Source organism: Phacochoerus africanus, chromosome 1, assembly GCF_016906955.1.
Source record: "Phacochoerus africanus isolate WHEZ1 chromosome 1, ROS_Pafr_v1, whole genome shotgun sequence".
In the NCBI taxonomy this organism is placed as follows: Eukaryota; Metazoa; Chordata; class Mammalia; order Artiodactyla; family Suidae; genus Phacochoerus; species Phacochoerus africanus.
Genome location: NC_062544.1, coordinates 230,671,131 through 230,815,309, shown reverse-complemented (window position 1 = coordinate 230,815,309; position 144,179 = coordinate 230,671,131). Strand labels below are relative to the sequence as shown.

Genomic DNA, 144,179 nt, shown 5'->3' with positions numbered 1-144,179 from the left:
GGCTGTGGTATAGGCCAGAAGCTGTAGCTCTGATTGGACCCCTAGGCTGGGAACCTCCAAATGCCACGGGTGCGGCCCTAAAAAGCAAAAAAGAATACAAATAACAGTTACCATTTAATATTAAGCGTCTGTTTTCTGCAAGGGGTTTTATAGAAATGCTCTCACAAAGCAAAACCCAGCCTGCTAAGAAAAGAAACATCTCTGTCCTTTTTCTGATCAGGAAGGGTACGGAGCACTCTACCTTCTCAAAGCTGTTAAGTGGCAAAACTAGAATTTGACCTGCTGCTCCGTTAAACTTCAACATCAATATTCTTTATACTATGCCTTTAAAATTTAAAGGGAAGCGGAAGATGACTATGGATAAATGCTTTGTCGTTCTGAAATATAGCAAACAACCTGTGGGATTTCTATGAATGACTACATTTCATGGCTAAACATCTTCATGACATCTCCTTTCTTTTAATTTTAGTCATATCTGGGTGGGAAAAAGTGAAGATTAAGAAATCTAGCCCCCTCAAATATCACTTGAATTTTTATGTATAAGCTATTCCTTCACACATTGAAGACAAAGTACTGAATATCTACTATCAACTAGGCATGAGAGGTCATAATCTAGTATCGAAGATGGAAAAGATTCTCGAGCTGTCTCAATAACACACATTTATATGAAATCAACAGGCAACTGTATATTTCATTACCTCATATACCACTGTCTAACTTAAAGGGCAAGTTCAATTTTTAAAAACAGGAACAAACCTTACCTCTATGGAACATTTACTGCTTATATTTACAGTTTCAGAAAGTACATTTTGCTAACAGGAAAGTGCCTAAGGGTTTTTAGAAAGCCTCCTTCTCTTTTCTTAAATCTAAAATCACTTTAGGAGTTCCCATCGTGGCTCAGTGGTTAACGAATCCGACTAGGAACCATGAGGTTGCGGGTTCGATCCCTGGCCTTGCTCAGTGGGTTAAGGATCCGGCGTTGCCGTGAGCTGTGGTGTAGGTCACAGACGTGGCTCGGATTCCACCTTGCTGTGTCTCACTGGTGTAGGCCAGTGGCTACAGCTCCGATTGGACCCCTAGCCTGAGAACCTCCATATGCTGCAAGAGCGGTCCAAGAAATGGCAAAAAGACAAAAAAATAAAAAATAAATAAATAAAATAGACTTTGACTTTGGACCTCGGTAGCTAAACTTTCTTCGCCTAGATTCAAAGAGTCTCATTTTAGGACTTTTTTTTTTTTTTTTTTGCTGCACCCAGCATGTGGAAGTTCCCAGGCCAGAGATCAAACCCACAACATAGCAGCACTCAAGCTGCTGCAGTGACAATGTCAGATCTTTAACCTGTTGCACCACAAGGGTACTCCTCAAAGAGTGTCATTTTAATTAGACAAAAGTTAGAATTGTAGTTCACAAAAATGCAGTTTCTCAAAAAATTTCTCAAACTTTACCAATGGAAGCCAAAAAAAATGGATTTTTTTATTAATATTAATACTCTATTACTGCACATGAGTTCCTTATGATAGGATTATAGGGATATTGGCCCTAATTAGTTTATATCTCTCTACTACTTGTTTTATATTAAAAAGATATATATGTATATTTATTTGTATGTTTAAATATCATGTATTGAACAAAATTAGGTTTCACATCTACATTTTATATTTAATTAAAATAAATCCAGGAATTATCTTGTGTCACAGTGAGTTAAGGATCCAGTATTGTCACTGCAGTGGCTTGGGTCTCTGCTGTGGCATGGGCTTGAACTTGTGCATGCTGGGGGCACAGCCAAAACAAACAAAAAATAAAATAAAGCCAAATACTTATAAATGTATTTTATTTATTCATTTATTTCAGCTGCACCCACTGCATGCAGAAGTTCGCAGGTCAGGATCAAACCCTTGCCACAGCAGTGACAATACTGGATCCTTAACCACTGGATCACTAGGGAACTCCATAAATGTATTTTATTTTATTTGTGTTAGAATTTTTCAAACTGGTAGGGAGCAGAGATTCTCTTCATGAGAAATTCATCTAAATAAATTGTAGCCACCTAATCTGAAAAGGCCCATTTTGCACCTGAAGAGACATTTCCAAGAAGATAAAGATGGCCAACAGGTACATGAAAAAATGCTTAACACTGCTAATCATCAGAGATGCAAATCAAACCCACAATGACATATCACCTCATACCTGTCAAAACGGCTATCATCTGCTGTGGTACAGTGGCTTAAGAATCCAATTGCTGGAGTTCCCACTATGATACAATGGGATTAGCTGCATTTCTGCAGTGCCAGGACACAGGTTCAATCTCTGGCCCAGCACAGTGGGTTAGGTCAAAACTTCGGCTTGAATCTGATCCCTGACACAGAACTCCGAATGCCATGGGGCAGCCAAAAAAAAAAAAAATCCAACTGCAGTGGCTTGGTGTGGATTGATTCCCAGACTGGTGCAATGAGTTAAAGGATTAAAGGATCCAGCATTGCTATTGTGTAGGTTGCAGCTGCAGCTTGGATTTAATCCCTGGCCCAGGAACTTTCATATGCTGTGGATGCAGTCATTTAAAAAAAAAAAAAAAATTTATAAAAGTCAACAAATAACAAATGCTGGTGAGGATGTGGAGAAAAGGGAACACTTGTACCACTCAGGTGGGAATGCAAATTGTGGCAGCCACTGTGGAAAAAGGTATGGAGGTTCTTCGAAAAAATAAAAATAGAATTACATATGATCCAACAATTCCACTCCTGGATATATATCTGAAGAAATTTAAAACACTCTTTTGAAAAAGTACCCCACTAGTCAAAGCAGCACTATTTACAATAGCCAAGCTATGGAAAAAAACCTGTGTCCATCAATGGATAAACAGATAAAGAAGATGTGATACACACACACACACACACACACACACACACACACACACACAAAATATACATAAATATAAAATATTATTCAGCTATAAAAAAGAATGAAATTCTGCCATTTGCAAAAGTGTGAATGGACTGAGAGAATATTATGCTTAGTGAAATAAGTCAGACAAATACTTTATGTCACCACGTATATATGGAATTTAAAAAATACAACAGAACTAGTGAATATAACAAAAAAGCAGCAGCAGTTCCCACTGTGACAAAATGGGTTAAGGATCCAGCATTGCCGTGGTGGCAGTGTCGCTCGCAGGTGTGGCTCAGATTCGGTCCCTGGCCTGTGAACTTCCATATGCTACAGGTGTGGCTGAAAAGGAAAAGAAAAAAAAAAAAAGAAGCAAACTCACAGATATAGAGGACAAACTAGTGGTTACCAGTGGGAAGAGGGAACAGGGTAGAGGCGAGATAGGGGTATGGGATTAAGAGACACAAACTACTATACATAACATAAATAAGAATAAGCGACAACCATCTATTATTACAGTACAGAGAAACATAGTCATTATTTTGTAATAAATTTAAATGGGGTATAATCTATAAAAATATTGAATCGCTATGTTGTATACATGAAACTAATATTAGAAATTGACCATAACTCAATAAAAATAAATAAATACATAATAAAAATAATGATAAAAAGGCCCATTTCTTGGCCACTGAAAGACAGATTAAATATTGCTGGTTCAAATGATGCCAGAGAATGTTTAAATATGGATTTTTAGATTTTTTTTTCTCTTTTAATAAATTTCCCCACTTCTGGAAATTCAGCTTCACAGTCTTGAGGGCATGTGTCTCTTTGGAAGAGATAGCTTCCAAGTTCAACTATCATGTAGGGAAAAAAGAAGTAGCACAGAAGCAAGCTTCTATTGTTCTCTCTTGTGATTCTTTCGATCCTTAGTGCAAGAAAATCCCGTTCTGAAGGACTGCTGATTTATTTTTACTTCAGATCATACAAATCAAAGAGATACATCTTTTAACAGGTATGGAAAGGAAGCAAGTATTCTGCATCATTTTCTTTGAAAAGACTCCGCCATTTACGAGCTCTCAAAGTAGCAATCACTTTGGGTGGATCCTAAACAGATCACTCCTTTTATCCTCTGGTCTCTTCATGAGACACAATGGAGAGGAGCATTGTGAGGGCAAAGGTGCAACCTTTGTAGGAACCAAATTGTGGTTAACATATCTGGAGTTTATTTAGTCAAAAGTCCTATACCAGGGGATCCTCTTGGTTGTTCATAACAATTCCTTCTTTCCCTCACCTGTATTGATTGGGGCAAATAAAGTGAGTTTACTAAAGAAGGGTAGCCAGAGAGACCACTTTACAAAGGCCTCTTTCTTTTTTCTTTTTGGCCACGCCCACCATGGCATGCAGAAGTTCCTGGGCCAGGGATGGAACCCATGCCACACCAGTGACCTGAGCCACAGCAGTGACAATGTCAGATCCTTAACCCACTAGGCCACCAGGGAACTCCTAGGCCTCTTTCTTGAAAGTTGTCAGCTAAATAAAGAACACAATCCTAAAAGCACCGAACAGTTGCAGCAACACTGAGAGTGGTGGGTGGGAAAGGAGGTGAATGTAATAAAGGAAGGAATTTTTCTCCTATTCTTCACTGGGCCTCTCATGTCATATTATGTTAGTGAGGATGCCCTTCCCTACATCTTCAACTGTTACAAATAATATTTGTGCCCCTCTCATCTTTATATATGGAAATCTAATCCTCACTGTAGGTATCTGGAGGTGGGGCCTTTGGAAGTAATTAGGTCGTGAGGGTGGAGCCCTTGTGAATGATCAGTGCCTTCCTAAGAGGCCAGAGAGCTAATAGCTTTCTTTCCACCACATGTGAATACAAGAAGTAAGCTGTCTACAAGCTGGAAAGAGGGTCCTCATCAGAACCTTGACTATGCTGGCACCTTGATCTCAGACTTCCAGCATCCAGAACTGTGAGAAATACATTGTCTCTAAGCCACCCTGTCTCTGGCACTTTGTTACAGCAGCCCAAACTAAGACAATCCTATTTCCAATTGATCTTAATGCCATATCCTCTTATCTCTAACTCACCATTTTCAGTCTCCTTTGCTCACTTGCTTCTAAAATACATGGGTCTCAAGGTTCCCATTGTGGTGCAGTGGGTTAAGGATCTGACTGCAGTGGCTGAGATCGCTGCAGAAGCACAGATTTGATTCCCAGCCTGGGGCTGTGGGTTGCTGTTGCTGCAGCTGTGGGGCTTAGATTTGATCCCTGGCCCCGGAACTTCCAAGTGCAAGGGTGCAGCCAAATAAATAAATAAATACAATATAATACAAGGATCTCTAGGACATTTTTCCTCAAGACAAAACCTTCTCTCTGTGCATTATAAGCAACCTTGTTCATTCCACAGATGTCAGCTCCCAGTATTTATCGGTGTCTCCCAGAAAGGTCTCCAACAGAAATCTTTCTCCTAAGTTCCAGAACAAATTACCTCAAATAGATCTGAATTTGAATGCAGCGCCTTTCTCACCAAATCTAATTTTCTGACTCTATTTCCTGTCTCTAAGGTTGTAACACCAGCCACCAATATCATTTAAGCCAGGAAGGCTAGCATGAGGCCATCTCAGCACTCAACTACACATTCAATATTTCAAAAGTCCAGTGAGTCTTTTACCTTTCAAAGTTCTCCTGAGTTTGTCACATTTTTGTCCCCTCTACCACTTTTTTTTTGGCTGTACCTGTGGCATGTGCAGGGCCAGGGGTCGAACACACACCACAGCAGTAACCCAAGCCACAGCAGTGACAACACTGGATCCTTAACCAGCTGAGCCACCAGGGAACTCCCCACTTCTTTAGCTTAGGTCCTAAATTATTTCTCATACTCCCAACCCAATTATCAATTCCTCCTAATTGATTTTCTTTTATCCTCTTCTAGTCTTTCTCTAGGATGCAAGTCAAATCAGTTCATTTCCCTGTAATCACTTAATATTCAGCAGTGGTAGCTGAGTGTCATAACCAAGGATACATAGAAATTACTTAGGAGCTGAAATTTTATATAAGAGCTGTGTATTTGAATTTTTCTGACAAGAGGGTGTACACATTTCACCAGACTATCAAGAGTTGAGGTCCCAGAGATCATTTTAAAATTGGCCCACAGTGAAGTTCCCATTGTGGCTCAGCAGTAACCTCAACAAGATCCATGAGGACAAGGATTTGATCCCTGGGTCTCACTCAATGGGTTAAGGATGGGACGTTTCGATGGCTGTTGTGTAGGCCAGCAGCTGTGGCTCTGATTTGACCCCCTAGTCTGGGAACTTCTATATGCCATGGGTATGGCCCTAAAAAAGCAAAAAAAAAAAGAGATTGGTCCACAGGACAAATCTTATGATCTTCTTGGCTCTCCCCCTACAACTATTATATACTAGGCTTTAGTCTTAATTAGAGTTGCTTAAATGAATCACATTCCTCTCATTTTCATGCTTTGTGTGCACTGTTTCCTGTATCAAAATATCCTCCATTATTCTTTCCATCCAAAACACTACTCTGGTAGATTTCCTTCTTCCTCTGATGTCTAAGGTACAGTTAGGTACTTTCTGTAAATTCTCATAGCAACTGTGGCTCTCATATTATACATGTCATAAATGAAAGTGATTAAGTTGAGGATGCTGAGATAGGAAAGTTATCCTGGATTAGTGAGTCCAGTGTAATCACACAGTCTTTATTTGAGAAAAAGAGGTAGGTCAGAGTCAGAAAAGGAGATATGACAATGGAAGCAGAGGCTGGAATAATGAGGAAAAGGGGCCAAGCTGAGGAATGTAATGTCTAGAAGCTTAAAAAGGCTAAGGAATAGATACTCCCTTAGAGCCTCAATAAGGAAGGGATACAGCCAGGCTGATGCCTTGATTTTAGGACTTAAATTTTAGAACTTTAAGATAATTTATTCTAAGCTGCTAAATTTGCAGTAATTAATTACAGGAGCACAAAAAAACGAGTGGACTTACTAATGTATAGCATATGGAATATAGTCAATAATATTCTAAGAACTGGAAAGGTGGTTAACTAGACTTGTGGTGATCATTTTATAATGTATAAAAATATCAAATTATGGAATTCCCTTGTGGTGCAGCAGGTTAAAGATCTAGCATTGTCCCTGTAGCAGCTTGGGTCATTACTGTGGTGTGGGTTCGATCTCTGGCCCAGGAACTCCCACACGTCACAGGCACAGCCAAAAAATATGCATGTATTAAATCACTATACTGTACAGCTGCAGCTAACATAAGTTAGTAAGTTACCTATAATTATATTTCAATAAAATAAAAAGAAACTGGTGCTTGGTAAAATCTGTGTACTCTAGATCCTAGTAGAGTTCTAAGTTTAGAATAAGTAAACACACTTTACCTAGAAGAATTTCTCTCTAAAGCTGTGTGGCTCAAGTCCTGACCATGTTGTTTATTCACTTTATGCCTAAACTAAGTAGCCACTAAATTGATTAATGATTTAATCAAACACTCTTTCTTGACTACTTACACCTAATTAAGAACAATCTATCTTAGCTCTCTTGACCCTCTTGGAGGAGGCAGGAGAACATGAAGAATGGATTAATTAAGAAAAGTGGTAGACTGTGGCCCTATCTCCGAGAAAGTAAAGATTGATTTAAGATCTTAATGATGAGCAGCTTTTACCTAGGTATAAATTCAGGAAAAATATTCAGCCACTGGAGGTAAAAAGGCTGGTTAAGTATGAAGGAATGAAAAGAAAATCAGATTAGCTCCAAATTAGGGAGGAAGAAAAGAGGATGTGAGATACAGAAAATAAAGGAAGAGAAAGAGCCAAAGAGCCTTGTAAGGGAGTTCCACTGGCTAAGAACAGGGAAAAATATTGAAGGAGGATTTTAGCAAGGGGTAGGGTGGGAATAAGGAATGACAGGACTTTAGGAATGTGGAGATTGGATTAGGGCAGATGTGCATCAAAGGGAGGGGATTCAAGGATTTGTTTCTTTGTTTTCCAAATGTTTTTAATTGAATGAAGATGAGCTCTGCTAATGACATTAATATTAATAATAATACCCCCTTGCCACACCCATGAATACCTATCCATGAATATCTAAGGCCATTTTATTAGCACTCCCTGAGAAGGAACTAATATATATACCATTTAGGGCCACACCCATGGTATATGGATGTTCCCAGGCTAGGGGATCTAACCAGAACTAGAGCTGCTAGCCAAGACCACAGCCACTGCACTGAGTGATCCCAGCTGCATCTGCCACCTACACCACAGCTCATTGCAACACTGGATCCTTAACACGCTGAGCAAGACCAGGGATCAAACCTGCATCCTCATGGATACTAGTTGGGTTTGTTACTGATGAGTGACAATGGGAACACCCAGAGGAACTATATTTACATCAAAGACTACATCCACTTAGAAATTCCCATGTGGCTCAGTGGGTTAAGGATCTGGAACTGCTGTAGTCGTGATGTAGATCTCCAGCACGGGGAGTTCAGACCATGGGTGCCAAAAACAAAAAACACATCCACTCAATTCTTTTTTTTTTTTTTGTAATAAGACATTTATTATTTTCAGCAGCAAACATCCATTCAATTCTAAGTGCAAATGGAAATAGTAGTGCTATAGTAGTGTGCCTGAGAAGGGACAAAATAAAATGTTTCCTCCCCTACAATATTAATTATAAATTTACATTTAAGTATGCTAACCTAATGGGATCAGCAGTTTCTCTGCAGTACTAGAAAACAGGTTCAATCCCCAGCCCAGAACATTGGGTTAAAGAACCTGGCACTGCAGCTGTGGCATAGGTCACAACTGCAGCTGTGGCATAGGTCACAACTTCATATGCTATGGGTTGGCCAAAAAAAAGGAGAAAAAAAAATAATAAAAAAAATGCTAACCTAAGAATATCCATACAAGTCAACAGAAAAAATAGCCCAGATAGAGACCCCCAAAACACAGATGCACTTAGGATATGATAAAGGTAGCATTTCAATTCGGAGTAGAAAAGGTAGATTATTTAAAATTGTATTGGTACAACTGGAAAACTATGTTAGAATTTTAAAAAATAGTTGAGTCCATAGCTCAAACCTTATACCATATATAATTCCACGTGGATAAAAGTCTTAAACATTTAATATGCAACTCTAAAAGTAATCAGAACAAATCACAAATATTTGTATTTGTGTGTGTGTATATATAAAATCCAGAAATAAGGAGTTTTTCTAAGTATGACACAAAATTCAGAAATCACCACGATAAAAAAAGATAAATAAATTGAACAACATAGAAAAAAGTTTTTGGAGTTTCCACTGTGATACAGCAGATTAAGGATCTGGCTTTGTCTCTGTGGTAGAGTGGGTTTGATCCCCTGCCCAGCACAATGGGTTAAAGATTCCACATTACCACAAATGTAGTGTAGGTTGCAGCTGTAGCCCAGATTCAATCGCTGGCTGGGGAACTTCCATGTGCCACAACTGTGGCCAAAAAAAGAAAAAGGTTTGGCATGGCAAACAAAATAAAAAAGAGAAATAACACCGATGGAAAAAATGGACAACAAACTTGAACAAATAGCTAAAAGAGAAAAAAAGCAGAAATGACTCTGAAATTTATGAAAAAATTCTCAATCTCAATATTAATCAACAAATTACAGATTATGCAGATAATCTCCCACAGAGAAAACTCCAAATAATATATTTTGATATTCCTACCTCAAGATAGTGGAGCACAACACCCCATTCTTTAAAGATGAGCTATATATAGCAACTCCTCTCAAAGAATAGTTTGGAAAGGAGGCAGGCGAAAACTGAATTTATGGCAGAGAGACCTTACAAACACCAGTTCAGTCAGATGATCAAGGTCAACCTCAATAATAATATCATATTGATAGTTGATAGTATATATATATGTATATATATATATATTTTTTTAAGCAAGTGGCCACACCCAAGGCATATGGAAGTTCCCAGACCAGGGGTCGAGTTACAGCTACTGTAGAAGCAACACGGATTAGCTATGTTGTGAGCCACATGGGAAGTCCTGATAGTATATACTCTTGATATGATGTAATAAGAATGGTAATTTACCTCTGTGTTCTTCCTCCCCAAACTCAACCCCAGTCTTTCCCAGTCCCCAAGGAAAATATCAGACAAATTCAAACAGAGGAACATTTTACAAAATACCTGAACATATTTCTCAAAACTGTCAAAATCATCAAAAATAAGGAAAGTCTGAAAAACTGCCATAGCCAAAGGAAGTCTAAGGAGATATGACAACTAACTGTGAAGTGTTATCCTGGATGGAATCCAGAAACAGAAAATGAACTTTAGCAAAAACTATAAATATCTGAATAAAGTGTGGAATTTAGTTAATAATTTATCAACACTACTTCATTAACTTGTAATAAATGTAACATTAATATAAGATATTAATACTAAGGGAAATTGGGCATGGGGCGTATGGAAACTATCCTCACAATTTTCCTGTAAATCTAAAACTATGCCACAAAATAAGTTTATTTTAAGGGAAAAATTCCATACAGATATGCCATTTTCAGTTATCAGACTGGCAATGCTTAAGATTTGATTGTACACTTGGTGAGAATGTAAAGAAACAGGTGTTCTTATCCATTGTGAGATAAGTGGAAGTATATATTCTACTCCTCTGTGGAGGGCAATGTGGAAATACTTTTTGTTGTTGTTGTTGCTATTTTGTAGGGCCGCAACCTCAGCACACGGAGGTTACCAGGCTAGGGGTTGAATTAGAGCTGTAGCTGCTGGCCTACACCACAACCACAGCAACACAGGATCCAAGCCACATCTGCAACCTACACCACAGCTCACAGCAACACCAGATCCTTAACCCACTGACCAAGGCCAGGGATTGAACCTGTGTCCTCATGGACACTAATGAGATTCCTTACCACTGAGCCACATGGGAACTCCCTACATTTTCAATTATTAAAATCTTTATTTTTACTTAGCAATTCCACTTCTAGGAATTTGTCATAAAAAAAGACTCATGGGATTTTGCCACTTGAAGCAACATAGATGGACTTGGAGGCTATTATGATAAGTAAAATAAGTCAGACAGAGAGAGACAAATACTTTATGATATCACTTACATGTAGAATCTATGAAATACAACAAACTAGTGAATAAAACAAAAAAGAAGCAGATTCAGAGATATAGAGAATATATAAGCTAGTGGTTACCAGCGGGGTGAGGAAAGGGAGGAGGAATAATATAGGAGTAAGAGATACAAAGATATAAAATAAGCTACAAGGATATATTATGCAACACAGGGACTACAGTCATGCTTATAATAACTATAAATGGAGTATAACCTTTAAAAATTGTGAATCACTATACTGTACACCTGTAACATATAATTTCCACATCAACTATACTTTAATAGAAAGATCAATACTCAAAAAAGCAATTTATTACAAAAATTTCTCATCTTTATTTTGATCTTTCACTGTTTATCTTATTATTTTATATAATACATTCTCTCCAAACATAACCTTAATAATGTTAATATTTATTCCTAATTCTCTTCCACCAATACTCCTTTATTTCTTTTCTAACCTAAACTGTCAAAGATTTGAAAGCAAGCCTCTCCTTCCTTCTGAAACATGACTGTTATAATGCCTTTAATGTTCTACTCTTTTCCCTATAAGAGCTCAATATTTCAACTGTACTTATTTAATAGCAATTCATTAGGTGTCGATTATGTGTTAGACTGAAGATAGGGTAATAAAAATATAGCCCCTGGAGTTCCCGCTGTGTCTCAGCAATAACAAACCTGACTAGTAACCAAGAGGATGTGGGTTCAATCCCTGGCTCCACTCAGTAGGTAAAGGATCTAACATTGCTGCAAGCTGCAGTATAGGCCGCGGATGCAGCTCGGATCTGGTGGCTGTGGCTGTGGCTGTGGTGTAGGCTGGCAGCTACAGCTCTGATTTGACCCCTAGCCTGGGAACTCCCATATGCCACATGTGCGGCCCTTAAAAAAAAAAAAAAAAGTCCCCTGCCCTTGAGAAGTTTAGTCTATGGGGAATTATTGAGTCTTTAAGTAGCAGTTATATTTTGGAGTCAGACCAACTTGATTTGAATTCTGGATTCTAAAAGTATTAGTCCTATTTTCATAAGCAAATCATTGGCCTCCTTGTGTCTGTTTTCTGAGGGGCTACTTTTCCTTCTTTGGGTCTAGATGTGACTTATGCAAAACCACATAATGATAGAAGATCAATTCTAGTACTGACCCTTGCTGGCCCTGTTCTCTTTCTTCGTAAAAGCTAGATCTCCATTCATACATTGTATAATATCAGTCTTCCCTACAATACTCTGAGCTACATAAGGGCAGGGATCATATTTTTTTTTTTTTAAACCAGGGTTCACTTAGCTCTTAACAATAGCCCCTGGTACATAAAGTCCACTAATAGAAATAAGCTATTCTTATTCTTTTTCTAGGATTAAGCTTGAAAAGACCCATTTACTGTGTCCCTTCCTTGCTTGGATCAGGTACTTTCCTTCATCTGTCCCATCCATAATGTTGTCTTTCATTTGTCTGTACCCTCAACCACAGTGCCAGCATGGACAGTGTTTCCAATCAGTTTATGACACTAGAGATGAACAAAGTCTGATTCTTTGAAGAATCATTAACTCACACTGAATGAACAAATGTAAGACTGATTGCATTGACTTTATGTTAGTGGTTTTTCAGGCCCTTAAAAAATTTCCTTTTGGATGGAGTTGTGTCACTCTGGCAACCACCTTCACTATGGAGTCCTAATCACTCTGATTCTGTTTTTTAGGTCACAAATACTCATTCAAGTGATCTTTTCTACTCCTTCATATTAGGTTATATGGTCTGAAAGTATATCCCTCTTTCTCTAGCACCTAGAGGCAAACCTGAAATTGTAAATACGAATCAAGAGTAGCTTCTTGATAGACATTAATTTTGAGGTGAAGAAAGACAGGGTCCTTGCGCAGTACAATAAGAAAAAAAATAGAATGAATAGAACTTTTAATGAAGAAAGAAAGACAGACTGAAATAATAAACAATAAATAACATATAGCCAGAGTTGGTTTTCTTTGGGTTATTGAATTAGACTTCTTGGTTATTTCAAAGACTGATGATATCATGTTTTTTTAATCCTGTGCTGGTCTCCAGACCAGAGTCCTTAGGAAAGAAATTTTTACACTAACAGACAGTTCATTCATAATACTTTCAGATGACAGACTTCAAAGCACTTTATCCCTAAGTCCATTTTGCCCTAAGAGCCTAACAAAGCACTCTACTGGAAAGGATTTCAAGTGTCATTTGATTTTTCTGTTCTAGCCTCCCTGCTGGTTTGGGCTCCCTCTAAAACAGACTGACAACTGGACAACTGCGTCGCTAACCATCAACAGCCTGAGTTCAGGTTAGCCTTAGCCAGGTTAGCCTTAGCCTTACCCTACAAATTACATTGCAGGTCACGAACAAACATATTCTCAAGTCTATAGTGTTCTAACTAGAAGTAATAAAAGTGTGAAAGGTGAGGTTAAGTGCTTACTTGAGACTGCAGACTGTGCCTTCTCTACCCTCCTTCTATCTCCTCAGAGCAGAGAACAAATTATAGGCAGCTATGTTTAAAAACACAAGTATGAAATAGAAGCATCTGGAGAGAGTACAGTAACTAGAAGCCACTTGTTTGGTTGGAGGATTAGACATAAATATTAATAGAGAAGATCAAAATAGACTGTGGCCAAGACAGAAGTAACAATGACATATGCTGGCTTTTCTCCCATTTTGGGTGATCCTGGAGGTGGTGGGAATCCTGCTGGGTTGCTGAGGAGCAGAGCTGCTGCTTTTCACAGTGGCATAAATTTACTCTGGGAAGACAGAAGAGAAGGAAGAACCTAGGAATTCCTTGTTATAGACTCCTTACCAACCCTGATCTTCCAGACACAAACTCAAGATAAAATTATGAAAGAAAAGTAAGAGCTATTAAGAAGGAAAGCTAATAATACTTAACAGCAGTCTTGGAAGAAGGAAAAAAAATAGAAGAGAAAATGTTTTGAAAAAATAATGACTGTAGAAAAAAAGGAAGAGTATAAGAACTTCTCAGAATTAGACAAAGCAGTTTTTATAAGGAAAATTCTAGTTTTAAAATTTAACTCAAGGAAAATTATTGCTCAATCTAGAAAAAGAACAACTTAATAAATTCAAAGAAACATACTGGAAGGAAAAAATAATGACAGAAATTAAGGAAATAGAAAACAAAACAACAAGGCAGAGAGAGGGTGATCAAAACCAGAAATCAGGAATTCCTTCATGGCTCAGCAGTTGAGGAACCTGACTAGGACCCATGAGGATGTGGGCTTGATCCTTGGCCTTGCTCATGGGTTAAGGATCCAGCATTGCCATGAGCTGTGGTGTAGGTCAAAGACACAGCTCAGATCTCATGTTGCTGTGGCTGTGCTGTAGGCCAGCAGCTATAGCTCCAATTCGACCCCTAGCCTGGGAACCTCCATATGTCACGGATGCAGGAAAGGAAAGAAAGGAAAGAAAGGAAAGAAAGGAAAGGAAAGGAAGGAAGGAAGGAAGGAAGGAAGGAAGAAGAAAGAAAGAAAGGAAAGAAAGGAAAGAAAGGAAAGGAAGGAAGGAAGGAAGAAGAAAGAAAGAAAGAAAGAAAGAAAGAAAGAAAGAAAGAAAGAAAGAAAGAAAGAAAGAAAGAAAGAAAGAAAGAAAGAAAGAAAGAAAGAAGGAGAGAAAGAAAGAAAGAAAGGACAAAATAAATCAGCAGAGTTCCCTGGTGGGGCAGCAGATTAAGGATCCAGTGTTGTCACTGCTGTGCCTTAAGTTGCTGCTGTGGCATGGGTTTAATCCCTGGCCTAGGAACGTCTGCTTGCCACAGGTGCAGCCAAATAAAAAACAAAAACAAACAAATAAAACACAACAACAGAAAAAAACACAGAAATCAGCTATAGTGGAATTAGACAAGAGTTGCCCAGATTCCCCTTCAATGAAAGAAAATGTCGTCAGGAGACAGCCTCCAGCTAGCAGCTCCTGGAAGGGCCCCTTAGTTACAGACAAATGCCCTTGCCCAAGATCATAACCTTCCCCGAGCAGCCCACACCAGTAACTAACTTGGCTAGGGTATGGAGCAGAAATATTTGACCTAAAGTGAGCCAACTCTGACATTTTAGCTCCAGAACTGCCACAAGAGGTTGGCCAAGCCTTTGATTCCTGCTTGCATCTCCTTCTGATTTCTCTATCTCCCCAATCCTATTTTCTTCCCTTTTCCTCTATGGGTATTTGTCCCAAAGGTGCTCCCCACTATCCTATACCCTACCCTCTATATCAGTCTATTCTTGAAAAAACCTATCTGGGCATTGTTCTTTGGAAAGGTTAATAAATCTCTAAAAAGACTGAATAAGAAAACAAGAGAAAAATCAAATAAATAAAATTTAGAATCTAAGGAGTTCCCTTGTGGCTCAGCAGGTTAAGGATCCAGTGTTGTCACTGCTGTGGCTCTGGTTACTGCTATGTTGTGGGTTCCGTGCCTGGCCTGTGAACTTCTATGGGCCATGGTCATGGCCTAAAAAAAAAAAAAAAATTACATATATCTGAGGGAAAGCAAATTTATTTATTTATTTATTTATTTATTTATTGCTTTTTAGGGCCACACCCACGGCATATGGAGTTTCCTAGGCTAGGGGCCCAATCTGAGCTGCAGCTCCCAGCCTACACCACAGCCACAGCAACACGGGATCCTTAACCCACTGGGCAAGGCCAGGGATCGGACCCACAACCTCATGGTTCCTAATTGGATTTGTTTCTGCTGTGCCACAACAGGAACTCCTGAGAGAGAGTGAATTTAAAATAGAAATTAGGAGTTCCCATCGTGGCGCAGTGGTTAATGAATCCGACTAGGAACCATGAGGTTGCGGGTTCGGTCCCTGCCCTTGCTCAGTGGGTTAACAATCCGGCGTTGCCGTGAGCTGTGGTGTAGGTTGCAGACGCGGCTCGGATCCTGCATTGCTGTGGCTCTGGAATAGGCCAGTGGCTACAGCTCCGATTCGACCCCTAGCCTGGGAACCTCCATATGCCGAGGGAGTGGCCCAAGAAATAGCAAAAAAAAAAAAAATAGATAACTTGAATAAACCAATAATGCCTTAAGAAACTGAATTGGGAGTTCCCGTCGTGGCGCAGTGGTTAACGAATCCGACTAGGAACCATGAGGTGGCGGGTTCCGTCCCTGCCCTTGCTCAGTGGGTTAACGATCCGGCGTTGCCCTGAGCTGTGCTGTAGGTTGCAGACGCGGCTGGGATCCCGCGTTGCTCTGGCATAGGCCGGTGGCTACAGCTCCGATTCAACCCCTAGCCTGGGAACCTCCATATGCCGCGGGAGCGGCCCAAGAAATAGCAACAACAACAACAACAAAAAAGACAAAAGACAAAAAAAAAAGAAACTGAATTGATCATCACATATTTCCTTCAATTCAATTCCTGCATAGATGTTTTTATGTGTGAATACTACAGGCTTCCAAGTAGTAAATAAATCCCTTATTATACAATTTGTTCCAAAAAATAGAAAGGCAATAACATTTCTAAACTTTGTTAATAAAATAAGTATAATCTATATTATAAAAACAGGTTGATATGTTAAAAAATATGACAAAGCTAATCACTTGTGTAATGCAAATATGTTAATGCATTATAATATTAATTGGTCATAGCATATTAACAAAAATTAAATATAAAATAATTTTAATTTTAAAATATATAAATTTTAGAAAACTGGACAGCTACATGTAAAAGAATGAAATTAGAACACTCTCTAACACTACACACAAAAATAAACTCAAAATGGATTAAGATCTAAATATAAGACCAGATACTATAAAACTCTTAGAGGAAAATATAGCCGAATACTCTCTTACATAAACCACAGCAATATCTTCTCAGATCCACCTCCTAGAGTAATGGCAATAATAAATAATTTAAAAACATTTTTAATCCATGAGGCCATAATGGTACTCAAAAAGGAAAGAGGAAAAGTTCTTCTTTATATGCCAGCTAAAAAATGAATAAAGACTGCAGTTCTCGTCATGGTGCAGTGGTTAACAAATCCGACTAGCAACCATGAGGCTGCAGGTTCGATCCCTGGCCTTGCTCAGTGTGTTAAGGATCTGGCATTGCCATGAGCTGTGGTGTAGGTTGCAGACGCAGCTCGGATCCTGTGTTGCTGTGGCTCTGGAGTACACCAGCGGCTACGGTTCCGATTAGACCCCTAGCCTGGGAACCTCCACATGCCGCAGAAGCAGCCCTAGAAATGGTAAAAAGACAAAAAAAAAAAAAAAAAGAATAAAGACTGATATGACTTTGCAACTATCAGTGCAATAATTGATTCAGACACCAATGACCACCAGATGCTAAAATTCATTAGGTAGAGGATTTTTGGGGAAAGGTGAGATAGTCACATGCTTTCACCCTAAAGAGTAGTTACAAATTCTAAAGTGAAATCTGCATCTAGATCTGATGCAGATCTAGTCATGTCTGGTGGTCATGACTTTAAAAAGTGATAACAGTGTTGTTTTTTGGGTTTTTTTGCCTTTTAGGGAGGCACCTGTGGCATGTGGAGTTCCCAAGCTAGGGGTCGAATCGGAGCTGTACCGCCAGCCTACGTACACCAGTGCCATAGCAACTCAGCACCCAAGTTGAGTCTGCAACCTATACCACAGCTCACAGCAATGCCAGATCCTTAACCCACTGAGCAAGGCCAGAGATTGAACCCACAACCTCATGGTTCCTAGTCGGATTTTGTTTCTGCTGCGCCATGAGGGGAACTCCAAGTGATAACGTTTTTAATATAATGATGAACAATCTGAATTGTGTACCTTCTCACATAACACAATACAAAGTCCTCAAAGTCATGCATGAAGTATTCATGTGAATCTAATCAAGTCTCTGGTCTTAATGTTGAGTTGACAGGAAATACGGAAAATTAGCTCAGAATGTGGTATATTGTACGACTGACCTTTTCTCTTCAAAATGTTAACATCATTAAAAACAAAACAAAACAGGAGTTCCTGCCATGGCTCAGTGGTAATAAACCCAACTGGTATCCAAGAGGACTTAGGTTCAGTCCCTGGCCTTGTTCAATAGGTTAAGGATCCGCCGTTCAATCTGGAGTTGCGGTGAACTATGGTATAGGTCACAGATGTGGCTGCGATCCAGTGTGGCTGTGGTGTAGGCTGGCAGCTACAGCTCCAATTCCACCCCTAGCCTGGGAACTTCCACATGCCACAGGTGCGGCCCTAAAAAAAAAAGCAAAAAACAAAAACAAAAAAACAACAAAAACAAATTTCCCTCATTAAAAGGAACTAAAAAGCTATTAAAATCAAATAGAATGCCTAAGGCTATTGAATCCTGGATTTTTAAAGGAAAACTACAAAACATATTTTGGGGATAATTAAGTATATTTGAATATGAACTAGATATTAGATGCTATTATGCAATGGCTGTTTATTTCTTAGGTTTTATAATGATATTCTGTTATGTAGAAGAATGTCCTTTTTCTTAGGAGGTGCATGCTGAAATATTTAGTGGACAAGAATGTGTCTGCTTACTCTGTCTGGCAGGGCAACTAATCAAAAACAAACAGAAAAAGAGGTTTATTAAATATGGCCCAAATATTAATAAATGGTAAATTATTTAAAAAACAGTATGGTACTGGCACTGGCACACACACACACACAAAGACACAGAAATGAATGGAATAGAATAGAAAGCTCAGAAATAAACCCACACAATTATGGTCAATTAATCTATGACAAAGTAGGCAAGAATATACAATGGAGAAAAGAGAAAGTCTCTTTAATAAGTGGTACGGGGAGTTCCCATTGTGGCTCGGTGGTTAGCGAATCAGACTACGAACCATGAGGTTGCAGGTTTGATCCCTGGCCTGGCTCAATGGGTTAAGGCTCTGGCGTTGCCGTGAGCTGTGGTGTAGGTTGCAGACGCGGCTCGGATCCTGCATTGCTGTGGCTCTGGCATAGGCCGGTGTCTACAGCTACAATTCGACCCCTAGTCTGGGAACCTCCATATGCAGCGGGAGTGGCCCAAGAAATGGCAAAAAGACAAATAAATAAATAAATGGTATGGGAACATCCTCTAATACCATACACAAAAATGAAGTCAAGATGGATTAAAGATCTAAATGTAAAACTGGATACTTTAAAACTCCTAGAAGAAAACATAGGCAGAAAACTCTTTGACATAAATCACAGTAATGTGGTTTTGGATCCATTTCCTACAGTAATGGAGACAAAAGCAAAAATAAACAAATGGGACCTAATTAAAATTAAAAGATCTTGCCACACAAAGGAAACCATAAATAGAATGAAAAGACAACCTACAGAATGGGAGAAAGTATTTGCTAACCATGTGACTAACAGGGGCTTAATTTCTAAAATATAAAAATAGTTCATACAGCTCAACATCAAAAAACAAACAACCCAATCAAAAAATGAGCAGAAGACCTAAACAGATAGCCAACATACAGGTCATCAGGCACAGGCTGAACATTGCTAATTATTAAAGAAATGCAAATCAAAACCTCAATGAAATACCACCTCACACCAGTCAGAAAAGCTATTATCAAAAGGTCTACAAATACATGCTAGAAAGGATGTCAAGAAAAGGGAATCCTATACTGTTGGTAGGACTGTAAATTGTGCAACCACTATGGAAAACAGTATAGAGGGTCTTAAAAAACTAAAAGAATTACCATATGATCCTGTGACCCCATTCCTGGACATACATCTGACAAAACTCTAATATCTATATATATATATTTGTCTTTATAGGGCCACACCCATAGCATATGGAAGTTCCCAGGCTAGGGGTCAAATCCAAGCTGTAGCCGCCAGCCTATACCACAGCCACAGCAATGCCAGATCCAAGCTGCATCTGTGACCTACACCACAGCTCAGGGCAACACCAGATCCTCAACCCACTGATCGAGGCAATGGACTGAATCCACATCCTTATGGAAACCAGTCACATTAGTTGGGTTCATTGCCAGTGAGGCACAATGGGAACTCCCAAAACTCTAATTCAAAAATTTACATTCCCCCCAATGTTCATAGTAGCACTATTTACAATAGGCAAGACACAGAAACAAACTACATGTTCAATGACAGATGAATGGATAAAGAAAATGTGGTATATATGTTTTTCTTTATCCATTAATCTGTATACACATATATGTATATATCTGTATATATGTTTATATCTGTGTATATATATATATACATTCCATTATGTGTGTGTGTGTGTGTAATATTCCACTTTATATAGTGGAATATTATTACTCAGTCATAAAAAGGAATTAAATAATGCCATGTGCAGGAGTTCCCATTGTGGCTCAGTGGAAACGAATCTGACTAGAATCCACGAGAACACAGGTTCGATCCCTGGTCTCGCTCAGTGGGTTAAGGATTTCCTTAAAATATTCATCATTTAAACATCTGGAGCTGAGAAGATAAAGGGGGGGGATGAGAAAGAAAAAAAGGGGAAGAGGGAGGGGGAAACAGAGAACAAGAAGAAAGAAAGGGAGGGAGAGGGGGTTACCCTGAGCTGTGGTGCAGGTCGCAGATGCAGCTTGGATCTGGAGCGGCTGTGGCTGTGGCATAGGCCAGCGGCTACATTCAACAGTTAGCCTGGGAACCTCCACATGCCACAGGTGTGGCACTAAAAATACAAATAATAATAATAATAACACCATATGTAGCAACATGGATTGACTTGGGTATTATCATACTGAGTGAAGTAAGTCATAAAGAGAAAGCCAAATGTCATAGGATATCACTTATATGAGGAATGTAAAAAAATAATACAAATGAACTTATTTATAAAACAGAACAGATTCACAGGCACAGAAAACAAACTTATGGTTTCCAAAGGGGAAAGGTGGAAGGGAGAGATAAATTGGGAATTTGGGATTAATGTATTTACACTAATATATATAAAAAAGATATACAAGGACCTGCTGTGTAGTACAGGGATCCATAGTTAATATCTTATAATAAAGTATAATGGAGAAGAATCTGAAAAAGAATATTAATTCTGAATTGCTTTACTTATACCTGAAACTTTGCTAAATCAACTATACTTCAACTAAAAAAAAAAAAGGTAGGACCTTCTGCAAAACAACTGGCTTAGGAGCTCCCATTGTGGCTCAGTGGAAATGAATCTGTCTAGTATCCATGAGGATGCAGGTTCAATCCCCAGCCTCACTCAGTGGGTTAAGGATCTGATGTTGCCATGAGCGGTGGAATAGATCAGCGGCTGCGGCTCCAATTCAACCCCTAGCCTGGGAACCTCCATATATGGTGCGTGCAGCCTAAAAAGGCAAAAAACAAAAAAACAAAACAAAAATAAATACAAAAAACTGGCCTAGAATCTTCCAAAAAAATTAATAATTGTAATGAAAATAATGGAATTGATCCTCACAAAGTTCTAACAACCAAATATAATGTGTAAACATTGACTGGATTTTATTGAAAAACATTCTGAACAATCAAAAAATTCAAAGAACTGCCAGTCAGAACAGCCATCATTAAGTCCACAAATAACAAATGCTGGAGAGGGTGTGGAGAAAAGGAAACCCTCCTGCACTGTTGGTGGGAATGTAAGCTGGTACAATCACTATGGAGATCGGTATGGAGATACCTTAGAAATCTAAATGTAGAACTACCATATGACCCAGCAATCCCACTCTTGGGCATATATCTGGACAAAACTTTCCTTAAAAAAGACACATGCATCCGCATGTTCATCAAAGCTCTATTCACAACAGCCAAGACATGGAAACAACCCAAATGTCCATCGACAGACAACTGGATTAGGAAGATGTGGTATATACACACAATGGAACACTACTCAGCCATAAAAAAGAAACAATGCCATTTGCAGCAACATGGATGGAACTAGACTCTCATCCTAAGTGAAGTAAGTCAGAAAGAGAAAGACAAATACCACATGATATCACTTATACCTGGAATCTAATATATAGCACAAAGGAACCTTTCCACAGAAAAGAAAATCATGGAGTTAAGAGAATAGAATTGTGGTTGCCTGGGGGGAGAGGGAAGGAGTGGGGTGGTTGAGGAGCTTGGGGTTAATAGATACAAACTATTGCCTTTGGAATGGATTAGCAATGAGATCCTGCTGTGTAGCACTGGGAACTCTGTCTAGTCACTTATGATGGAGCATGATAAGCTGTGAAAACAGAATGAGTACATGTATGCGTAACTGGGTCACCACGCTGTACAGTAGAAAAAAAAAATGTATTGGGGAAATAACTATTAAAAAATTTAAAAAATAAAAGAACTCTGGCTACTAGGTATTATGGACATACTATTTTCATAAAGATGATGATAGTTATCGGCTCATAAAGATTATCTTTTCCAGGAATTCCAAATATGGCACAGTGGGTTAATGATCTTGCTTCTCTCTGCGGAGGGGCGGATCAATCCCAGCCCAGTGCAGTGGATTATGTATCTCCCTCGGATTTAGTCCCTGGCCAGGGAACTTCCATATGCCTCTGGTGTGGTCATAAAAAATTTTTAAATCTATTTTTTTTCTTTAAAAAATACATGCAGGAGTTCCCATCGTGGCTCAGAATTAACAACCCCAACTAGTATACACTAGGATGCTGCTTTGATCCTTGGCCCCCGCTCAGTGGGTTAGGGATCCAGCACTGCTGTGGCTGGGGCATAGGCCAGCAGCTGTAGCTCCCATTCTACCCCTAGCCTGGGAACTTCCATGCGCCCCGGTGAGGTGCTAAAAAAAAAAAAAGGCAAAAAACCCCCAACAAATTACCCTTCAAAAGACAATTACCCTCTCAGACAAAAACTGAGAAAATTGGTCACAAGTAAATCCCTCTGGGGGAAAAAAAAAATCTGTCTGGAAATTACCGCTAAAAGAAAATTTTCAGACGAAGGAGCATAAAGTGGAATGGCTGAAAAAGTTTCCTGAAGGGCGGCGGTGGCGGCAGCGAGAGGCTGCTGCGACCTGACCTTACCTGTGTTCTCTGATGTGCAAGGAACCATCAGAAAGTCTGTATGCTTCCGCACCACGCAGCACCTCTCACCACCTGCGCATCCAAGTCTGCGTGCACAGCGCTGTCGTTCCGACCGGAATCGATCTGGAGCGGCGCGGGTTCCGGAGAGATGGTGCGCCCTACTAAGGACGAAAACGGAAGCGATCTACTGCTCATTCTCTTCTGGGGCTCTGCCTATGGATATATCCAGGGTGCAAACCCAGACCAGCCAGGGATCTCTTGAGGGTGCTGGAAAAGAGCAGCTCTTCGATTCGAAAGGGGACTCCCCTGGGGTGCCTGGAGCTTGAAGAGACTCTGTCCCTGACCCAGCTGGGTTTGAGGACTGATAGGGAGCTAAAAGTTGAGTGCAAAAATTAGCTAGGAAAAAGCCTAAGGGAAGAGCTTTCTAGGCAAGAGTTGTAGGAGAGAGATGTTGAGGTAGAGAAAAACGAGGCTAGACTTTTAGGCAGAGGTGGATTTATAGCGAAGCTATGAAGCTTAAGTTTCAGAACCAATTTTTACTGCCCTTTTCAAGGCTCAGTATCTAATTTTTCTATTTACCTCAAAGCGGGCCTCCTGAATTTTGTAATCTTTAGGCCCCACAAAACGACGCCACCATTGGGGGCCAGTGGAAAAGAGGGAAATGATCAGGTAATTGTTTTTTAAAAATGATCATCAGGTAGCTGATGATCAGAGTAGGTAGGAGTAAGGCAGGGAGATCAGATGAGAAGATGGCTTGGATTAGTGTAGTGGCAGTGAAGATGGAGAGAAGAGGGATTCCACCTAAAATTAAGAGAGAGAAGTGCAGAACTTACTGATTTTCCCTATCTAAAATGGTACATTCTACGCCACAAGTTAACAGCTGTCTTCTTACCCTGTCTTCATTCTTATGACTTATTACCATCTCCTATGTATTTTATTTTCTTACAGTTTTTGCTAAATAATAATTTTCTTTTTTGCTGTTTTTTTGTTTGTTTTTTATTTTTAGGGCCACAGCTGCAACATATGGACGTTCCCAGGCTAGGGGTCAAATCAGAGCTACAGCTGCTGGCCTACACCACAACCAAGGCAATGCCAGATCCCAGCCACATCTGGGACCTACACCACAGCTCACAGCAACGCCAGATCGAAACTGCTGATCTGCTGAGCCACAATGATTGCTAAATAATTTTCAAACGGTTAAAAACATAACTCCTGGAATTCCCATCATGGGTCAGTGTTTAATGAATCCGACTAGGAACCATGAGGTTGCGGGTTTGATCCCTGGCCTCGCTCAGTGGGTTAAGGATCCAGCGTTGCCATGAGCTGTGGTGTAGGTTGCAGACGGGGCTTGGTGCCTGCATTGCTGTGGCTCTGGCGTAGGCTGGCAGGTACAGCTCCGATTAGACCCCTAGCCTGGGAACCTCCAGGTGCCACGGGAGTGGCCCTAGAAAAGGCAAAGAAGCAAAAACAAACCAAAAAAAAAACCCCTAAATCCTATAAAAATATAAAGTGAACACATGCAATTGTTCATGTGAACACAGCTCCAATTCGACCCCTAGCCTAGGAACTTCATATGCTGTGGTGCAGTCCTAAAAAGACAAAAAATAAAAAGCTCATAGACATTTAATCCAGATAAGGATCCAATGAAGAGATATTGAAAACACAAGGTGTCCCAGACATACCTGTTTTCAAAGGATTATACCAAAAATGCAGTGTCAGGATCAAAGCCACAATCTCCCTGGAAAGACCCCTTCTCACTCCAAGCTCACTTTATCCATATAAAAAATGGGGGAACAAAGTAGACATGGGTGGGCTAGGTCAATGATTCTCATAAACATTTTGGTCTTGGAACCTCTAACTTTCAATATTAAAAATTATTGGAGTTCCTGTTGTAACTCAGCAGGAAGTGAATCTGACGAGGATCCATGAAGACCCAGGTTCAATCCCTGGTCTTGCTCAGTGGCTTAAGGATCCAGCATCATGTGAGCTGTGGTGTGGGTCGAAGATGCAGCTCAGATCCCGCGTTGCTGTGGCTGTAATGTAGGCTGGCAGCCGCAGCTGATTCAACCCCCAGCCTGGGAACCTCTGTATGTCCTGTGTGCAGCCCTAAAAAGACCCATAAAAAAAATTATTGAGATGTTCTTTGTCTATCAATATTTGCCATTAGACATTAAAACTGAGTTTTTGTTTTTGTTTTGTCTTTTGTCCTTTTAGGGCCTCACTTGCGGCATATGGATGTTCCCAGGCTATGGATCTAATCTGAGCTGTAGCCATCAGCCTACACCACAGCCACAGCAACACCAGATCCGAGCCGCATCTGCGACCTACACCACAGCTCACAGCAACACCAGATCCTTAACCCACTGGGCAAGGCCAGAGATCGAACCTGCAACCTCATGGTTCCTAGTCGGATTCGTTTCTGCTACACAACAACGGGAACTCCTAAAACTGAGAATTTAAAAAAAATATTTATTGATTAAAAATAACAATAAACCCATCGCACGTTAACATAAACAATTTTATGAAAAATAATTGCATCTTCCTAAAAGAAATTTAGTCAGAAGAGTGACATTGTATTACAAATCTCTTGCAAACTGGGAGTTCCCCTGGTGGTGCAGTGGGTTGTCACTGCTGTACCACCAGAGGGAACTCCTGGATCCAGCATTGTCACTGCTGTGGTGGAGGTTCTTCCGAATACCATGGGTATGCCGCCCCCGCCACAAAATTAATGTCTAGCTTAATAAAGCTGGATTCTTAAAAAAATTTCTTCAGAAAGATTATATAGGTCAGAAACTCAGCTCTAAAGAAAGAGTTCTTGAGAAGAAATAAAAGGAGCTAAAATAAAATACTTTATATTTATCTTAATTGATCTAATATATAAGTTTGTTCCGGAGTTCCCACTGTGACTCAGTGGTAATGAACCCAACTAGTATCCAAGAGGATGCAGGATCCCTGGTCTCATTCAGTGAGTTAAGGATCTGGCGTTTCATGAGCTGTGATGTAGGTAACAGATGTGGCTCAGATCTGGTATTGCTGTGGCTGTGGTGTAGGCTGGAGGCTGTAGCTCTGATTCGACCCCTAGCCTGGGAATTCCCATGTGCCCAGGGTGCAGCCCTAAAAAGACAAAAAAAAAAAAAAAAGTTTAAAATAAATAAATGGATAAGTAAAAATGAATGACAGCAATTTTATAAGGGAGAAATAGGAACTGGGAATACTATATCACAAGGCACTTACATGGAGTTCCTGTTGTGGCTCAGTGGTAATGAACACAAATAGAATCCATGAGGATGTGTGTTTGATCCCTGGCCCTGGTCAGTGGGCTAAAGATCCAATGTTGCCATTCAGCTGTGGCTGTGGCTGTGGCTGACAGCTATAACTCTGATTCAACCCCTGGCCCAGGAATTTCCATATGCCTCAGGTGTGGCCTAAAAAGCAAAAAAAAAAAAAAAAAAAAATGAAGTCAGAAAGAGGAAGACAAATACCATATGATTTCACTTATATCTGGAATCTAATCTATGGCACAAATGAAACTTTCCAGAGAAAAGAAAATCATGGGCATGGAAAACAGACTTGTGGTTGTCAAGAGGGAAGGGGAAGGAGTGGGAGGGCCTGGGAATTTGGCTTTAATAGATGCAAACTATTGCCTTTGGAATAGATACGCAATGGGATCCTGCTATATAGCACTGGGAACTATGTCTGGTCACTTGTGATGAGGCATGATAATGTGAGAGAAAAGAATGTATACATGCATGTGTGACTGGGTCACCTACAGCAGAAAATTGACAGAACACTGTAAATCAGCTATAATGGAAAAAATAAAAATCATTATTTAAAAAAGTCACTTGGGATATTAATGAAATGGCATGTTATTTGAAAAAGAACCTGGATTATTTGTTACTTGCAAACTGAAGGCAAAGTAGTGAAAGTATAATTGATATGCAAAGAGAGGGGAAAAGGGAATCATATAAAATGTTCAACTAAAATAAAAAGGGAAAGAGGGGAAGACAAAAAAGGAGGGGAGCAATGAAAACAAATATAGATGTTAACCCGTACATATTAATCACATTAGACACAAATTTTCTAAATATACTAATTAATGCAAAGAATGATGCCAGACTGGGGAAAAATATTTGCAAGACTTATCTGATAAAGCATTGTTATCCAAAATATAAAAATAACTCTCAAACTCCAGCAGTAGGAGTTCCCCTGTGGCTCAGTAGGTTAAGGATCCAGTGTTATCACTGCTGTGGAACAGGTTGGATCCCTGGCCCAGAACTTCCAAAAAAAAAAAAAACAACTCAAAAGAAAATAAACAGGAGTTATCATTGTGGCTCAGCTGTAAAGAACCCAACTAGTATCCATGAAGATGTGGGTTTGATTGGCAGCTGCAGCTCAAATTCAACCCCTAGCCTGGGATTTTCCATATGCCACAGGAGTGGCCTTTAAAAAAAAAGATGTTCCACATCATATGTCACTACAGAATTGCAAATTAAAATGTTACCACTATATACCTTTTATAATGGCCCAAATCCAAAGCACTGACAACCCCAAATGCTAGATGATGTGGAGCAGAAGGAAATCTCATTGCTGGTTGGAATACAAGATGGTACAGCCACTTTGGAAGGCAATTTGGCAGTTTCTTACAAAGCTAAACACATTCTTACAAGATTCAGAAATCATGCTCCTTGGTATTTACCCAAATAAATTTAAAATGTATATTCACACAAAAACCTACACACAAATATTTATAGTGGCTTTATTCAGAGTTGCCAAAACTTAGAAATAACCAAAGTTGTCTCCAAAATGTGAATAGGTAAATTATGGTACATCCAGATGACGGAGCATTCAGCATTACAAAGTGGGATCAGTGGGATAAGGATCTGGCGTTACCACTGCAGTGGCTAGGATTCTATCCCTGGCCTGGGAACATCCTCATGCCATGGGTATAGAATGAAAGGGAAAAAAAAAAAAAAAAGTAGGCTCTCCAGTCATGGAAAGACATATTAGATGGTAGAACTTTAAACACACAAGGCTGTGAAAGAAGTCAATCTGAAAAGACCACTGTATGATTTTAGGTGTATGACATACTGGAAAAAAGCAAAGCTATGGAGACAGAAGATCAGGGTTTTGGGGAAATGTTAACAGGTAAAGCACATGGAGTTCTCTGGTAACATAATGGGTTAAGGATCCAGCATTGTCACTTCTGTGGCTTGGGTTCAAACCCTGGCCCAGGAAATTTCCACAAGATGCAGGCCTGGCCAAAAAAAAGGTGGAGTACAGAGCATTTTTATAGGGCAATAAAACTATCTTGTACAACACTAAAATGGTATGCCATTACACAGTGGTCAAAATGCAAGAATGTACAACACAAAGAATGAACCCTAGTGTGATCTGTAGGCTTTGGGTGGTAATGATGGGTCAACACAGGTTTACTACTTGAGAGCAGGAGGTTGACAGTGGAGGAAATGAGGGCAGGAGTAGCATCCTAGAACTCTGTACTTTCTGCTCAATTTTTCAGAAGGCCTAAAACTGCTTTAACAAATCTATTAATTAAAATAAAACCTATTTATTTATTTATTTATTTGGCTTTTTAGGGCCACAACTGCAGCATGTGGAGGTTCCCAGGCTAGGGGTCGAATCAGAGTTACAGCTGCTGGCCTTGCCACAGCCACAGTAATCTGCAATCTACACCACTGTTCACAGCAACACTGGATCCTTAACCCACTGAGCAAGGCCAGGGATCGACCTGCAACCTCATGGTTACTAGTTGGATTCATTTCTGCTGCGCCACAAGAGGAACGTCAATAAAACCAAATTGTATTCTATATAGCTAGTATCTGAAGCAGCAGTAGCAGTCACCTTTTGGTAAACCTCAAGTACAGGATCCAGACATTCTCATCCATACCCAAGGCATCAGGCAACATTAGGCAACATTGAGGATGGCTAGGGTAGAGCACAGCAATCATGGCAATGCAAAGTCACTTTAGCTGTGGGCCCATTGCCATTTATCTCCTCCCCCACCCCTGATTTACCATTAAGGAGACTGAATCAGTAGTAAGAAACTACCCAAACAAGAGTCCAGGACCAGATGGATTCACTGGTAAATTCTAAAAAACCGTTGCTTTTTTTTTTTAATTGAGGTAAAATTGGAATATAACATATTAGTTTCACATTACAACATAGTAATTTGATTATTTGTGTAAACTACAAGTGTACAGACCATAAAAAGTCTACTAACCATTATTACCATACAGTTACCCCCCCCTTCACCTATTTCACCCACCCCAAAACTTTCCCCTCCGGTAACCATTTATTTTGTATCAAGACTTGGTCCATCTGAAGGGAATGATGTTGGTGTGTTCAAACTAGGTTTTTTCCTCTTCCTCATTGCAATTAATTTTTTCATAATTTTCTTATTCCTATAAAGCAAGTCAGAAAAGAATTTTAAGAAATGGTTGGACCATTCCTAATACTACTCGTTCATAAAAAAGAACAAAAAAATACCATTTGCAGCAACATGGATGGAACTAGAGATTCTCATACTAAGTGAAGTAAGTCAGAAAGAGAAAGACAAAAAACATAGGATATCACTTATATGTGGAATATAATAAATGGCACAAATGAACCTATCTGCAGAAAAGAAACAAACTCATGGACTTGGAGAACAGACTTGTAGTTGCCATGGGGGAGGGGGAGGGAGTAGGATGGACTGGGAGTTTGGGGTTAGTAGATGCAAACTATTGCATTTGGAGTGGATAAGCAATGAGATCCTGCGGTATAGCACAGGAAACTATATCCGGTCACTTGTGATGGAACATGATGGAGGATAATGTGAGAAAAAGAATGTGTATATATGTATGACTGGGTCACTTTGGCGTGCAGCAGAAATTGACAGAACATTGTAAATCAACTATAATAAATTTTAAAAATAAAATAAAATAGGGGAGCTGCTGTTGTGGCACAGTGGAAATGAATCTGACTAGTAAACATGAGGATTCAGATTCCATCCCTAGCCCCTCTCATTGGGTTAAAGATCCACCATTGCCATGAGCTGTGGTGTAGACCTCAGACGCAGCTCTGATTTTGCAATGCTGTGGCTGTGGTGTAGGCTGGCAGCTCCAGATCTGATTCGACCCCTAGCCTGGGATCTTCCACATGCCGCAGGTACAGCCCTAAAAAGCAAAAAATATATGTATAGGTATATAGATCATCCCTTGAAAATGACCATTAAGTAAGGAACACAATTCTAGTGTTTGTGAGTAGTTTGCCGTACCTCCTAAGGATGCTGGGTAAAAAGATTTTAATGTCAGGGCTCCTATTCTGTATACCACAATTGGTTCTGCTTCCTTTGTCTTTATACTCTCCCTTTCCTCCTCATAGCCTCTCCTCACATTCATTCTCTGTTTACACACACTCATGATATTCCCATCAAAAATTAAAAAGGAGGAATTCCCATCATGGTTCAGTGGTTAACCAAACAGACTAGCATCCAAGAAAGAGGACGTGGGTTTGATCCCTGGCCTTGCTCAGTGGGTAAAGGATCCGGCGTTTCCCTGAGCTATGGTGTAGGTCACATACTTGACTCGAATCCTGTGTTGCTGTGGCTGTGGCGTAGGCTGGCAGCTACAGCTCCGATTCAACCCCTAGCCTGGGAAGCTCCATATGCCCCGGGTGTAGCCCTAAAAAGACAAAAAGAAAAAAAAATTTAAAAGGAGTTCCCATTGTGGCTCAGCAGTTATGAACCACTAGTATCCATGAGGAAGTGGGCTCGATCCCTGCCCTCACTCAGTGGGTTAAGGATCCAGTGTTGCTCTGAGCTGTGGCAAGGGCTGGCAGCTACAAGCTCTGATTTTTCCCCCTAGCCAGTGAACTTCCATATGCCACAGGTGTCACCCTAAAAAGACAGAAAAGAAATTAAAAAGACGATGGGAGAGGAGTTCCCATCGTGGTTAACAAATCTGACTAGGAACCATGAGGTTGAGGGTTCAATCCCTGGCCTCACTTAGTGGGTGAAGGATCTGGCATTGCCGTGAGCTGTGGTGTAGGGCACAGACGCGGCTTGGATCTGGCGTTGCTGTGGCTGTGGTGTAGGCTGGCAGCTACAGCTCCAATTTGACCCCTAGCCTGGGAACCTCCATATGCTGCAGGTGCAGCCCTAAAAGACAAAAAAAAAAAAAAAAAAAAAAAAGAAGAAGAAGAAGAAGGGAGAGAGGGAAGAAGGAGGGCGGGAGGGAGGAAGGACGGAAGGAAAGAGGGTGTGGCCAAAAAAGAGTAAAATTTAAAAAAAAGAGGAGTTCCCTGGTGGGCTAGTGGTTAAAGATCTGGTATCACTGATGTGACTCTGGTCACTGCTGTGGCATGGGTTCCATCCCTGGACCTGGGAACGTCCTCATGTTGCAGGTGTGGCCAATAAAAAAAGATGACATCCAGTTCTCTGTACTGCAAATCTTACATTTGTCCCATTCCTATTTTAATTCTTTGCCAAGGTCATAAATTACACCTTTCCAGAATTATTATAGTAATCTCTTGCCCTCCAATCTAGTCTCTGTTGCCAGATTTCAATCTACTTCTTTTTTTTTTTTTTTTTTGCTTTTTATGGCCACATCTGCAGCATATGGAAGTTCCCAGGCTAGGGTTCCAATCAGAGTTACAGGGGTTGGCCACAGCCACGGCAACAAGGGATCCAAGCCACATCTGTGAATTACAACACTGCTCATGGCGATGCCAGATCCTTAACCCACTGAGCAAGGCCAGGGATTGAACCCACATCCTCAAGGATACCCTTCAGGCTCAATACTGCTGAGCCACAACAGGAACTTCCAGATTTCAATCTACTTCTAAAAAAAAACCTTCATTTTCCTTTATATCCATCTTGAATCACCTCCGTCAGTCAGAGATGACCATTAGGAGTTCGATGTCAATATAAAACATAAAGCACTGCTTATTTTTATGCCTAATGTGTATTTTTGTAGAAGGAAGGGATGTAGTTATCATTTTCTCAAAGAAGTCTAGTTCCCAAAAGTGACTGAGAAATTATGGATCATATATGATAACTTTAATAGAGATATAAAACCTTCAATAGTCTGTTCTTTCCCTTCCTGGACTTATTTGTCAACATAAGCTTCAGTCATATTGACCTATTTGCAATCTCTATTTCATATTCTTCCATTTCTATGTATTGGTATGAGCTGTTTCCACTACCAAATACTCATTTTCATTCTCAGCATGCTACGTGGGTTTTGTCTCATTAATTTTTGTATCCCCAGCTGAGTATCTGACAAATAGTAAGAATTCTAATTTTTTCTTTTTTAAAACAGATCTCTCTGAAGTCCCCTTGTGGCACAGTGGGTTCAGGATCTGACATTGCCACAGCTGTGGCCCAGGCTGCAGTTGTGGTGCAAGTTCCCAATCCCTGGCTTGGGAAATTCCACAGGCCACAGGCATAGCAAAGCAAACAAACCAAACAAACAAATAAACCCAGATCTCTCTAAAATTAGCAGTTAAGGTTCTAACTTGTCGGTTACTGTTCAGTTTGCTAAGAAGAAGCCACATTTATCTGAGTTGTAATCCACTACTAAATTCTTTTTACTTCCTATTTTTGCCTGATCTATATGGCAAATTAAGAAAACGCATGTTTGGAGTTTCTTTGTGGCACATTTGGTTAAGGATCCAGCAGTCACTGCAGCAGCCCCAGTTGCTGCTGTGGCACAAGTTCGATCCCTGGTATGAGAACTTATACATGCTGCAAATGCAGCCAAAAAGAAAAAGAAAGAAAACAGCATATTTGTCCTCTGCCTTATCCTACTAAATTATTCAGAAACCCATCCAGACATGTACTTTTCTGTGAGAACACACTTACCTCTTAGCACATTCAGGGCATAACATATTATCTTCTAGGTCTGGGGATGGGAAAGTACAGGCAGGTAACATGAAGAGAGAGATCATCTTCCTGGGGGTATGAGGCACCCAGGCCTGACCTGCATGGAACTGCAGGCGAACCCAACCTTCTGTGTCTGCAAAACACGGTCTGCCGTGGACCACACACCATCGGACACCTCACAGGGAAAGAGAAATATAAACTGCTAAGAGGTCACAGCACCCCAACCAACCCCTTAGTAAGTCACTCTTGATTTTGCTCTTATATTCTATTCATGAATCAACTAAATGAGAAGTATGAAAACTGTAGACGAAAGAACACTAATCTAACTTCACAAACTACATAGCACAAGGGGCAATAACAATTAACTTTGGGGAGTTCGGTCGTGGCTCATCGGAAACGAATTTGACTAGTATCCATGAGGACGGAGGTTCAATCCCTGGCCTCACTCAATGGACGAAGGATCTGGCATCATTGTGAGCTGTGGTGCAGGTCACAGATGAGGCTCGGATATGGTGTTGTTGTGGCTGTAGTGTAAGACAGCAGCTATAGCTCTGATTTGACCCCAGCCTGGTAACCTTGGTATGCCAAGAGTGTGGACCTAAAAAGACAGAAATTTTAAAAAAATTAACTTTTGGAGTTCCCGTCGTGGCACAGTGTTTAACAAATCTGACTAGGAACTATGAGGTTGTGGGTTTGATCCCTGGCCTTGCTCAGTGGGTCAAGGATCTGGCATTGCCATGAGCTGTGGTGTAGGTCAAAGATGCGGCTCAGATTCCAAGTTGCTGTGGCATAGGCCAGTGGCTACAGCTCTGATTGGACCTCTAGCCTGAGAACCTCCATATGCTGCCAGAAGTGGCCCTAGAAAAGACAAAAAAATAAAAATAAAAAATAAAAAAATTAACTTTTGGGAAATCTTGCTTTGTGCCCAGGATTCTACCTTCTATTAACTTTTCTTTTTTTGTTGTTGTTTTTTGTTTTTTTTTTTTAGGGCCACACCCATAGCATGTGGAAAATCCAAGGCTAGGGGTTGAATCAGAACCATGCCTGCAACCTACACCACAGTTCACAGCAACGCCCAATCCTTTAATCCACTGAGCGAGGCCAGGGATCAAACCCGAATCCTCATGGATACTAGTCGGGTTCCTTACTGATGAACCACAATGGGAACTCCTAACTTTCCTTATTTTCACATAAGGTAAGTAAAGCTTACAGTGTTAAAAATATCATAAATTTTCCAGAACCGAGACAAGGATCTAGGTATTCTGACTCACATCCCATTTGCCTAACCACTATGTTGTACTGCCTCAACTATAGAAAAAAGGCAATAAATAGGACCTTCATTTAAAAGTCTAAGGAGTCTCCTGGTGGCTCAGTAGGTTAAGGATCCAGCATTGTCACTGCTGTGGCTCGGGTTACTGCTCTGTCTTCTACATGCCATGGGTGTGGTCAAAAAAAAAAAAAAAGTGTCTAGGAAACAAATAGTGGGGACATGGGATATTTAAGAGACAGCAGAATAAGTCCTATCAATGGTAGAGTCCAAAATTGAAAGAAAGGAGCAATTGCTGTGGGTTAAATAGCTATAAAATCTCCCCAGTCAGGCTACAAAGCAAGAGTAGAGATTTTGTGTGTTTGGTACAATATCCAGGGACACTTCTGAATACTTGATAACTGCTGAATGAAGAGGAACTAAAAGGATGAGTAAGTCTGGGATGCTACTAACTCCTATGGAACATTAATGAAAATAAGTGTCATCTTTGGAGAAGCAGTCTCCAGAGATAGCTCCATGCATGTTGCAAATTAGAAAAAGGTGCCCAATTCTCCTCACAAAAGGGAGTACAGCTTGGAGAGCAGACAGTAGACCAATTTCAGCTCCCAGTCTTTTGAAAGTTCCCAGGTTAGGGGTCAAATCAGAGCTATACCTGGGGCCTCCGCCACAGCCACAGAAACACCAGATCTGAGCTGTATCTGCACCCTACACCACAGCTTGCAACAAAGCCAGATCATTAATTCACTGAGCAAGGCCAGGGATTGAAACTGCAAATTCACAAACACGAGGTTAGGTTCTTAACCACAATGGGAACTCCAGTTCCTGGTCTTTTTTTTTTTTCTGCTGGGTTCTTTATGCAATGAAAAAAGTGCCTTATCACGAGCCAGTCCTGAATAAAAGAGGATGGGAGAGGGAGTTTGAGATTAACAGATACACATTACTATATATAAAATAGATAAACAAGGGCCTACTGTTAGCACAGGGAATTATATTGACTGTCTTGTAATAAACCATAATAGAAAAGAGTCCTTAGGAGTTTCCCTTGTGGTGCAGCGGAAACGAATCGATTAGTAATCATAAGGTTGCAGGTTTGATCCCTGGTCTTGCTCAGTGGGTTAAGGATCTGGCGTTGCTATGAGCCATGGTGTAGGTTACAGATATGACTTGGATCCTTCCTTGATGTGGCTGTGGCTGTGGTGTAGGCCGGCAGCTGTAGCTCAGATTTGTTCCCTAGCCTGGGAACCTCCATATGCCACAGGTGCAGCCCTAAAAAAAAAAAAAAAAAAAAAGTCTGTAAAAGAAATACATAATGTAACTGAATCACTTCATGTATACCTGAAACTAACTCAACATTGTAAAACAACCATACTTCAATTAAAATTAAAAAAAAAGGAGAAGAAAGGCTGGGGGAAAAATGTAATTGTAATGTATACATGTAAGGATAACCTGACCCCCTTGCTGTACAGTGGGAAAATTAAAAAAAAAAAAGGGGGGGGGAGGATCCAGAACACTTCTGGAAATGGGATGAAGAGAGGGGGAAAAAAAAATCAAGCCAAAAAAAGAGAGTGACTTTGTGCTGGCCTGAGGTAGGGTCTGCTTTAAATGAAAACAAAAATATCAAAAAGAGGAATTCTCGTTGTGGCTCAGTGGGTTAAGAACCCAACTAGTATCCATGAGGATGTGGATTTGATCCCTGGCCTTGCTCAGTGGGTTGAGGATCTGGCACTGTCGCCAAGCTGCAGTGTAGGTTACAGATGCAGCTTGGATCCCACATTGCTGTGGCTGAGGCATAGGCCAGAAGCTGTAGCTCCATAGCTCTGATTCAACCCCTAGCCTGGGGACTTCCATATGCCTCAGTCACAACTGCTCCTGCCCACCCCCAAACGAAAAAATCAAAGAAGGTGGACCAACAATTAATTGAAGAAAGACAGGGCTAAGTTATTCTCAGGATTTCTTAAGAGGACAGGGGCCCCAAACATTTTAATTATTATTGCCTACTTTTAATATGCCAAGGTATATCGCATAAGCCTTGACCAACATTCTATGAAGTAGAATAGTTGAAATCTTCATTTTATTAAATTTTATTAAATCAGGATACCTGGAGTTCCCGTCATGGCACAGTGGTTAACGAATCCGACTAGGAACCATGAGGTGGTGGGTTCGATACCTGGCCTTGCTCAATGGGTTAAGGGTCCAGCGTTGCCGTGAGCTGTGGTGTAGGTTGCAGATCCCTCGTTGCTGTGGCTCCGGAGTAGGCAGGTAGCTACACCTCTGGTTAGACCCCGAGCCTGGGAACCTCCATATGCTGCGGGAGCGGCCCTAGAAAAGGCAAAAAGACAAAAAATTTAAAAAATAAAAGTAAATAAATAAATAAATCAGGATACCAGGGCTAAGCAACTTGTCAATGTCATATATCTAGGAAGTAGTAGGACAAGGATTTGAACCAAGGCTGTTCAATTCTAACACTCACCATATTATTCACATTATTATGAAGGCCTTGAGGAAGGGAGAGGGAAAGGGGACGTCCTCAGGCTGTAGCTGACCACATTTATCAGATTGTGCTTTCTTCCCACTGTGGATCTGTGCTTAGTGATGAGAAAATGCCCCACTCAGTGATCTGGCTCAGAGAGCTATTCAGGCAAAACTTTGACTATCAACCAAAAGATGAGCCCTCTAGGGACCTAATACTCAATCTGCAGATATTCTGACTAACTTTTTCCTTTTAACCATTAGTATCGGATTAAAAAATGCACCTCTTTCTCTGACATGGTAATCACTCTTTAAGGTCAGTCTTACCAGAGGCTTGTGGCAGAAAGGTCTCAACAGAAGCAGGAACGGGAGGTAAATTCACAGCCTTAGGGTGAACGGCTCTTGAAGCAATTCTTGACCATGCTGCCAACATGGCCTCCTGAGCCGGAGTTACCACTTCAACCATGTTGGTCTTTTCCCCTCTCTCACTCATCTTACTATTCTGAACTCTTGGTCTCTTGGTCACCATCTTGTGTTTCCTTGAAGCTGACTGCAATCTGGTCTCCCATGATGTTTCAGGAATATACTGCAAACAGAAGTCACCACGATAAGTATGAAATGAAGTGCCACAGCCCTAAGCACATCTGTGTCCGTTTTAACACTAACCCATGAATGTCACTGTGAGAAGGATTTAAGAATGTTAGTTCTTAGAGTTCCTGCTGTGGCAGAACAGGATTGAGGGTGTCTGGGTGAAGCCAGTTCAATCCCTGGCCTGGCACAGTGGGTTAAAGGATCCAGCATTGCTACAGCTGCTGTGTAGTTTGGATCTGCTCTCTGTCCATATGCCTCAAGAGGCAGCAAAAAAAAAAAGGGAGGGGGGGATATTAGTTCTATCAAAGCAGTGGTTCTCAACTGGGAGAAATTTTGATGGCTAACACTGTGTGTCGGGGAAGGAGGGTCACAACTGATACCTTGCGTGTAGAAGCCGGGGATATTTAGGCTGCTAAACATCCTAAAATGTATGGGAAATCCCTCAGGACAGAAAGAAATTATTTGGTCCAAAATGTCAATTGTCTTGGTTGAGAAGCCTTGCCTTGGAGGTACAATGTAGATAGAGACAATGGGAGAGGAGGAAAAACTCACAGAGCTTCTGTTATCACACTCCTCGCTCACCTGATCTTTTTCAGAATAAGCATATGTCCGGAGTCTCATATAAACCTCTATTTTCTAGAAATGAAGAAAGGAAATCAAAATTAAAAGCTGTCAGATCTTCCCCACTTGTTCTCAGAAGCAGAGATTCCCACCTGCACACTCACCTGGCCACTGGTACTCAAGTTAAGTTGTTGACACCAGTTCCGCAAAGTGTTCCGATTCACTTGATTAATTGGAGGCAAAATGCTCGGCAAAGGATGAATTGTTTTATGACATGATTTTGGGCTAGCTTTGAACTGTTTGTTGGTTTCAGGAGGATGAACTGAGAAGAGAACCAAAGTAGTAATAATTTAATATTTGTAAGAGTCTTTATAATAAGCTCTCACTTATTTCTCACAACCCAGTTTGTTCTTAGTTTTCCTCAACTTACAAATAAGGTAATAGATTAAGGAATTGATTGAAGAACTTTTTTTTTTCTTTTTCTTTTTAGGGCTACACTTGCAACATATGGAAGATCTCAGGTTAGGGATCAAATTGGAGCTGTAGCCACTGGCTTACACCATAGCCACAGCAATGCAAGATCCGAGCCACATCTGCAACCTACACCAGAGCCCATGGCAATGCCAGATCCTTAACCCACTGAGCGAGGCCAGGGATTGAACCTGCATTCTCATAGATACTAGTCAGATTCATTTCTGCTGCACCACAATGGGAGCTCCAGGAATTAAAGGACTTGACCAAGAGCACACCACCATTATAACGGCAGACCTAGGACTCAAATCCTTATTTTGAAATTCTAAAATCCACATTTTTTACACTTCATACAGCAACCTGTTTTTTTGTAGCCAACAACCATCACCTGGCTAGAACATTATATTGAACTGCTCCTACAAAATGTCTAGATGTTGGACCACAAAATATCTGTCCCTACAGAAATAATTAAAACCACCCAACCAACAATGGTCCTCCATTCTGTCAATCTGCCTCATTTTCCTCTACAGAAAAGAAAACACCCTGTTTCACATCACTTTGCTCTGCTTTATCTTAAAGTCCTCACATTACTGGCCCCCAAAATAAAACACTTATTTGATGGCTGGAAAACACTTATTTGATGGCTATATGAAGCCCTGAGAATAGATACAAAGGATCATGATATTTAGAGTTGCCAGGGAGGTCCCTGGTGGCCTTATGGATTAAGGATCCAGAGTTGTCACTGCTGTGGCTCTGGTAACTTCCCTGGCCTGGTAACTTCCACATGCCTAGGGCAAGGCCAAATAAAAAAATAAAATAAAGAACTTCCAGATATTTTATCAGTAAATCAAGCAAAAGACTAGTATCCCAAATAGCATCTGATTTCACTCATACGTAGAATCTAAAAAAGCTGAACTCAGAAACAGAGTAGATGAATGGTTGCCAGTAATTTCGAGTGGGAGAAATGGGAAGATGTGGATCTAAGGGCACAAATTCTCAGTTATAAGATGAATAAGTTCTGGGGAGCTAATGTAGAGTAGAGTGACTATAGTTTAACAACAGTATATTTTATGCTTAAAATTTGAGAAGAGAGAGGTTCCCTGGTGGGCTAGTGATTAGGACTCTACACATTCACTGCTGCCGCCCTAGTTCAATGCCTGGCCTGGGAACTGAGATCCCACATCAAGCTACTGCACATCAGAGCCAAAAAAATAAAAAATTTAAAAAATAAAAGATAATTTTTTTTTTCTTTTTTAGGGCAACACCCACAGCACATGGAAATTCCCAGGCTATGGGTCAAATCAGAGCTGCAGCTGTTGGCCTACACCATAGCCACAGCAATGTGGGATCCAAGATCTGAGCTGAATCTGCAATCTACACCACAGTTCATGGCAACTCAGGATCCTTAACCCACTGAGCAAGGCCAGGGATTGAACCTGCATCCTTATAGATACTAGTTGGATTTGTTATCACTGAGCCACAATGGGAGCCCCAAGAAGATAATAAAATATTCTTACTATGGGTAGGGAGAAAGATAACTGTGTGAGGTGATGGTAATCATTTTGCAATATATATGCATATCAGTCATCACACATTCATCTTAAAATTGTATGTTTTATGTATCAATTATATCTCAAAAAGCTGGGAAAAAATTATTTGATCTTCATAAGAGGTATGTTAAAAAGTATTTACGAAAATGGAAAGATTGAGCTTCCTAGGTTGGGAATTTTAGCTAATATATAGCTGCCCCACAAGATTATGCTCTCTCCCAAGGACTCCACATGCCTATTTTTTGTTTTATTTTTATTTGCTTATTTATTTTTGGCTACACCCTAGGCATGCAGAGGTTTCCAGGCCAAGAATGGAACCCAGACCACAGTACTGACAATGCTTAATCCTTAACTCACTAAGCCACCAGGGAACTCCTGTGTCTTTTTTTAAAGCAAGATAGTGCATGGCTTAGCAAATGAGAAATATGAGAGTTTGAGAGATCTCTTACCATAGGTAATCAAGATGAGATTTAAGCTGAGTGTTGTATAGTTAAAGGATAAGGGAAGAAGAATCTTACTTTTCTGGGCTTCCTAGAGCTGGAGGAGCAGCAAACTGAGTCACCCTGTTACCTTCATACCTTCATCATTTGTACTCTTGACTTCCAAAGCTGAAGAAACACCTGGTTCCATCTGATGGTCTTCAATAATTTCCTCAGTAACTGGAACCAATGTAAGAATCACATTTTCTTCATCTATTGCTCCTTCAAAATAATTCTGGAGAAGGAATTGTCAATCACTGATTCTCATTTGATGCCATACAACTGAAATGTACTTGCATAGTGCAACTAAGGAATAAGAAGCTGAGAAGCCAATAATTGGATAGAGAGAAGACTGAGATTCCTTGAATTTGATATTGATTAACAGGCCCTTTATTAGATAAGAGAAACAATGAGGAAATGGGCCAAATTTATATGTGGGTGACGAAAGGAAAGGAAAGCGTAGATCCTGGGTTTGGGAAAATCATTGCCACTTCATGGCCTTCTTTTCCATCACCTCAAACACCAAATACTTTCATTTTTATCTCCTAAATCTATGTGGAAGGTGTTTTTGCCATCTTGTCCTCTATTGCTGTGATCAAGTTATCAGCTCTCACTGGCAGGAGCAATAATCTCCTGTTCTTCCAAAATCCGTTTTGGCTCCTTTCCGCAGACTGCTCTCTGGCTTATTTAAAATACTGAAGTTAAAGACAAAATTCCCTTGTATAGCCTACAAATTCTTGAACCGTAGGGCCCCTGCCTGCCTTTCCAGCTTAAGACCACTGAGCTTTTCTAAGCTTCAGCCATACCAACTTTACTTCCACCCCACAACCAGAGGGGAACAAATTCATCATACTCTCCATTGCAATCACAGGGCTTACACAGTGCCCAGCACAGAGTGGGCCATCAGTGTTCTTTTAATGATTTGATGAATGAAAGATAAAGCTCACAGGAAGGAAGGAACTAATATTTACTAGTTATTTACAGCATACAGGCACTGTGCTGGGAGCTTTCAGCATTTCTCTCATTTAATCCTATAACATACTTGAGGTAATTTATTAGTTTTCATATTTTATTAATTAGGCAGCTGAGATGCAGAAATTAAATGACCAATGCCATATGGTCACATGTACTTAAGTTTTTAGCTTTTCCTCACAAATTCAAGAAAAAATAAACACCATTTCAGCTCAACCTCTTCTCTAACAGTTAGGTAGATCTGATTCAGCCACACCCTTCCCCTTGTTCAAATCTCTTCAAAGACTTCCCTTAGTTCTTGCACTTTTAGCTTGCAAATACGGATTTTTGCATTTGTACACCACTTTTTCAAAGCACTTCTATACACACTTCACTGGTCAGCTTAAAACACAAAAATTGGGAGTTCCCGTTGTGGCTCAGCAGTAACAAACCCGACTGGTATCCATGAGGACACAGGTTTGATCCCAGACCTCGTTCAGTGGCTTAAGGATACAGTGTTGCTGTGAGCTGTGGCATAGGTTGCAGACACAGCTCCGATCTTGAGTCACCGTGGCTGTGGTTTAGGTTGGCAGCTGTAGCTCCGATTTGACCCCTAGCCTGGAAACTTCCATATGCCATGGATAAGGCTCTAAAAAGACAAAAAAAAAAAAATTACATTACTCCACTCAAAAGATAGGTAGGGGCTTAAAGACCTATATGACTTGCCCATAATCATATACTTAAATATTGGCTAATTCAGTCATCTAGCCTTGAATAGTGGTCCCTGTAAATACCTAAGAAACCTCCTCAATTTATTTTTCCCTCTAGTCCCAGGACTACCAAAGCCATTGGAAGTAGGTTGCTTCTTACTCCTGGAAAAAGAAACCAACTAGACTCTTCACTTTCTGACCTTTTTCACTTTCTTTTTACTGCCGGTCTCCATTTTTTTTTTACCATTTTATCTTACCCAGCTGCAACCCGTCTTTCTACAAAATAAACTCTTACTATGTCTTTACTTTCTCCTTTTTACTTTCACCCAAGTATACAGAGCCACAATCGCTCGAAAGAAAACAATTCATTTGCAAAAGAAGGGGAGATTCTCAGGTGGAGAATTCCTACATCCAGAAATTAAAGAGGGAACTTTAAGTGAGCTATTAGAAAGGTTTTAAAAGTAAATCTGCAGGAAAAGGAATTAAATTCAAACCAAACTTACCTTCTCATAATTTGGGTATGCCATTTTGAAGAAATCTCGGAGAAGAGAGACAGCGATGTTATGGGTATCTGCAGCTTAATCCTCTAAACCGGTGAGTTTCTGGCCCCCATTTCTCCTTTTATAAGCAAATGTCTCCTTCTACTTCCTGTTTCCCAGAGGAGCTGTTTTCCTTCCTCCTCCTTTTCCCCTCCCTCTTATATGACAGTGTGATAATTTCATCTCAGTTTTATACCCAATCTTGTCTGTTGGCAGAGCTAGATCATTGGGTGATTAACATACGCCTAATTTTTTATGTTCCTTTTAAAAGTTTTTATTGAGGAGTTCCTGTTGTGATGCAGCGGAAACGAATCTGACTAGTATCCATGAGGATGCAGGTTCGATCCTTGGTCTCTCAGTTGGTCGGGATCCGGTGTTGCCATGAGCTTTGGTGTAGGTCACAGACACAGTTCTGATCCCATGTTGCTGTGGCTGTGGCGGAGTCTGGCAACTGCAGCTCTGATTTGACCCTTCACCTGGGACCTTCCACATGCTGGAGATGCAGCCCTAAAGAGACCAAAAAAAAAAAAAAATATCTATATCTATATATATATATATAGACATAATTTTTTAGATTCCTTTCCATTGTGGGTTATTACATGATATTAGGTATAGTTCCCTGTGCTAAACAATAAGTTTTTATTGTTTATATTTTATATATAGTTGTTTGTATCTAATCACAAACTCCTAATTTATCCCTCCCACTCTACCCTCCCCCCAACCTTTACCCTTTGTTAAACATGTTTGTCTTAGTGTCTGTGAGTCTATTTCTGTTTTGTAAACAAGTTTATTCGTATCATTTTTTAAGTTTCTACATATAAATTATATCATATGATGCTCATCTTTCTCTGACTACTCGGTATGATAATTTCTAGGTCCATCTATATTGCTGCAAATGGAGTTATGTTATTCTTTTTCATGAATATCACCCCTGATTTTGTTTTAATTGCTCTTTGTTTCTTTAAGGTGAGACAGGAGAAAGCTGAAAATGACAAACACTTGCTGACAAGTTACAAATGAACAATCAATATTTGTAAACAATACTGGTAGTAGGTTGAATTATGTTTTGTGGAAGGAATAGAAGAGGACTCAGAGGTATTTTATAACTGGCTTATGCCCTTGGGTGTGTCACTAACTGAAAGATTAGATTTAGATTATAGGAATTGAAAAACATGATCTCTCCTGGATCTTTTTTTTTTTGTATTTTTGCTACTTCTTGGGCCGCTCCCACGGCATATGGAGGTTCCCAGGCCAGGGGTCCAATCGGAGCTGTAGCCACCGGCCTACGCCAAAGCCACAGCAACGCGGGATCCTAGCCGCGTCTGCAAACTACACCACAGCTCACGGCAACGCCGGATCGTTAACCCACTGAGCAAGTGGCAGGGAGCGAACCCGCAACCTCATGGTTCCTAGTCGGATTCGTTAACCACTGCGCCACGACGGGAACTCCATCTCCTGGATCTATTTCTATACACAAATGTAAAGGCTGCAATAATGGTGAGCTGAGTAAAAGGGAAGGGTTTGGCTTCTCAGAATAACAGCAAGAGCCAGAGTTCCCATGTGGCTCAATGGGTTCAGGACCAGATGTTGTCACTGCAGCGGCTTGGGTGGCTACAGATTTGATCCCTGGCCTGGGAATTTCCACATGCAGTGGGCCAGCCAAAAGAAGAACAGCAAGAGTCAAAATACTAAAGCAAGTGGGGTTCCTGTCAAGGATCAGTTGGTAACAAACCCAACTAGTATCTATGAGGACCCGGGTTCCATCCCTGGCCTTGCTCAGTGGGTTAAGGATCCGGCGTTGCCGTGAGCTGTGGTGTAGGTTGCAGACGCGGCTTGGATCTCGCGTTGCTGTGGCTCTGGCGTAGGCCGGTGGCTACAGCTCCGATTCGACCCCTAGCCTGGGAACCTCCACATGTGGAGAGTGCGGCCCTAGAAAAGACAGAAAGTCAAAAGGAAAAAAAATAATACTAAGGCAAGTAATTTACTAATGAGTGCAGGATTGCTGGAGAATAATGCAGGATGTGATGAGAGGTGAGGCTGGAGAAATCACAAGTGTTTTCATTGGTCAATCTAAGGAGCCACAGCTACTGAAGGAAAACATTCACAAATAATATGGCAGCATTGGAATCCACTGGTCTCACAGTGGGCATTCTCTGCCTCTAGGAAAATGGTCTGGTCCATCAGTCTCGAGACTGAGGGAGCTTAGGTCATTTTTACTTAGTACTATGATATTTTCAAAGTGCAAGGGCTCTGCTTCAATTTACTGAAGAGTTGGTTGGAAAAATAAACTATGAGACTCCACCTAAGACTTTCAGAATCAGATCCTTGAGGGCAGGACCCAGGAATGCTTCAAGTCCTCAGGGTACTTCTTGTGCACCTAAAGTCTATAAACTTTAGCTAGATCAGGGTGGGACTAAATGGTTTTGGATTAGGTAGATAATGCTTGGAATCCTAGCTCCTCCCTTCCCAGGATAGAAACTGAACTGGCCCTGGAAATTTAGCCAAGGAAGCATTCCATCTCCCCCTTGGGTGTGGCCTTTTCTGAGGAGGTTTTTCTGGATGGTTTAGAAGGGAGTTGACCTGGTAGCTTGAACAGATTGATTCCAGTGCCTTAGATTAGGATAGGATTTCAAGTAGAAAGACCCTTGATTAACCATATTTCTTTTCTTAGCATTTATTACAATATAATATTTTATTGGGTTTTCCTCCCTGCTTTTTGAAAATACTATTTTATGGGGAATTTCAAATATGTGCAAAAGCAGACAGTAATATCACCAACCCTCATGGATCCATCATCAAGCTTCGACACCTACTGACTCCCAGCCAATCTGATTTCATCTAAACCACCACCTATTCCCCCTCCCCTGGGTTATTTTGAAGGAAATACCAACCTCGAAACAATACAATAAAACATAAAGAAAAATTTAAGAAAATGCACTCAGAAAAGTTTAGAAATTAAAAAAAAGGAAATACCAGACCTCATATCTTTTATTCATAAATTCAGGAAAAAAAATTTCTAGCTATAATTAACAATATCTTTTTCATATCAAAAATTAATTAAAATAATATTTAATATAATCAAACTATTTGGACTATTTAAATATCTAACAGTATTTAAATATGCAATTGTCTTGTATTTTCTGTCATTTTCTTGTTTTAACAATCTGTTTGAAGCAGGATCCAGATAAGGGCTCACTGTGATTACTTATGTGCCTTAAATTTTTTTATAAATTCTTCGTCTTTCATTTTCCTTGCAAACTTGGTTGTTGTTGTTTAAAGAATTGCATGAAGAATTCTCTTGTGATGCAGCAGGTTAAAGCATTGTCACTGCAGTGGCTCAGGTCACTACTGTGGTGTGGGTTCCATCTCCTGCCTGGGAACTTCATGACATAGGCAAGGCCAAAAAAAAAAAAAAAAGAATTGTGTGCATTTCCTATAGTTTACTATCTGGATTTTGCTAATTGCAATCATTCCTCCATTTTAGGCCATCTTTCTGCCCTCTGAATTTATTGTAAATGGGCTTGATCAGATTTAGTTCAAGCTGTGGCATAGGTCACAGATGCAGCTTGGACCTGGCACTGCTGTGGTGTGGGCTGGCAGCTGTAGCTTGGATTCAACCACTATCCTGGGAACTTCCATATGATGCAGGTGTGGCCCTAAAAAATAAAAAAAGAAATGTTTGCTCTGCCATGTAGATAAGTCTTTCTGATATAAAACATTATCTCTGGTAACAGCTTTCTTCCTGGTACACGCCCTCTATCTAAGCCCTTGTAGGCAGTCCAGGGGAAGGTAATAAGCTCTTTCTGAGTCTGCTGGGCCCTGACTGTCTTCAGCTCAAAATAATTTATATGCCAAAGCCACCTCCTGGGGTGGCACATTCTGTTCCCCCTCAATGGGTAAACAAATATGGTATATCCACAAAATGGAATACTACTATTCATCAGTAAAAAGGAACAAACTAATGATACATGAAAAAATATGAGTCTACCTCAAATGTCTTTTGGGGTTGGAGGGGGCAGGCATTGAATCCATGCCACAGCAGTGACCTGAGTTGAAATGACAAGGCCAGATCCTTAACCTGAAGTGCCACAAGGGAACTCCTAAAATGTCCTATACTAAATTAAAGAACCCAAACTCATTCCATCTTTAAGACATCCTGGGAATTCCCTGGTGGTGCAGCAGATTAAGGATCCAGCGTTGTCATTGCTGTGGCTCAGGTCACTGCTGCAGCTTGGATTCAATCCCTGGCCCTGGAACTTCCACTTGTCACAGGCATAGCAAAAAAAAAAAAAAAAGACATCCTAGGAAAGATAAAACTATAGGAACAGAAAATAGATCTCTGATTTTCAGGAGCCAAAGAGGGGATAGTAGTTGACTACAAAGAGGCAAGAAGAATTTTCTGGAGTGATGGAAGTTCTGCATCTAATGATGGTAGTTATGTGGCTGCATGTGTTTATCAAAACTCATAAGACTATACATTAAACAAGTGAATTTCACGATATATAAATAAATCTGTATGTTCAATAAACCTGAATAAGTTAAGAGAAACAAATCCCCAAAGACACACAGCTTTGAAATGGCTAATAAGTTATTGGTAATTACAGACCACCTCAGTGCAAAAAACAAAGAGACAAACATAGTAGAAATTATAGTAATTGCTTTTGGCCAAGTGCCTATCACTTTCCTAACATAATTGTTTTGCATACATTAGTTTTTTCAACCTAGCAACCTTGCAAGAGTGGGTTATTATTTTCATTTAAAAAATCAAATAGGGAGTTCCCTTGTGGCACAATGGAAATGAGAATCTGACTAGTATCCATGAGAACACAGGTTCAATCCCTGGCCTCACTCAGTGGGTTAAGGATCCAGCATTGCTGTGGCTGTGGTGTAGGCTGGCAGCTGTAACTCCAATTTGACCCCTAGCCTGGGAACCTCCACATGCCACACATGTGGCCTTAAAAAGTTTAAAAAAAAAAAAAGTCAAGTAAATTGATCTTTAAAGATAAAACCTTGAATGTACATCTAGCTGCCCTCAAAGCTTGGGCTCTTGTGTTTCTTAACAGTTAGAAATAAGTAGTGACTTCCTATACAGTATGGATAAAAAAGGTAGTTTTAAGAGTTAGAATATGTCAAAGGAAGTTATCAGAGAAGTAAGATTTAAGCAGGCCTTTTTTTTCTTAGGGCCACACCTGCAGCATATGGAAGTTCCCAAGCTAGGGGTCAAATCGGAGTTGCAGCTGCCAGCCTACGCCACAGACACAAAAACCCAGGATCCAAGCCTCGTCTGTAACCTACACCACAGCTCATGGCGACAACGGATCCTTAACCTACTGAGCAAGGCCAGGGGCTCCATCTTCATGTATACTGTCAGGTTGTTACCACTGAACCACAATGGGAATTCCTAAGCAGTGCTTTTGAGGAAGAGCAGAACAAAGCAAGTTCCGACCCTTATCATCGTTAGAGCTACATGAGTTCTAAGATGAGGAAGTCTTGTCCAGTCTCCATGAATCTCTTCCATAACCCTCCTGAGTGTTATAAACCCCCCTATGTATTGGGACCCCCCTCTCTGTCATCCCTCCTGGGATGACTTCCTCAGTCTCTAGCTCTGAGGTCCTGTGTACAAATCCTAGGAGTAGTCGTGTGACAGACACTATTTCCTCTGATCTCCAAACTAAACTTTTCTTCCTTTGAGGTAAAATTTACAGTTAAACATACAGATCTTAAGTGTACAATTTGATACATTTTGAAAAACGGTAGTCAATTCTCTATTCAAGACAAGCAATATTTTCATCAGCACAGAAGTTTCAATTCCAGTCAATTCCTACCACCCCAGCCCTTTGGGTTAGTTGGATAGCGTCATCTTATTTTCTTTGGGTACGTGGATTGTCCCTATTACTCTTGATTCCCCAATGATTTTTAATATGAGATGATGAAGAGAATAAAAAATTGAGCAGTGTAAGTGGTTGATAGACATCAGTTTTAACCATTGCGCCACTGGCCCTGTGATAGACATCAGTTTAAAAATCATTTTTTTCTTACTTTCTGAATTATCCTATTCCTAATATCCGGTCCCATTACTGGGTCTTGTCAAGCTTACCTTCATCTCTTCCAGATTCTAAGATGTCAACATCTTGTTTCTTTGGCTTCACCCGTGGCTTGTGAAAGTTCCTGGGCCAGGGATCCTGACCACCTGACTATCTCAGTGGCAACATGGGATCCTGAACCCGCTGAGCCACCAGGGAACTCCTAAGCTACCAACATCTTTTGCTAGAAAGAAATACCTCCTAATTGGTCTAATTCATACTCTCTTCCTTCTGATCCTTTCTCCACATTAGAGGCAAATAATCTTTGCAAAATGCAAATCTGATATCTCAGCACAGCCCCTTGAACAGGCGTTAGGGCTTCTAATATTTTAAGATGAAGACAAAACAAAGGCCTATTGTCTGGGCTTTCATTCCTTTCCAGTCTCATCCAATATCTGTGATCCCTGGTTCTGAACTCCTAATATATTGTCCTTTCAGGTTTCTTGTTACCCATCTCAGGAGCCTCACAGACCATTTCTACCGGCTGGAATTTCCTCCTTTTTTTTTTCAATTTAATTCTAACTTGCCCTTCAATCTGATGTCAGCTCAAAATTCTTTCTCAGGGAAATCTGTCCCTTTGGTAATGGACATAGAAATTAGAAGTGACATCTTTTGGAGGCATTTAACTCCTCCAGGCCATTCCAAACTAGATATTCCTGGCCAGGAACAAAAAATGACTCAAGCTAATTATTCTAAAAAGTGTCTTCTGGAGTTCCCGGTCATGGCTCAGTGGTTAAAGAATCCGACTAGGAACCATGAGGTTGCAGGTTTGATCTCTGGCCTCACTCTGTGGTTAAGGATCCGGTGTTGCCGAGAGCTGTGGTGTAGGTCGCAGACAGGGCTCAGATCCTGAGTAGCTGTGGCTCTGGCGTAGGCCGGTGGCTAAGCTCCGATTAGACCCCTAGCCTGGGAACCTCCATATGCCATGGGTGCGGCTCTAGAAAAGACAAAAAATAAAAAGTTTTCTGAGCCCACTTGCTTTATTTCTGGGCTGATGTCTCCCCCTCAGTACTGGATATTCCTCTCTTTTTAATGGCCACACCCACAGCACATGGAAGTTCCTGGGCCAGGGATCAAACCCTTGTCTCCACAATGAATCAAGCCTCTGCAGTCAAGATTCTAACCTACTGTACCACAGTGGGAACCCTTTTCTTTCTTTCTGTTTTTCTTTTATTTATTTATTTTTGCTTTAGGGCCCCACCCACAGCATATACAAGTTCCCAGGCTAAAGGACAAATCGGGGCTGCAGGTGCTGGCCTACGCCACATAGGATCCAAGCCACACTTGCAACCTATACCACAGTTCATGGTGATGCCAGATCCCCGACCCACTGAGGAGGCCAGAGATCAAACCGGGATCCTCATGGATACTAGTCGGACTCATTTCTGCTGAGAAACAAGGTAACTCCCCTCCTCCTTTCCTATCTTTCAAAAACTCTAATTACAGCTATATCCTTCAGGTAATGGTGACTGAAATATTGGATGATTACTGCCATTTTTATCACCTTTGGTGTTCAAATTCTAAAACAGGTAGGTGGGGCAATAGGGAAAAAACAAAATTCCTGCTAGGCAGTCTAAAAAGTACTAGGGACTCGGGAGTACCCATCATGGCTCAGCAGAAACAATTCTGACTAGCATCCATGAGGACACGGGTTCCATCCCTGGCCTTGCTCAGTGGGTTAAGGATCTAGTGTTGCCGTGAGCTATGGTGTAGGTCACAGACATGGCTCGGATCTGGCATGGCTGTGGCTGTGGCTGTGGTGTAGGCCAGCAGCTACAGTTCCGATTTGACGCCTAGCCTGGGAACCTCCATATGCCGAGGGTGCAGCCCTAAAAAGACACCCCCCAAAAAAGTATTAGACTGTTTAAAAGTATTTTGGAGGAAATTAAACTATGACATTAATGGAGAAAGTAGAAAACAGAATACGGGGTACTTAACAGAGAACATTTTTTTTTCCCAAGAGGTAACACAGCAATTTTTTCCCCAGAGAATACTGAGTAAAATTAGATAGTATACAGTAATAAATTAGACAAAGATCGATTTTTTAATATCGACTCCTAAGTAATTTGTAATTCATCTTTTACAATTCACTCGAAACCTTTTCATTCATCATTCATTGAATAAACATTTATTGAGCACCAACTATGTGTAGGAGGTTGTGATACCTAAGTGCACAAAACTAGCAGAAATCCTTACATAAGGGGAAGACAAACATATTACATTAGAAGAGATAAGTGTTATGGAAAAAAAGAAAAGGATAGTGGGGACTCAAGGGTGCTGGTAGGGGTGGAGAAACAGCGGGTAATTTTCTTTTTAGGGCTGGGCCCTCGGCAATATGAGTTCCCTGGCAAGGGTCGAATCGGAGCTGTAGCTGCTGGCCTACACCACAGCCACAAGCTGGTAAATTTAAATAGGTGGTCAAAGTATGCCTTTTTGAAAGAATGGGATCCATGGGAAGGTTTTGAGCATTGTTGTGATCTGACTTATATTTCAAGAGGATTTCTCATACTTAAGTCGGGGGGTGGAGTGGGGGGGCCTTCAGCTAGATTCCCCATCTACCAGCCAGGAGTGCAACCCTCACGCCCTAGCATGATTACCATGTCCCGCTGGAGAAAGTATGTGAGTGTACACTCATCTTTTCCCATTTTGGCTGTCCAGCTTCCTGTTGTAATTTCTCTGCCAAGCAAATTGAATACAGTTGAGGTCACTTTGGGTAGCCCTTTATGATATACTTGGGCCACTAGACAGATGGTAAAATTTTATTTTAACTCAATGAATTCTATTATAGTTGTACAACAATCATCAAATCCCAATTTTATAGCATTTCCATCCCAAACCCCCACCCCCCATCTGTCTTCTTTGGAAACTGTAAGTTGGGTTTTTTTTTTTTTTTGTATTTTCCTAGGGCTGCACCAGAGGCATATGGAGGTTCCCAGGCTAGGGGTCTAATCAGAGCTGTAGCTGCTGGCCTATGCCACAGCCACAGCAATGCCAGAGCTGAGCCGCGTCTGCAACCTACACCACAGTTCATGGCTACGCCAGATCCTTAACCCACTGAGCAAGGCCAGAGATCGAACCTGCAACCTCTTGGTTCCTAGTCGGATTCGTTAACCACTGAGCCACAATAGGAACTCCAAGGAAACGATAAGTTTTTCAGTCTGTGAGTCAGTATCTGTTCTGCCAAGAAGTTCATTGTGTCCTTTTTTTAGATCCCACATGTAAGTGATAGCATATGATATTTGTGTCTCACTGTCTAACTTCACTTAGCATGATAATTTCCAGGTCCATCAGTATTGCTGCAAATGCCATTCTTTCCTTTTAATGGCTGAGTAATATTCCATTGTGTATATGTACCACATCTTCTTTATCCATTCCTTTGTCAATGGACATTTAGGTTGTTTCCTTGTCTTGGCATATATTTCTCATATATGCAACTGAATATTTTATTTTAAAATAAAAGCTTTTATTTCAAAATTTTCAAACAAAAATTTTGGCACAACACCTATATATTCTACACCTCATTGACTAATTGATTAGCAAGTTAATGCAATTTTTTTTGTATATCCTGCGGGTGTATAATCCTATATAACCACAACACGGTTATCACAACAAAGACACTTAATATTCCTACAGTATCACCTAATATCCAATCTGTATTAAAATTTCCCCAATTATCCCAAAAAAAAATTTACTAGAGGAAAAATAATTTATCATTCAGTTCAGGACACTTAAAAATTTTATATATATATATATACATATATATCTTACATCTTAGTTATATAGACATAAGTGCATAGCCCTGTGAATATTTACATATGGATGCATCTAAATAACTGTCACCCAAAACAAGGTAAGCTAAATTAAGCTGAGACAACATAATCAATTTTTATCTATAAGCCCCATCTTGCCCAATTTACAAATTTACTTGGGGCACCTTCAGGTAAGATAATTCCATTCAGGTAATTAATTATTTTTATCTTTTTTGGCCTTGCCTGTGGCATGTGGCATGTGGCAGCTCCCAGGCCAGGGACTGAATCCATGCCACAGCAGTGACCTGAGCTGCTGTAGTGACAACACCAGGTGCTTAACCTGCTAGGCCACCAGGGAACTCCAGAAATTAGTATTTTGAAAATGTCCCCATCTCCTTTCTCCTCTGCTGTCTTGGGGCTGGGAATCTCTGGAGAGACAGCTGCTTCCACTTTTGCTTCCTGTCTAGGAGTTCACAGGATTTTTTTCATGCAACCCACCAGGCTGTGCACCATGTAAGCAGGAAGCATGGAGAACACGGAGCTCCCTGGCCCGAGTTCAGCTGTCAAATGGCACCATGGCATTGATTGTAGTCACTCTATCATTAATCGTAATCATAGGTGTACCCTTTCTCTCACTGCAGGCTTTTCGTTAATACTTTATTCCTATAAAGCAAATAAAATGTTTTAGAATTGAGATGAAATATTAAGTGGTATTCTTTGCTTTTCTTTTCATCTTTTTGTCTTTTCTAGGGCCACTCCCGAGGCATATGGAGGTTCCCAGGCTAGGGGTCTAATCGGAGCTGTAGCCACCAGCCTACGCCAGAGCCACAGCAACGCGGGATCCAAGCCGTGTCTGAAACCTACAACACAGCTCACGGCAACGCCAGAACCTTAACCCACTGAGCAAGGCCAGGGATCGAACCCGCAACCTCATGGTTCTTAGTCAGATTCGTTAACCACTGATCCACAACAGGAACTCCTCAAGTGGTATTCTTGAAAATAACCAAGAAGTCCACTCTGGAATGCCAATAAAATTGCCCTTCAACCTTAGGATCAGGTACAGGAAGCATGTGGTCATGCCATCAAGGAATGACAATCATCCAAGTTATGTCTCTCAGATATATTCCTATCCCATGCAAATTATGGGCAGGAAAGGCCCCAGAGTGGAAGTTTTACTATCTGTCCAGTGGCCCAAGTGTATCATAAAGGGCTGCCCAAAGTGACCTCAACTGTATTCAATTTGCTTGGCAGAGAAATTACAACAGGATGCAGGACAGCCAAAATGGGAAAAGATGAGTGTACACTCACCTACTTTCTCCAGCAGGACATAATTGTGCCAGGGCATGAGGGTTGCACTCCTGGCTGGAAGATGGGGAATCTAGCTGAAGGCCCCCCATTTACTTCAGGCTTCTATCCTCTGCCAGTTGTCCTACATATCTGGTGTTCAGTCATCATGACACCAAAGGTGGGTCCCCAGCAGGCCAACAGAGCACTTGGGATGAAGTGCTCCATGGTTCCTGGACAACTGCAGAGGGGTGAGGAAATGCGTCCCTGGAAGCCGAGTCTGGGCAGCACAAGCCTCTCTGTTTAGGGAGATGGGCTTCTTTCCATCCATCCTCCTCCTCCTCCATAGGCCCCCCTCCCAAGCTAAGTCCAGAGGCACACTTAGCCTGCTTGAACACAAAACAAACAATTCCCCTTGAGCATCCTTCTCCTCCACCTTCCACTTGTGCCTTTCAGAAAAAATTTAAACCCAGGGAGTTCCCTACTGGTTGGGTGGTTAAGATTTGGCACTTTCACTGCTACAGCCTGGGTTCAGTCATGACCTGGGAACTGATCCCAGGTCTGGGAACTGAGATCCCACATCAAGCTGCTGCAACAGTCGTCAAAAAAAGAAGAAAATACCTCCAATTGCAGCCTCTATTTATCTTCTCCCCTTATTTCAACAAATACCAAATTATCAATATTTTTTTACTGCTTTGAATCTTTTTTACAAGCATGTTATCTATGACTTTCACAGCTTCAATATTACTTGTGACAATTTCCCAATGCAAATTCCCTCCACTGACTTCATATTTCAGTTCTTCTCCTTGTTTCTTTTCTGTCTCCTTTAAAATGCCTCTAAAATGCTGTTGTTCCTTGAAGCTCTATCCTCAGCTAAAACATACATCTTATCCTTATCAGTGTTTTAGAATTACCAAATAATTATCTAGAAGCCAGTGTTCTTTTTCAGCACCTATAGAAAGTGCCATGTCCAGAGTTCCCACTGTGGCTCAGTGATTAACAAATCTGACTAGGAACCATGAGGTTGCAGGTTCAATCCCTGGCCTTGCTCAGTGGGTTAAGGATCCAGCATTGCTGTGAGCTGTGGTATAGGTCGCAGACTCGGCTTGGAACCTGCGTTGCTGTGTCTTTGGCAAAAGCCGGCAGCTACAGCTCCGATTAGACCCCTAGCCTGGGAATCTCCATGTGCCATTTCTTTTCTTTTTTCTTCTTTTTTCTTTTTAGGGCTGCACTCACAGCATATGGAATTTCCCAGGCTAGGGGTTGAAGAATCAGAGCTGCAGCCACTGGCCTACAGCAAGGCCAGGGATCGAACCCAGGTCCTCATGGATCCTAGTCAGGTTCATTAACCACTGAGCCACGGAAGGGAACTCCTACATGATTTTTCTAATAGATCTTATTATACCTTTCCTCCTTGGGAAGTGTAAGCCTCATTTACCTGCTTAAAAATCCTTCAGTGGGAGTTCCTGTTGTGGCACAGCAGAAACGAATCCGACTAGGAACCATGACGTTGAGGTTCGATCCCTGGCCTTGCTCAGTGGGTTAAGGATCCCGCATTGCTGTGTCTGTGGTGTAGGCCGGCAGCTGTAGCTCCAATTAGACCCCTAGCCTGGGAACCTCCATATGCCGCAGGTGAGGCCCTGAAAAGACAAGAAGACAAAAAAAAAAAATCCTTCAGTGTCCCATCACCCAGGGATGATCTCACGCTTATTATTTTCCACCATATTGTCACTACTTGCAACTTCTACTTTGTCCTAAGTCCTTTCACAACCTTGGCATTGGTCCCTATAATAAAAAATGACCTTATTCTTCCTTTCCATCTATTCGATTCTTCCCTTAATTTTTTTTTAATGATTTTTTTTTTTTTTGGTTTTTAGGGCTGCACCCATGGCATATGGAGGTTCCCAGGCTATGGATCAAACTAGAACTACAGATGCCAGCCACAGCCACAGCCACACCAGATCTGAGCCATGTCTGTGACCTACACAACTCACAGCAACATTGAATCCTTAACCTACTGAGCAGGCCAGGGATTGAAGCTGAAACCTGATGGTTCCTAGTCAGATTCATTTCTGCTACACCATGACGGGAACTCCAAATGATTTTTATTTTTTCCATCAATTCTTCCCTTAAGAAAACTCTTCTTTGAGACCAGCCACAGTAATATAGCTGTTTACATACCAGTCATCCCCATTAGACTGTAGACCACTTAAAATTTAAAAGAAGGGATTTTTTTTTTGCTAGTCATTATCTCTGTATAATGCATATATATATACCTGGAATATAGTAATTATACAATGACTGATGCCCCAACATTTTGGATAGAAGCATTAAGCCCTGACCCAAAAAAAAAGCTCTTTGGGGAGTTCTTGCCATGGGACAGTGAGTTAAGAATCAGACTGCACTGAGGGTTTGGGATGGAAATGCTATAAAATTTGGTTGTGATGATTGTTGTACAACTATAAATGTAATAAAATTCATTGAGTAATTAAAAAAAAAGAATCAGACTGCAGTGGCTTGGGTTGCTGCAGAGGTGCAGGCTCAATTCTAGGTCACAGCTGCTGCAGCTTGGATTTAATCTCTGGCCTGGGAATTTCCATGTGCCATGGGCAAGGCAAAAATTGCTTTTCCTAGGAATACACTTAATAATTTTTGTGAAACTCTTTTACTGACAACTTGTGCTTGAAATACAGGCCTAATTAATATTAATATGCATCTCCCCTCGATCACAACTAGAAACCAGACATCCACTTTTAGTGTGTAGAAAAGTACCTGGTAGGAGTTCCCTTTGTGGCACAGCGGAAACAATCCGACTAGGAACCATGAGGTTGCGGTTTGATCCCCGGCCTTGCTCAATAAGTTAAGGATCCGATATTGCCATGACCTGTGGTGTAGGTCGCAGACGCGGATTGGATCCTGTGCTGATGTGGCTGTGGCGTAGCCCAGCAGCTGTGGCTCTGATTTGACCCCCTAGCCTGGGAACTTCTGCAGGCCTCAGGTGTGCCTTAAAAAGACAAGACAAGACAGGAAAAGAAAAGAACCAGTAATTACCTTTGAACACATTCAGGGCACAGCATATTATCCTCCAGGTAAGGAGGTGGGAACGTGTTGGCAGGTAGCAAAAAGAGTGCAGATACCCTCCTTCGCTTCTCAGGAACCCAGGCTTGCCCAGCATGAAACTGTAAATGAACCCAGCCCTCTGTGTTACCAGGGAGACTTCGCCCATGGACTACGCACCACTTGACCTCTGGGAAAGGAAAGAGAGAAGTATGAACACGGCAACACCAAATTCTAATGTCTGAGACTGACTGCATCATAGCCTTTGATTCTACTTTCCTCTCAAGTGCCAGCTCTTGCATATGAATGCTGGAAACCTAACTTAACCTACCATACCCTGTTGCCCTTTAGAAAATAATACAAAAACAGCTCTTCTTAAATCTCTGAAAAGAAACAAAAAATACAGTTCAAAGTGGTATAGAGGCACGTGGGTAGATGATAGCCTAGGGGAGGCAAAACTTGACCTCTGTCTATCTTAGGTTTTCACCGGGACTTTTAAAAAAAAGACTTAACAATAGAAAAACAGTTTATGAATTTGTGTGGTACATATTGTGCAGGCAAAAATCACCAAAACTAATTCAAAGTGGTAACTTAGAATTCCATCTTACATAACAGCCTCGACAAAGAACAATAAATTTATACAAAGGAGTTCCTGTTGTGGCGCAGCAGGGTCAAGAACCCAACATAGTGTCCAAGAGGATTTGTGTTCAATTCCTGGCCTCACGCAGTGGGTTAAGGATCTTGCGTTGCCATGGGCTGTGGTGTAGGACGGCAGCTGCAGCTCTGACTTGACCCCTAGCTGGGAAACTTGCAAATGTTGCATATGTGGCCCTAAGCCTAAAAAACAAATAAATAAATAAATTTGTAAAGAGAGGACAAGATGAAGGAAAACAGTTTTAGGTTTCTATGGGTGGCAAACATAAATATATGAGAGGAAACTAATGCATAAGATTTGTTTGTAGATTGCTGTGGTGCCCACTCTCACTGGATAAGTCTATCTCCAGCAAAAGCATAGATATCCTGCCTTTAGGCAGAAAAGAGGAAGCTTTTTCTGGATTTGCTGCATTTTAACTGCCTACAGCTCAAGATTTTTATGCTAAAGAGGAATATTTTGGGGTGACATTCTGTTTTCCTTCAACAGAAAGATTAAACCATGGAGTTTCTGTGGTGGCTCAGCGGTAAGGAACCTGACTGGTATACATGAAGACTCAGGTTTGATCCCTGGCCTTTCTCAGTTTGTTGGGGATCTGGCTTTGTCATGAGCTATGGCATAGTTCACAGAAGTGGCTCAGGATCTGGCATTGCTATGTCTGTGGCATAGGCTGGCTACAGTTCTGATTTGCCCCCAGCCTGGGAACTTCCATATGCCACAGGTTCATCACCAAAAAGACAGAGGAAAAAAAAAAAGAAGACTAAACCCAAGTGGTCAGGGAAGGCCTTCATAAAGTAGGTTCAGGGATCTCATTTTTTTGAGACATCGATAATTTAATGAATGGGAGGGCGGGGAGAATCTTACATGTCTGATTCTGGAGTGGTACTCCACCATGTGGGGCAGGCAGCTGGCAGGACCTGGCAGCAGTCTTTGTCAGGGGGGTAGAGAATGACATGCAGGGGGGTGGGGAAGGTCACCAGTTATAGGGGAACTCTCAACAGGCATTGTAATGTGCTAACCAGTTCATAGTCTTCCTTAGTTTTCTTTCCTATCACTCTCAGAATGACATCATGAGATGTGCATTATTATCATTATTGTTATTATTATTATTATTTTTTGCTTTTTAGGGCCACACCAATAGCATATGGGGGTTCCCAGGCTAGGGTTTGAATTGCAGCTACAACCGCCAGCCTATGCTATAGCCACAGCAACATCAGACCTGAGCCGCATCTGCAACCAATACCACAGCTCATGTCAATGCCGGATCCTTAATCCACTAAGCGAGATCAGGGATTGAACCTGCAATCTCATGGTTCCTAGTTAGATTCATTTCCACTGCACCAGGATGTGAACTCCAGATGTGTATCATTATTAATATACTTTACCATGAGTTAACTGGGAACTAGATCAAATAACTTAATGTTACTTAGATGCTAGGAGATCCAGAGCTTAAGCTCAGGCCATTGATTTTAGAGCCTGCTTTTACTTTTAATTCCTTAAGGGAGGAAAAAGAAATGAAGCCAGATTGCTATCCCCTTCTGAGGACCTCAGTAATTTAGAACAGTGGTTTTCAAAGTGTGGTCCCTAATTAGCATCATGTGCAATTGTTAGAAATGCAAATTCCCTAAGTTCACATTCTGACTAGGAACCATGAGGTTGTACGTTTGATCCCTGGCCTTCCTCAGTGGGTCAAGGATCCAGCGTTGCTGTGAGCTGTGGTGTAGGTTGCAGATGTGGCTAGGATCTGGCATTGCTTCACCTGTGGCATAGGCCAGCAGATGTAGCTCTGATTAGTCTACTAGCCTGGGAACCTCCATATTCCACGGGTTTGGCCCTAAAAAAAAAAAAAGGAAAAGAAAAGAAATGCAAATTCCCTGGCCCCACCCAGAACTCAATCAGAAAAATTTGTGGGTGGAGCCCAGGAATCACTAGGCTTTCAGGTGACTTTGATAATACCCTGAAATAAAGCAGTGGTTAATATCAATTAAGCTTATTTACTTATTTTCCCATCTCTCTCATTCATTTATTTTGTCTTTTTAGGGCCACACTCGCCATCTAAGTTCGCAGGCTAGAGGATGAATTGGAGCAGTAGCTGCTGGCCTATGCTGCAACAATAGCCACGTTGGATCTGAGTTGCATCTGTGACCTAGGCCACAGCAATGCCGGATCCTTAACCCACTGAGCAAGGCCAGGGATCAAATGGGAATTCTCATGGATACTAGCCGGGGTCCTTAACCTGCTGAGCCACAGTGGAAACTCTCCCTCCCATCTCTTAAAAATGAGCTTACCACAAGTCTCTCGTGATTCCACTGCTTCCACCCTCCCGGCCTCCGACACAATCCTACTCCAGGAAGCAAACACAGCTTCTGTGTCAGAAGTTGATACAACTCCCTCATGAGCAGCAGCTCCTTCAAGGGCAGGTGCCCCCACCTCAGCAGGAGCACCACCTCCAGAAGACATCTTTTTATCAGAAGCCTCCAGCGGTAGCTCCCCCCTGTCCATCATTAATTTTCTTCTTGATGGTGATAGGATCCTGGCTTCCTCTGCTGTGGCAGGGAAGTCCTACAAAGAGGGTTTAAAAGATTAAAGACATTTCTACTCAGCTTCTGCTAAAATAGATAATTACGATGAGAACTAAACCTTCCATTCTGCCAAATTCCCTACAAATTACTCACTTTTTGATTAGGGTAAGCATGTTCACAGAGTCGTTTATATCCATCCAGTTTCTAAAACAAGAGAAAAATGAGTTAATCATCAAACTAAGGCTTGTAGTATTCCTCCCAAGAGCATCGTGCCCCATTCTGAGCCCTCACCCGGCCTTTGGTGCTCAATTTTAATTGCTGGCACCAAGCCCGAAGAACGTCTCTGTGAATCAGGTTGGCCGGTGGGAGAATAGAAGGGAGTGGAGGAATCTGCATCTTCTGAGGTTTCATACCGCTACAACACTGAGGCATCTTTTTCGGACAGGTAGCTGAAGGAGAATGGGATAAAATTAGCAATAATTAACTTTTGCGTAGCCTTTCAAAATGTCAAAAGTACAATCTTTTAGTTCTCATAATCTAATCCCCGCTGTACAATTAAATGACTTGCCGAAGACCACAAAACCTCCAAAGGACAGAACCTCAAACCTACGGGACTGACAATGTTTCTGAACCCCTCAGTTGTTTTTCTTCTTTTAAGGGCTACATCTACAGCATATGGAAGTTCCCAGGTTAGGGGTCGAGTTGGAGCTACAGCTGCTGGCCTATGCCACAGCCACAGCCACACAGGGATCTGATCCTCATCTGCAACCCACACCACAACTCACAGCAATGCTGGATCCTTAACCCACTGAGTGAGGCCACGATCGAAACCGAGTCCTCATGGATAGGAGTCAGATTCGTTTCTGCTGCACCACAACAGGAATTCTATCCCTCAGTTTTTAACTTCCTCCAACTCCCCACTACTCACACACACTTACTCTTTTGTGAGAGCTTTAAACCAGAGGCTGACCTAGAGCCTGCACTTTCAATGCAGGGAATAAGTGAAGTTTTAGACCTGAGGTCATAAATACTCAGCTGTGCCTGCCCTCTCACAACAAAATAAACCACCTGGAAATGCTACACAATTACTAACACCCATAATTCTGGCAGCGCACCCCAGTCAGGGCAGCATTTCAGTCTCCTGAAGCATGTCACACACTCTCACCATTCAGTAAAGACTTAACAAAAAAAAAAAGGGGGGGGGGGGGACTTAGAAAACACACCTCCAGAAGAGACACAACTATGACATTGAGTGCACATTGTGTCCAATAGAGTGTAGGTGGTTTACCTAATTATTCTATGTAAATTACAACTGACCCTCCACACCAACCTCAACCAAACTCAGCTAAGAACCTACTTTCCTCACTTTTTAGAGCAGGAAGTGGAGTTTCAAGGATGGGATTTCAAATTTATAGCTGTCTGTCCCTGGATCATTGCACATTGAGATTCTTAACACCCAGCAGCTAGAGTAGGCAAAATAATGTTCAGAACCAGGAGGTGAGATTTGAGCTAGACTTTGAAGGATGTACAGGATTTGCAGAATACAGAATTTCTTCCCTACATTTTCTACTTTTTCAGAAAAATCCTTCAGTCTTTTTAAACCCAGAGAATTAGGATTGGAGGACTTGTAGTTCTCTTACCTTTGTCATTTTTCATTGATCTTTTTCTTTTGGTCTCATTCCTTGAGTTATTTTGCATACTTGCTTCACCAGAAGCCCCCTGTTCCTCTTCTTCAGTTTCTGCTGACGTGGCTTTGGATGTGCAACTCTTACTTTCTTCTGCTAACTTCTTTGCAGAGTTGCACTGGGGATAGAGGAACCATTCATTCAGTCACTCCTCTGGTGTCTAACCCACCACATTTTCACTACCTGACTTAAAGATATCTCACCATCCAAGGCACCAAGACAGTCACTGAACTCTGCTGGCAGGAAGGATTATCTTCTGGATATCATCTGAATACTGAGGTGAAAGGGTATTTACTTAAAAGATATTTCTAAGATAGGGAGGCAACGATGGAAAAACGGAAGGCCGATTAAGTACAAGATATATATATACACACACACACTAGCCTCTACTTTGGAGAAATCATCACTCATCCACCATATTCATTATCCCTCACCTGGGAGGCTGGGAAGTTTTCCCCTTTCCCCATCCCTCTCCTAAGAACTCTTCCCTATCAACCTTTCCCTACTATTGCCCCAAGCTACTGCCACAAAACTCCTTTCCTGCCCAGGCCAATTACTTTTTCAAATTATTTATTTATTTTATGGCTGCACATGTGGAATACAGACGTTCCCAGCTGCAAATGCTGGCCTGTGCCACAGCAATGCCAGATCTGAGCCACATTTGTGACCTACACTGCAGCTTTCAGGAACACCGGATCCTTAACCCACTGAGCAAGACCAGAGATCAAACCCCCATGTCATGAATCTAGTTCTTAACCCAATGAGCCATAACAAGAACTCCCAGCCCAGTTACTTTGCCTGAAGAGCTATCACTCAACTTCACACACATTGTCCTCCCTTATATTCATATTCTTAAACCTAAATCCTCTTTCAGAATCTCACTTCAGGTGTTAGCTCATCAGGCAAGCTCTGCTGGACTATAGACCAATTCAAATCTACTATGCCTTCCTCACTCCTATCACTTAGTTGCAGTTTTATGTTTACTTTTGTGATTTAATCCAAGCCTGTTATTCTGATTATAAATTCCACAAAGGCAGAATTCCTTTCCCCTTCCTTGTAGGCACTCAGTAAATGCTGGTTAATTCAAAAGAAACAAGAGGAGTTCCCGTCGTGGCTCAGCAGAAATGAATCTGACTAGTATCCATGAGGACGCAAATTCAGTCCCTGGCCTCGCTCAGTGGGTTAAGGATCCAGCATTACTGTGAGCTGTGGTGTAGGTAGCAGACATGGCTCAGTTCTGGCATTGCTGTGGTGTAAGCCGGCAGCTGTAGCTCCCATTAGACCCCTAGCCTGGGAACCTCCATATGCCACAGGTGTGGCCCTAAAAAGACAAAAAATAAAAATAAAATAAAATAAAACAAGAGAACAACAGTGGCAATATAGCTGATTGATACAAAGAAACTAATATTTCTTGATCTCTATCTTCCATCAGGTTTTGTGAGACACACTCCTTGTTTTCTTTCTTCAGGGCAATCTGGTGACAATGTGTTACTCCGTTTTTCAGGTGCTAAAGCTAAGGGCACACAGGCATTTAAAATAGATATTAAATCCCAAATCAACTTAAATCCCAGATTTGCTCCTGGAATCTAAATCCTATCACCTCCAAGACAAGAGCTCAGGACAAATTAACATCTGTATGGTCTTTTTACATCTCTATAGGTTTACATTCATATTGAAATCTTATAATTGACAGAACCCTTACAGAAAGTACTGACTTTGGGGCCTCACAAAAGTCTTAATTAAAATTGGGAGTGCAAAAATGACCTGGTTCCAGGCAGGAGACCCTGAAAGCACTCAGATTTCCCTGGCAGAATAGTTCAACTTTTCTGAACAAGCCCCACAGCCTCTCCAACCTCAGCGGCTGTCTGCAGTCGCTCGTCAGTATGCTCATTCTGATTATTCCTTGGCCCTAACGACCTCGGGAAAATATGAATCTAGATCCAACACCCTTGGTTTGGAACCTGCGTCTGTAGGAGGGAAATAAAAGGATCTCATCCAATATATCAGGGTGCAATCACATCCAGGAGTTCACTTCTTTAAAAAAGAAAAGTAGTTCCGGTGTGGCATAGTGGGTTAATTAAGGGTCCAGGATCCTGCGCTGCTGCCGCTGTGGCGCAGGTCGGATACCTGGCCCGGGAACTTTCACATGTAAAACAGAAACTGAGGCACAACAAACAAACAGAAAGAAACTCTAAGGCATCCTCTTTTCCTCTCAAAAAAGGGAAAGCACTTCAGTGTGCTCTAGGAAGAGAAAAACAGAAGGCTCAGAAAGACATAAAAAAAACAAACCTATCAAACTGTATTTACCTCTTTGTCCTTTGCTCTCTCCATGCTCAGGAAAGTCAAGGTCCAGAAAAGGGAGATTTTCTTTACGTCCGCAATGGCCGCTGACCCAAGAGACCTCTTTTAAAAGACTCCTCCTACTTCCGCCACTCACCGGCACTTTCCTGTATCTCCTCCCCTCTGTTTGGCCCGCCCTCACAAATTGAGAAGGCTAAACTTGTGTACTTTCTTATTCACAAGTGATTGTTGTATGAGTGAATACGTAATAACATTCCTGGCCCTTTTCTGAGAGGTGTTTGTTTGTAACATAATTATCGATGGTGTGGTTCCTGAGCCATTGGGAAGTTGAAAACTCCTTCAGAAAAATTCCAAGGGAGGGAGTCGGGGAAATGAATCCGACTAGAAACCTTGCGGCTCTGGGTTCAATCCCTGGCCTCGCTCAGTGGGTTAAGGATCGGGCATTGCCATGAATTGTCGGTGCAGAGGCAGCTGGGATCCTGCAGTGCTGTGGCTGTGGCGTCGGGTGACAGCCATTGGACCCCTGGCGTGGAAACCTCCATTTGCCGCAGGCATGGCCCTAAAAGGCCCCTCTCCTCCCAAAAACAAAGAAACAAAAATTCCAAGGGAAAAAGGAAAGTTGCAGATTTCTGAACCAGTTGTGCGAAGGGATTTAATGATGGAACTTGAGGAAACAACAGAATTTTGGGGCAGACCAGTGGCTTGAAGAAAGCAAAACCGTGTTCATGTACCATATACATGTCATTTCTTTTTTTTTTTTTTTTCACAGCACGTGGAGGTTCCCAGGCTAGGGGTCCAATTGGAGCTGTAGCCGCTGGTCTACGCCACAGCCACAACAAAGGATATGCATCTGCGACCTACACTACAGCTCACAGCAATGCTAGATCCTTAACCCACTGAGCAAGGCCAGGGATTGAACCACCTCCTCATGGATGCCATTCGTGTTCGTTAACTGAGCCACAACGTCAACTCTTACATTTCATTTCTTTTCTTTTTTTTTCTTTCTTTTTTTTTTTTGTCTTTTTGCTATTTCTTGGGCCACTCCCGCGGCATATGGAGGTTCCCAGGCTAGGGGTCCAATCGGAGCTGTAGCCACTGGCCTACGCCAGAGCCACAGCAACGCAGGATCCGAGCCGCGTCTGCAACCACAGCTCACGGCAACGCTAGATGGTTAACCCACTGAGCAAGGCCAGGGGCCGAACCTGCAAACCTCATGGTTCCTAGTCGGATTCGTTAACCACTGCGCCAGGACGGGAACTCCCCTACATTTCATTTCTTAAGCAAGTTACTCAACCAATTAAAACTTCAATTTTCCATCTGTACTAATAATAACTGGCACTTTCCTATGTGCCAAAAAGTAGCAATAATAGTTTTAAAAGTCCATTGAGTATTTGTTTCATACTAAATTCTGGGATTAAAAGTAGACAACCATTATTTTATTGTTCTCCATTTCATAGATGACAAAAGTATTTATAAAACTGTGTTGGTAACTTGTTTGATGGGACAATAAAGGAAAGGACCAGAAATCAAGTTTAAGTTGGCTGGATTCTACCACTTGAGCCCCTAACCTACTCAACCCCAAATAAGAACAACATTCTTTCCTTAAAAATATTTTCATGAGTTGCCAATGGGGCACAATGCTATCAGTGTCGTTTTGGGAATGCTGGAACGCAGGTTTGATCCCTATCCTCCAACAGTGGGTTAAGAATCAGGCATTTCCACAGCTGCAGCTTGAATCTGATCCCTGGCCCAAAAACTCCATATGCTGCAGGGCAGCCAAAAAAGAAAAAGTTTGAAAAATGCCTCCTTCTCAAATAACTCCTTTCTGTCAAGCTTTTGGTATTAGAGATATGAAGTGAAGCAATTTCCTATGTTAACCAGCAAATCCAAACCTTCCTTTGTCAGATTACAATGTCTGTTTTGTTCTTTTGTTTTGTTTTGGTTATTTTCCTTCATCCTATTGCTTGTCCTAAAATGATGAAGAAATGACCCTTACCCAGTATGGAGGTAATAATCTGCTCCCAGTATAAAAATGTGGACATAGGACGTAAGTGAATGCACCCGAGAGTAGAGAAGGAAGTATAGCTGTGGACTAAGCAGGCCCCATAGCACCAAAGAGGAAAGCAGGTGTTTAGAATCTAGATTATCTGGGAGATTGTAGTGGGGCTTTGATTGATCAGTTTGCTCTGGCTCATAGACAACAACTAGGAAATGCTTAGTTTAAGGGGTTTTTTTGTCTTGTTTTGTTTTTAGTTTTGTCTTTTTAGGGCTGCACCTGTGGCATATGGAGGTTCCCAGGCAAGGGGTCAAATCGGAGCTGTAGCCCCTGGCCTACACCACAGCCACAGCAATGCCAGATCCAAGCTGTCTGTGACCTACACTACAGTTCACTGTAACACCAGATCCTTAACTCACTGATCGAGGTGAGGCCAGGGATTGAAACTGCATCCTCATGGATCCTAGTCAGATATGGTTCCACTGAGCCAACACAGGAACTCTGAGGTTTAAAAATTGCTTGATTGAATCATTTTCTTTTTCCCAGGGTAACCGAAGGCAACATTGCTGAGTTCTAAGAACTGTCAATCCTGGGAAAAATACAATCTGTAATTTTTGTGTTACTAGATGGAGTGTGTATTGGGATTATAATTTAGGAATTCTTAGGTCAGCCATCATGTGGAGGAGCACGATTATAGAAGAATTTCACCAACCATTACCAAAAAAGGGTTAACTTATGTCCTATATGTAAAGATAACTAACATAATTTAAGTTAAAATATTTGAGCATAGTTGAAAATAATATTACTGAGTTCTTGAATAAAGCAAAAAGCCAAATACATTTTGATCAGGCTTGCTGAAATTGCGGTGCTTTATAAACAATCTTGGGCGAAGTATGATGTATTTGTGCTTCTGTTCCTCAAATTTACATTTCGAGGAGTTCCTGTCATGGCTCAGTGGTAACAAACCTGAATAGTACCCATGAGGCTGTGGGTTCGATCCCTGTTTTAGTGGGTTAAGGATCTGGCACTGCCATGAGCTGTGGTGTAGGTCACAGATGTGGCTCAGAATCAACCCCTAGCCTGGGAACTTCCATGTGCCTCAGGTGCAGCCCTAAAAAAAAAAAAAAAAAAATTGCATTTGGAAATAGGAATAACTATAAGTTTATTACTGTGTTTTTTAGAGAAATAACTAACACAAAGTGTGTAAAACTTCCTACAAATGTTTAGTAGTCACAATAAAAACTAGTTATTCCTTTATAAAATGTTACATCAATGCTTAAAGTTCTATGTCTATCTCAAGTTCAAATATATTCATAATTGAATCTTTATTTTATTTTATTTTGTCTTTTTGCCTTTTCTAGGGCTGCTCCCACAGCATATGGAGGTTCCCAGGCTAGGGGTCCAATCAGAGCTGCAGCCACAGCCACAGCAACGCAGGATCTGAACCACGTCTGACAGCTTATGACAATGCCAGATCCTTAACCCACTGAGCAAGGCCAGGGATCAAACCCGCAACCTCATGGTTCCTACTCGGATTCGTCAACTGCTGAGCCACGATGGGAACACCTTTCATTTATTTATTGAACAGGAATGTATTGTGTGTCTGTAAGGTGAGTGCAGAGAAAAAGAACGCATCAAGTGGTCAGGCGGAGAAGGAACTTTATTAAAGGGAAAGGAGAAGGTGACTGATCCTTGAGAAGAGCCAGCCCCTGCCATTCTGGCAGGTCCTTCTTATATCCCACAAATGGAAAATTGGATCCCCTGAAGGGGGGTAAATTTACCATTAGCCTGTAGCTGGACTCTGGTGGTCACAAAGTCTTGAGAAAGCCAGAGGTGTCCAAAGGTAGGGTAGTCTTGTAGTCTTGGGAGAGTAAGTGCCAGCGGCAAAAACAGAATGTCGCTTGAGCAAGGGCGTCAGTCTCATGGGTCAGTGTGACCTCATATTTCATTTGCGAGGTCAGCACAATGAGCCATTTTAACAATGAGCCTCCATGTAGCCCCTAACAGTGTCTACTCTGTACTCACCATGGGAGATACAGTGATGGATAAAAGCAAACAAGGACCATGTCCTCATGGGCTTACAGTTGGTAGAGAGGATAGACTTTAAGCAAATAATGTCAATGTTCTTTTACATGAGTTTTAAATGTTTTATATGTATTCATATGTATTATCCAGATGAATGTAAACAATTCAATTATGATGCTTGAAAAGGAGGAAAGCTCCCTACAGTTGGCAGCCTGCAAGAAGGGTTTAGACTTCATCAAGGAAGTCAGGAAAATTGTAACTCCGAAGGACCAGGTGAGCTGACGTAATTGAAGAGAGGAAGGTAGAAGGGGATCAGCCCAGCTCAGTTCTGAAGGGGAGGAGGAAAGGGTAAACTGAGTCTGGATTGTTTGGCCTTTTGGTCTGTAGGCTACAGAAAGCTACTGGAAAAGTCAAGATGGTGGTGGGCAGATTCCGACAGGCATAATCTAAATGTCTCTCAACTGCAATGAGAGAAATGAATCAGCATAGACACTGGAAGGTGAATTGGGAGGCTACTTAGGGAGTTTTAGGCCTGCAATGACTTGTGACTGTGGGGTAGTTATGTAGAGTTGCAGCGAAGAGCCCAGACTCCAAAGCCAGACTGCATTTGAACCTCAACCTCTCCTTCTCTAGCTGTATGACCTTAGTCAAATTAACGTAACACCCGTAGGTTTCTCATTTTCTTCTCTTGTTAAAATGGGGGTGATGAAAATTATAGCCTTACTCAAAGGATTGTGGGAGAGCAAGGTGGGCTCATACATGCCCCTAGTACTCAGTATCTGGCACAGCCCTATCGGATCAATGTCAGAGGTTTCTATTATTAGCACATTGGAGAAGAAGACAGATTTGAGAGATACTGAGTATTTCTGTCAGGTTTTCTTTTTCTATGTTTTTGTGTGTATCTTTTCTTTCCGGAAAAAGTTTTGATTGAATAAAATGAGCTGAGTTAATGACGTCTATAGTTGTTTACCTGGAGGCAATGTATCTTAAAAAGCCATTAATCTGCATTTACAGAAGACAAACAGGAGTGTATCATACATAACCACCATTTCATATTTTATAGGATAAAGCTGATTGGAGAACTTGTCTGAAAACTCTGTGCATTGTTTTGTTGTATTTTGTTTTGTTTTGTTTTTGTTTGGCCGAACCCATGCATCTTAAGTAAGTTCCAGGGCTAGAGATTGAACCCGTGACACAGCGGTGACCCAAGCTGCTGCAGTGACAACACCAGATTTTTAACCTGCTGTACCACAACAGAACTTCTCTGTGTACTGTGTATTCCTAAGAGCGCCATGTCCAAAGTTAGGCTTATTTAAAATATATATATAATCCAATTCATATCCAGAATGATTTTACCAAATTAAAAGTGAGTGAGACACAGAAACAGACTCACAGACTTCAAAAACAAATTTATGGTTGCCAAATGGGGAAAGGTGAGGGGAGGGATAAATTAGTAGTTTGAGATTAACAAATACACACCACAGGAGTTCCCGTCGTGGCTCAGTGGTTAACGAATCCAAGTAGGAACCATGAGGTTGTGGGTTCGATACCTGGCCTTGCTCAGTGGGTTAAGGATCTGGCATGGCTGTGAGCTGTGGTGTAGGTCAAAGACAGGGCTCAGATCCTATGTTGCTGTGGCTGTGGGGTAGGCCAGCGGCTACAGCTCCAATTAGAACCTAGCCTGGGAACCACCATATGCTGAGGTATGGCCCTAAAAAAGACAAAAAGACAAAAAAACAAAACAAAACAAAAAAACAAATACACACTACAATATATAAATAGATAATCAATAAGGACCAACTGTACAGCACAGGGAACGCTACTCAATATTTTGTAATAACCTATATGAGAAAAGAATCTGAAAAAGAATGGATATATGTATATGTATAACTGAATCACTTTGCTATACACCTGAAACTAACACAACACTGTAAATCAACTATACTCTAATATAAAATAAAAATTAAATTGAAAAAAATGCTTATGAGAATATCTCTTTCTCCATATCCAAGAGACTGGTACTTTAATAAGGAACTTAACACACCTAATTTATGACAATGTACCTTTTATTTTTATTTTATTTTATTTTTTGTCTTTTTGTCTTTTCAGGGCCTCACCTGTGGCATATGGAGGTTCCCAGGCTAGGGGTCTAATTGGAGCTGTAGCCGACCAGCCTACACCACAGCCACAGCAACGCAGGATCCGAGCCACCTCTGCAACCTACACCACAGCTCACAGCAACGCCAGATCCTTAACCCACTGAGCAAGGCCAGGGATTGAACCCACAACCTCATGGTTCCTACTCGGATTCCTTAACCACTGAGCCACAACGGGAACTCTGAAGATGTACCTTTTAAATAGTATCTCTCAGAGTGGGAAATTTTTGCTATTTATGGGGTTAAGAAACAGGTTAGTCATTTAGAAGTAAATCTAGAGAATAAAGTAGGCCATCAGTTTTATCAATAATTTTGGTTAAAAAAAAGGGAAAAGTCAGAGCTCCCTTGTCTTTTTTTCTTTCTAGGGCTGTACCTGTGGCATATGGAGGTTCCCAGGCTAGGGGTGTAATTGGAGCTGTAGTTGCTGGCCTAAGCCACAGCCACAGCAACACTGGATCCCAGCTGCATTTGAGACCTAGGCCACAGTTTGCAGCAAGACTGGACCTTAACCCACTGAGCAAGGCCAGGGATCAAACCTGCACCCTCGTGGATACTAGTTGGGTTCTTAAGCCACTGAGCCACAACTGGTACTCTGGAGTTCCCTTGTGTCAAAGGGGTTAAGGACCCAGAGTTGTCACTGCAGCAGCTTGGTTTACTGCTGTGGTGTGGGATCGATTCCTGTCACAGGAACTTCTACATGCCACCAGCACACCCTAAATAAAAAGAAAGGGAGGGAGTTCCAGTTGTGGCTCAGTGGGTTAAGAACCCAATTAGTGTCCATGAGGATGCGGGTTCAATCCCTGGCCTCACTCAGTGAGTTAAGGATCCTGTGTTGCCACAAGCTGTGGTGTAGGTCATAGATGCAGCTTGGATCTGGTGTTGCTGTGGCTGTGATGTAGGACGGCTGGCAGCTGCAGCACTGATTTGATCCCTAACCTGGGAACTTTCATATGCCTCAAGTGTGGCTGGAAAAAAAAAAAGAAAGAAAAAAAGAAAGGGAAATGTTGGAGGTAGCTAGTAGAGCTGACATCATGAAGTTTTTTTGTTTTTTTTCTTTTTGCCATTTCTAGGGCCATTCCCACGGCATATGGAGGTTCCCAGGCTAGAGGTCGAATCGAAGCTGTAGCCGCTGGCCTAGGCCACAACCACACAACTCGGGATCCGAGACGCATCTGCAACCTACACCACAGCTTACAACACCAGATCCTTTTATTTTTTATTTTATTTTTTATTTTTTTACAGAATAAAATACATACATTTACACACAATTACATTCACACAGATTATTATAACATGGATCTTAAGAGACAGATTAAGTGACTCCCACTGGAGAAGTGGAATGGAAAATATGCTGAGACAAATAGGAAATTTATTCTATACTTTATCCCAATTTTATGGCTTTCATCTTTACTACTTAGTTTTATCTATTACATTTCAATTTTTCTTTAAAAATTAGCATTATATTAAATTGTTATATTGTGCAACTAAAATTTATAAAGAAGAAAGCCTTATATACCATTAAATATTTTATATAGCATAGTAAAAAGAATAACAACTGGTAAGCATAACAAAAATAATACACCCTCTGAAAATAAGTAAAATATAAAATGCATAAGTTGGTTAAAAAACAGTGTAACTATATAAATATGTCCTCACAATTTGTTCCATCTCATTGATTCTTCAATAAAGGCATTACACCATTCTAGGTGATGTAATAAACAAGACATTATAGACTTTACATTGTACCATGGAGAGAAATGATTATTAATAATACAATTGTAGAACTGTATTATTTAATTGTACAGTGGCATTATTTAATTATAATTATCATAAGTTCTTTGATGGAGAGGAAATCAGAATCAGATCTAAGAAGACTTCAGTATTCCAAGAATGATGTCAAATGACCCCCTTCATGGTGGATTATGCACTTATTTACTATGAGATATATTTCTTCTCCAGAGATTCCTTGTTTGTGTACCAATTGTAGATTTTTGGTTTGCAGTTATTCTGAAGTTTTGATGTAAGAGTCTAAGTGTATATGAGATTGTTTTAAGTTGTTGTTCTCTTAATTGCAAGTTCATCTCCGATGTCCCGCATTTGTACCCACCTCTTCTCATGATTTCTGATTTTGATGGTATAATTGTGCATGGATGATTTCGTATCTTTACTGTATATATACCTTTACTGGTGAGCCTTGTCATTTGTGGAATTTTTGTTTCCTGTTGCTGATCTTTTCTTTCCTGCCTAGAGACGTTCCTTTAGTATTTGCTGTAAGGCTGGTTTAGTGTTGCTGAATTCTCTTAGCTTTTGCTTATCTGAGAAGGTTTTTATTTCTCCTTCAAATCTGAATGAGAGCCTTGCTGGGTAAAGTAATCTTGGCTGGAGGTTTCTTCCTTTCATCACGTGAAGTATATCATGCCACTCCCTTCTGGACTGCAGAGTTTCTGCTGAAAAATCTGCCAGCAACCTTATTGGGGTTCCCTTGTATGTTACTTGTTTCTTTTCCCTAGCTGCTTTCAAGATTTTCTCTTTGTCTTTAATTTTGGTCAGTTTGATTATTATGTGTCTTGGTGTGTTCCTCCTTGGGTTTATTTTATATGGTACTCGTTGTGCCTCCTGGATTTGAGTGAGTGGTTCCTTTCCCATGTTAGGGAAATTTTCGGCTATTATCTCTTGGAATATTTTTTCTGTCCCCTTCTCTCTCTCTTCCCCTTCTGGCACCCCTATAATACGGATGTTGGTGCATTTAACATTGTCCCAGAGTTCCCTGAGACTCTCTTCACTTGTTTTCAGTCTTTTTTCTCTTTTCTGTTCTGTATCCGTAATTTCTTCTAATCTGTCCTCCACCTCGCTTATTCATTCTTCTGCCTCCTGTATTCTGCTGTTAGCTGCTTCTAGTGAATTTTTTATTTCTGTTATTGTATTTTGCATCTCTTCTTGTTTAAGTTTTATATCTTGTAACTCTTTGGTTAGTGTTTCCTGTAAGTTATCCATCTTTGCCTCCAGTTTATTTCCAATGTCTTGCATCATCTTCAGCATCAACAGTCTAAAGTCTTTTTCCTGGAGGCTGAGAATCTCCTCATGGCTTAGCTGTTTTTCTGGGGTTTTTCCTTTCTCCCTCATCTGAGTTATAGTTCTCTGTCTTTTCATTTTTATGGGTTTTTGGTGTGGTGACCTTTTTATAGATAATAGAGCTGTAGCCTCTCTTACTTCTGGTGTCTGCCCCCCTTGTGGCTGAAGTCAGTATGGGGAGCTTGCTGTAGGCTTCCTGATGGGAGGGGCTGATGCCTGCCCACTGGTAGGTGGAGCTGATTCTAATCCCTCTGGTGGGTGGGGCTTAGTCTCTGGATGGGATTAGAGGGGCTGTGTGCCTGAGGGGTCTTTAGGTAGCCTGTTTACTGAGGGGTGGGGCTGTGATCCCACCTGGATTGTTGTTTGCCCTGGGGCTTCTCAGGGCTGACTGATGGGTGGGGCCATGTTTTCCCAAAATGGCCACCTCCAGAGAAAGACAACTGCTGAATATTCCCGAGAGCTTTGCCTTCAATGTCCTTCCCTCACAACAAGCCACATTCACCCCTGTTTTCCCAGGAGGTCCTCCAAGAACTGCAGTCAGGTTTGACCTAGGTTCCTGTGGAGACCTCGCTCTGCCCTGGGACCTAGTGCACGTGAAAGTCTGTGTGCACCTTTTGAGAATGGGGTCTCCGTTTCCCCCAGTCCTGTGGAGCTCCTGCGCACAAGCCCCGCTGGCCTTCAATGCCAGATGCTCCAGGGGCTCTTTCTCCCAGTGACAGATCCCAGCATGTGAGGGTTTGATGTGGGGCTCAGAACTCTCACTCCTGTAGGTGAGTCTCTGTGAGCCAGTTAGTTTTCAGTCTGTGGAGCTTCCCACCCGGGAGGTATGGGATTGTTTATATCACGAAATCACCCGTCCTACCTGTGGATGTGGCCTCCTCTTTTTCTTCTGGAGTAGGGTATGGGTTTCCGGTCCATTTGGGTGGAGACTGCTCAGTCTTTCGTTGTGAATTTTGTTGTTTTTAGGAGAGAAGTTGAGCTCCAGTCCTTCTATTCCGCCATCTTAATCCTGTCTCGACAACACCAGATCCTTAACCCACTGAGCAAGGCCAGGGATTGAACCTGAAACCTCATGGTTCCTAGTCAGATTCGTTAGCCACTGAGCCATGACAGGAACTCCATGAAGTTAAAAACAACAAAACAAAACAAAAACGGAAAAAAAACTGTTTCTTCTTATCTCCCTCCCAAATTCCTTCTTTCCTTCCTCTCTCCCCCTGTTTCTTCCTTTCATCCTCCCTTCCTGTATTAAGCACTAGTAATGAGTAGGTGGATTTGTTTCTTAATTCCTTTGCAGTAGAAGTTCCCAGAACATAGTGGCATGAATTACATACCCAGTTTCCTTTGGCATCTACTTTAAAGAACAGGACATATTAATCAGGGCAGATTTACCATGAAGTTACTGAAGCTTAAGCTTCAGGTATTTGACTTGCACTGGCCCATCTCAGGTTCCAGTGAGGGCTCTAGCAATTTTGCTTTCGTAATTTAATATTCTTTTTTTTTTTGTCTTTTGTCTTTTTCTGGGGCTGCACCCATGGCACAGGAAGGTTCCCAGGCTAGGGGGCTAATTGGAGCTGTAGCTGCTAGCCTACACCACAGCCACAGCAACACCAGATCCCTGACCCACTGAGGAAGGCCAGGAATTGAAACTGCAACTTCATGGTTCCTAGTCGGATGCGTTTCCGCTGAGCCACGATGGGAACTCCTATATTCTTTTTCTTAAAGAGGGAACTCCAAAGTTGCATAAGTTTCAAGCCCTATAGATCTGTCCCAGTGATTATACATAAATACTGAAATGTTTCTGTAAAACGGTAACATTCCTTAACAACCTCACCTAATGTATTGTCCTATTGCTTCCCCTTCCCAGCTTCCTTCCTTTCCCTCCTCCCAATTAATTGCTCCAGGAGAATAATTACTCCATTATTAGGTTTCTAGCTTCTGATCTTCCATGCACTAAGTGCCAGAGTAATTGTGTGTCCTAGGGCCATTACCAGCACTATGAAATCTAGCATGCACATTGCAAATTGCAGAAAAGCATCCACTCAAGAGGACCGATTAGAAAAAACTCACCACTTTCTCCAGGCTGATGCCAGCTCTGAGTGAGGCCACCAGGCTTGGCAAGAGGCTCCTGAGCTTTATTCCAGCCTCAATTCACGTCTTTTCCCTGGAGCTTCTGCATGGAGGCCACAGCATATACTATTACCATGGCAGTTCTGTGTGCCTGGCTTATTTCAAATATGTTACTGAGGACATCTTCAAATGCTTTTTGAAGCCAAAATAAATTATATATCCATCAATGCTCCAGGAGATTCATCACTGCCATGGAGGATATTGATGTTTCCCAAAGGTTGTTCTTTCCCAAACCAACTGACAGTGCCTGTAGATTGATGAGTGCTGATTTCTCAAGTCATTTGCTGGTATGCTGCTGGGGAAGAGAGGCAGCTGTGAGCCCGCAGGCCTGCATGAGACAATTTCAACTGAAAACAGAAATACCTGGCTCTGAACTAATCTTCGTGATCATACAAACTTGCCTAGATATGGTCACCTACTTCAGAGTAAAGGAGAGGACAAAGATTTGGATGAGGTGTGGTGACTGAGATCATTCCTTCAGTCCAGCGTGAGGGAAGAATCCTGGCTTCCTCCTCCTCATTCCCCACCAAGTCCTATTGATCCACCTTCTCAGTGTTTCACAGCTGCTGCTCCTTTTCATCCTTGCAGCCACTGTTTCATTCTTTCTCACTGTACCCCTGTAATAGCTTCCTTATTGCTGTTCTTATTTTCATTCAGTCTACTCCTTCCTAGCCATCCTCTGCAGGAGCCTTGCTGTAGAGGCTGTGCTGTCCATTTCCAGGGGACACAAGTACAACATGAACAGCATCCCCTAGAGTTTTTTCAGCTCTAGCATCCCACTGATGCAAGGAATAGAAAACTTGAGTACATGAGGCTTTTCCACATAGATGACCATCCCTAGGAATTTAGGAGTATGACTTTATATAAAAGCAGGCTTAATTTAATTCTGTGGCATTATGCATTTTTGCTTAGAAGCCTTAACTACTATTAAATATAATTCACTTTCTTTGATTTTAAATGTTACCCAGCTCTGAAATTGGGTGGCTTTTATAAGAATTGCTTTCCTCCTGAGCTAAAAGCATAACCATGCATAGAACAGTAAGAGTAACTTAAATGAGAATGATTACTAAATAACTGCAACCTTGAAGAGAAGATAGGTAATAACACTTTGCATTCAGACAAGCCTGCTTTTCATCTGAGAATTTCAAAGCAAGGCAAAATGCAGCTGATGCTATGTTATGGTTGAAAATTACAACTGTATAATTTCCTTATTCCTGAGTGTTTCCCTTTTCAAATATGATACTGAGTTAAATCATCTCTAGAATTCAATGTGTATTGATTTTGAACACAGGTTTCTCTCTCTTTTTTCCTCCCCTCTAACATCAACCCTGAGGTGCAAAGGCATTGATGGACGCCCTGCCTTTGTGGCATTGCAGCATTTGCTATGATTGGAGAAAATGGAATGATAAGTGATGAATGGACATCTTTCTGAGCTGTTCTAAAGTTGCGGTGGAAAAATACGGAGATGAAGATTTTTTGCTCCCCAGAATCAATTCGATCATGGCACTAGCAAATACTTCAAGAATGAACTGGAGAACTGGCCTATTCACTCTGCTGAAGCAAAAGATTTACAGGATGTGCTCAATGATATAAATGAAAATTATGCCTATTAGAGCCTTGAATTGAACTACTGTAAGTATTCTGCATATCAATGGTAGATCTAGAAATTTCCAGAAATACATTGTGACTGATCCTCTTTACACACTTTCTCTTGTGAGGTTGTGCCTTTGTATTCTTTTGATGACTTTAAAATGTTCATAGGGGAGTTCGCATTGTGGCTCAGCAGGTTAACTCCACATAGTGTCCATGAGAATGTGGTTTAATCCCTGGCCTCACTCAGTGGGTTAAGAATCCAGTGTTGCCTGGAGCTGTGGTGTAGGCCTCAGACGTGGCTTGTATCTGGCATTGCTGTGGCTGTGGCCGGCAGCTATAGCTCTGATTCTACCCCTAGTCCAGGAACTTCCATATGCCAGAGTGCAGCCTTAAAAAGAAAAAAGAAAAAAAAAAAAAAAGAAAGGAAGAAAGAATACAGAAAGTGCCTAACTGCTAGACCATCGGGCAATTCCCTAGGTGCATAAATTCTTGATTACTGACATAAGAGAAGTTAAACAATGAGTTTCTAAATCTCTAAATAGATTGAAAAAAAAAAAGATCTTTTTCTTGGTGTTTTTGTTTGTTTGCTTTTGGCTGTGCCTGCAGCTTGTGGAAGTTCCAGGGTCAGGGATAGAACCCATGCCACAGCAGCAACTGGAGCCACAGCAGTGACAATGCCAGATCCTTAACCTGCTGAGCCACCAGGGAACTCCAAAAAGAACATTTTTTTTGAAGGTTAGTTACTCAAAGGGAAAAATATAAGTAAAAGTAAACAATAAATTTGTTCCCAAGGTAATTAAAATTTTCGTGATAAATAAGACCAGGTGTTACAATTGGTACATTAAAATTCATATTTTATGCAAGATAAAACATAAAATTTTCTTCTGCCCATTCAAGCCTCATTCCTCCCCTTTAGTGTTTATTGTGTATTCACAGTAACCAAAACTCCTTAGGAGATAACATTCCTTCTTAATTTCATCAAGGATCACAACTCCTTAGAAAATAACCTACCCTCTTCCTTATAAAGAGCCACAGTGACCTGTGATCCACTATTTGCTTTGTACCTGTGGATTTGGATTGTGCAGTCTGTCAACAACATTTAATGTATAGCCATCTGTCTCAAAAACTTACATAACTATACTTTGACCTGTAGAGTGAAACAGTTCTTGGAAATTTCTGAGAGGCTGTTCCTGGGTTATAATCCTCAGTTTGGCTACAATAAAAACTGCCACCTCTTTTTTTTTTTTTTTGTATTTTTGAGGCAGCACCCACGGCATATGGAGTTTCCCAGGCTAGGGGTCAAATTGGAGCTGTAGCCACTGGCCTACATCACAGCAACAGCAACATGGGATCCGAGCCTTGTCTTCAACCTACACCACAGCTCACAGCAACTTTGGATCCTTTATCCATTGAGTGAGGCCAGGGATTAAACCTGCGTCCTTATGGTTACTAGTCAGATTTCTTTCTGCTGAGCCATGATGGGAACTCCTCCATCTCTTTCTTAGATTAAGAGATTTTTTTTTTTTTTTGGTAGAAGCTGTAAAGAGATCCAGGCTTCACATTCTCAAAGAGCCTCACATTTAGACAATTCAAAGATCTCCAAAATGTATTACTCATGTAGCCAGAGATGTACTATCAGGATTAAAAGAAAAATATATCCCAGCAACATGGATGCACCTAGAAATTATCATACTAAGTGAAGTCAGACAGAGAAAGACAAATATCATATGAGATCACTAATAGAAATCTAACAAAATTGTTATAAAAGAACATACAAACTGGAAACACTCAAAGATTTTAAAACCAAATTTATGGTTACCAAAGGGGAAATGTGGGGGAGAGGAATAAATTAGGAGGTTGGGATTGACATATACACACTACAATATATAAAATAAATCCTGCTGGGATCGGCAGTGTCTCTATATTGCCAGGACACAGGTTTGACCCCCAGCCCAGCACAGTGGATTAAAAAGGATCTGGTGTTGCTGCAGCTGTGGCTCTCATCTGATCTCTGGCCCAGGAACTCCATATCCCACAGGGCAGCCAAAAAAAGAAAATAAATAAATACATGCATACATACAGAAAATAGGTAACAAGAATCAACTGTATAGCATAGGGTAAGCTGCTCAATATTGTGTAATAACGGGAACAAAATCTGAAAAGGAACAGATATATGTATGTGTATAACCGATTTACTTTGTTGTACACCTGAAACTAACACAACTTTCTAAGTCAATAATACTCAATAAAACATTAAAAAAATCCTAAGTGGTTTTAAGGATGATCTTATTCATATATGAGTACAGGAAATGGTCAACAATTTTAGCTAATTATGAACTATAAAATCTAGTTCTTATATTACCTTAATTTTTCATATAATAAAATGAAAAACTTAAAGAAAACTACATCTTGCAATTTAACTGTTAGAAGTAAATACTATCTACAATTTTATGTTTTCTCTAAATTTATATTGTCATTTCTTCATTTAAAAATTTTGTTTGTTTTGGGAGTTCCCGTCGTGGCGCAGTGGTTAACGAATCCGACTAGGAACCATGAGGTTTCGGGTTCGGTCCCTGCCCCTGCTCAGTGGGTTAACGATCCGGCGTTGCCGTGAGCTGTGGTGTAGGTTGCAGATGCGGCTCGGATCCCGCGTTGCTGTGGCTCTGGCGTAGGCCAGTGGCTACAGCTCCGACTGGACCCCTAGCCTGGGAACCTCCATATGCCGTGGGAGCGGCCCAAAGAAATAGCAAAAAGACAAAAAATAAAAATAAAAATTTTGTTTGTTTTGGGTTTTTTTATTTTATTTTATTTTTTTCTTTTGGCTGTACCAGTGACATGTACAAGTTTCTGGGCCAAAGGCTAAACTCCTGCTGCAGCAGCAAACCAAGCCACTGCAGTGACAACACTGGATACTTAACCCACTGCGCCAGAAGGGAACACCTCTTCATTTTTATTTTTATTTTTGTTTTTGTGGGCCACACCTGTTATATATGGAAGTTCCCAGGGGTCAGATTGGAGCTACACCTTCCAGCCTATACCACAGCCACAGCAACATGGGATCTGAGCCGCGTCTGCAACCTACATCACAGCTCACAGCAATGCCGGATCCCCCACCCACTGAGGGAGTCTAGGGATAGCACCCGTATCCTCAGGGATACTATGTTGAGTTGTTAACCTACTGAGCCATTTTTTAATCTCAAAAAATGGAAATGTCGGGAGTTCCCATTGTGGCTCAGCTAAAATGAATCTGACCAGTATCCATGATGATTTAGGTTCAATCCCTGGCCTCGTTCACCGGGTTAAGGATCTGGCTTTGCCATGAGCTGTGGTGTAGGTCGCAGATGCAGCTCAGATCCCATGGCTGTGGCATAGGTTGGCAGCTATAGTTCTGATTCAACCCCTAGCCTGGGAACTTCCATATGTTGTGGGTGCAGCTCTAAAAAGACAAAAAACAAAACAAAAAAAAACTTTGCTCATTGTGATATTGTGATTTATAATAAGAAATATGTTTGGTCTTCACTTCTGTTTGTGGGGGCAGAACTTCTAAAACTCCGGAAATTTTCCAAGTAATAGAGCAGTCAAGGTGTCTTTTGTTAATGAGGTGACTTCTGGAAAGCCCTTTGGGGGGGGCTGGTTGTCAGGGGAACCAACCACAGGATTAGAGGATTGGAATTTCCAGTAGTTCCCCCAACCCCCATCTGACTTTGGGGGAGGGGAAAGGGACTCGAGATTGAATCATTCACCAACGGCCAATGATTTAATTACGAATGATGAAACCTGCATAAAACACAAGGAAGGGTGGTGTTCAAAGAGCTCCGGGGTTGGTGAACCTGTGGAGGTGCTGAGAGAGTGACACTCTTAGGGCATGAAAGCTTGTGCCCCTTCCCCACACTGTTCTCAATGCATCTCTTCCATCCAGCTGTCCTGAGTTAATATTCTTTTATAATAAATCAGTGATCTAGTAAACCAAATGTTTCTCTGAGTCCCATGAGCTACTCTAGTACATTAATGGAACCCAAAGAGGGAGTTGTTGGAACCTTTGATCTATAGCTGGTTGGTCAGAAGTAACAGGTGATAGCCTGGACTTTCGACTGGCATCTATCTGAAATGATGGGTAAGGGCAGTCTTGTGGGATCTGAAGCTATTTCTGGAAATGCAGTGTCAGAATTGAGTTAATTAGGGGAGTTCCCTGGTTGCCTAGTGGTTAGGACTCAGTGCTTTCACTGGTGCCACCCAATTTGATCCCTGGTCTGGGAACTAACACCCCGCATCAAGCTAAAAAAAAGAAAAGAAAGAAAAAAAAGTCGATTGTAGGCACCCAGCTGGTGTCAGGGAACAGCTTGTTGGTGTGGGAAATAACCTCCCCATATGATGGAAATGGGTGCAGAACCCTTACTCGTTATTAGAAAATATACTTCAACAATACTCTGTCATCAGTGAAAAGGAGAGGATGGGAAGGAAAATACAGGAAGAGGAGAAACATAAAGACACAAACTGGAAAAAAAAAAGGAGCACAAAATAGAACAGTTTCTGGGAGGAATAGAAATACAGAAACAAAGCAGAGGAACACGGGCAATAAAAAGAAGGGTAGGGGCTACATGTTTATTTCTTTTTTCTTTTTTTCTTCTTAGGGCCACACCGGAGGCATAAGGAGATTCCCAGGCTAGGGATCAAATCGGCACTGTAGCTGCTGGCCTACGCCACAGCCACAGCAATGCAGGATTTGAGCCAAGTCTTCAACCTACACCACAGCTCATGGCAACACCGGATCCTTAACCCACTGAGTAAGGCCAGGGATTGAACCTGCATCCTTGTGGATGCTAGTCAGATTCATTCATCACTGAGTCATGACGAGAACTCCAGGGCTACGTGTTTAATATTAACTTTATTTCTATACTGTTTTAATTATAAAAAACACATTGGAAATTACAGTTGAATATTAACAACTGCGCAATTACCTGCTTCTTCAGTATTTTGCTGTCCAGCTGTCTACCATGGTCCAGTCTGCACATCGAGGGAAAGGCAGGTACTGTCTACTCTTAAGGCCTGATGACAGGAGCCTTGGAGAACCTCCAACACTTCAGGCCAAGTTTTCTTTCTCACCAAATTATACTCCAAGCTTAAATTGGCTTCTTAGGAACATTAAGGTGTAGAGAGAGAGAGAGAGAGAGAGAATGACCACCTCAAAGGGATTATCTGATTCTTTCGAGAATTACATTTGTCCTTGTAAATTGGCATCATTCTGGTTTATGCCTCTGTCCCCTGAGAGGTAGCTTAGTGATTTGCTTCATGCTGAAGAACTTGGCCCCCAGGCTTGTAAGCTGGAGCATTCCAAGAGAGGTGGACTGGTGGCAGTGGTCATGGCTGTGGCCATGGCCACAATCTTCCTGCCTCCCTCTCTTCTGTGTCCTTTATGCTTCACATGCATTCATTCAGAATTATTGGATATGATCATCGAATGAAAAGTCTGAGGTACAGAATATGCTAAAGAAAATTAGTGTATTTTTTAGTATATCACAAAGACATAAAGTACATTTGAAAAGTGAAGCAAGTTCAATTGACAGAAAATATGTTCCAACATATAAAAATGTTCCAAAATATGAAAGTCCTTTAGAAAATATGAAATAGTTGCTGTTTGAAATAGTGAAAAACTTAAAATAGCTCAAATACCCAGCCATGGATAACTGGATAGGAACATTTTGATGCATTCATACAAGGCAGTGTTTTTTAGTCACTGAAAATAATGAAGTAGAGAAATGTATTTCACATATTAAAGAAATCTTGGGGTTTGGGGCTTTTTTTTTGTTTGTTTTTTAGGACTGCACCTGTGGCATATGGAATTTCCCAGGCTAGGGGTCAAATTGGGGGTGCAGCTGTCAGCCTACACCACAACCACAGCCAAAGCAATAGTCACAGAAATCTGTGCCAAGTCTGCAACTTACACCACAGCTCAGGGCAATGCGGGATCCTTAACCCAGTGAATGAGGCCAGGGATGGAACCGACATCCTCATGGATACTAGTTGGGTTCATAACCCGCTGAACCACAACAGGAACTCCTTGGGCGTGTTTTTTAAAAAAGAAAATTTCGGAGTAATGTGTATGCTGACACTATTTTTGTACAGTAATACTTGGAGAATGAGGGAAGGGATTATTGGGCATTGTCATTTTTTATGCCAGACATTTCTATAAAATTTGAAATTCTTGCAATTAGCAAACAACATTTTTGTAATTAGTAAAAAAAGAAATTCAAATGAATTGACTATTTCCTATGTTAAAAGATTATATTTTAGGAGAGTTCCCTGGAGGTTTAGTGGAAGGCAGCTATGCTCTCCACTTTACCACCAATGCCACCAAGTCTAGTGGTTAATACTTGGCACTTTCACTGCTGCAGCACTGGTTCAATCCCTTGTCTTGGAACTGAGATCCCACATTAAGCTGCTGCACACTGTGCTGCCTCCAAAAAAGAAAACATTGTATTAAGTTAATTAAATTAATTAATTATTTTGGCCCCACCCAAAACATGGTGAAGCTCCCAGGCCAGGGATAGAAACTCAGTCACAAGCCATGACACCAACTCCTCAACCACTAGACCACCAGGGAACTCCTGTATTTTAAAATAGAATATTTCTTTACCTAAAAGATTCTAAGTATATAACATTCAAACTACACAAAAAAGATATTTAGGAGTTCTGGTTGTGGCTCAGCAGGTTAAGAACCTAAAGTTGTTAGTACAACTTTAACGATTGTGCATTAGAGTGAAAGCTCTTCCCTTTTTAGTTTGGAGCATGGACTCAGGCCAACTAGAATAAAGGAAAACAGAACTTTCCAATTCATCAGACAAGATCTCCTAAAAGAGCAATTATTCTAAATTTTATAAAGGGTGAGAGGGTCAGGACATCTTTAGAAAGTGGTGAGAATGGTAAAGTTTGTGTTCAGTGTTGCCATCCTCCCCTGTTTTTTTTGTATTTTATTTTATTTTTTTTGGCTGTACCTGAGGCATATGGAAGTTTCCAGGCCAGGGACTGAACCCAAGCCACAGCAGAGACCCAAGTCACTGTAGTGAAAACACTGGATCTTTAAGCCACTGCACCACAAGGGAACTCCCATCCTCCCCTTTTCTTAAAAATCCTGATGTTCTTTTTTTTTTTTTTTTGTCTTTTTGCCTTTTCTAGGGCCGCTCCCGCAGCATATGGAGGTTCCCAGGCTAGGGGTCGAATCGGAGCTGCAGCCACTGGCCTATGCCAGAGCCACAGCAACTCGGGATCCAAGCCGAGTCTGCAAACTACACCACAGCTCACGACAACCTGGATCCTTTAACCCACTGAGCAAGGCCAGGAATCAAACCCGCAACCTCATGGTTCTTAGTCGGATTCGTTAACCACTGTGCCATGACGGGAACTCCTAAAAATCCTGATGTTTTTTATCCAGTGGCATAGGCAGCACCCCAAGAGCCCAGAATCTTATACACCAGAGCAATCTTACCAGGTCTGTCTACTTAGGGTCCACTCTGAGAACCCTAATAGTGATCGCTAGTGCTTGCTTCTCACTTATGCATCAAAAGCTACTTGTTCTTTGATTTTTCTCTAGCTGTGAGTCAGTTAGGTAATAGGAATCAGTTGTGTACTAGGAAGACTAGGTGAATATAAATAATCATAACATTTACTGAGCACTTATGTTGTATTATATTTACATTATTATATTAAGTAGCATTGTTATTGTTCCTGCTTTACGTATAAGAAAACTGGTGCCCAGAGGCATCATACACTTAATGAGAGATGGGGTTAAGATTCAAACTCAAGCAGTTCCCTTTGTGGGTCAGCAGAAACGAATTTGATTAGTATCCAGGAGGATGCAGGTTTGATCCCCAGCCTGGCTCAGTGAGTTAAGGATCCAGCGTCGCCATGAGCTGTGGTGTAGGTTGCAGATGAGGCTTGGATCTGAGGTTGCGTTGCTGTGGCTGTGGCATAAGCCAGCAGCTATAGCTCCAATTGGACCCCTAGCCTGGGAACCTCCATGTGCGTCAGGTGCAACACTTAAAAGAAAAGGCAAAAAAAAAAAATCAAACTCAAGGGAGTTACTGTTGTGGTGCAGGGAATTAAAGATCTGGCATTGTCTCTGTGGCACTATGGGTTCAATATGCAGACCCGTGCAGTGGGTTAAGGATCCAGCATTGCCACAACTGTGGAAAGCTGTGATTTAGATTCAATCCCTGGTCCAGAACTTCCATATGCTGTGGGTGCAGCCTCAAAAAAAAAAAAAAAGAAAAGAAAAGAAAAGAAAAAGAAAAAGAAAGAAAAAACAAAAAACCCAAGCTAGGGGTCAAATTAGAGCTATAGCTTCCAAACTGCACCACAGCCACAGCAAGGCATGATCAGAGCAGTGACTTCAACCTACGCCATAGTTCATGGCAATGCTAGATCCTTAACCCACTGAGCCAGACCAGGGATGAAACCCAGATCCTCATGGATATTAGTTAGATTCATTTCCACTGCGCCACAATGGGAACTCCCTAAATTCAAATGTTTCTGTTTTAGTAATATGAGATGTTAACTCCTAAGCCAGTGGTTATCAAAATATGGATCCTGACCAGCAGTAGCAGCATCACCTGGGAAATTATTAGAAATGCACATTCTCCATCTCTACCTCAGACTACTGGATAAAAAACTTTGGAACCTAGCTATTTTTAAGGCTATTTTTAAAACATCCTGCAGGTGACTTTACAGAACACTAATGTCCTAAATTATAGAGCAGAGTTGTCCAACTGAGATTTTCAAGATGACGGAAATGTTTTCTAAGGTAGCTACTAGCCACATATTGCTATTGAGCATTTGAAATGCAGCTAGTGTGACTGAGAAAACCACATTTTCAGTTTTATTTGATTTTAATTAAAATTTAAATAGCTATATATGGATAGTAGCTACTATGTTGGAGGGCATAACTATTGTCTCTTTATATACTGGTCTATGGTTCTTTTTTAGATCATCCCTTAACTCTAAGGAATACTACTAATGAAGTCAATTAGCAAAACTCGTAGCAGAATGGTGAGAGAAATACGATGGATTAAGTGCAGTCTTGTGTAGGACACATTATCCGGGACACTTCCCACATTGCTTATGTGTAGAGTTAGTTTTTTTGTTTTTGTTTTGTTTTATGATTTTTATTTTTTCCATTATAGTTGATTTACAGTGTTCTCTCCATTTTTACTGTACAACAAAGTGACCCAGTCATTTAGATATATATTCTTTTTCTCACATTATCCTCCATCATGTTCCATCATAAGTGACTAGGTATAGTTTCCTATGCTATACAGCAGGATCTCATTGCTTATCCACTCCAAATGCAATAGTTTGCCTCTATTAACCCCAAACTCCCAATCTACCCTACTCCCTCCCCCTATTAGAATTAGGTTTAAAAACAATAGGTGAGGAGTTCCTTTCATGGCTCAATGATTAACGAATCCAACTACGAACCATGAGGTTGTGGGTTCGATCCCTGGCCTTGCTCAGTGGGCAAGGATCTGGCATTGCCGTGCGCTGTGACGTAGGCCGCAGATGTGGCTCGGATCTGGCGTTGCTGTGGCTGTGGTGTAGGCTAGCAGCAACGGCTCCGATTGGACCCCTAGCCTGGGAACCTCCATATGCCATGGGTGTGGCCCTGGAAAAGACAAAAACAAAACAAAAAGAATAGGTGAGAGTATTCAATTGATTTGACCTTTTTAATCAGTCCGCACAATACCAAATGTATGATTAGCTTGTTTACACACATTGACAAGCCTATATAGACAGTGAACAATGGTTCTGATGCACAAGTAAGATGAATCTCACAAATACTGACCCAGATATGATTTTGGTAAAAGGTCATAAAAATCCTTATGAACCTGACTAGTATCCATGAGGATGCAAGTTCGATCACTAGCCCCTTTCCGGGGGTTAAGGATCTGGTGTTGCTGTGGCTGTGGTACAGGCCAGCAGCTGCAGCTCTGATTCAACACCTAGCCTGGGAACTCCCATATGCTGCAGGTGCAGTCCCAAAAAGCAAAAAGCAAAAAAACCAAAACCCAAACATAACGTACAAGAACATATAGGTATGATAACACATTTGCTGTGATTCAAAAGGAATTTTCTAAGACGTTGGCCATTTATATTACTAGGAAGTAGCTAGGCTAAAATGCAATAAATGTAAAAAAAAAAAAATCTATATACTCCACGATAATAACCTGGTTTAAAAGTGGTGGAAATGCAGAGAGGCAATGTGGTCATGTCCCATTATAAACCAAAGAGTAGGCTAGAGAAAAAAATGTCAGTGCTTTATCTTATTTACAACTGTCCAAAGGAGGGAGAAATTCTAGCTACTGGGGACACAAACATTCTTGATACTACAGTGAAACAGATACCATGAATATTAAATCCTCTCTGCTTACCTTGGGAAGTTCATTTGCAGGAGCCAGGGGTCATCTCCAACAAACATTTACTGACTGCTCATGGTTCAGCACTGATGAGAATTTAATGATGAGCACAGCTGTGTTCCTTAGAGAGGCATGATGAGAACTGTGCTTTAGGAAAATTACTCTGGTAAGGAGTGACTGTGGGATTCTCTCCCAGGGACCATGAAGACCAGAATAAAGTGGTTGCTGGTGGGACTGGAAAGTCTAGGAAATTTATATAAGGCACTGCTGAGGTAGAATCTCATTGGAACTTATTCAATATTGGGGAATTCAAATTTGTTATAAAAATGAGGTTTAAAATGGATATTAGGAAGTTGGCGGTATTATTAACACCATATTTGAACCAAAGAGAATGTGGGAAGGGGATGTGTCATGGACTTAAGGGATTGCATCACTTAGTAACTGTTTTTGGGGGTGTTATTTCCTGCTATGACCCACCTGGCAGAAAATAAATCCCATGGTATGTAATCAAGCATCTATCAGGCTTTTGCTAAGACTCTGAAAGCAGCATAGAGTATAGAACCATAATATATCTGCCTTTGTTAAAGAGGCTGGAATTGCAAAGTCTGGAGTTCACGGAGTGGTCCAAAGTATAACCAGCTTGATAAAATACTCTAGTTAATTATCTAGCAAATCACTTCACCCCATTTAATTCCTCCCTCCTTGACTTTTATAGATCTTGCATGGCTCTTATTCTTTAGTATAATGATTTGCTAGATTAGGATTTCCTTAATTAAAAGGACTATGTCTTATTTAACTTTGTATTTCCAGCCTTCGTCTAAGAGCCTAGCACACAAATATTGGCCTAAGTGATAAGTAAATGAATGGGTAAGCAAACAAATTTTCCGGGGCTTGGTTTAGACCTTCTCATTGTTGCTGAGGATAAGTTTGGGTTTCTGGCCGCAGGAATCCTGACAGTGCCTCAAACTGCTCCACCAGTTGGGATCTACTGATAGTGGATATGTGGGGCTAGTCAGGGTTTTGGTTGACAAGTGGTGGTGATGGAATGTAGTGTGAGCTTGGGAGAGGGTATCACAGTGACAAGTGTAAGGAAAACAGAATAGAAAACATTGAAATAGGTAAATTTATTTTTAGTGCCTTTCTATTTCCCTTTACACTGTTTTTTTTGTTTGTTTTTGGTCTTTTTAGGGTTGCACCCACAGCATATGGACGTTTCCAGGGTAGGGGTCCAATAGGAGCTGTAGCTGCCAGCTTACGCACAGCCATAGCAACACAGGCTCTGAGCCACATCTGTGACCTACACCACACCTCATGGCAACGCTGGATCCTTAACCCACTGAATAAGGCCAAGGATTGAACCTGTGTCCTCATGGTTATTAGTCAGATTTCTTTCCACTGAGCCATTATGGGCACCCACTGAGCAAGGCCAGGGATCTAACCTGCATCCTCATGGATACTGGTTGGGTTCGTTAACCACTGAGCCACAACGGGAACTCTGATATTTAATATTTTAAAGCAAACCTTTTTCTCAGTGGTTCTAATTTAGACCCAGTATCTGTTTTGGATTCGATGATATTAAAAAGCAGATTTAGGAGTTCCTGGCATGGCACCATGGGATTTGTGGCATCTCTGGAGTTCTGGGACACAGGTTTGATCCCTGGCCTGGCACAGTGGGTTAAGGATCTGACATTGGTGCTTGCTTCAGCAGCACCTATGCTAAAATTAGAATGATAAAGAGAAGATTACCATGGTTCCCGGACAAGGATGACACGCAAATTCATGAAGCGTTCTGTATTTTTATATCACTTATATGTGGAAACTAAAATATGGCAAAAACGATCCTATCTACAAAACAGAGACAGATAGTTTGTTTGTTTTTCTTTTTAGGGCCACACCCACGGCACTTGGAGGTTCTCACGTTAGGGGTGGAAGTGGAGTTACAGCTGCTGGCCTACACAACAGCCACAGCAACTCAGGATCTAAGCCATGTCTTCAACCTATACCACAGCTTATGGCAATGCTGGATCCTGTTTCGTTTTTGTCTTTGTCTTTTTAGGGCTACACCTAAGGCACACGGAAGTTCCCAGGCTAGGAGTCAAATTGGAGTTACAGCTGCTAGTAGCCTATGCCACAGCCACAGTAATTGGGGATCCAAGCCACGTCTTTGGCCTACACCACAGCTTAACAGCAACGCTGGATCCTTGATCCACTGAGTGAGGCCAGGGATCGAACCCACATCCCCATGGATACTACTTCAATTCATTTCTGCTGAGCCACAGGGGAACTCCAGAATATTCCATATTCTGGATGTGCCTAATTCCTTCCCCATACAATCACTTAATTTGTTTCCTTCTCATATAGTTTTTGTAAATGGAGATGCGCCCCAGAGTCTTGATTAGATTCAAGTTCACTATTTTTGGCAATAATATTTAGTGTGTGATTTTTTCATGTTTCTTTACATCAAACATGATAATGTCTGATTGATTTTCTACATTTGTGTAGATTGATCAGTGTATTTGCACAATAACTGCTGACTCCCTCTATCATAAAAATCACCATCAGCCTTTAGCCTACTGGTTTCATCCATTAATGATTGTTGCCTGAATAATTACATTAGAAGTCACAAATAGTGACTTTCTAATCCTATCATTCTTTTCATATTCTCTGTCTATAACTTCTGTAGAGAAGAACTTTCTGACATTTACTGGGACTATTGCTTAACTTGACATGCTGTATGAGGAAAGCTTAATTCCTTTCAGTTAATTGCAAAATTTAGAATAAAAATTGATGTCTTAGCAAGTACCAATGCTGTCCAATGATTTGGAGGGTATAAGGTTGGTAGGGACTGAGAGATGGGCTCTCCGTCTTTTCCTCTCATTAGTTCCATTATGAATTTATCATTGTCTAGCAATACTGGATCCTTAACCCACTGAGCAAGGCTAGGGATCAAACCCAAAACATCATGGTTTTTAGTTGGATTTGTTTCAGCTGCACCACGACGGGAACTCCCTGATATTCTATTCAGAATCTTGCTTGCATTGTTTATCTGCCATGTGACCTTGGGCAAAGTAATTATTAGTTATTTTTCTGTTAAATGGCAGTAATAATACTATCAACCTCAGGGTCCTTATGAGGATTAAAAATATAATGAATGTAAATCTCTTTACATAGGGTCTGATACTTAGTAATCACTCAATTAACATTAGTTATTATTATATAAACAATTGTTTTTCTTTCCTATTCTTCTAGTGAATCAGGAGGTACTTTCTTCTCATTTGAGCATTTATAGAGGAGATATTAACCAATAGTATGGATGTTGTCTAAATAATAAATTTTAAAGCAATGATCTTGGTGTTCCCATTGTGTTAAGGACCTGACTAGTGGAGTTTCCACTGTGGTACAACAGGATCACAGCATCCTTGGAGTGCTGAGACTCAGGTTCCATCCCTGGCCCAGCACAGTGGGGTAAGGATACGGTGTTGTGGCAGCTGCGGCTTAGGTTGAGACTTGGCTAGGATCTGATCCCCAGCCTGGGAACTCCATATGCCCTGGGTTGAAAACAAGAAAGAGAACCAATTAGTATCCATGAGGATGAGGATTCTGGTTCGATCCCTGGCCTCCTTCAGTGGGTTAAGGATCTGGAGTTACCACAAACTCTGCTGTAGTTCAAAGATGCGTCTAGTGTTGCTGTGGCGCAGGCTAGCAGTTGCAGCTCCAGTTTGACCCATGGCTTCCATATGACAAAGGTGTGGCCCTATTAAAATAATAATAATAATAATACAGTAATGATCTCTATGGGTATAGTTGATTTATAAACTGAGATTATTTAAATATATAACATTTGTTAATGACACTAAAATATATATATACATATTTTTTGCTTTTTTAAGGCCTCACTCTTGGCATATGGACTTTCCCCAGCCAGGGGTCTAATTGGAGCTACAGCTGCACGCCTACACCACAGCCACAGCTACGCTGGATCCTTAACCCACTGAGCAAGTCCAGGGAACTAACCCACAACCTCATGGTTCCTAGTCGGATACATTTCTGCTGCACCACGATGGGAACTCGACATTAAAATATTTTAATGGGTTTAGGGGCCTGGGAAAATGATTTTAAACATGTTTTTCGTCATTCATTGATGCTAGTACAGCATGACTTGCTCTTAGTTCGAGTACATAGTCTATTTCATTCTTCAGGAAAGGTAAACATCTTGCTAAAGCCCTTCAAGGGGCCCAGCTGAATTTAGAAGTAAGCTATAATCCCAGTTGATTTAGTCAGCTTCAGAACTGTCTTACGCTTATGTAAGGATGGGAAGACAGTATTGCAACTGTGACGGTTTTAGTACCATGCGAGGAGATCTAGAGAGGACTGGGAGGTGAGCACAGATGACTCCCAAGGTCTTTGTGGACAAGAAAGTGAGAGCTAAGAAAAAGTAGCAAGTTTCTTGGGAAACATTTCAATATTGTTATTTATACAAGGAGGCAGAGAGCAATACAGCTGGAGAATTAAAGCGGAGCACACAGATGGGTAGGAAAACTCTGTTTTGCCAACTGGATAACATCTGGCACATTAGAGTCAAGTTAAATACCTAACAAGCTAAACAACAGTTGAAGTACAGGATGATCTCTTCATCTTTCTCAGGAATAAAACAGTCAAAAATAAGTCATGCTATATGCAAATACCAGAGATACAGTTAAAGAGAAAAATCCTCTAAACATCTGTGGAGTACCCAGCTGGAATTAAAACAGTCAAGAATATGAGGAGAAGGTAGTTTATAAAAAACCTAAATGGTATATTAACTCTGGCAGTGGATTACAATGTGAAATACTGTAAATTTGTCTTCCTCCTAAAATGACTATAGTTTATTGGATTATTAGACATCCTTACAAAGCAAAGCATACACAAATTTTTTCATAAGCAAAACATATACTGGTAACTAGTTACAGATCCATAACTATAATAATACTTTTTCAAAGAAAAATTTTATGACTGTACCTCTGGCATATAGAAGTTCTTGGGCCAAAGATTGAATCCCAGTCACAGCTGCAACCTACCCCAGATTCTTTTTTTTTTTTTTTTGTCTTTTTGCTATTTCTTGGGCCGCTCCTGCAGCATATGGAGATTCATTCCCAGGCTAGGGGTTGAATCAGAGCTGTAGCCACCGGCCTACGCCAGAGCCACAGCAATGCGGGATCCGAGCCGCGTCTGCAACCTACACCACAGCTCACGGCAATGCCAGATCATTAACCCACTGAGCAAGGGCAGGGATCGAACCCGCAACCTCATGGTTCCTAGTCGGATTCGTTAACCACTGCGCCACGACGGGAACTCCTACCCCAGATTCTTTAACCCACTGTACTGGGCTAGGGATCAAACCCACACCTCCACAGTGATCTGAGCTGCCATAGTTGGATATGTTTTTTTTGTTTGTTTTTGTTTTCGGTTTTTTTTGGGGGTGCTGCACCCACAGCACATGGAAGCTCCAGGCTAGGGGTTAAACTGGAACTGCAGCTGCCAGCCTATACCACAGACACAGCAACACCAGATTCTAGCCACATCTGCAAAGTACACTACAGAGCATGGCAATGCTGGATCCTTAACTCACTGAGTGAGGCCAGGGATCGAACCCACATCCTCATGGTTACAAGTCAGATTCATTACCACTGAGCCACAACAGGAGTTCCCTGTAGTTGGATTCTTAATCCACTGTGCCACAGTGGGAACTCCTAATAAATCTTTTCTTTGAGTAAAATTTACTTGTAAAATGCTATGTGAGTTATCAATATTATTAAGATGACTTTCTTGCCGAGATTCCTCTTCTTGATCCTCTCTATATTTTATATCACCATGGCCTGGGATATCATTCTGCAACAGTGAATCCAATTTGAGTTTTAGTCACAGTGACAGAAATTAAAATGGCATCAAAGATCCAATCTCTTTTTCGTTTATCCTCTGACTTTGGGGAAAAAAATATTCCTCAGGTTTGCAATTCTACTTCCATCATTTGATGTTCCATTATTGAGGAACTGTAATTTTCCAAATCTTCTGAAAAGCAATAACATATTGAAAAGTTTCTTTTGTCTTTCTAATGCATTAAAGGTAAAGATTCATAATGTTTTATTCCAATTACCACAATTGGATGAGATGGTAACAGCAAATCCACACCATTTTTCAGAAAGGTAGTCAGCAATATTTATTGAACACCCATTACATCTTAGATAGAATTCTAGGTGCTAGGTATAAAACTGCAAGAAGACAGACAAGGACCCCAAGCATAGGAAGCTTCATTTTAGGGAAGGGAGAGACAGAAAATATGACAAACCATTTCAGACAGTGCTCAGTGCTGGGGGGAAATAGCATACATGGGATGCGAAGATCCCATTGTGGCTTAGAGGGTTATGAACCCTACTAGTAGCGATGAGAATGCAGGTTACATCCCTGGCCGCACTTAGTGGGTTAAGGATCCGGTGTTGCCATGAGCTGTGGTGTACACTGCAGACGCAGCTAGGATCTGGCATTGCTATGGCTGTGGTGGAGGCAGGCAGCTGCAGCTCCTATTTAACCCCTAGTCTGGAAACTTCCATATGCCGTGGGAGTGGCCCTAAAAAAAAGAAAATCACATAGAGTGATGTGATAGAGAGAATCTGGGTGACTACTTTAGATTGAGCAGTCAAGCAAAGTTTCTCTAAAGAGGGAACATATACACTAAGAATTAAATAACAAGGAGCCAGTTATTTTAAGAGCTGAGGCAAGAACACTCTAAGCAGAGGACAAAGCTAGTGCTAAGATACTAGGGCAGAAATAAACTTGATAAGGGACAAAGCATGGAAAATATAATGCACCTGTAATGAAGTTACTGATTTGTCTTACCTATGCTTAAAATGATAGTACTAATATAGTAGAGAAACAAGGCCTTAAAGCAATTAAATCCAAAGTATCCAAGAGTGGTGGTAATGACTGCAACAAGACTGCAAGAATAAGCAAGGCTAGGAGTTCCTTTTGTGGTGCAGTGGAAACAAATCTGACTAGCGTCCATGAGGATCAAGATTTCCTTCTTCCTCCAAAGCATTATAACTGGTACTTAAGATTCATGAATGGAGTTCCTGTCATAGCTCAGTGGTTAACGAATCCAACTAGGAACCATGAGGTTGCGGGTTTGGTCCCTGTCCTTGCTCAGTGGGTTAAGGATCTGGTGTTGCTGTGAGCTGTGGTGTAGGTTGCAGACATGGCTTGGATATCTTGTTGCTGGGGCTATGGCATAATAGGCTGGCAGCTGTAGACCCCTAGCCTGGGAACCTCCATATGCTGTGGGTGTGGTCCTAAAAAAGAAAAAAAAAAAAAAAAGAATAAGTAAAGCCAGTTGACAAAGGCCCAGATGTTAAGAATGAGTGAACTTAATTCCTAAATTAATTCTAATTATTCTTGGCCCGGTCTCAAAGACAACATAAGAATACCATCCAGGAATTCCCCTCGTGGCTCAGTGGTTAACGAATCCGACTAGGAACCATGTGGTTGCAGGTTCAATCCCTGGTATTGCTCAGTGGGTTAAGGATCCGGCATTGCCATGAGCTTGGTGTAGGTTGCAGACATGGCTCGGATCCCATGTTGCTGTGGTTCTGGTGTAGGCCGGTGGCTACAGCTCTGATTAGATCCCTAGCCTGGGAGCCTCCATACGCCGAGAGAGCGGCTCTAGAAAAAGGCAAAAAGACAAAAAAAAAAAAAATAGAATACCATCCAAATGGATTCAAAGAGTAGAATATTTTTTTCACTGATTGAACAGTAGGAAGAAGGCAGACTTTAGCATCACCATTGCAAAAGCCAACGGCTTGTAACAACTCCCTTCTATTTTTAAAGTCCTTGGAAAAGTTCTGCAAAACTGTTTCATAAAATCTTTTAGTTCCTTCCCATGCCTTACTGGAAGCAGATAGAGTAAGGGGTCCCTGGAAAAACAGAGCCAGGTATGGCTTTCTTGACAGAAGAGAAACTATTTTTGTTTTATGCCATTTTGTGATCTTAAGCCTGGCCACAGTGCTCTCCCTTGAGCAGGTCTCAGTAATTAATGACTTTAAGAAAATGCAGAAACAAAGGAAAAGCAGTCAAGAAACAATAGTTCATAAAATAGAGTCCTAGTTCCTCCTCAACGGATATACCTAACAATTGGATACATCCTCTGAGTTCTGCAGGACCTAGGGTCTCCACGCAGGTGGAGGATGGGAACTACATGCTGAGACTCCAGACTGGTCAGAACCTAAGGGATGATGATGTTGACTTTTTCTGACCCTTATGACTTCAGTTGACCAAATCTTGGACTCTGGCGAACTTTGGCCCAATTACATGCTTAATTCTCTTCTGCTCAAGCCCTTTCATGAATATGCATGAACTCTTAGCTTTAAACGTCTTCAGTTTTGCTGTTGGGGAGACACTACTTTGGGGAAGATCCCTGACAGTCTCTTCACTTCCCTTGATAGTCTCTTCAAGTAATAAAACCTTTTTCTTCTGATCTTTGACTTGGTTGTGTCCTTTGGCACACTAAGAGGTAAACTCAGTTTTTTGGATAAAAGCATTGGTCAGTAAAAAATTCATGTTATCATTAGTAAGGGAAATATGTCTTAAATTTCCATTCCCCTTCCAATCTATTTATTTTAGACTAGTTGTTTATACATATATATGGATTTCTTTTTCTTTTTTTGCTTTTTGGGGCCACACCCATGGCACATGGAGGTTCCCAGGCTAAGGGTGGAATTGGAGCTACAGCTTCTGGCCTATGCCACAGCAACGTCAGATCCCAGCCGCATCTGCAGCCTACACCACAGCTCATGGCAAAGCCAGATCCTCAACCCACTGATGGAGGCCAGGGATTGAGCCTGCATCCTCATGGATACTAATCAGATTCGTTCTGCTGGGCAACAACGGGAGCTCCCTAGTATTTACTTATTTACTTTTTCTTTCTTTTCTGGCCTCCCTGTGGCATGTTGAGTTCCTGGGCCAGGGATCAAATCCAATCCTGAGCTGTGACCTATCCTACAGATGTGGCAATGCTGGATCCTTAACCCACTATGCCAGGCAGGGGATTGAACCCACTGTCCCTGCTGCTGCAGGGACATTGTCCATCCTGATGCACCACAGCGGGAACTCCAAGAGTAGTTTTGAATGAATTTTACATTTTCCTGAAGTTATTTATCATTGTGCTCTGATATTTCACAGGTAGTTTTAATGCTTTTGCTAAGGAGTTGTCAAGCAGCAGATTTAAAATAACTACTTGCCGAAGCTCAAAGTTTAGAAAACCTAAAGAGAATATAATGTTGTCTTGGTAGTTTTCCTCTTAAGCAATGATCCTTTAAAGGTGATACAAGCGAAACTTTTTTTCAGTACTACATTGAAGCCCTAAGGCTAAATCGTGTGAAAATTTGGTGTGTCCCTTTCCCTTATACTCATCTTGCCCCAAGTAAAGTTTAATGTGAAAAGAAATCACTTCATTAAAGAAGGGAGAGATGTTGTAGACCTTTTGTGGCAATTAAGGGATCATGGGACCTGAATAGTTAGCTCCATATGCTAGCCACAAAAGTGAACTAAAAAGGCTGGCAGGCCATGCCCGGGGGGTCGTTCCAGTGCTGGGTGGGATTTGGGAGGAACCAACTCCACAGAGGTGCACAATTAGAGTTTCCCTTGGTATCTGCGGGGTCATTGGTTCCAGGACCCCACCCCCAGTGCATACCAAAATCCTCAGATGATCAAGTCCCTTACACAAGAGGGCGGAGCATAAATAATCCAGTCAGCATTCGTATCCATATCCTTGAATTTCGCATCTGCGGATTCAACCAGCTGCAGATCATGGGTCGAATCACCAGTCTCTTGGTAGAATCTGCGGATGAGAAACCCAGGGATAAGGAAGGCGGTGAATTTAGTTTGAAGTAAAAGCCTCTCCTGAACGTAGGACAGCTTGGACTTTTGAAAAGCAGAGTGTGGAATTCTTCATTCTTGGCCTTCCATTTGAAGGTAATTAGGCATTTTAGACTCATGATCACTTTTTAAGAACATTGTGGGTTTTGTAACTTGTTCAAGGTTGTCCTGTGGCCCAGTAGCGAAAGCAGTTAATCCTTAACATTAACGCCCGGGTGTCTGTCTTCCCGGCCAGCCAGACGGCTGTCCTTAGTGCGGGCAGTTGAAAATCTCCAAGGAGAGAAATCCTTTTACTGGTGACCAGAGAAAGGAAACAAGGTGAGCCCCTGGGGACAGCTAGGAGGGAAGATGAAGACGGAGCAGAGGAAATCAGTTGAGCATGGAAAACATCTGCTGGCCACTCACTACGACTTTAAGGCAGTGATTTTCAATCTTTGGAAGATGGGTGGCTTCCAAAGTTCTCCATACCCTGGTGGCACCCCAGACCCGTCTTTGGAAAGATGCTGGCATAAGTATTTTTATAGCTCCTTTAGTGGTTCCAGAATGCAGTCAAGGTTGAGACCCCTGGTCCAGGAAGCAGTTTTCAAACTAACATGCTGGTGAATCACCTGAGGAGCTTATTAAAATGCAGGTTCTGATCCAGTATGTGTGGGGAAGGGCCTGACGGGACAGGCATTTCCAGGAATTACCAGTGCTGGGAGGGGGCACAGGGGGCTGGGAAGCACAAGCCATTGGATATTAACCCTGGACACCAGCTGATTCAGGTTCATCCCCTGGCCTGGAAACTTCTGCATGCTGCAGGTGCACCCAAGAAATAAAGGAAACAGTCACCAATGCAGATTACAGGTAATAAGCAAGGAAAGCATGTCTCTGATGAGATTGGAAGGTACAGATTAGATTCTTCAGTGATTTTTATATTTTGATTTCTAGTCAGTCTTCTCTCAGTTACTCAGTTAAGTGCTCAATTGTACGTAATGCACTTGAGTTTGTGCTCTTAACGCGGTGGTTTGGTGGATTGTCCCCGTGTATTTTTATTTTTATTTTATTTCATTTCATTTCGTCTTTCTATCTTTTTTAGGCCCGCACTGGAGGCACTTGGAGGTTCCCAGGCTAGGGGTCTAATCGGAGCTGTAGCCATAGGCCTACGCCAGAGCCACAGCAATTCCAGATCCGAGCCTTGTCTGTGACCTACACCACGGCTCATGGCAATGCCTGATCCTTAACCCATAGATCAAGGCCAGGGATCGAACCCACAACCTTATGGTTCCTAGTCAGATTCGTTAACCACTGAGCCATGACGAGAACTCCCCCATGTATTTTTATGGGTTTTTTTTTTGTCTTTTTTCCTTTTCTAGGGCCACTCCCTACACATGTGGAGGTTCCCAGGCTAGGGGTCCAGTCGGAGCTACAGCTGCTGGCCTGTGCCACAGTCACAGCAACGCAGGATCCAAGCCCTGTCTGCAACCTACACCATAGCTCATGGCAACGCCGGATCCTTAACCCACTGAGCAAGGCCAGGGATTGAACCCGCAACCTCATGGTTCTTAGTCAGATTCGTTAACCACTGCGCCAGGATGGGAACTCCCCCCCCATCTATTTTTAGATTGAAATGGTAACAAATAACATATTGGTATTGTAACAAAATTAAGTCTGTTCAAAAGATAAAAAATCAAGTTCCCTTTGTGGCACAGCGGAATTCACTCGGACTAGTATGCATGAGGATACAGATTCCATCTCTGGTCTCACTCAGTGGGTTTGGGTTTCCAGAGTCACGATGAGCTGTGGTATAGGTTGCATAGGTGGCTTGGACCTGGTGTTGCTGTGGCTGTGGTGTAGGTGGGCAGCTGCAGCTCCAATTCAACCTCTAGTCCAGGAACTTCCATATGCTGCTAATGTGGCCCTAAAAGGCAAAAAGAAAGAAAATCAAGCTCCTTTTCACCCCTGACCTTCGTTAAAAAGGGTGATTAAAGAGGAGTTCCCATTGTGGCTCAGCAGGTTAAGAACCAAACTAATATCCATGAGGATGTGGGTTCCATCCCTGTCCTCGCTCAGTGGGTTAAGGATCTGGCATTGCCTCACACTGCCAGCTGTGGCATAGTTTGCAGATGTGGCTTGGACTTGGTGGTGTTGTGGCTATGGTGTAGGCCCGTGGCTGCTGCTCTGATTCACCTCCTAGCCTGGGAACCTCCATATGTCAAGGGTGCAGCCCTGAAAAGAAAAAAAAAGATTAAAGAAGACAATTTAGGTGATGCAGATACACTTGAACACTTCATGAAGCAGGCAGTGTCTGTTCCTAAGGGTCCAGAGAATTGTAAAGTGGGGCGGAAGGAGGGAAGCTTTTATAGGAAACGAATAAGGAGCAAGGAAGTAAGTAAATCAGAGCTGGTTTGGTGGTTGGGGATTGGCTGATTGGATATACTGCGTTTCTGGTTAAGCAGAGCATTTACGGGGACGCAAATATTACCTAAGTTTTGGTTTGCTGACATGGTACCAGGGCTCCGTCTTGGGTCTAGAAACTTATTTCCACACCTTAATCCCTAATTCCTCCTCAAGAGGCCACCACTGTTGTCAGTTTCTTCTGTGCCCTTTATAAAATGTTCTGTGCAGCACCTGTGCTTCAGTTTATTAATCTGTAAAATGGGGTAATAATAGTTTCTGCCTTATCAGGTTGTATGAGGATTAAATGCATTAACACATGTAAAAGCACTTACAAGGGTCCCAGGTATATACCATGAATTTTACTTTTTTTTAAAATTTTTTATGCATATACTAATATGAAGCTTGTATATCAGTGCTGTCCAAATAGAAGTATGAAATGACCCACATAAGTAGTTTTAATTTTCTAGTAGCCACATTGAAAAAAATTAGGAGAAACAAATGGAACGGTTTTAGTAATATGTTTTATTTACCTGACTATATGCCAAATAATATTTCAACACGGAATCAATGTAAGCATATTTTAATGTGATAGTCTGTAATCTTTTTTGGTATTAATTATTTGAAATTGGTATGCATTTCATGCTTATAGAACCCCTCAACTGGGACCAGCCCCAGTTCAAGTGCCCACGAGCTGTATGTGGCTGGTAACTACTGTATTGGACAGAGCAGGTCTATACAGACTACTCTATAAACTAGTCAATTTTTTCAACTTATCTATTTTTTACTCTATTCAAACGTCATTCCTTGTTCACTTGGACATTGTAAAATGTTAGTATTTTGGATGAATTTGGAGGAAAGCAAATACTATTTAAACTAATGTGGTTTTATTTATTTATTTATTTATTTTTTCTTTTTAAGGCCTTACCTGCAGCATATGGAAGTTCCCAGGTTAGGGGTCAAATTGGAGCTGCAGCAGCTGGTCTATGCCATAGCAACTTGGTCTATGCCATAGCAACTCGGAGTCGGAGCCATTTGTCCGACCTACACCACAGCTCCACAGCAACGCCGGATCCTTAACCCGCTGAGTGAGGCCAGGGATAGAACCTGCATCCTCATGGATATTAGTAGGGTTTGTAACCCCCTGAGCCACAAAGGACCTCCCTAATGTGGTTTTAGAATTTCAAATGCCCAAACAAAAATTGATTTCTCCAATACTTAATATGATGGAAAGAACAAGGACTTATTATTCTTAGGGAAAGACTAAATTCCTTGCTGTAGGGATTGGTCTGCTTGGCCTGCCCCCTGCTGGTTTTGCACTAGCCATGCTCAGGGCTGCCTAGGAGTTCTTGTGGGAACCTTTTCAGCTTTGCCTGGGCTGCTTCCTCCAAATGACTACCAACATGTGGACACACTCCCTCCTTGCCTAGTGAGTAAGGTAACAACCACTTTAAAGGAAAAACATTTTTTTTGTGTCCCACTATTGATTTAAGTTATTTTATTACAATATATAATAGTACAAACAGGGAGTTCCCATAGTAGCTCAGTAGAAATGAATCCAACTAGTAACCATGAGGTTGAGGGTTCAATCCCTGACCTCGCTCAGTGGGTTCAGCATCTGGCGTTGCTGTGGGCTGTGGTGTAGGTCACAGATGCGGCTCGGATCCTGTGTTGCTGTGGCTGCGGTGTAGGCCTGCATCTGTAGCTGGGATTCAACCCCTAGCCTGGGAACTTCCATATACCTTGAGTTTGGCCCTAAAAAGCAAAAAAAACAAAACAAAACAAAAAAAAAACAAAGGAAAAAAAACCAATATATAATAGTACAAACATAAAATTGTAACTGTTGAGAGATGATATACATCACATCTAAAATAAAAATGTTAACTAAAAAGAAATTATGTAATTACTAAAAACTAATAAAAAATAATTCTCCCTTCCACCCATTGTTTCAGCCTTGCAGTTCCCTTTCCCCAAGGGAATATATATATACATATATATATATATATGTATATATATATATATATATATATATAGAGAGAGAGAGAGAGAGAGAGAGAGAGAGAGAGAGAGAGTGAGTGTGTGAGAGAGAGAGGAAATGTAAGTTATTTATTCATTCTTTGTTTATTTTTACACAGATCTGGTGCATCCTCTTCTTCCCTTCCTTCCTTCCTTTCCTTCTTCCTTTTTTCCTTGGGCTGTACCTGCAGCATATGGAAGTTCCCAGGATAGAGATTGTATCAGAGTTGCAGCTGCAAGATCCAAGCTACACCTACAACCTACACTGCAGCTTGTAGCAATGCCAGATCCTTAACTCACTGGGCAAGCCCAGGGATCCAATCCACTGAACCACAATGGAACTTCTGCATTCTTTTTCAAATAACAGTTGACATTACTAACTTAGTGGGGGTATATGATGTTTTGTTGACATCCCATTTGCATAGCACCTGCACCTAACTACCACTGTTCTAGTTCTTTTAAGTTCACCATGACCAGTCCACAGTTGCTGTTTGATGACACACTTCACCCACCACTGCCTCCTTGTGCGAACTATTATGAAACTTATCATTCGTGCAGTGTTCAAGGTGTTTCAAGGTGGGCATTTGATCTTCTCTTGACTGGAATGCAATATAGTCATATTAAGTCAGTTTCTGTTCTTTTTTCATTAGCCTGAGACAATTAGAGTAGTACTACTTGTGGCCAATCCAGTCAAAAACACACATGTTCAAATGGGCTTTTGAAGCTTTGGGCAGAACTTACTTGTTAAAAAACAAAAACAAAAACCAGAAATTGTTTCTGTTAATCTTTAAGGTTGTCATTAAAATGAAAACACAAAATTAAAAGAACTCTTATAGAGGACTGATGGGCCCAAGAATATCTTAGGTTGAGAAACACAAGCCTAAATTAGTTCTGTACATATATACTCTTCAGCTCAAATAAGATTTATGTGACAACCCTCAACTCCCCCCAAACTAAGCCAGGTTCCCCAATTATATGTATATATACCACCAGGTTCTCCTTCAATATAATCAGAGTTAAACAATTCATCTTATGAGCATATGTTTAATACTTTCTTTCCCATTACATTGCAAACTCTAGTTTAATTAGTATGTATCTCCAGTGCCTAGCACAATGCTTTTCACATGAATGGCATTTAACAAATAGTTTTGAGTGATTAAGTGAAGCAGCTATAAGTCAAGTCCTTATATTTACCTCTTTCTGTGTAAGCTTGACTGGTAAATTTAACATCTTTAGGTCTCAATCTCCATATTTCATAAAGTGAGACAAGTAGAATAGAATTCACAAATTTGGCATCACTTGGAAAATCCTTTTAAATAATACAGAATGTGTAGTTCCACCTGTAGCCACTCTGATTTATTAGTTCTTGGACGAGGATAAATAGCTTGTTTTATTTTACTTTATTTTTAAAATTTTTAGGGCCACACCTGTGGCGCATGGAAGTTCCCAGGCTAGGGGTTGAATGGGAGCTGCAGCTGCCATCCTGTGCTATAGCCACTGCAATGCCAGATCTGAGCTGCATCTGAGATCTGGGCAGCAGCATGAGGCAACACCAGATCCTTAACCCACTGAGCAAGGTCAGGGATAGAACTTGCATCCTACAGATACTATGTTGGGTTCTTAACCCACTAAGCCACAATGAACTCCTGGATAACCTATTTTAAAAGCTCTAGAGGAGTTCTCATTGTGGCTCAGAGGTAATGAACCCAACTAGTATCCATGAGGATGTAGTTTGATCCCTGGCCTCACTCAGTGGGTTAAGGATCCTGCTTTCTGTGAGCTGTAGTGTTGGTCACAGATATGGCTTGGATCCTGAGCAGCTGTGGCTGTGGCGTAGGCTAGCAGCTGCAGCTCTAATTCGATCCCTAGCCTGGGAACTTCCATATGCCAAGAGTGTGGCCTCATAAGCCAAACAAACAAACAAACAAAAAACCTCTAGAGGTTACAGTGTGCAGCAAGGTTGGAAATCCCAAGTTAGTTCTAACAGTCTATAGCTCTTTGCATATATTAGTCCTTGGCTTGAATTCAGCATATAGTGATTGAGGGCCCAAGTATGCTAAATATTACTAGCTCGGGGTTACATACATAGATGATTTAACAGTTTTTTAAACAAATTGGTAGCGCAGGATGGGAAAAAGGCAGACAAAATCATTCTTTTTCTGGAGTTTAAGGAAAAAGCTGATCACTGAAGTTTGGGTAGGAATTAACAAAGAAGGGAAGGTGTATAACCAGAAGGGCTAGAATGTGCAAAAGTCTAGGAACATGAGAAAATCTAGTTCACTAGACTCATATAAATGATTCCCAAAGTTATAGCACAGCCAGAGGTGGTAGAGTTTAGGAAAAGTCTGAAAAAGAATCTATTGTCCCAACTCAGAGGCTGAGAGCAAGGATTTTTGAATCAGAGAATTTGGTTTAAATCTTTTTTTTTTTTTTAGTTCAAATTTGTTTTTAAATTTTTGGTTTAAATGTCGATTTTCTCACTCTCTTTGCCTCCCTGTGGCTCAAGAAAATTAATTTGTTTACACTCAATTTCCTTCTTTGTAAAGTGGGGACAATAATACCTGTCTTGTAAGATTACTATAAAGGTTAAATGAGGTAAAATGAAGCAATATATGTACAACTTAGGGCCTTACCTACTATAGGTAAAGCCCTAAGAAGCAAAAATAAACATCAAAGAAACCTAGTGCCTGGTAGATTTTAACCAAAAAAATATTCCCAAGAGAGCAAGTTCATTGCAGTTTTGCCTTTTGTTTCATCAGCTTTAATGATTCCGCAGTACTGATATTATATTTAAAGCTTTTTTATTTTATTTTATTTTTTGTCTTTTTAGGGCTGTACCCATGGCATATGGAAGTTCTCAGCCCAGGGATTGAATTGGAGCTACAGCTGCTGACCTGCATTACTGCTACAGCAATGCCAGATCCTTAACCCACTGAGTGAGGCCAGGGATCAAACTTGCGTCCTCAAGGATAGTAGTTGGATTCATTTCTGCTGAACCACCTAGGGAATTCCCCAATGTCACAGTTTTATTTTTGGTCATTTTTTAGTGGAAGAGGGAAACATTTGCCTCTAACAGGTCAACGGGCTCAATTTCCTTCAGGATTTTTCTTTTGAAAAACAGCCTATGTGTGTTCACTATACTACAGATTTCTTTTTCTTTTTCTTTTTGGTTGTAGGGGAAGAGAACTCACTTAAAATCCCTTGTCCCCTGCCCAAACTTGGGGTTGATTGTTTTAGAAATTAAAAATCATCTGATTCTAGAAATCAGATAATATAATACGTATGCCACACCACATGACACGCTCAGGGAGGTCTGGGATCGTACCATTAATCAAAAGAGGTTAACATTTCACCAGCAAGATATGTTTATTTATGATATTTATGTAATAAATAAAGACTATATTTAGCCTCAGGTTCAGGGCAGGTCTTACTGCCAAATGAATTTGTGCTAAACTTAGAAAATATACTTTATTCCATTGCAAATATGGGATTATATGACCATAATATACATACATATATGTGTTTTCATAACACACACACACACACACACACACCCACCCCCTATATACAGTTCTTTTGTTAATCCAAAGATGTTAGTAGCTTCATTATTTCGTGAACAATTAGATTTTCTAAAAGGTTTTTTATTAAAGTATAGTTGATTTACAATGTTGTATCAGTTTCTCCTGTACAATAAACAATTAGATTTAATGTCCATCTTCTTGCACATACTTTGCTTGCTATGTGAAGGGCATTTTTTTTCCTTGTCAAGGTACTTGTAGGAAACCTCTGTAATTTGAAGAAATAATTATGTTTTCTTTTTCTTAGCAATTTTACTATGTCAGTAGGGAGTGGAACAGCCATTAGGAACATTACAAAAGCATAGGCTTTATAAATAAGTCAAATTTGAATCCCACCTTTACTGTTAGTTGGCACAATAATGAAATATCAACAGGAGCTCATGTAAGTCAAACTTGGATTCATGTAGATCACAAATTGTTAGAGGTTCTTTAATGATTAACTTTAGTGAAGAGGAAAGAAGTAACTGTAAGGGCAAAGAAAGGTGTTAGATACAAATATTTTCTTTCTTTCTTTCTTTCTTTCTTTCTTTCTTTCTTTCTTTCTTTCTTTCTTTCTTTCTTTCTTTCTTTCTTTCTTTCTTCCTTCCTTCCTTCCTTCCTTCCTTCCTTCCTTCCTTCCTTCCTTCCTTCCTTCCTTCCTTCCTTCCTTCCTTTCATGTCTTTTGAGGGCCACACCCATGGCATATGCAGGTTCCCAGACTAGGGGTTCCCAGCTGCCGGCCTACACCACAGCCACAGCGATGCCAGATCTGAGCCATGTCTGCAACCTACACCACAGCTCATGGCAATACCGGATCCTTAATCCATGGAGCGAGGCCAGGGATTGAGCCCATGTCCTCATGGATCCTAGTCAGGTTCGTTAACCAGTGAGCTATAATGGGAACTCCAATACCAATATTTTATTTCTTGATTTTGGTGGTTGTTACATGAGTATGTTAATTTTGTGATAATTCATCAGGCTGTATAATTATGATACTCAAATCTTTCTGCATGTACAACTTCTGTAGGTATATTTAAATGTTTATTAGTAAAAGAGAAATATAAATGGATCCTAGGAGTTCCCATTGTGGCTCAGCAGGTTAAGAACCCGACTAGTATGCATGAGGATGTGGTTTTGATCCCTGGCCTTGCTTACTCAGTGGGTTAAGGATCCGGCATTGCCATGAGCTGTGTGTAGGTTGCAGACATGGCTTGGATCCTGTGTTGCTGTGGCTGTGGTATAGGTCAGTAGCTGCAGCTCTAATTCAACCCCTCGCCTGGGAACTTCCATGTGCTGGTGGTGTGGCCCTAAGAAGGAAAAAAAAAAAAGAATTCTAAAATGTAGTGACAGAATAACTTCTTTAATCCACAAATCCAATGGGGAAAGTATTTTATAAGAACCAAGAATAAAATAAAAAACATTGAATAGTATCACAAATACTATTAAAATGGGACAGCAAATATTAAAAAAAACCCTGGTGATTATTAACAAGATGATGTGTATATCTAGGCAGGTTAATAAATGCTGTTGGGGTCAATATACAGATTGAATAAAACTCTTTGATTTGGACATTGTTCTTGCTGCCTTTGGAGTTCTAAGGTGTAATTCATCAATCCTTAGGAGTGGTTATTATCCTTAGAACTGTAAATGGTTTAGTATTTTTATTATACAGGTATTTAAAAGATAAGAACATTCATAAACATCACATTTATTTATTTTTATTTATTTTTTTTACTCTGAAGACTAGTATTTTATGAAACACAGTTTGGGAAATGTTGGCTTATATTTTAATCTTATGGGTAATAGGAAGCCATTTGGTATTTTAGGAATGGGAATAACAGTCTCATTTCTGGTAGTGTGAAGGCTAGAAGTAGAGAAATAACAGGCATGGGACACTTCCAGTAGTTAAGGCAAGAGATGATGATCATCTTAATTCTCTTGATTAGCAGGGTCAGTTGAGAAGAGAGAATTGATGCAAGAAATGTCAGAGTGGTAGAATGGACAGGCTTCATGACTGTGGTGGATGCTGTGATCCATTCCCAGGTGCCTCATGAGTGATGTTTAGTTGCTCTGGTTGCTGGGAGTGCCATTGGCAAACAGCCTTCAGCTGCTGGCCCCTTCAGGGACAATCTCAACTACATAGAGAACTTGGCTACAATACAGTGACTGATGAGGACTAGTCCCAAGTTCATGTACATACAACCTATGCAGTAACACAGTCCCACATGTAGAGAAGGAGTCTAGTGCTTTGGTTTAATGTTCTGCAGTTGCCCTTTTGGAAATATTTGTTTTCTTTTTCTTTTTCGGGCTGTCCCTACAATATATGGAAGTTCCCAGGTCAAAATGGAGCTGCACCTGCTGGCTTACAGCACAGCAATGTGGGATCCGAGCAATATATGTAGCCTATGCCATAGTTTGTGGCGACACCAGATCCTTAACCCACTGAGCGAGGCCAGGGATTGAACCTGCATCCTCATGGATACTAGTCAGGTTCCTAATCCATAGAGTCTCAATAGGAACTCCCCTCTTGGAAATCTTTTTTTTTTTTTTGTTATATATTTTATTTTTTAATTTTTAAAAATTAGTTGATTTACAATGTTCTGTTAATTTCTGCTGTACAGCAAAGTGACCCAGTCATATATATATATGTATATGTATATGTATGTGTGTGTGTATATATATGTGTATATATATATATGTGTAAATATATTCTTTTTCTCACATTATCCTCCATCATATTCCATCACAATTGACTAGATATAGTTCCCTGTGTTATACAGAAGGATCCCTCTTGGAAATCTTAATTTTTTTTTTGGCTTTGCCTGCAGCATGTGGAAGCCCCTGAGCCAGGGATCGAACTTGTGCCACAGCAGCAACCTGAGCTGCTGCAGTGACAATGCCAGATCCTTAACCTGCTGAGCCACCTTGGAACTCCAGAAATCTTAATTTTTAAATAGAGTCTTGCATTTTCATTTTGCACTGGATTCTACAAATCATGTAGCTGATGGAGTATAAAGGCCTTGCCATCTAAGTGCATCTCAGGGTAGCTCTGAAAAGTCACTTCTAGCTTCCAATGGAGTCAGCTTAGGCAGTTTTGGGGACTGCACTAGAGCTTGACTTCATGTCTTCTCCTGCTTAATCCTGCTTGATTCCCCTTTCTTCTACAAGTATTGGTCCCAAGGGCACTTCTTTATAAGTTTCCTACCCATTAACCTCCATCTCAGAGTCTGCTTCCTGGAGAACTCAACCTGAAACTGTTAACATTTTGAATGTGGGAGAGAGAGGAGTCAAGAGTAGCTCTGAGCTGGTTTCTTTGTCTTAGTGGACGATGATGCTATTCACAGATAAGGGCGACCAAAAGAAGAGGAGCACTTTGAAGAGGGAATGTATAATGAGAGGTTGTCGTATTAGAGTTAAGATTTCAGTTCTGTACTTTTAATTTTGATGTGACTGAAGGCCATCCAGGAGGAGATGACAATTTGTGAGATAGTAACCTGGAGCTCTGCACAAAGGTGTGGGTTGGGGTCATGGGCTAATTCCAGGGAGTGAATGTCATTATCCAAGAATAGTATATAGAGAGAGGGTAAGAGGAAACAACCACTATTTAAGAGCTGAGCAAAAAGATTCAGCAAAAGGCAGGAGAAAGAACAATCTGGAAGAAAGGGGAACCAAGAGAGCATCTGTGTGGATGGAAGCCTGATGGAAGTGAGTTAACGTATATGGTATTTGGAAGGAAGAAAGGGGAGACCAGTGATTCAGCCATTTCATCCTGAAATGTGATTGTGAAAGGAAGGCAAGAGATTGGGGCAGCTGGTAGAGGTACAAGCTCAAGGAAAAGATTAATTTTTTTTAAAAATATGGAAACAATTGAGAATATTTATTTTGCTAAAGAAAAGAATTTTATTTGCACACGTTTCTTAGAAAAGACATGCTTAGATTCTAGAATGACTGGAGTAAAATTAATTCCTAGCTCTCCTGTTAGTGTTTGAATCAACCCTTCATCTCTCTCTCCCCCATAACCCCATTAAAATGGTGGCATTTAATTGTAGCTCTTGCCAACTGGAAATTTCTTGAAATCCTTCAAAACAGATGGGGCTTTTAAACCCGGGGAAAAGATGAACCCACTCTCCCCAATTCATGCCGGTTTCAGACTTTTGCAGAATGGAAAATCACTAGAGGGTGGACTTGTCACATTGCCTTAGAAATGGGATTAATTTTGGTGAATTCATGCAGAGCAAGAGGAGAGCAGAAAGGAGAAGGGAAGATTTTAATGCTATGCCTTCGTGTTTAGGTCTAGATCAAGGGCAGTGAGTTCCCATGGATCATCTTTTGTTTCTGGGTATCATGGTAGGACATTATTGACAAGCCAGGGGATAACAATGAGATCCTCTTCCTTTTTGCCTTCAAAAATTATTTCATTTGCCTTCATTGTTTTCATTTGATCTGATCCAGTTTTCTCCATAGTTTCTTCGATAAATGTTTCTTGAACCCTACCGTGATTATTCAGGCACACCAGATGCTGGTGACATAGCAGTGAACAAAACAGACAAAAATAGGAGTTCCCATTGTGGCTCAGTGGGTTAATAATCCAACTAGTATCCATGAGGATGCAGGCTTGATCCCTGGCCTTGCTCAGTGGGTTAAAGAATCCGGTGTTGCTGTGAGCTGTGTGTGATGTAGGTTGTAGATGTGGCTCGGCTCTGGTATTGCTGTGGCTGTGGTGTAGGCGGGCAGCTGCAGGTCTGATTTGACCCCTAGCCTGGGAGCTTCCATATGCCGCAGATGGGGCCCAAAAAAGAAAAACAAAACAAAACAACCAAAAACCTTTGCCATCATGGAACATACATTCTAGTGTAAGACAAAAATCAAACAAAATAATTTACATAGTGTATTACAAGCTCTTATATGCTATGGAGAAAAATTAAAGCAGGGAAAAAAGGTAGAGGGAATTGCAATCAGGCTACCAGCTTATATAGTTTTTCCTCCATAAGGATGTTAGGTGAGGCATAAGTAGGGGCTTAAATGCAGCCAATCTGCTGGGAAAAAAGTGCCTTTTCCTGACTAATCATAGTGGGGTTTCAGGAGGCTACAGGTGGGTAGCCAAAAGATGGACCTTTAAATGGGGCACTCTTTGAAATGTCCTTTTGGCAATATTGAATTCCTGAACTTTTGAACTCCTGACCTAAATTTTACAAATCCTATACTGTAACTTTAAGCCTTTTGTTAATGGAAAAATCAGGTATTATAGAATTAAAATCTCAACTCAAGGCCACAACATTTCATTAGTTGTAGTCACCTATCTATATAATCTGGCACTCTGTCATAGAATAGTAAGTGGATTTGATGGCATTTCTTCTTCATAGAAGAAGAAATGGCTGAGCATTATTCTGTACTTGGTGTTGTTGATATTTTTGCATTGACTATGTGAAGATTAAATCCAGTATCTTTTGGGGACTCCTATAATTTATAGGGCTATCATAGTTTTTCATTAAAAATGAACATAACTTTTACCTTTTTCAGGCATAGCACAAATGCCTTCTTCTAGTGTTTCTTGGTAAAAGCTAATGGCTTGGCACTGAGTATTTTAAGTTGGATATCAATTGGCCCTCTCTATCTAAAGCACATTTCAGGGAGTTCCCATTGTGGCTCAGTGGTTACAAACCTGACTAGTATCCATGAGGATGTAAGTTTGATTCCTGCCTCGCTCAGTTAAAGGTTAAGGATCCAGTGTTGCCATGAGGTTACAGATGTGGCTTGGATCCCATGTTGCTGTGGCTGTGGTGTAGGCCAGGTGTAGGGGTCCTATTTGACCCCTAGCCTGGGAACTTCCATATGCTTTGGGTACATAAAAAAAAGATAAAAAAATAAATAAAATAAAGCACATTTCAACATTTTCTTCCTAAGACAAGTCAGGCTTGACTTGTCTGCCACTCTCTTGGGTACAGATGGTACATATATGTATTAAATTGCAGTTACCTTTTTTTATAGCTAAGATTAAGGGTGTGGCACAGTGGAAACTAATCCAACTAGGAACAATAAGGTTGAGGGTTCAATCCGTGGCCTCTCTCAGTGGGTTAAAGATCCAGCCTTGCCATGAGCTGTGGTGTAGGTCGCAGACATGGCTTGGATCCCTCGTTGCTGTGGCTGTGGTGTGGCTGGCAGCTGTAGCTCTGGTTAGACCCCTAGCCTGGGAACCTCTATATGCTGCAAGTGCAGCTCTAAAAAGCAAAAAAAAAAAAAAAAAAAAAAAGATTAAGGTTTGAGAACTTCTAGACTACTTAGAAATACTTAGAAATATCAGTTATGGAGCATGCCATGTAAAAAGAGGGCATATTCACTGCACTTTTTCTGTTATTGATATCATTAATTATTATTTCTACATTTTATTTTCCTTGAAATTTATTATTTTGCTTGGTTCAACTGAGTGATTAGTCTCATAATGGTAGGAAAATCCAGTTTAGAGTTGGTAGAGGAAAAAACAGAGAAGGACACTGGCCTGTGTGTATGAAGATGGTTCTAGCCACTTTGGATAGTAAGGAAGTTAAATGCTAATTAGAATTACTGAGCCTCATCTATTTGTCCTTTTTGTCTCTGCCTCTGTCTCTCTCCACCACCCTTACCAAGCATCCCACATGACTCTTTTCTTGGGGGGGAGGGGAAGAAAACACCATAAACTCCTACACTGTTGGTGGGAATGTAAATTGGTACAACCACTAAGGAAAATAGTATGGAGGTTCCTTTAAAAACTATAGAACTACCATATGACCTAGAAGTCCTACTCCTGGGAATCTATCTAGAGAAAACCATAATTCGAAAAGATACATGCACCCCAATGTTCATGGCAGCACTATTTACAATACCCAAGCCATGGAAGCAACCTAAATGTCTGTCAGCAGAGGAATGGATAAAGATATTATTCAGCCATAAAAATGCATGAAATAATGCAATTTGTAGCAACATGGATGGACCTAGAAGTCATCATAATAAGTGAAATATGTCAGAGAAAGACAAATATATGAGATCACTAATATGTGGAATGTAATAAAAATGATATAAAAATTTATAAAACAGGAACAAACTAAAAAAAGATTTCAAAACCAAACTTAACTGTGGTTACCAAAGGGGAAATGTGGAGGGAGGAGGGTTAAATTAGGAAGTTGGGATTGACATATGCACACTACTGTATGTAGAGTAGATAGGTAACGAGAATGAACAGTGTAGCACAGGGAAATCTACTCAATATGGTGTAATAACCTATATGGAAAAAAATATGAAAGGAATGGTTATATGTATATGGATAACTGATTTACTTTGCCATACACCTGAAATTAACACAACCTTGTAAGTCAACTTTACTCCAATAAAATTAAGAAACAATGAAACCAGACAGCTAGTCACTGCAAGAGTCCTTCCTAGTGAAAGCACCAGCCCCTTCCTTGAGTCTATTTTTATTTACCTTTAGACTTTTCTGCCTTTTATTCATCTTCATTACATTCTCTGTGCCTCTTGGTGAAGGGATGCCGTTCTTCTTCAACTATAGTCAGATTGCATCACGATTAAATTGGAAACAATGAGAAGCTGACAATGCTGAAAGTATTCCATATTCATTCTGAATTCCTTTAAGCCTCAGGCATAAATGCCTACATTCATGAGAATATGGATATTTAAGAAAAGGAGAAGTAGTTCCTATCGTGGCTCAGTAGTAACGAATCTGACTGGTATCCACAAGGACACAGATTTGATCCCTGGCCTTGCTCAGTGGGTTAAGGATCCAGCATGGCCATGAGCTGTGGTGTAGATCACAGACACAGCTCGGATATGACATTGTGGATGTGGTGTAGGCCAGCACCTGTAGCTCTGATTTGACCCCTAGCCTAGGAACCTCCATATGTGACAGGTGTGGCCCTAAAAAGACAAAAAACAAACAAACAAAAAAAACACCCCCCCCCAAAAAAAACCAAAAAGATGAAAAAAAAGAAAAGGAGGAGAAAAAACTATCATTCCTTCCCTCAAAAATGGCATCACATGTGACCATGAGAGACTGACTATTCCATGGGCAACAGCTGGACCACATATACAAATAAAACTCTCACTCACAACCTGCAGCAACCTGTGTAGGAAATCAACCCCCTTATCTATAATAAACCACACAAGAAGCCAGCCTGCTATAAATGGTGGGGACCCACTTGGAATTTCTGAGTTGATATGAAGATTATTTTAAGCTGAAGACATTTGAGATTCAACAGATTCAGAGAGAACCCTTCTTGGAGCTTCCTTTTTCTGACAAAAAGTGGCAACTTCTGGGAAATGAGGCTACCCGTTTGGACACTAAGAGGTGAAATCCCTGGGGAAGTGAGGAGAGTGAAGAGGATGTTGTGGTGATTGACAGTGAAGTGGACAAAATGCTCAGCACAGTCAGACCCCTAGTACAAAGGAAAGGCAAAGCAGAACAGAGATGGCTCTGTTAATACTGGAGCCTAGTGTATCCAATACATGGTCAGCCTCAGAAGTTTTCAAGATACCCTCATGCCATTAATGGTTATGGCGGGTAAACTGTCACGGTCAGGAAGTTCCCTTTGACCATGAAAATTGCACATTCTCTCCCACAAAAACACGAGTTTTCATCTCTTCAATACCAGAGGACACACAGGGCATTGATATCCTACAAGGTCAGACTCTGCAGACTTCTATCAGTGAATTCTGCGTCTGCATTAGAGTAATCAAACCAGTGCTGAGGGGAAGCACCAACTGGGGACCAGTAAGTCTACCATGCTCGTGAAGAGTGATAACTGTTAAACAATGTAAATAGCCTGAGGTGCATAAGGAAACAGGAGAAACTATCCAAGAACTGTACCAACGTATGGTATGCTCTACCCATAGTGCTTTCAACAGCCCAGTCTGGCCAGTAAAGAAGTCAGATGGCTCTTGGTGGATGACTGTGGACTACGGAGAACTGAACAGGTTAGTTCCCTCATCCATGTGGCTGTGCTGAATGCTGTCATCATCTTAGAAACCTTGGCCAGTGCCCTAGGAGTGTATCATACTATACTGGACTTAACAAAAAAATTTAAAACTATATCCTTGGTGGCTAGGTCACAAGATCAATTTATTTTCACATGGGTGGAACAACAGTGGACCTTTCAAGTACTTCCCCAAGGCTATTTGCCCAACTCCACCATATGTCATGGGGTGGTAGCCTGATTTGCATCTCTGTTCTCCTTCCGCAATCAGTAAAATGGGCTCATTGCACTAAAGATAAACTTTTAATGTATGAAGACTTGTCTCTGCTGCGGGACACAGTGCAGACTTTGTTGGAACTCTTTGAGAGAGGATAGGAAAAGGTGAAATCACAGAATTATCAAGGCCCAGGCACTGCTCTAAAATACTTTGGAGTCGTTTGGTTGGGTGAGATGCCCCATGTTCCAGGAGCTGTGTTTGATAAGATGCAAACCTATCCAACCCCTAAGAACATGAAAGAGATGAAAGCTATTGTGAGAATTTGGGGGCTTTTGGAGACTTTATTCCTCATCTGGCCCAGTGCCTCTGTTCTTTACACTTCCTGTAAAGAACATATGGGACTGAGGGTCAGAGCAGCAAGCCACCTTTGAGAAGCCAAACACTCTAGCGAAGCAGACTAAAGCTCTGGGTATCTCCCAAGCAGGGATGCCACTGGGGTAGATGTGTCTGTGGCTCTGGAAGGTGTGGGCTGGGTTCTGTGGCAGAGACAACAGGGGAGAGTACCCCTAGGATTTTGGTCCTAGTTCTGGAAGGGGACAGATACCCTATATACCGGGTAGAGCATCAGCTGCTAGCTGTGTGCACAGTGCTCCTCCAGGTAGAGCCTCTCATGAAGGAGCAGCCTATCATGGTAAGAACTTCCCTTCCTATGAAGGGGTAGACTGAGAATAGGTTGCATTGACCTACCTCTGCTGTGTTTCAAACTCCCATGTTGACTGAGTGGCCTACTTGCAGCAGAGGAGACCCTGTCCACCAGCCACTGTCTCTAGAAATGCAGGTGCTACAAGGCCTTTTGGGGTATGTAGATCCTCTGAAGGCCCCCTCCCCTGTTCTGTGGAGGCCCCTGCAACCTCTCGGGAGGGAGTGGGGGAAATTCCTGCTGATGCTTGCTTTACAGATAGGTCTACCAGGGGCAACTTGTCCACTTAAATTGCAGTCATTATTCAGCTCAACACTGTCACCATCTGGATGGAAAGAAGAACTGCAGCATCCAGGGGCTGCTCAGAGGACTTTGGCTGATGATCACTCATCATTGAAGAAGGAAAAAGGTGGGGGTCCTCATCTGGCATATCTGGCATATCTCCTCAGGCCTGACAGTGCTGCCTTTCCTGGCCAACGTGTATAGGATGCACGACCTGGTCAGACTCTTAGAGCTGCAGTCATATTTCCATCTAAGGATAGGGACACAAGTGGAATTTTTATGCCAGAGAAAGACCTTCCCATGTAAATTCCTGCTAAATATCTGTGTTTTCCACCTTAGGCTTCTGCTGCTCTGTCACAGGATGGGCCCCAAATGGGAATACCTTCCTACAGTGGGTCCACATGTGTGCCTGGTAAAGCAGTCAATTCAGCTAATACGTATGTGGGCAGCTACCCTTTCCTACTGTGTCAGGATTGCATGGGTAGCATCAGCACTCTAGTGAGGGAATTGGGAGGCCCTAAAGCAGTACATTGAGGAAGAACAGCCTAGGACTTTTGCTGAAATACTAACTGCCTCTGTACACCAATGATAAATAGAATGGGGAGACGGAGTTGGGGGAAACTAAAAATGTAGCTTTAATTGCTAGGCAAAGAGGGGAACATAGCAGGCTAGTGCCTCAAGGACTGTGCTCCCCCTTGGAGGGGCAGTGAGGAGTCTTACAGGGTTCAAGGAGCGGGCGTGATCAGCTGATGGACATTTTCCTTATTGGTGGGTGTGATGTAATTGGGATTCAATGTCATTAACCTTGTTCCAACTGGCCAGGCTACTTGTGGGCAGTATCCAGTTGACTTCTTCCACCTGGTGGGGGCTTCAGCTTCAACGAAACAGCTCCAAGAACATGGCTTAGCATATTATCTATAGTCTTTGAAGAAGAACTACCTAAAGGTCCTTGATTTGTTGAATCGCTAAACTATCACTCTTCTGTCTTGCTTGACTTTTCCTTTTTCTCTGTATTTTCTTACTTCTCGGATTAAATTGATTCTTGACTAGTTTTTCTATAGATAAAAATACAGGTGGAGGACATGAATGGGGGTCCACCCTGGAAAAGCCCCACTCTGGGGTTTGCTTTGTTACAGGATTAGTAGTTTTTTTTTTTCTTTTTTTAGCTGCACCTTGGGCATATGAAAGTTTCCAGGTCAGGATCGAAGTCAAGCTTCAGCCGCAACCCATGCTACAGCTGCTGGCAACTCAGGATTTTTAACCTGACCACCAGGAATCATTATTTTGATCTGTTTTCTCTTGCCTGTGCCTCTATTGCTCCGGTGTTATCTGCTTCTGGTGCAGCCAGATAGCCACCTAACAAACCACTCCCATGCTCGTGGAACCCCTGACTGCTCAGGGCACATTGTGGAAGAGAGGGGCCTGTGAGAGTCTAAGAGCCAGCATGAGGGTGGGGGGAGTGTTGGAGGAGGTCATCCAGAGAATGAGGGAATGTGACCAATGACTGACCTGTGAGCTGGACTGGGGAGTCCAGGAATTTGAGGCTTCTCTCCCTTCCATGTCCCTGAAATGTGTATTCCACCCATCACTCCCACAGCTGGAGCCATTTTTCAAGGAGGCAGCCTGAGAGAGCAAGGCGTTGAGACCATTTCGACTGTGGACATGACTGAACCCAGGTAAGACTTCAGTATAAACTTAGACTTAAGTATAAACTTGTAAGATTCTGATGGAGTTTACGGAGACCTACTTTTGCGGCAGCCCATTATAATCCTTGTAAGTTCCATTGCTTAATATCATTATTATTATTTCCATTGCTTACTAAACTTGCCACTACCGATCTGGAGTGGCCTGCTTTTTCTCTCCTTGCCCTGTTCGGGGGCCAGTTTCAGATTTTACCCAGAAGTTTCCGAGTTTTTGAACCAATGCACATTCACTAAACTGAGCTTTTAACTTTTCTCTTTTGGTTGGTCTTGGTTTATTTCCACAAACAGGTGTGTCATTTATACTATTTAGAAATGTCTTTGGAATGTTTTCAAGTCTTTAAGATACAAATAAATATTTATTTGCCGTGATGCTTTCTATATATATTTTATTTCTTCAAGTTCTCTACTGAGGTTTCGACGTTGTCTGATGCATGTAGTACAAAAATCTTATTTGAAGCAAATCAGTTAATCCTAAAGATGACAGAAAAATCAATATGAGATAGCTGCAAATAAGCTTACTTTTCCTAAACTCTTAAAAATCCTCAAACAGTACAAATCTGCATTTTAATAGAAGTGTTTACACACTGATTTCAGTTGTACAGAAAATGAGGAAATTCAACTATTGAAAAGCCTGAGACTATAAAAACAATGTTTTGTCTGAAAGACCTTTTTTTGTTCAAGAAAAAATGTCTTCAGAAATTTCATAATGTTTTATTTAACTTAATTTATTTATTTTGGTCTTTTTAGGGCTGCACCCATGCCATATGGAGGTTCTGAGGCTTAAGGTCCAATCGGAGCTACAGCCAGAGCCACAGCCAGAGCCATAGCAATGCCAGATCTGAGCCAGGTCTGTGACCTGCTCCATAGCTCGTGGCAACACTGGATCCTTAACCCACTGAGCGAGGCCAGGGATTGAGCCCGCAACATTATGGTTCCTAGTGGGGTTTGATAATTGCTGTGCCATGATGGGAATTCCTCATGACCATTTATACTTTGGGAAACTCATAGTTTCTTTTTGTGGTTTGGCTATTTTTTTTTTTTTTTTTTCCCTCCACTGATTGGCTGAATTGGGAGGAGATGGAGTACCTGGTTATATGCCTCATCGTGCTAACTAACACACTTGCCGAAATATAATCTTGTTCATGATGAGTCATTCTGAGATCCCTGTCCCTCCACACACCCACTGTCGCAGGTGTGAAATTTAGTAGGCATGAGTTTCCAGCTTTTTTCCATGATAAAGCTAATTAAGCAAGAGTAATAAATAGTCTATTTTTTTCAGAAGTTATCTCTTAATTAAAACTTTACCTGTTTTCTAAATAAAGGGTTGAACCTGTTTATGAACATGTATGCCTGCTTTTAAAGGCGTGAGAATTACCATCCTAAGCACTGGCTCCATTTCTTTGGTGCTAAAGCATACCTACTTATCTGCTTTATCACAACGTGAAGTTGAGTACACTCCAGCCAGCACAGGCACTTTGAATGGACGGTTTCAGCTTGAATCATGACTCCCCCAGGCTCAATTCTTTTGGTATTAGCAGCTTAAATGTGCACAGCACAGAGAGGGGCTTTGTTTGGGGCTTGTAAAAGAGTAAATCATTCAGCATCTTTAAAATGTCTGGAATAGTTGTATGAATGCAACTGCACGGTGACTTGCTAATGTAAAATATTAGATGTACCCTAAGTACCAACAGCAGCTTGGAGAGACTCTAATGGTCCCTCTTTAATTTTGTGGCTGACACCTGGCAACATTTGGAACTATAAATAGAGTAGCAGGGAGGGAGGAGGAGAGCCAAGAGATTTCTTGTTGCTGTTTCAATACATGGAATGAGAAGGTTTTCAAAGAAAGAAGTGGGGAATATCACATATGAAAAAGAATTAGGGGTTTGTTCTGTTGAAGCATGGCTGCCACAGGGCCTGCTAGAGTATATTGTAGTTAAAACACCCTGAATTTTAGTTGGATTTGTAGGGTTCCTCATAATTATGGGTGAAGTTGAAGGAAGCTGCTTAATCTCTCCGGGAATAAACAAAATTGTAAATCACCAGGACTTTAGGCTATACAACCGGGGGGCAGGAGCACTGTCTCCTTCATTAGGTTTTTCCATTCCCAGTTATCCAGCACTGGGGTAGGGAGAGGGGGCAGGCAGAGGGGAGTGGCAGAGTGAAGAGGGGGAGTCGAAGGTTCCCAGAGTTTTGATAGGGTCCTGGGAAAGGATCTAATTAGTGGTGTCAGCAAAGTAACCTGTGTCCAGAGAACTTTCTAGAAACTGTTCAGTATGGAGACTGTTTATTAGTGGGTAGATAGAAATAGAAACTCTACCTATGTCTCAATATGGATTGACTTCTTTTTCAGATCTTTCTGTATGAGAAATCTAGGATTATATGGAGGCAGAAAGTATCAGTTTTGGTAGACTAATAATCTGTTAGCCGCTTGTGAGGGTGTAAAAGAGCGTAAACTGAGAAGGCTAAACCGCCTGGGTTTGTCTCAGCCTTGCTTCCACTAGCCTCATGATCTCAGACACCAGATTTAGGTTTCCCAAGCGTTGGTTTCCAAAATCTTCCTCCTCATAAGTGTACTATGAGAATTAAATGAGATGGCTCTGCCAAGAGCCTAGTAGAATGCTGACAATTATCTTTAGTTTCTTCTCTTTCCTTGGAATTCAAAGAGACATTTATGTATCAGATAGATTTATTTAACTGTGATTTCTTGTTTTCTTAATAAAAATGTTTATTAATTATTATGTTACAATATTATGCTAGAAAAAGAAAAAAAGATACAATGCTCTCTTCCTCAGGGAAGACTCTTGCAGTCTCAGATTTAAGAGTAAGTTAACCATGCACAGGTCTAAAACATTCCCTGTGGTCAGGTTTCTAATCTCTGTTTTGTACCAAAGGAGCCGTAAGAGATTTGAGCATAATATCCAGCTATTTTAATGGGTTTTCTAAGAGTCTGAATTGACTTATAATACAGGCAGTACCATCTTTTTATGCTAGGATTGAAAAAGCCAACATTTTTTTTCCTGAGGATTATAGGATTACCTTTAGCACTGCATTTCATAACCTGTTATAAGACCTAAGGAACTCAATAAGTGCTAAATAATGATATCTAATGTGATTTTTTTTTCTTTAACATAAGCATATTAAAATTTGAATTCCTAAATTTCTCTATTTAAGCTACTTGCTCTTATAACTTAGTCCAGTAGAAAAATCTGGAGGATTCATAGAATCTTATATTTACATGTGGTCAAACCAAATTAACCCATGACATCCCTCTTGACTGAACTTATATTTTCTTTGCATGTGGTTCAGCCTGAGTGGGGCTTCTGTTTCTATTGACCTTAGCTTTCTTATGTTAACCTCTGATAGCAACATCCACACGAGTTTAAACCTCTGTTACCTAAAATAAAATCCTTCCATGCTGTGGAGTAGTAAATGATAGATTCTGTGTGTCACAGTACTTAGCAGAGAGTTAACAGTGCACTCATACCAAAATCAAACTAGGTGATTTTCCTGCTGATACCTAACAACAGTAAATTGAAGTTTGTTACCATATGTTATGGGTCACATTTTTGTATGTTTTAACTTTTTGAAATTGAGGTGCATCTCATAATCTAGGGCATCGTACAATAACTGTCATCTATGAGGCAGACATGACCTTGTTACCACTGCTGAGACATAGGAGTCCTAGATTATTCCTGGTGGCATGACCGCAAAACTGCAACTGAAATTTTCAGTCAGTGGGCCATTTCAGGAACAGTTGAGAAAGACTGTATTTCCTACTTGTGGTTTGGAAGACCTTTTTTTTTTTTTTTGGTTTTTTAGGGCCTCACTCATGGCATATGAAAGTTCCCAGGCCAGGGGTCAAATTGAGCTGTAGCTGCTGGCCTACACCACAGCCATAGCAACGTGGGATACAAGCCACGTCTGCAACCTACACCACAGCTCTGGCAATGCTGGATCCTTAACCCACTGAGCAGGGCAGGGATTGAACCTACCTCCTCATGGATTGTAGATTTGTTTCTGTTGCACCATGATGGGAACTCTTACACTGAAACTTTATAGTAAGATCAGGAAAGTGCCCATAGATCACAGTGGGTTTTTTTTTTTTTTTTTTTGGCTTTGATGGCAAAATGGATAAAATTGATGGAAAAACATGGGCATCAAAGAAACCAAGTTGAGGAGCCCGTTGTGGCTCAGTGGTAACCAACATGAATAGTATCCATGAGGACATGGTTTGATCCCTGGCCTCACTCAGTGAGTTAAGGATCTAGCATTGCTGTGAGCTGCAGTATAGTTCACAGATGTGGCATAGATCTGGGCATGCTGTGGCTGTGGTGTAGAGCTGCAACCTCAGCTCTGAGTCCACCCCTAGCCTATGAACTTCCATATGCCACAGATGCAGCCCTAAAAAGACAAAAACAAACAAAAAATAAATAAAGAATCAACAAAAAGGAGTTCCTGTTGTTGGCACATTGGAAATGAATCTGACTAGTAACCTTGAGTTTGTGGTTCAATCCCTAGCCTCACCCAGTGGGTTGGGGGTCCTGTGTTGCCGTGAGCTGAGGTGTAGGTCACAGATGCGGCTTGGATCTGGTGTTGCTATGGCTGTGGCATAGGCGGGCAGCTATAGCTCCAATTAGAGCCCTCGCCTGGGAACCTCCATATGCTGTGGGTGTGGCCCTAAAAAAAAAAAAAAAAAAGAAAAAACAGAGAGACCAAGTTGAGAAGTGATTCAGATGAGTTAGCCTCTGAATGTGAAGTACTGGAAATATCTTGGCCAATTCTATTTGATAGAATTTGTGCCTAAGCAAATCTGAAAAATGCTTTCAATAGGCATTAAATTTAGCAATCTAAGTGATAGAATAGCATTTTGTAAAAATTAAATGGGTGTTTTTTTTTTTTTTCTTTCTTAGTGGTGGATGATATAATGGTGAGCTATATTATTTATGGTACCCTAGATTTGATATAATACAGTATCATTATTTGGGGGAGGTTATGGATTATTCTATGAATTATTTTCTTGAATAGATTTAAAACATTCTTCAAATTTACATTCAGTTATTTTTTTAAAGTTTTATTGAAGTATAGTTAATTTACAAGGTTGTGGTAATTTCTGCTGTACAGCAAAGTGACCCGGTCATACATGTATGCATATCCATTCTCTTTCGGATTCTTTTCTCACATAGATTATCACAGAATACTGGGTAGCATTCTCTGTGCTATACAGCAGGTCCCCATTGGCCACTGAGGTATATTGTTCCACATACCTCAGTGTGCATATTGCCAATCCCAAGCCCCTAGTCCATCCCTCCCACCTCCTCCACTGTTCCCTTTGGTAACCATTAAGTTTTTCAAAGTCTGTGAATCTGTTTCTGTTCTGCAAATAAGTTCATTTGTATCCTACTTTTTTTTTTTTTTAGATTCCACATATAGTTGATATATAATGTTTGTCTTTCACTGTCTGACTAACTTCACTTAGTATGATAGTTTCTAGGTCCATCCGTGTTGCTGCAAATGGTATTATTTCATGTGTTTTTATGGCTGAGTAATATTCCACTGTATATAGGTATCACATCTTCTTTATCCATTCCTCTGTTGATGGCCACTTAGGTTGTTTCCATGTCTTGGCTATTGTAAAAAGTGTTGCAAGGAACATTGGGGTGCATGAGTCTTTTGGAATTATGTTTTTCTCTGGATAGATGCCCAGGAGTGGGATTGCTGGATTGTATGATAGTTCTGTTTTTAGCTTTTTGAGGAACCTCCATCCTGTTTTTCATAGTGGTTGCACCAATGTACATTCCCACCAACAGCGTAAAAGGGTTCTCTTTTTTCCACACCCTCTCCACCACTTACTGTTTATAGACTTTTGGATGATGGCCATTCTGGCTGGTGTAAGGTAGTACCTCATAGTAATTTTGATTTACAGTCCTCTAATAATTAGAGATGCTGAACATCTTTTCATGTGTTTTTTGGCTGTCTGTGTATCTTTGGAGAAATGTCTATTTAGATCTTTTGCCCATTTTTAAAAAAATGATTTTATTAGAGTTCCCGTCATGGCCCAGTGGAAACAAATCTGACTAGGAACCATGAGATTGTGGGTTTGATCCCTGGCCTCACTCAGTGGGTTTGGGATCCGACATTGCTGTGAGCTGTGGTGTAGGTTGCAGACGTGGCTCGGATCCTGTGTTGATGTGGCTGTGGTGTAGACTGGTGGCTACAGTCTGATTAGACCCCTAGCCTGGTGCAGCCCTGAAAAGACAAAAAAAACAACAACAAAAAAAGATTTTTATTTTTTTCCATTACAGCTGGTTTACAGTGTTTGGTCAGTTTTCTACTGTACAGCATGGTGACCCAGTCACATGTACATATATACATTTTTTTCTCACATTATCATAAGTAACTAGATATAGTTCCCAGTGCTATATAGCAGGAACTTATTGCTTGTCCATTCCAAAGGTAGTAGTTTGCATCCATGAATGCCAAATTCCCAGTCCCTCCCACCCTCTCCCCCTCCCACTTCTGCCCATTTTTTGATTGGGTTTTTTTTAGTTGTTTTGTTTTTATTTTTCATTTTTGGCCCCCACACTGCATATGGAGTTCCCAGGCCAAAAGTCAAATCCCAACCACAGTTGCAACCTATATCACAGCTCTGGCAATGCCAGATCCTTTAACCCATTGTGCTGGGCTGGGATTGAACCTGCGTCCTAGTGCTACAGAGATGCTACCAATCCCATTGCACCACAGCAGGAATTCCACATCCAGTTAGTTTGTATGTATATATTCTACATTACCAAAAGCCATTGAAATGTAAATTTATAATACCGTTTTTGTTGTTGTTGTTGTTTTTGTTTTTGTCTTTTTGTCTTTTTGTTTTTTTAGGGCCACACCCTTGGCATATGGAGGTTCCCAGGCTAGGGTCTAATCGGAGCTGTAGCTGCTGGCCTATGCCAGAGCCACAGCAAAACTAGATTCGAGCAGCCTCTGTAACCTATACCACAGCTCATGGCAATGCCGGATCCTTAATCCACTGAGCAAGGCCAGGAATCGAACCTGAAACCTCATGGTTCCTAGTCGGATTCGTTAACTACTGAGCCATGATGGGAACTCCAGATTTATAATATTGTTTTTTTAATGCATGACACAAAATTTCATCACTTTTGACAGGCAATAATGAGAATATGTTAATAAAAAAGTTATCTCTAGGTTATTCCTTTTATAGTTTGCCAAATGCATTATAATTTGTCTTCACAGTTGAAGCTGTGACATGGAAAAAAACTCAAATTTCAAATGACTTACAGTGTACATGAAACAATTTATTCTTTTTTTTTATTACTCAAATGAATTTATCACATCTGTAGTTGTATAATGATCATAACAATCCAGTTTCACAGGATTTCCATCCCATAACCCAAGCACATCCCCCCACGCCCCAAACTGTCTCCTCCAGAGAGCATAAGTTTTTCAAAGTCTGTGAGTCAGCATCTGTTCTGCAAAGAAGTTCAGTCTGTCCTTTTTTCAGATTCCACATGTCAGTGAAAGCATTTGATGTTGGTGTCTCATTGTATGGCTAACTTCACTTAGCGTGATCCTTTGTAGGTCCATCCATGTTGCTAAAAATGCTGGTATTTCGTTCCTTTTAGTGGCTGAGTAATATTCCATTGTGTATATGTACCACCTCTTGTTGATCCAGTCCTCTGTCAATGGACATTTAGGTTGTTTCCACGTCTTGGCTATTGCAAATAGTGTTGCAATGAACATTGGAGTACATGTGTCTTTGCGAGTCATGGTTTTCTCTGGATAGATGCCCAGGAGTGGCATGGCTGGATCAAATGGTAGTTCTATGTTTAGTTTTCTGAGGCATCTCCATACTGCTTTCCACAGTGGTTGCACCAATTTACAATCCCACTGACAGTGTACTAGGGTTCCTTTTTCTCCACACCCTCTCTAGCACTTATTGTTTGTAGACTTTGTGATGATGGCCATTCTGGCTGGTGTAAGGTGGTACCTCATGGTGGTTTTGATTTGCATTTCTCTAAGAATGAGTGATGTTGAACATCTTTTCATGTGTTTTTTGGCCATCTGTATGTCTTCTTTGGAGAACTGTCTGTTAGATCTTCTGCCCATTTTTTGATGGGGTTACTTGTTTTTTTTTTTGGCATGGAGCTGGAGAAGGTGTTTATAAATGTTGGAGATTAATCCCTTGTCAGTCGAATCATTTGTAAAGATTTTCTCCCATACTGTGGATGGTCTTTTTTTTTTTTTTTTCGTCTTTTTAGGGATGTACCTGTGGTATATGAAAGTTTCCAGGCTAGGGGTTGAATCAGAGCTGTAGCCAACGGCCCATGCCACAACAACAGCAATGCCAGATCAGAGCTGCGTCTTCGACCTGCACTGCAGCTCATGGCAATGCCAGATTATTAACCCCCAGAGCGAGGCTAAGGATTGAACCTGTGTTCTCATGGATAGTAGTCAGATTCATTTCCACTGAGCCACGATGGGAACTCCTGAAACAATGTATTCTTTTTTTTTTTTTTTGTCTTTTTGCCTTTCTGGGGCTGCTCCTGCCGCTTATTGTGGTTCCCAGGCCAGGGGTCTAATCGGAGCTGTAGCTGACGGGCTACCTCAGAGCCACAGCAATGAGGGATCCGAGCCGCGTCCGCAATCCACACCACAGCTCATGGCAACACTGGATCCTTAACCCACTGAGCAAGGCCAGGGATCGAACCCGCAACCTCATGGTTCCTAGTCGGATTCGCTAACCACTGCGCCACGACAGGAGCTCCAAAACAATTTATTCTTGAATAGCAGTTTTATTTAATATGAATACTGCAGTGAAAATTTTGCCATCTTTCATTCATTCAGACAACAGCGTTACTTTTAAAAGTACTTGAGGACATAGCAGTAAAGCCTTGCCATCAAGGATTGATAATAACATAAACAAGTAAATTTTATTGTATGTTAACTAATAAATGCGAAGGGAAACAAGAAAGAGCTAAGGAGGTTAGGAAGTTTGGGGAAGAATTCAAAAGTTAATTTTTTTTTTTTTGTCTTTCTAGGGCCACACCCGAGGCATAAGGAATTTCCCAAGCTAGGGGTCTAATCAGAGCTGTAGCTACCAGCCACAGCCACAGCCACAGCCACAGCAACAGCAACACAGGATCCGAGCCGCACCTGCAACCAACTCCATAGCTCATGGCAACACCGAATCCTTAACCCACTGAGCGAGGCCAGGGATTGAAGCTGAGTTCTCATGGATACTAGTAGGGTTTGTTACCACTGAGCCACAATGGGAACTTGAGTTCAAAATTTTGTATCAAGTGGTCAAGAAAGTCCTTTCTAAGAAAGTGGCATAAGAGCAGAGCCCTGAAGAGAGTGAGGAATTGAACCATGTGGCTGTCTCAAAGACAGAGGGAATAAACAGTAAGCCCAAAGCTTAATAGCAAGAATGTGCCCGGTGTGCCCTCAGAATGAGAAGAAGCCAGAAGAGTTGGCATCGAGGAAATAAATCTGAGTGCATTAGACTAGGTCAGAGAATTAAAGCAGGCAGAGTGGACCCTGTGAGGTAGGTCAGAGAAAGAATGTTGGCCCTTCCCTGTGAGTGAGATGGGAAGGCACTGGAGGCCTTTGTGTGGAGATGTGCCCAGGTCTGAGTGGCATTTTATGTGGATGTTCCGGTTACTGTGTTGAGAAGAGACTGGAGGAGTGGAAACAGGGATCAACTAGCAGGTTTGTAATAATTCAAGTAAGAGATGATAGTGACTTGAAATCGGATAGGAGGAGGTGTTGAAAGGAGCTCCAAATTATGGATGTATCTGAAGGCTGTGCTATTGTGATTTACTGAACTGGATGTAGGGTGAGAAAAAGATGAGTTCAATGATGATCCTAAGATTTTTGGCTTGAAGAAGAGCTGCCATTTATCAAGGGTAACAATAGGAACACTGTAAAACAAGTAGAATTAAGGGAAGAGAGGAAGGAACATTAGAAATGTAAGTCTGGATATGTTAGATTTGAGATGCCTTTGAACATCTACAGAGAGGTATCAGGCAGTTGGATATACAAATGAAGAATTAAAGCAGAGAGGATAACATGGGTGTCATTAGCATATAAATGATATTTAAACATGAGACTCAATGAGATCACCAAGAGGGTGGAGCTTGGTGTCCTAGGAGTCACATCAGACCACAGTTCCTGGAGAGAGGCATCAAATGAGTCAAATAAATGAGATGCGGCCTGAGAATTGACCTCTGAATTTAGCCATGCGAATGTCCCTGAAAGCCTGATTGGAGCAGTTTGGTGAGGGGAGGGCCTGGTTGTAGTGGTATCTAGAGAGAATGTGAGGAGAGGAATAGGAGACAAAGCATAGACTTCAAAAAGCATTCCCATGAAAAAAAAAAGGAAGGAGTTCCCATTGTGGCTTAGTGGTAAGGAACCTGACTAGTATCCATGAGGATGCGGGTTCCATCTCTGGCCTTACTCAGTGGGTTAAGAATAGGGTGTTGCCTTGAGCTGTGGCATAGGGCACAGAAGCGGCTTGGATCCTGTGTTGCTGTGGCTGTGGCCGTGGCTGGCAGTTACAGCTCTGATTACAGAGTTACAGCTCTGATTACAGCTCTGGTTCAGCCCCATGTTCCATGGGTGCGGCCCTAAAAAGAAAAAAGAAAAAAAAAAAAAAAAGAAAAAAGGAAAAAAAAGGAAAAAGGGAGGACAGAAATAAGTGAGGGCAATTAAAAAGTACAGACTTTCAGTTATAAAATAAATGAGTCACAGGTATGAAACTTTCAGTGGAGTGAAGAATATAACCAGTAACTATGTAATATCTTTATATGGGGACTAATATTTACTAGACTTATCTTGGTGATCATTTTGAAATATATACAAATATCCACTCATTATGTTGTGTACCAGGAACTATTGTAGTGTTGTAGGTCAATTATTCTTCAAAAACAAAATCATCGAAAAAGAGATCAGATTGTGATCAGAGAGGAGAGGCGACTTGGATGAAGGTGGTCAAACAATACCACACAAACCTCCAGTTATAAGTAGTAGGGATATAGTATCCAACATGGTAAGTATAGTTAACACTGCTAAATGTTATGTATGAAAGTTGTTAAGAGAGTAAACCCCAAGTGTTCTCATCACAAGCAGTTTTTTTTTTTTTGCTGTTTCTTAAATTTTGTACATATTTGAGATGATGGAAATTCACTGAACTTGTGGCAGTTGTTTCATGATATATTTAACTCACATCATTATGCTGTACACCTTAAACTTACACGGTGCTGTATGTCAATTATATCTCAATAAAACTGGAAGAAAAAATAAAAAGAGAAATGGAGCAATAGCTAGAGCAGAAGTAGTTTTGGTTTTGTGCTTTAACTGATAGAAAAACAATGTTGATGGAATTATCCAGTGGAAAGTGGAGAGGAAAAAAAAAATGGAGAGAAGAGATTTGCTGAAGCTGGCACATTTTTTGGTGGGGAAGTGGAGAAGTTGGCTTTAGGGAGGAGCCTCCAACAATGCAATTTTCAGATGTTACAATCTTGTTTTGTGCTATTTTGTGCCTTTGCCTGAGTCCTTTCTGTCTTTCATTGATAAGACTCTAGCATTTTATCTCTTTGGTGAAGTATTTCCTTTCTATCTCAGCTCATCAGTTCATTGAAATCTCTTCCTTCTCTGAATTCATTGCTCTTGTAATCTGTTCCATTAAATTGATTAGAATCATCTTTTTATGCACAGCTGTCTTTCCCATTAAATTGTAAGCCCCTTGATAGTAGTAATTATGCCTGCCTATGGTAAGTGTCCAATAAAAGCTAGCTGACTCTGTCTCTACCACTTTCATTGAAAAGCATTTCCTCCCTTGTAACTCCCTAAGGAGATAAGCCTATTATTATTCTAGTGTAAAAGTCCATGGACTAAAAATGTTATTACACTGCCTTGTGGTCTCATCTTTTTCACTCTTCAATACTCTCTTTTATCTCTAATTTTTATTTTTGGTTTCTTTCCTTTGGTACCTCCCCAAATGCATCCTTTATTTTTTTTCTTTTTAAAAATGTTCTTCTTTTATCCTTTTGTTTCTACTTGAGTTTAATTAGGGAATCTGAGATGTGTGCAAAAGGTAGGAATCCAGAATAGACTGAGCAGTAGCTGTGTTTTACTATACTGAGTGGAAAAAGTGAGGATTTGAAACTGACAGCACTAACGGTCTGAACCTAGCCAGAACTCAGATTGGGTCTTGAACCCACGGTTTTAAATTAGAATCACTCACCCTGTGTCTGGACTCACTGAGGTTCAGGTTCTTCATGTCTCCCTGCAGAAGGAATTCAGCATTTCAGCAAGAGACAAAGTGATAGGCAAGAAATAGATTTATTAAGCTAGGGCAGGCATGGAAGCCCTGCCCCGAGGATCCTCCGGTGGGCTACAGTTTTATCATCCAAGGGGAGTGGGGTTGGAAAAGCCCACCTCTTCCTTTCTGGGAGTGGTAGCTCCTCCTTAGTATCAGTTAAGATGTGCATTCAAATCTGCAGAAGGTTGATCCTCAAACTCTTGCCCTTGGTCTGAATATGAATGCACGCCTAATCCCCTCCCTACCCAAGGACGTGAGGCAATTTTCAGGGCTCCACTAATCAAACAAGCCTGCCTTGTGCTGATGGTTTTCTTGAGCAATTTAATAACTTAGAGTGATTTCCCAATGTCCCTCCCCTAAGCTTCCCTCTTTAAATATGGCCCTCTATTAGGACTTCTACAACTACCTGTGCCTACTCCATCCCTATCAGATTGACCAGACTACAGTGTTGGGGTGGAGTTGGGGGGGAGTGGTGTGTATGCATATACCTTCTTGGCAAAAGGAGCAGCATGTGGAAAAAGTGCAGAGGTAAAACCATAAAATTTTCATTCATAGCTGCATATTCACCCTCTAGAACAGTGGCGAGCCCTCATGTATTTATTGAATGCGTGTTCCAATGAATGAATTGCTCCCATGATGATCAGAGGCTTCTATCACTCTTCTTTCTATGTCGGCATAATCTTATGAATATCATTTCAGTTGCAATCTGACCACTACTCTAAATGCCCAAGCAGTAAAAATAATATGAACTAAACAAATATATGAGGGAATAGAGCAGAGAGAAAGTTTATACTCAGGAGCCATACACCTCAGCCATAGGCCCCTGGTCTCAGGCTGCCATTTTGTAGCTTTGGGCAGGTTGCTTATCCTCTCAGTGTCTCCCCATCTGTAAAATGGGACTGATAGATAATACCTACTTCATAGGGCTGTAGTGAGGATTAAATGAATTGATGTGACATCTTATAGTAATTCTAAATCTAAATCTTACTATATATCTTCATCTTATCCTCAGCTTTTTAGATGAGTTAATTAAGGCATAGAGGGGTTAAATAGCTTTTCTACAGCTAAACAGATAGTCACCAACTAGGGTTCATCCAAACTGCATAGTCCATGTACTGTGGTAGCAGGTGAGACCTAGACGAGGAATAAAATGTTTCAGGTAAAGGCCACCCCTTAACATAAAAAAGCCAGGCTAGGCCTTGAGAACACAGAGGCAGTAAAAGTAATGTTGTTGTGTCTAAAGGAATGATTATAAGGAGCAAACCTGGGGAGAGGGGAAGTAATGGAAAAGTGACTGGAGTGGCTGAAGGCTAGTGTTTACCCAAGTTGAGGGGTGATCATCTAGAAAAAGGTGGTAACAAATGTTCCTACATTTGGGTCATGGCCCACTCCTAGTTCTTGAACTTGTCCTTAGCTGCTATGTTTTTGAAAGCCCCCCAAACTGTATTTACATTAAGATATTATTATTTTTTGATGCTCCTTGTAGAGTTAGGACTCAATTGGACATTACATCAGTGATCAAAGCAGGATGGTAGGTTTGTTTGTAATCTACATTTTGAGAAACTTAATGCTATCATTTCTCTAGCAAATTACATTTAAAAAATCATGTTTTCTGAGAGTAGCAGGGCCATAAACTTCAAATTAATAGGTCAACAATTTACTCTTTTTGTGGGGGGGGGGGCATCCATGGTATTCCAAAGTTCCTAGACCAGGGATCAAACCCATGCCATAGCAGTGACAATGCTGGATCCTTAACCTGGTGAACCACCAGGAAACTATGACAATTTCTTCTCTCTCTCTCTCTCTTTTTTTGTCTTTTTAGGGCTGCACCTGAGGCAAATGGAAGTTCCCAGGCTAGGGGTTGAATCAGAGCCACAGCTGCTGGCCTACACCACAGTTGCAGCAATGTGGGATCCAAGCCACACATCACATATGCAACCTACACCAGAGATTATGACAATGTTGGATCCTTTAACCCACTGAGCCAGGCCAGGGATTGAACCTGAGTCTTCATGGATACTAGTTGGGTTTGTTCTGCTGAGCCACAACAGGAACTCCAGTTTTCTTTTTTAAAGCTGTTACTTGGGCAGTATTTTGGTGATCTGGAGCTGTTCTAGCCTCATTATTATTTCTGTATTCCTCTCTGTTCCTTCACAACAGTCCTGAAGGAGGAATTCTAGAAATATCCCAAAGAAGATAAGCTTTAAAACAGAGAGAAGAGTACACCTTTCGAAAACTAAAAAAAACCTTGGAGAAAGCAGGAACAAGTATTGGAGAGACTGTGCCATGAACAGACCATCCTGTTCCACTCCTAAGGGGTGTGAACGTCACCTCATGGAATGTAGGGCCCATAAAATGGAAGCGTTGAGGGGCTGCGTCTTCCTTTCTTGCCTGCACTTCCCACCTTTGGACTGAATGAGCTCTGAGAGGGGCATCGTCAGGCCTGGAGTCGAGGAAGTAGGGAGGTTGTTGAGATTACGCTCTTGTACAACATAAACTAAACAGTGATTCTATGGGATTCTTCAAAGGTTTTTTTCCTGGATAAGAATTTCTATCTGCATCAGTATTAGAAATACAGTTGATCCTTGGGAGTTCCCTTGTGATGCAGTGGGTTAAGGATTCAGCATTGTCACTGCAGTGGTTCAGGTTCAATTCCTGGCCCAAGAAACTTTTGCAAGCTGTGGCGCAGCCAAGAAAAAAAAAATACTGTTGACCTTGCACAAAGCAGGTTTGAACTGCACAGGTCCACTTATATGTGCATTTCCCCCCCAGTAAATATAGTACTTGTTTTTTTCATTTTATAGATTTTTAAAATAAATATGGGGGTAAGTTTGTGTTCCATTACAGATCCCTTTGTGTAGAAGCAAAAGAACTAGGGTTTTGTTTTTTTTTTCCTGATTCTGTCTTTCTGCCTTTGGGTCAGTAATTTATCAATTCCTTTGTTTCTGAGGAGGGAGGGGTCAGGGCCTCTGACCCCTCAAGGGTCAGTTGTAGTTGCTGCTTCCTCCTCTGGAAGATGATCTCTGGAGGGCAGAGCAGGAGGGTGTGGCCAGGTAGGAGGGGTAGGTTGATTGTGGGCTTTGAATTTATCCAGGGAGGGTTTGGGCTGCAACTGGTCCTCTGATTCCACCTAGAGGTGAGTCCTGGATGTAGCCAAGGAGAGTCTTGCTACCATCCTCCAGGCTATTAGTTGGTAGGCTCCAGAGTTTACTAAACAACACGGGAGTTTTCTTGTGGCGCAGCAGGTTAAGGATTCAGCAGCATCACTGTAGTGGCTTGGGTCATTGATGTGGTGTGGATACATTCCACGTGCTGTGGGCATGGCCAGAAAACTCCACAAAAGATCCTAGAGTGTGTTTATACAATAAATACGGTACTACCTTTCTTTTCTTTTTTCTTTTTTTCCTTTTTTATTGAGTTATATCACATATACAATAAAGTATACTCACCCTAAGTGTTCCATGAATTTTTACATATATAAACACTCTTTAACTACAATCCAGATAAAATTAGAGTATTTCCAGTGCCCAGAAGATTACACGAGGTCTGTTCTTAGTAAATATCATCATTCAAAGGGAACTAACCTTTATTTTTCCATCCTAATGTGGAAGGACATTGTATTGTTTCCTGATGTGGGCTATTATGAGTAAGGTTGCTTTAAATATGCCTGTGCATTTTTCAGTGACCTGTTTCTTCTTGCTTTTGCTTCAACTATACCAGTACTATATCCTTTTTTTTTTTTTTGCAAACAAGCAAAGTCTTTATTACAGGAAAGCAAATAGCTCCCAGGGCTGCTGGGAGTGGGGAGAAGAGCCCCCACTCTCTATTGTTCTATAGCGGTTTTTTATTCCTTAAAGATGGGGGGGGAGTACCAATGTGGGGTCCAGAAAGATGTGGTTTTCTCCTATTGGCCTTGCTCAATTAACTCTATCAGTCTTTGTCTAATAGGGGCCTTAGGGGTGGAAATGTCCTGTAAGTCTCGTAGTAGTTTCGTTGCCCTTTTCTTCCTGTAGACTGAATCACAGGGGGTTAGGGATTAATGTCCATCTGGGTGTAGGTACACTCCCTATAGTAAACAAGGCCTGTCCAACCGTCTTTCTAAAGTGGCTGTTTTGGTTACCACTTCTGTTTTGCTTTTGAAAGAGGCATATGGCAGAGGCATTAACACTTTGTTCCTCCCGTAGTCCTTCTCAGCATAAAACAATTACATTTTTCAAAATTAGGGAAGTATCATCAACTCATTAAAGGACAAAAAAATATTCCACCACCTATGAAGCAACAGTCAAAATTTTTCTTTCCTGTGTCCCTACTCTATTTCCCAGAGGTTATCAATATTGAAAGTGCAGAGACTAGATTCACATGTTTTGAATGAATGTCTTGTATGTAGTCTTGACTCTGTTAAGTGAATATTAATGATTCTACTTTCTCCTCCATACTGATTTCTTAGTCCAGATTTTTATGTTTGACCTTTCCTGAGAAACGAAGGGGGAAATCTCAGTCTTCATTGGATAATTTCATTGATACCATTTTAAATACAAAACTTAAGAATCAGTTGAGTGTCCCTGGAAAATGGGTTTAAAACTTTTTCTCTCCTGCTCTGTTTAACAGACCACTTGGTTACCAGGTAATTGAAACTCGATTTACCAAAAGTTAGAAGTATTAGATTCATTTTTCACTGTGAATGCTAAACTATGTTGGGATAATGGGCTATTTACCAAAAGCTGTTTTCAGGAAACTTGAAAAGCACTTGGCAAAGAGAATTTCAGTAGACCAAAGGCTTTTGGGAAAGAGAAATAAAGACAAAGGCACAGATTTGCTTTGTAATTTATGAAACATGGTGTTGTTCATGTAACTTTTTGGGGTTTTTGTTTGTTTTATTTGGCTGCACTTATGGCTAGTGGAAGTTCCCAGGCCAGGGATCTAACCCTAGAAGTGATCCTAGCCACTACAGTGACAATGCTGGATCCTTAACCTGCTGGTACCATAAGAGAACTCCCTCGTGTAACCTTTTATACCATTCCTGTAGCGATAGTCTTATGTCTTGTAACCTTGTGATTTTTTTTTTTTTTTTGTCACCATGTGCAGTGGCTTGATGGGGGATATCAGTTCCCAGACCAGGGATTGAACATGGGCCATGGTGGTGAAAGCACTGATTCCTGACTATTATGCCACCAGGGAACTCCTTGTGATTTTTTTTGGGAGGAGGGGATAGAAAGTCATTATTTTCTTCCTTAAGTATGCTACTGATCTCTCTTCCCCCAGGAACTAATAGATGAGGGGTGTGACACCCCTATTCCCATGATTTGTGCTGGATGGAGGAATGAGTAGTAATCATAGGTAAACCCCCAGCTCTTCCACGATAACATTGCCTTCAGGCAGTGTCCAAACTGGTATTCAGAGGAATCTGCAAAACCCCCAAGTTTCTATTCAACTGTCACTTCATCTTTTCTCCTAGCACAGATACTTATGAAAATCACATTAAAAGAGCTTCCCAGAGTAACTGGGGGTTCTAAGTACCCAAAGGTACACATACAGATTACTTTTGCTTCCTTGCTCTATCAGTAGACCCTGGTGACCTTGGGTTCAGATCTGCTGAGGAAGATCACTGTGGCATGTTACATTTTATGCTGGTCTTTTCAGAGTATTCTGCTCTTTGCTTCCCTGATGGAAGCACATCTGTTTTTTAAAAAATTTATTTATATCCTTGCCCATTTATTACTTGTATTAGCTTCCCAGGTCTGCCATAACAAATTACCACAAACTTAGTGGTTTAAAGAGCAAAAACTTATTCTCTCAGAGTTCTGGAGGCTAAAAGTCTGCAATGAAGGTGTTGACCGACTTGGTTCCTTCTTAACTCTTTCCATGCCTCCCTTCTAGCTTCTGGTGGTTGTGGGCTGTCCTGGGAGTCCCTTGGCTTGTACCTGCATCATTTCAATGTCTGTCTTTTTTTTTTTTTTTTTGTCTTTTTAGGGCCGCATCTGCGGCATATGGAGGTTCCCAGGCTAGGGGTCTAAATGGAGCTGTAGCTGCCGGCCTATGCCTGAGCCACAGCACTGCGGGATCCGAGCTGCACCTGGGATACACCACAGCTCAAGGCAACGCTGGATCTTTAACCCACTGAGTGAGGCCAGGGATTGAACCCACATTTTCATGGATGCTATTTGAGTTTTCACGGAGCCACGACGGGAATGCCTCCAATGTCTGTCATCTTTACATGGCCTTCTTCCTGGGTTTCTCTATGTCTTTATCTGCCCTACTTATGAGGACTTAGAGTCCACCCTCCAGAATGACCTCATCTTAGCTGGTTATGTCTGAATAAAACCCACTTCCAAATAAGGTTGGGTTCTGAGGTCTAGGTGGACTGGAAATCTGGGGGGACACTATTCAAGCCAACATATCACCTACTTCAGCACAGTCCTACTGTTGTGTGAACTAGACAACTGTGAGCTGTTGTTTCTGCATGTTCTTAGCAGAAGTAGAACTTTTAAAAGTGAGAGAAAGTGTTATTGGTGCTTTTGCTTCCTTTCAGAAATGAAGCATGTGCGCTCTAGTTTTTCCATGTCTCTCTTATTTTAAGGGAAGGGCAGAAGAAGGTGCCTGATAATGACAGCCTTGTCACTGTCTAACACGACAGGCTCTGTGCTCAGAACTGTCAGTGCCCCTGCTTGGTTTCCTGTCCACCCCCTCCTCAAAACACTAAGCCCAATGACCATTTGTGATGCCACATTCAATTCTGAGTGTGGCCATGGTAGGGGAGGAAGTGGTGTGCATGTCTCCTCTCCCTTAAGGAGCTATAATTGGTCTCTATTTCAGTATTTAATTTTTTTAGGATAATAATATATTTCTCTTCTTTTTTCTTTCCACCAGTCTCCAAAACAAATGTCAGGACAAGGGTAGCTCCCGTTGCCAAAAAAAGTTCCCAGAAGCTATTTTCTTTGGCCCTCTACGAGCCAGTTACATGGGTATTTAAAAAGTTTCTGTTCCTCAACATCATTTCTAGATGACATTTCAATATTATGCTTTTGGACTGTTGCTAATGGTATCTGTACTATATCACTACTCCTTTTTTTTTTTTTTTTTTGGTGTGGCTTCACCCGTGGCATGTGGAAGTTCCCAGGACAGATATTAAATCTGCACCAGAGCAGTAACTTGAGCCACAGCAGTGACAATACTGGATCTTTAACCTACTGCACTACCAGCAAACTTCTATCACTGCTTTTCTAATGATAGACTTTTCTAGCATGTATAGCTTTATAGAGGGTCATAATTCTAGCTGCTCTAGCTAAACAACCCTTGGGTAATTTGTACCTGTGTGTATGAATGTGCGTGTATGTGTATGTGAGAGAATGAGATATAAAGAGAGAAATATTTCTGGTCTCTTGTAATAAGGGTATTAATTTTATCACGAGGACCCCACTCTCATCCCCTCATCTGAATCTAACTGCCTCCCAAAGGCTCTGTTTCAAAATATCCCATTGGGTTTAGGGCTTTAGCATATTAAGTTTTGAGAAATGCAGTTCAGTTCATAGCAGGGCTGTGTGGTAAAATTCGGTTGTCATCTTCTGTACTTAGAATATTTGGAGGTGATGATGGATTTAATGTTGATATGAAATAAATTGAGTTACCTTTCTCAATCCAGCTTTCCTTGTTTCCTTAAAAAGCAAGAGCCTTTTAGAAATTATTTAATGTTCTACTCCATGCAATTTTTGCTTTAGAAGATTTTTAATAAATGGTAAAGAATCAGAGTGACTTTCTGCTTTTTTTTCCCAATATACTGAGTAAGAGAACTTCAATTCCTAAACCCAAGGCAACACATTACCTATTTTAACTTTACCTCCTGTTCAAATAATGGAAAAATCATCAGCTTTAAGCCTTTCAAACATTTTCTTTCTTTTTTTTTATTACTCAAATGAATTTATCACATCTGTAGTTATATAATGATCATAACAATCTTATTTCACAGGATTTCCATCCCACAGCCCAAGCACATCCCCCACCCCCCAAACTGTCTGCTCCAGAGACCATAAGTTTTTCAAAGTCTGTGAGTCAGCATCTGTTCTGCAAAGAAGTTCAGTCTGTCCTTTTTTCAGATTCCACATGTCAGTGAAAGCATTTGATGTTGGTGTCTCATTGTATGGCTAACTTCACTTAGCGTGATCCTTTGTAGGTCCATCCATGTTGCTAAAAATGCCGGTATTTCATTCCTTTTAGTGGCTGAGTAATATTCCATTGTGTATATGTACCACCTCTTCTTGATCCAGTCCTCTGTCGATGGACATTTAGATTGTTTCCATGTCTTGGCTATTGCAAATAGTGTTGCAGTGAACATTGGAGTACATGTGTCTTTGTGAGTCGTGGTTTTCTCTGGATAGATGTCCAGGAGTGGGATGGCTGGATCAAATGGTAGTTCTATGTTTAGTTTTCTGAGGCATCTCCATACTGCTTTCCACAGTGGTTGCACCAATTTACAATCCCACTGACAGTGTACTAGGGTTCCTTTTTCTCCACACCCTCTCTAGCACTTATTGTTTGTAGACTTTGTGATGATGGCCATTCTGGCTGGTATACCTCATGGTGGTTTTGATTTGCATTTCTCTAATGATTAGTGATGTTGACCATCTTTTCATGTGTTTTTTGGCCATCTGTATGTCTTCTTTGGAGAATTGTCCATTTAGATCGTCTGCCCATTTTTGGATGGGGTTGTTTGTCTTTCAAACATTTTCAATCAGGACTTGGCTTTCTAGGAGATACAGTTCTTTGTTTCTGACTAAATTTTTTGAATTGAAAGATCATTTTTCCTTTTCATGGCAGTGGATTTTCATACATAGTTTTAGTTAAGTGGATGACAGTTCTAAGAATACTAAATTAAGTTATAAATGAAAACATTTATAGTTTCATGTTCCTGACACATATTTCACTCTGGGTCATTTTTGATAGTTTTGGATGCTCTCAGAGTTTGGGAATTTCTGGAAATCACAAAGCATACTTTTTTTTCTGTCATTTGTCATATTTACAGTTTAATAGCAACATATTCATTGCTACTGTTTTCTACATATTAGGTTCTAGTTTCTAATTTCTAGTTTCTAAGCAACCTAGAAAATAATATTTAGAGCTTATGTACTAACCAGCTTTTGTATCTTGCATTACAGGAAGGAAAGACTTGGGGTCTAGGACTACTATTTTTATAATTATTTTCTGATCTTTTCAGGTCTGTTAGTTTTACTGTGTTAGAGTAACTTTACTCTCTTGGTCCAGCCCCACATGGTCATAGGCTCATCAAAATAGATAATAGGCAAACATTTAGAGTTTACTATTTAAAATTCTTAAGTTTCCTACTCAGATTCTTTGATCCACATCCATAATCTGATATTGAGTCTATCCCATTTAAAGGATAGAGATGAGGAAGACATCAGCTTGTGTGTGTGTGTGTGTGTGTGTGAGAGAGAGAGAGAGAGAGAGAGAGAGAGAGAGAGAATGCAGATCAGAAGGCAACAGACTGATGTGCAGCACTGGGAGAACAGGTTGGGATTAATGACATCAAGTGAAGCCCTGGCACAGATTGTTGAGAGGAAGAGCATGTTGGCTCTTGCTCCTAATGTCTTTAAGATTAGGACAGGTGCCCAGCTTTCAGAAATGAGTCAAGTGAGATTTGTCTCAAAGGCACAGGGAGGGGAAACATTAACAGAGGTAGCTCCTGTCTCTGAGAGAGAATCTGAAAGGCATTCCCAGGCTCAGACATTCTCTCCCAAAACCATGACCTCATTCTTCTCTAAAGTGTGCATGACAATTATGACAATTAATGACCTTTGGAAGTCGTCTTCATTTTTTTTTTTTTTGATTGGGGGGGAAGTAAGAAATCTTTGTCACACACACACATACACACATTTTTTTTTTTTGTGCTTTTTAGGGCCGAACCTCTGGCATATGGAAGTTCCCAGGCTAGGGGTCAGATCGGAGCTTTAGCTGTCAGCCTACATCACAGCCACAGCAACGTGGGATCTGAGCCATGTCTGGGACTTACACCACAGCTCATGGTAATGACGAATCCGTAACCCACTGAGTGGGGCCAGGGATTGAACCCATGCCCTCATGGATACTAATTGGGTTTGTTACTGCAAAGCCACAATGGGAACTCCATCTTTGTCAGATTTTGAATCAAGGTTTTGTTTCTGTTATGATTTGGGGAGTTTCCCCTGTGGTGCAGCAGAAACGAATCTGACTAGTATCCACAAGGATTTGGGTTTGGTCCTAGGCCTTGCTTTGTGGGTTGGGGATCAGGTGTTTCCCTGAGCTGTGGTATAGGTCACAGATTCTGCTCAGATCCCAAGTTGCTGTGGCTCCGATTTGACCCCTAGCCTGGATCTTCATATGCTGCAGGTATGGCACTAAAAAGCAAAAAAAAAAAAAAAAAAAGGATTTGCCAAGTTTTCCTTCCTTTTCTATGCCCTGGGACAGTTTGAAAAGTATAAGAATTCTTTGAAAGTTTGATAGAATTCATCAATTAAAACAAGTGGGTTGTTCTCTTTTAAATGATTGGAGTTTTGGGAGATGAGGCCAATCTTTAGATCTTTTCTATTTTTTTGTGATATTAATCTCTTTATATTTATTATTTTGTGTCAATTTTAGTAACATTTTAACATACTTTCTTTGCTTTAAAAATATTTTGAGGTAATACTGGTTTATAACATTGTATACATTTCATGTGTACATTATATTTCTACTTCTGTATACACTATGGTATGCTCACCACCAAAAATTTAGCTCCCATCCATCACCATATCCCTTTACCTGTTTTGCCCTCCCACCTACTCCTTATCTCTACCTGTTCTCTGTATCTATGTGTTTGTTTTTGTTTGGTTTGGCTTGTCCATTTATTTTGTTTTTTTTTTAACTTCTTTTTTATATTTCACATATGAGGAACAAATAAACACATAAGGACAAAGGAACAAAGAACATAGAACGGAGAAAAGAGAGTCTCCGGAGTTCCCTTGTGGCTCAGTGATAACAAATCTGGCTAGTATTCATGAAGGTGGAGGTTCTATCCCTGGCTTCACTCAGTGGATTAAGCATCCAGCATTGCCATGAGCTGTGGTGTAGGTTGCAGATGTGGCTTGGATCCTGAGTGGCTGGAGCTGTGGCATAGGCTGGCAGCTGCAGCTCCAATTCGACCTCTAGCCTGGGAACTTCCATATGCCACAGGTACAGCCCTAAAAAAGCAGGAGGAAAAAAAAAAAAAAAGAGGGAGAGAGAGAGAATCTCTTTAATAAATGTCGTTGGGAAAACTGGATAGCCGCATGGAAAAAAAAATGAAACTTGACCACTGTCTCACACCATACGCAAATATCAACTCAAAATGGATTAAATACTTGTCTGTAAGACCTGAAACTAAAACTCCTAGGAGAAAGTATAGGCAGTATGCTCTTTGACAGCGGTCTTAGTAGTATCTTTCTGGATATATCTCCTTAGACAAGGGAAACAAAACTAAACAGTAGAGCTACATCAGACTAAAAAGCTTCTGCACAGCAAAGGAAATCATCAACAAAACAAAGAGAAATGTACTGAATGGGAGAATATATTTGCAAATCATATATCCAGTAAGGAGTTAATATCCAAAATAGGAGTTCCTGACGTGGCTCAGCGGTTAATGAATCCGACTAGGAACCATGAGGTTGCAGGTTCAATCCCTGGCCTTGCTCAGTGGGTAAGGATCTGGTGTTGCTGTGAGCTGTGGTGTAGGTCGCAGACGAGGCTCAGATCTGGCGTTGCTGTGGCTTTGGCATAGGCTGGTGGCTACAGCTCTGATTAGACCCCTAGACCTCCACATGCCGTGGGTGCAGCCCTAGAAAAGACACACATACACACACACACAAAATCCAAAATATATTTATTTATTTAAAAAATTTTATTACTCAATGAATTTATTACATTTATAGTTGTACAATGATCATCACAATCCAATTTTATAGGATTTCCATCCCACAACCCCAGCACATTCCCCACCCCCCAAACGGTCTGCTCCAGAGACCATAAGTTTTTCAAAGTCTGTGAGTCAGCATCTGTTCTGCAAAGAAGTTCAGTCTGTCCTTTTTTCAGATTCCACATGTCAGTGAAAGCATTTGATGTTGGTGTCTCATTGTATGGCTGACTTCACTTAGCATGATCCTTTGTAGGTCCATCCATGTTGCTAAAAATGCCGGTATTTCATTCCTTTTAGTGGCTGAGTAATATTCCATTGTGTATATGTACCACCTCTTCTTGATCCAGTCCTCTGTCAATGGACATTTAGGTTGTTTCCACGTCTTGGCTATTGCAAATAGTGTTGCAGTGAACATTGGAGTACATGTGTCTTTGTGAGTCGTGGTTTTCTCTGGATAGATGTCCAGGAGTGGGATGGCTGGATCACATGGTAGTTCTATGTTTAGTTTTCTGAGGCATCTCCATACTGCTTTCCACAGTGGTTGCACCAATTTACAATCCCACTGACAGTGTACTAGGGTTCCTTTTTCTCCACACCCTCTCTAGCACTTATTGTTTGTAGACTTTGTGATGATGGCCATTCTGGCTGGTGTAAGGCAAAATATATTTAAAAAACTCATACAATTCAATTACATAAAACCCAAACAACTTGATTAAAAAATGGGCAGTAGTAGCTGGATAGATATTTTTTCAAAGAAGACATGCAGATGGCCATAAGGCATATTGAAGAAATTCTCAATATCATTAATCATCAGGAAAATGCAAATCAAAACTAAAGTGAGATATCACGTGATACCTAATAGAATTGCTATTATAAAAAGGGAAGAAATACCAAGTGTTTATGAGGATGTGGAGAGAAGGGAGCCCTTATACATGGTGAGAATGTAAGTTGGTACAATCACTATGGAAAACAATATGGAGCTTCCTCAAAAAAAAATTCTGGGAGCTCCCACTGTGGCTCAGTCACAACAAACCCGACTAGGATCCATGGCGATGTAGGTTTTATCCCTGGCCTTGCTCAGCGGGTTAAGAATCTAGCGTTGCTGAGAACTGTGCTGTAGGCTGCAGATGAAGCTTGGATCTTGTGTTGCTGTGACTGTGGTATAGGGCAGCAGCTGTAGCACTGATTCAACACCTCGCCTGCGAACTTTCTTTCTTTCTTTCTTTTTTTTTTTTCCTCGTCTTTTTAGGGTTGCACCCGCAGCACATGGAGGTTCCCAGGCTAGGGATCGAATCAGAGCTGTAGCTGCTGACCTACATCACAGCCACAGCAATGCCACATCTGAGCTGCATCTGCGACATACACCACAGCTCACAGCAATGCTGGATCCTTAACCCACTGAGCCAGGCCAGGGATCGAACCTGCGTCCTCATGGATTCCAGTCAGATTCGTTTCTGCTGAGCCAGGATAGGAACTCCTAGCCTGGGAACTTTCATATGTTTTTTTTTTAGGGTGTGGCCCTAAAAAAAAAGCAAAAAAAAAAAAGAATGGGAGTTATCACTGTGGTACAATGGGATGTGCAGTGTCTTGGGAGTGCTGGGGCATGGCTTCAGTCCCCTGCCCCACATATGAGTTAAGGATTTGGCATTGCTGCAGCTGCAGCTTGGGTCGTATCGCTGGCCCAGGAACTCCATAAGCCATGGGGCAGCCAAAAATGAAAACAAGAACAAAAACAACCCCCACCTCCAAAAAAAAAAAAAAATTAGGAATAGTACTATATGATCCAGCTATTCCACTTCTGGGCATTTGTCCAAATAATAATAAAAAAACACTAATTTAACAAGTTATATGCACACCTGTGTTCATCAAAGCATTATTTACAATAGCCAAGATATGGAAACAACCTAAATGCCCATCAATGAATAAATGGATATAGATGTGGGACATACATACAATCAGTTACTACTCAGTCATAAAAAGATGAAGTCTTGTCACTTGAAACAACATTATGGACCTTGAGAGTATTATGCTGAGTGAAATAAGACAAAGACAAATGCTATATTATTTCTTTTATTTCAAACAACTTGACGTATAATTGCATACAGAACTAATTTATTTTCTCTGTTATTTGAGTGCTTAACCCCTTTCATATAGACTTTTGAACGAACCATTTATTTCAGCAACTTAGGCCTAGGAATTAATACAAACCCAATTTTGTTAGAGCATCAAGCTGTTTGCATTAGTGAATGTGAATATCTGGAATGAACTCTGTCTGCTTTCTTTTTGCTGGGCAGGTGGGTGATGGTAGTGAAGGCTGCTGATGTCTCCTCTACACATGTATTAATCAGGGTCAAGTCAGGGGACAGAAACCATATCAGAGATAATTTACCATAAAGAACTGTTATCTAGGGGTAAGGTTGGTAACTAAATACATAAAAGGGTGAAAAAAAAATTCTCTAAGATAACACAAATGAGAAACAGCGACACTACTCTGTATTGTTTTTTTAGGGCTAACATGACAAAATACTACAGACTGGGTGTTTAAGCAACAGGCAGTTATTTCTTCACAATCCTGGAGGCCAGAAATCTGAGATGAAGGTTTCAGCAGGCCTCTCCCCTTGGCTTGTAGATGGCCATCTTTTCACTGTCTCTGTATGATTTTCCCCCTGTACCTGTCTTTTTCTTGTAAGAACACCAGTCTTAATGGATTAGGGCCCACCCATTTGAATTTAATCACCTTTTTCAGTACTCTTTTTTTTTTGTCTTAGGGCCACCCCACACCTACAGCATATGGAATTTCCCAGGCTAGTGGTGGAGTTGGAACTGCAGCTGCTGGCCTACGTCACAGCCACAGCAATGCCAGATCTGAGCTGCATCTGCAACCTGCCCCATAGCTCATGGCAACGCTGGATTCTTAACCCACTGAGTGTGGCCAGGGATTGAACCAGAGTCCTCATGAATATTAGTTGGGTTTGTTACCACTGAGCCACGACAGGAACTCTTAAGCCTCTATATTTTTGAAACCATTCATATGCTGAGAATGTGTGGTTTAGATCTTC

General features: G+C 41.1%; 2 protein-coding genes and 1 non-coding gene across 3 annotated transcripts; 1 reads left to right on the top strand and 2 right to left on the bottom strand.

Moving 5' to 3' along the window:
* Positions 1-23,585: 23,585 nt before the first annotated feature.
* On the bottom strand, positions 23,586-42,431 carry DPPA2 (developmental pluripotency associated 2). Its single transcript, XM_047752946.1, has 8 exons — positions 42,408-42,431; positions 40,343-40,478; positions 37,908-38,065; positions 37,765-37,818; positions 36,919-37,177; positions 32,835-33,030; positions 29,303-29,394; positions 23,586-23,776 (listed from the first exon to the last, which is right to left on the bottom strand). Exons 1-8 carry the CDS (start codon positions 42,429-42,431, stop codon positions 23,586-23,588), a joined length of 1,110 nt encoding a protein of 369 aa, XP_047608902.1.
* Positions 42,432-52,907: 10,476 nt separating this feature from the next.
* On the bottom strand, positions 52,908-81,757 carry DPPA4 (developmental pluripotency associated 4). The gene is made up of 7 exons (XM_047752934.1): positions 81,704-81,757; positions 61,431-61,593; positions 60,082-60,239; positions 59,944-59,994; positions 59,557-59,830; positions 56,611-56,806; positions 52,908-52,938 (listed from the first exon to the last, which is right to left on the bottom strand). The coding sequence occupies exons 1-7, from the start codon at positions 81,755-81,757 to the stop codon at positions 52,908-52,910; spliced, it is 927 nt and encodes a 308-aa protein (XP_047608890.1).
* Positions 81,758-88,843: 7,086 nt separating this feature from the next.
* On the top strand, positions 88,844-88,950 carry LOC125114019 (U6 spliceosomal RNA). Its single transcript, XR_007131671.1, has one exon. It is a non-coding gene; the product is annotated as a U6 spliceosomal RNA (small nuclear RNA).
* Positions 88,951-144,179: the final 55,229 nt, after the last annotated feature.

What these genes read in the sequence shown, in the direction of transcription:
- DPPA2 (XM_047752946.1), bottom strand. Translation starts at nt 42,431, where the DNA reads ATGGCATACCCAAATTATGAGAAG. An exon ending in CTTATTCTGAAAAAGATCAG is followed by an intron (nt 37,178 to 37,764) that starts GTGAGCGAGGAG and finishes TTCTGTTTGCAG; the next exon opens with TATATTCCTGAAACATCATG. An exon ending in ATTCCCTTCAGATGGACCAA is followed by an intron (nt 23,777 to 29,302) that starts GTCTTGATACAA and finishes TCTTAATTTTAG; the next exon opens with GTGGAATCCCTCTTCTCTCC.
- DPPA4 (XM_047752934.1), bottom strand. Translation starts at nt 81,757, where the DNA reads ATGTGCAGACTGGACCATGGTAGACAGCTGGACAGCAAAATACTGAAG. An exon ending in ATGCTTACCCTAATCAAAAA is followed by an intron (nt 59,831 to 59,943) that starts GTGAGTAATTTG and finishes CCCTCTTTGTAG; the next exon opens with GACTTCCCTGCCACAGCAGA. An exon ending in GGAATCACGAGAGACTTGTG is followed by an intron (nt 56,807 to 59,556) that starts GTAAGCTCATTT and finishes TTCCTTTCCCAG; the next exon opens with AGGTCAAGTGGTGCGTAGTC.